Raw genomic sequence first — 144,179 nt, 5'->3', positions numbered from 1 at the left:
ATGACTCATCGGGGCCTTGCTGGTGGCTACGACGATGATGATGGTGGTTACCAGCCCCTTCCAGAACCACCCCGTTAACGGTGCATCGCGCTGCTCCACGTGCACGTCTCTTAGTCACCGCTCTTTTTTTCCCCACTTCTTCGTTTCCACCTTCGCTTCTCTTTCCATCATTCCCGTTTAAAGTTCCCTCCCTTTCTTTAAACTTGCCGTGTGTCGACGCGGTTTCGCTTCTGATCGACGCACGTGTTAAATAGTCGACAGACCGGTGTCTAGGTCAACGTACCGCACGAATTCGCTACCGATCACGAGTATGAGTCATCGACGTCGGCCGATCCTGGACTCGCCGGGATTCGGACCACGGAATGCGGATTAATCGCGGGGGTCGATGAACGTTCGAGTCGGTGCACATTGTTCCGCGGCCTCCTGCTCGAATTGCACCTTATGGTTTAATAGCCTGTTCTGCAGCGGATCGTTCATCGTCCGTTCACATCGGCGAGTCCTTTTTGGATAGTCTGGGCTGGCCAGAGAATCTTGAATATTTAAATGGTATCGTCTCTTGGTCGGGACACGAGGTCGATGATATCTCGACCTTGTCTGCACACTTTTTATATTCTATATTTAATTTCTATATACTTCGAGCAGGATTAGAGAATTCTGGGAATATTTTTTAACACACGAATAGTAATTTCCGAAAACCTGATTCCTGGCATTCTTTGAATCAGTCTAAGCTCCAACGTTTTGAAATGCGATCTGTAACTTTACACAGAATAATCAAACGATGTTTATTATGATATTTATACGATATATTTCACTGTGTACATATTACGCTACGAACAACGAGTAACCTGCTTTCAGGCATAGGTCGTTTAAAAATTGTACATAATCAAATTTGCCGAATTTGCAGGACAATTATACCTAGTTTGAGTCAAACGTCCTTCTGATCCAAATAATCCTACCTTACTCTTGGTGTTAGTGAGTTTTTATGGCTAGTAGTGGTTGGATAAAAAATTCGAGAAACACAATACGATGAGAGACACCGAATGAAGACCTGTGAGAAGAGATGGAAGAAGGGGTTACGTAAGATCGAGAACTATGGCGAGTGGCATTCCATCTTACGAGCAGCGACGACAGAGTTGCAAAAAGGTGGTCGGCTCGTCGGTTGAAATTCCGAGAGCTGGTTCCCCAAATAACGCGTCGTAAAATACAGCGACGACGATAAAGTTGCCACGCGTAGAACAAGGAGAACGGTATCGCTAATTGGTTAATCGTGTTCATCGGTGCACGGGGCCCCGCGGAAAGCCAAAGCCAGTGGCGAGGATAAAGTTTTTTTGCCCCGATAGCCGTTGCTCGAGTGTACTCCGGCAAGAGTAGTAAACTAACCGAAAGTACCTTTCCACGAAACACGCCTGCTCTCCGAGCGAACCAGAAGCAAATTAATATCTTTTCGCGACAGTACCGCCGAATGATTCAGATGGAAGTTGGCGACCCTCTTTTGGACTCTTCTTCTTTATAAGAAGCATCGCTATCCGTTAGTCGATTTAAAAACATGAAGGTTGACCGAGACGTTAGACGTTATGCTGATTACCTTCAGATTCGACATTTCTTATTCTAATTTCCTTTCCATATAATCTTCTGGTATAAGATTTATACTACTATGATTACTATGATTTTAGTATTAGAGTACGGGAGTAATAATATTTCATTTCTTGAAAAGCGGACGATTAATTTCAGTAGAGTTTGGTTTCAGAGTGCAATTGTTTCTCTACGTTTCTTAAGACTCATTACATCTACAGTATAGGGTATCCCCTTTATTTTATCTCACAGTCGGTTATTCACGCGGTTTAACATCGGTTATTCTCTTTTCGTGATTTTTATCGATAACGCGTAATCGGTGGATCAAGATGATTTATTTATAGCAAATACTCATTACGGAACAATAATCGTAAGAATTTGCGCAGATAAACCGGCTGATAAACCGTTTGGAACTGCATCTTCTGTCAATCCAATAACGAAAGCAGTTGCATATATCTTTATGTGGACAATCTTCTACCTGAATGCTCAAAAATTATATTTTTACAGACATTTTCAAGAAAGAATATGCGGTCTTAACCACTTCTCCTTCCATTATATTGACATCTTACTATTACGTCGATCTTACAAGGGCAAAATTAATTAAAAGAAACGAAGGACGTGTATGAGTGAGGAAATCGTTTTCCAACAAAAAGTTCTCTTTCATCGTATCATAAAACACGCGTATAATAGATTTTTTCTCTCGACCGCCTTCGATTCCTGTGACAAATTCCGAATGGCTCATACCCGCCCCCACGTCACTGTTTTACAAAATTGCGAAACCGAGGGACTGGGGCAACGTGTCGAGTTACCGCTGCAGGAATTACCACAGTGTCTTCTGACGTCGCCGTCGGTGGAGCAAGGTATGATTCACTCTCCTATCCTTCCTGTTCGTCGCCACTTGCCTGCCCCTTTTCCTCGCGCTCCTCAGTCCGACGGTTTTCAGTGCCAACGCACAAGAGGGACTACTAGAGGAGAGAGGGAACGGCCGTTCGTTTGGCGAAAGCATACTCTCCAGCCTCTTAAATAAAATAGGGACCGTGTTGCACAATCAGACGTTGGCCCCTCGAGAAGGCATGACGGAACAACCGAATCATGACGCATAAGCGGACCGACCGGAGGCGCAGGTGACACAATTCCAGAATGATCCGCTGGTGGCCGACCACCAGTGAAAATTGCAACTTGTAACCTTGATCGCGTGATCCTGCCATTTCTAAAGTATTTTAATTAATTAATCTATTACATCGCACACAATTCTTATGATAAGATTGCGCCGAAACTTCAGTATACTTTTATCATGGAAATTGATAAATTTGTAGAGAATGGTTGGTTGAGTTGTTGTTTAAATGACGAGATATCTTGATATTGAAAACCATCAAATATATTTTAAAATAGATAAAGACGCTAAAAATAAAAATAAAATAGATAAAGAAGATAAAATAGATAAATAAATAAAGACGCTTGGTACAACTGATTCGCTAAAGATTATGTATAAATCGCTAATAGGATCGCTCGAGACTGAGACTGATGAACTGGTATTGATTCGCACGACTGACTGACTTCTGGAGAACATGGTCGTCTATTTATACTAGTCAAGGGAGTACAGGAACATTCAAATTCGTCTTTGTTTGATGGTTGCACGTAGCGGCGACATTGTTTTGCCCGGAGTTTATTTATTATTACGTTATGTATGTCCTAACGATGTTGATACTCCGAGGCAAAACGACAATATGATTTGAGTTGTCCTTTATCTCATGTGTCGCTACAAATGTTATTTTCAGAAGGCTATTATTGCAGTTGATAAACTTACTGTACTCTGAAGATTTGTATACGATTAGAAGCATTGTAACGCGTTTGTAGAGAGATACAATCGGAAGGTCAAAGCTTCTGCCTTAAAAGTGTTTGTATATTTATTTATACGGTAGCTTTCTTTTCTTCCTCGTTTTATCGTTCAAAAAAGTACGAATCTTCAAGCTGTCAACATCGTTGTAGCGGTATCAGTGGAAGATACAAGATTAAATATACTTAAGTGCATCGTTAATTGCGGCTGGAAAAGAAATTAATTACATTTACAGTATAGGCTATCCCCTTTATTTTATCTCACAGTCGGTTATTCACGCGGTTTAACATCGGTTATTTTCTTTTTGTGATTTTTATCGATAACGCGTAAGATGGATCAAGACGATTTATTTATAGCAAATACTCATTACGAAACAATAATCGTAAGAATTTGCGCAGATCCATAATCATAAGAAAAAGATGGAGATGATCCGAGAACGTTAGGAATCTATTAATAGAAAACGGAAGGCAGTCGATTCATCGATACTGATTCAGAGGTTTATCTGAGAGGCGATAATAAGGAAACATCGGTGCAGTAGCATCTATGTTGCTATTGTGAATATAGGTCGCGCTCCAGTTTATCGTTGCGCTTCTTTCCCATCTTTTTCCCCATTTTCTCTCGTTGCATCTTCGAAAAAAGACTATCTCATGGAAACTGTTTACACTGGCTATTTATATCGAGGCGCGTAAACGCGGCGTTATCAGTCGTCGACACACGAGTCGGTTTACGAATCGGGAAGGCGAGTTTAACGGGACCGCGTTAAATATTTATACACCTCACGATCGAGGTTATCGAGTGTGCGCGACACACGCTCGGCATTTGATCCGTAACCCTTTTGCCGATGGAATCCACTGCTATCTAGCGAATCGTTGTTCATAGACATCAAAGAAAAAGGGAAGACAGAAAGAATTTGTTACAACGTAAATGAACGTCTTGATGTATTGGATCGTCCGAAAAGTTTCTTTCGTTTTATAAGGAAATAATGGATGCATATTTTTCGTTTTATATTATTTTATCGAATTACGTATGATTCATTTTGTTCTATCAAGATAAAGATCACAACGTTGGACGGATTAGGTTTTATGTTTGTATAAAAATGCGTCGTTGTAAAAGACGTGTCTGTAGAAGAAAGACACTTTTCGGACAACTTAATATTTAAGAGATTGTTAAGAGAAATAGCTGAAACGATATTTATGACGTTTTCAGTGGCTCAATTTTATACCTATTCTTCGAATAAGTCAAGTATTTAATTCGTTTTACTGCGCATATATTTATATTCTCTCTTATCTCTTCGTTTGCATTCGTCGTAATTCAAATATCATTTCCCTTAATCTCGGCAACGGAAAAATTATTACAATCAGAAAGAAATAATTGTTTCTAATATTTCTTTTCATCATTCGATCATCTGATAAGAGTTCAGATAAATGAATTCAATGTACGGGAATCCAATTAATCACTCGCTGATTAAAATATTGTTCCAATAAATGGATTTCTGGGTTGCATAAATAAATATTTCAATAAAAGAAGACGAAGAAGAGAGAGAGAGAGAGAGAGAAAATAGGAGAGTAAAAGGAAAAAGACAGAAGAGAACGTCCCGGAGTCGTCGTCGTTGTACTTTCATGAAAATAATGTCCCCGTCGAGCTTGTTTGCCCACGATAAGGTTTCCTCGTGTGTCTTGTATCGCGGTCGCCGGTGTGTCCCGCGGGCCTCGCCACTCGAATTCCCCGGTACACATTTTTTTCCCGCTCGAACAGGGCCCCGAAACAACGAGATAACGAGTGCACGCAGCCCTGCAGGCGGCCAGCAGTCCGCTTCTGCTCTCGGTTTCGCGTCCGTATCTCTCGCAAATCCCAGCGGGGGTGGCAACGAGGAGAGGGAGGAATACAAAAAAGAAAAAAGAAAGACGAAGCTGGGTAGCTCTCTAATTATTCATCATCGTGTCCAGACGGGAGAAACAAAAATGGCCGCTTCTCTCTCCGCTAATACATACTTTCATCCAAAGAGGATTCTACCAGCTGTCTCGCTCGCTCTTTCACCACAGGCCTGGATTAACGAGCACTTTATTTGCCCGTCGACTCTTTTTTCCGCTTCGAAACGCGTCGTCCGCGCTTCGTGCCTCGCGGACACCAGCCGGGATTATCAATTTTCTTCGGTCGACGACTCGAAAGATTCGAAAGAGAAAAATAATCGACACACCCTCCCTGGCGATCGGTGAACGATCTGTCTCAACGTTACGATTATACATAGTTTATGTAATATTGATATTGCATTCGCGAGATTTCTGCCTCTTCTAACATAGATAAACTTCTACGCTCGTTTACCCTCGCACTGAAGAGTACAAGCGATAACCACTATCAATATTTGCACTGATACAACAGAAAATACCTATTACGATAAGGAATCGGTCTCGTTCCGACTTCTGATTCGACACTGTCAATAAATATCTAAGTCGTAGACTCTCAAAAAATTTACCTATATCCTGCAACACCATCATTGTGATCAGGCTCGTATATAACCCAGAGATCTTCTAAGAAACAACAAAACGAGGAGAACAGTATACAAAAAGAAGAGATCCAGAGAATCATCGTAAGATCTGAAACCCGCAATTTTGGAGGGTGCCACTTCCCCCTACGTGGAAGCAGAGAGAGAAAAGACCAAGAAGAAGAGAGGCACGGTAAACGATTCCACAGTATGCATTTATACCTGCGTCTCCCTCGTTGCAATTCGGGGTCAAGGAACGTCTTTTGCTCGCCCCTCGAAGCGAAGGGTGTTGAGGGAGGGTTTGGTTGTTGCGGGTGCTGCGCGAAGTTAGAATAATTCATCATTACTTTTTGGCTTCCCGTAATAATCCGTGCAACGCCCACCGATTATGCGCGCGTTGACCATGCCTGCGGGCGATTTCCCATACGGCAACACCATAGGGCTCGATTCTCCCTTACTTCGTTCTCTCTCTCTTCCATTCTTTGCTCGATCGTTTCTTCGTCTTCTACCTTGTCGAAGAAAAGAAATTCAGTATCTTTCTCTCTCTTTTCTGCTACTCTTTGTTTCGTCACGTGATCCTTCTTCATCGTCCGTGCCCTCTTCTCTCACGTTTATTAAAATGCACCGTGCAGAGGAGCAGCGAGGCGGACACCGTTCCATAGTGGCTCCCATAACGAAATTACTGTGATTAGTCGTTCACCCTCCCACGCTAACCACCGTTCTAACTTGCCCTAATTCTACCCCCGCGACGCTCCGTTTCTCCCTCTTGTTTTCCTTTTGATCGCGACGCACCAAGGTTACCGGGAACGCGACCGTCTCACTTCGTGTCCTCTCCACCCGATGGACCCTTCTAATAGCCTAATTTTTGCCCTCGTGCGAACCGTACCGGGAATTTCTCTGGAACTGGTCCCCGCCAGTCTCTCATTTCTGCCATTTTAGACATGGAAGAATCGTAGAACTCGACCAATTTTAGACCAATTTCAGACGAATGATTTTAATAACAGGTGTTGGTACATGGACGCATTAAGACACAATCGCAACATCTATAGGATTACTAGTTTATATGTTTGTAGGGGACTATCATGGTTTCTTTTTCAGCATAACAACCGACGTCGTTTCCCTTCTTACTTCGAATGTCGAGAAATAGGAAGAAGTGAGTAGGTCGAGTCGAGAATGTCACATAACTATGTTGAAATATAGGGAGATTATACAAAAAGCAACGCTTAAAATCCATCAGTGAATATACGCAGGCAACAGGAAAAAAAGAGCAATGTGAGGAATTTCAAGTATGAAAAGATAAGGGAGATAACATTTGCATTGTGAAATTGCATCGAGATGAAATCACTCAGTTGCTGCGTTGCCCCTCTCTTGTTACACTCGAAGCCATTTTGTATGGTGAAAAATCAACTTGAAATCCATCAGCGAAGACGCCCTTCCCAAATTCATTAATCATCCGGAAAGACGAGTAGCCATAAGTTCACAAAGAGAAGAAGACCACAGAAAACCAGAGATGGTTTGTAACCAGAAATCCTTCTCCCATTTCTGTACGCTATTCTATATTTTGACAAAGTATTGTAACGACACCTGTTATGATTCTTTTAACAATTGACCGCTGATGTTTGTTAGACTTAATTGAAAAAAACCTTCAAAAGTAAACTTCGAACTTTTCCCTATCTTGAAAAAGACTCGAGACGAGATTCGTGACAAACGCGATTCGTAGTAAAGAACCTGAAAGTCCCAGAAAAGCTGGAAGAATTCCAGGAAACAGGGTCTCCTTCGATGCAGGGAACCTTTTTGTCCCTCTTCACAAGGAGATCCCATGAAGATAGGGGCGACGCGTTGGCGTGGTGAGGGACCAGTTTTCGGGGCCCTATGCCATTTATTACGTGACGCGACGTAGATCTTTTCACGGACGGGTCCTACGAAAACGAAGGGAGAAAAGGCAAGGCCAGATGTGAAACTGCCTGCTTGGAGCAATCCTCCGCTTTTACCAAAATCTACCTCTGCCTATCCTTCTCCTTCTGCAAGGGGACACTGTGCTCTCCTGTTTCCCTATGGTCATCTTTGGGTCACGTTTACACAAGTGTGTTGATCCCTAACAGATCGCGCGAAGCTGCAGCATGTTTGAGGGCGCAGAAAAAAAAATCGAAAGTGTGTAAAGCTTCGGATGCTCTGGTCTGTTGTGCTCGTTGACGGATGTTTCGTGCAGGGTTATTTTTCTGCTAACGACTTGTTCGAACATTTGTTCGAACATTCGTCGACGACAAGAACGCAGACGTGATTTTTCGATAGGTCACACGTGGTTGTGACCTATCTTCTTGTTTCTGCGGTTTGCTCATATAGCATATGTTGAATATTCTTCGGACTAGGTCGGTCGGAGAGGATTCGACGCGGCCGAGTCTGGCGGTGATCCAACTCCATAACTCTCGAGGCCGCAAATTTACACTGTTATCTGTAGATTAGCTTTATCTGAGCGACCTTCCACCGCTACCGGACCCGTCGCGACAGAAAAGAGCTTCTCGATTTTCTCGTCGTCGATTTTTCCGGTCGTGGGAACTCAAGGTGAACGCATCCAAACGTCGAATCGTCAATTCTTTCCACCGTGAGTCAAGGTTTTCAGATCGTTAGCAGCCACGATTACGAAAATGACTCGCGATTATGGGAGAGATTAAGATCGATTGCTAACGTGGAAACTATTTCTTGGCACGATTTCGTAAACGATGCAACGTTGTCTTGGAGTTACGTCCGATTGATGCAGCGGAAATGTAGAACAAAGTATGAAGGTTAAAGCATATAGCTAATTTATTCCAAAGAGAAGAAATGTTAAAAAGCCGTTGTTCTTAAATCAATGTTCACTCTTTTGTAGAATATTTATCCAATATTTTTTAAATAATTCAAAAAACACATTATAACGTTAACATAATACTCTTCGCAATAGTCAAATATTTACGTCACTACTATGTTTATCTTATTGTTGATCTATGATTATTCAAATATGACAATAACATGAAAATCGCAAAAACTACAATCCCAAACGCTGTCTCGAAAATTATGCGGGGCAGGCCAAAAATTGTATACAAAAAAAAAGATCAAAATATACGAACTTCGCTGTACCGTTTTAAGAAAAAATAAGGGACCCCCTGAAATCAGACCAACGAGTAGGGGACAGGTAAGAAGCGTCGAAGCAGGGGAATCCGAACCTGTTGGGACCTGTTCCGTCTTGCAGGTGCATTCGTCCGATCCGGGACCAGGCTTGTGGAAGAAAATAATGCGCAGGTCGACCGAGAAAAAGGACAAAAGGGAGGTGTGGGCACGTCTTTTGCGTCGTTGAAAATCGTTCGTTCCCCGTTCCTCGTCTCGACGCCTTGATTGTCCGTCCGAAACGCATCAACGATCATCCTACTGTCACTTGGACGTTTCGAGACGAAAGATGAAACCTCTAACTTGAAATGAAACTAAATTTTCAACGCCTTGGTTCAGTCACTTCATCGATACAATCATTCGACTATCCAGATAAATATGGATCTCTGATTAAAAATATTGAACTGAATTATTTATGAAAGAATTCATAGTTAAATCTCGTTAACATATATAATCGTAAACATTGGCGTGAGGTTTGCTTCGTTTAGAGAGCGTGATTAACAAAAAGTACAATTTCGAAACCGGGTCTCTGTGGACTTGAAGTCTGGAAAAATAAAAAGAAACAAGCTCCTGAGGATGGAGACGCCGCCGATGCCCAATAAGAATATTAAGGCCTGCCTTAAAGAGGTGGAAAAAAAGGAAAAAATGCTCTCACCGTCTCCGTCTGGTGTCCGTCTGCCTGGCGACTGTCTGGCTCTCTATGCATGTCCGGCCTGCGAGTCGCGCCGCTACGCTGTCGCAGCGATTTATGGATCTCTGTGCTCACGACTCTTTCCACGCAATCGACTGGAATCATAGAATAATATGATTTATTGCGTAGTTTTAAATACTTTCTGTTTCATACTGTTTTGATTATTTTGATAGAATTTTCTAGAATTCGGTGTTCGTTGAATCATTGCAAGGATAAAGCATATTTGAAATTGCTAGCACAGTTCTACGGTGTTCTTTATACCATTGGACGAATGAATATATCAACGAGTTTTAGGAGTTTATCTTTCGCTAGATTTTAAAAGTTTTTTATATCGTTAGATAGATCATCGAGTTGCATGGAGGCGAACTTGACCTCGCCCAACATATTCTAATATTTTAGCAAAATTCTCCAAGATTAGAATTTATCTGTATCCTTAATTGCATTAGATAATATATAAATTTCAACTACAAAAACATTAATATGGATGACGTTCTCTTGTTATTTTCTCCAATTTTAACACTGAAAACAAGGATGAATTTTAAAACGGGTGGATAGATAATATGCTTATAAATCAAATACTATATGAAAGTGAAAAACAATCTACAAATTCAAGACCTGATAGAACATTTAGCAAGGTCCACAAACCACTCCCGATGACGGCGAGGGTTTTAAATCATAGAGGGTTGCCATTAAAAGGATTGAGGCCAGCGTAGCACGCGAGAGCACCATAATACGACGAAATTTCTCATGGCTTCTACAATAGATCGCGGCACGCGTTACGACGATGGCCATAACGGTTGATAAATGAGTAAATTCTCTGGCTTCCATTTAAGCAAAGTGTCGACCGGTGCTACGTTCGTCTTCCCTTCGTTTCCGGGCGAAAAAGATCGTCTCGTGAAAAACGTTCGCGTTATCAGTTTTATCGCAGCCAATGGTTGTATCCTGCGTGAAAAATTGTCATCTCGTTTCCTGACCGGCCGCTTCCTCCCTTTGCCCCGATTAATCGAGATTACACGAGATGTTGTACGAAAACGCCGACAAAAGAGATTGCGTGGCGATTAGAAACACCTTACTGCGAAATTATTCGGCGCGCTGTCGCTTCCGGCCCACTTTGTCGAAACGTACATGTGATTGTTCAGCAAAGAAAAATGACTTCTTCCTGGGGTCGAAGCACTCCTCTCCATCTGAAAGCATTTTCTCGAGCAGAAACTGACGACCGTTTCCGCGAAGAAAGAGATGCTACTTGCAGTTAGCCATGGGCGAAATAAGAGATTAAAGTACTCGAAAGTTCATCTTTATTTATCACTTCCGCGGCAGTGATTTCGCTTTGGTCAAATTTAATTTAATTAATATCAATCAATTATTAATTGAAATTTAGATAGATATTTACTAATATCTATGTTGCTACTAATTCGAAGCAATCATTGTACAAAACACTTATACAGAAAAGAAAACCAAATCCCAAGGTGAATTTAGGAGTCGATCGACCTCCACTTAGATCAGAAACAGTTTACTTTCCTTTGTACCTATAAAATTTAGAATTACTGGAACTTATATCTATATTTGTTAATACTCGTATAGACACTAATTAGGAAGAATAATTACGTAAAATCTCCATAGACGTAACCTGAAAACGAACTTAAGAATCAATCAACCTTCACTCCCAAAAAAAAAAAAAAAAAAAAAAAAATGCAAATTTTCACCATTTCTGGTAACGAATTAACAAGCACGTAACAGAAAAAAATGTATGTATTATCGCTATTCCTATCTACGAAGATCGATGCACGTGAATTTGGCGGACTATCGCGTGACTGTATGTGGCTGGAGAACAGAAGCGCGGTAACAAGATTATGCGATGCGCGTAAGTGCGGTAAGAGTTGGTTGCGTTCCAGTTTCTATGCACGCCGCGCCGCGCCGGTTCGTCGTTTCGTTTCCTCGGAGCGAGACGGGTGAGTCATCGGGTTCGTTTCCTGCTGTTGGTAGGTCCGTCATAGCGCGTTCGAGTTAACCTGACGGGATCGTGCGACGCGGGAGGGTTCGGAGGGCGGAAGAAGGGTCCCTCGGGTTAGAACCTGTGTTTCTGGACCTTAAAAGAACCGCCCGGGATTGGACGGTTGCTAGGCACGAACCTGTTCTTTCGAAAAATCACGTGATTCATCTCGGTTCTGACTAACCTGCCTGATATTTCGCTGAATCCCTTCGATGCCTTTCGCCTTGATGAGTCAATGGTCGCAAACACCGGCCCGTTGTGTGTACATACAAACAATGCGACCTGGTGGGACTACCTGCACTCGTGGTCGATAGCCACGGTGTGTTCATAGTATTTAGATAGATTGTCACCTGTGTTTGATCCGCGATAACGAATGGAAACGATAAACGAATTGGAAACAGACTAAGTGTATTCTTCGAGGACTGCGTTACGTAAGCATGTCAAAGCTTTATTCTGTGATTGCCTTCTCTTCGATCAGTTTGCAATATCAACGAGAAGCGCATAAAGCAAATGGAAGGAGAAATTGCCTAGATCAACAAGTGTCATTAATCATTCCCAAGAACCTAATAAATCTCTTTAAACAAAGTCAACACGTATGGCCCCATTTTCGGTAAAGAGCAAACACTTCGTACACATTGTAACTGCAATTCGTCGTCCAAAAGGAATTCTCGATGACAATATGCGTATGTGTGTATGTAGCTTAAAACTCGTACGAGCCAGTTGAAGTGCGTAGAAGATCACGTAAGCGGAAAAAATACTTACATCGACTAATTAAATATAGAGGAATTCCTTGATGATGGTATCATCCCCTGATAGCGAATTTTTACTGGTTTGATAACAGGCGGCGCGCGCCGCTAGTGATCGGGGATTCTGTTTGGTTTCTTGGTGAAAATCGCAGGAGTCATCAGCCTGGTATCTGCCAATGGTGACGGAGGCGGCGAGCAGGTTACACCAGGATTGGCCAAGTAAAACGTAGCGAGACCCGAAGCAGCGTGCTGTGATTGGTGGAAAACAAGCGGAGCCACGTGTCCCGAACCCCTCCGTCACAGCCCATAAATCTCGTCGAGATTAAGCTAGCCACCGACGCGACCAACATTTTCAAAATTAGTCTTCGAGAGCGTGCTTTCGTTAGATCATCGTACACTCGAGATTTAGTCCAGACATCATCCCAACCTGTTGATAATCGAAACAGTTCAGCGTGTTCTGAAAATAATCCGACTGCTCTGTTTTGTGAATCTTCCATTTCGGTGAGTAAATGTATCAAAGTTGCCATTTCTCTTTTATCGATCACGCATGATAAAGTTTACCTTTCCTCGTTCAACGTGACACATAGTTTGCATTCGTATAAATAAGAACCACTTTATTTAACGGGTCTCGAAAATCACGTCTACATTCGATTACCAAAAACATTCTAAGATAGTACGTTTCGAAATAGTGCGAAAAAATACTACAATACCGTTTAATAGAGTAAACATTCTAAAATACAGAACTTAGAAAATTACACGAAGGAAATGTTCCCTGTTATTGAACAGATCTCGAATATTTGTTCGTCATCGTTGAATTGAAGGTCGAGTAAAAACACATTATCGCGGTAAAACAATGGACACGTGTAACTCGTAGTCATCGCAGGAAAGTTTCGTATTAGCGGTTAAACCATTGTCACGATTCAAGGACAACTAGCGAAATTCCGTCGAATGCACCAAATAAATATCTATGATGAAACTGCGTCATAGACCGCTAGATCGAAAAACATACGAGACTAAATGTCTATATCAGTGTTTTAGACAAGGTCGAGGAAATTGTTATCTGACGCGTGGTTGAACATTCTTTGGGGAAGACGCACGATTATCGCCGTCGTTGCAACATTACGCGAACCGTGCATGCAACTTCGGTATACATGGCTTTATCTGAAACAGATACCGTTTTATTAGCCTGCAAGGGCAGGTTCTAGGCTCCCGAGGTTATCGTTAGAGGCCGGCGTGTCCCACGATTAGCTCGTCTGATGATACTCTTTTTGTCCTGCCTAAACGAACTATATTCCTATCTATCGGACCTTGATGATACCTCACGTTCACTGGTTATCTACGATTTCCGCGCGTCTACCTGCATATTACGCCCTCACAACTGAGAATGCACGTCCATACACCTGCAAGCGCACCAGGCTTACTCACTGCGCGAGCATTCGTTTGCTCTCATCCGATTCTTCTCCGCCTTTCTTCTTTTATAGCCAATTTTTGCTTCTCGTCTTCTTATTCTTCTTTTCTCCTTTCCGATTTTTTATACACGCGAAGAAGTTCAAATGTTCTTTTTCTTTTTACGCAATTTTTAAAATAATTCTAAACATTTCGTATCGTGGTTGAAGTTTGCGGAAGAAGGAAATCGAAAGCTTCCAATGTTGGAAAGTTGCGTACGACCTTGAGCCATGTCGACGCTGCGGTTTACAGTAGCGTAATTCGACGAATACGACCTGGATTCCAATCACGATGACCGCACCGCGTCCGGCATTTTTAGGAACGTTTCTGTTGCCAGTCGAAGTTTCTGAGAAGCTTGTAGGTTGAAGTAAAGTGATATGTAAACTGATCTTCCAGATGTTGATGTGTCTTTTGATAACTCGTTCAATCAATTCAATTAGCAATTACTTGTTTCTTCGGTTAGATTAATTGATTCTGTGGAAAATATCATCGACGAGATATTTAGGTCTATAACATCTGTTTCTTCGTTTATCCGCCATATAATTCTATCACATGCCAAAATTTCTATTTTCTGCGCACTTCTGAATCATTTTCTCTTCTCGTACGTAGCTTTCGTCGCAATAAAACAGAAATATTACCAGCTACTGATTACACTTTTTTTTACCAGTATCAGTGTAACGTTAATCAACGTCGGTTATCTGAAAGTTTAAGGAAAGTCAGTATCGATAGCGTGGCACGCGATCGTGCTACTGACCCGCCACAATTTTAAGCGAGTCACGCTGTGTTTACGAAGATGTCGATTGGTTCCGCGGCGCGTGGCGAAAAGAACCGGTATCTTGGTGAATCGGTTCGCGATCAAAACAGTCTTTGCGAGGAAATTTCGGTCATTTCACAATTATGACAAAACGATGACGACAAAGTGGTTTGATGTTTTATTGCTACTAGTACACAAAAGGCGACAGACAATCTGACTTTGCGGCCCCTCGTTATCGCATCCGCAAACACCCTCGCGAGTTCTCCATTTCCGCTGTTCGATTTACGAATCTCGTACAGAATAGTCACGTCCTTCACAGACATGATTGATATAATTGCTTATCGTGAAAAGCAACGATCTGCTATGAAATATGTGCTACCAACTTACATAATCGACTACGTCGAGCCAAACTTTATTCTATGCTTGTCCTTGACGATTTGAAACATTTATGGGAAAATAGATAGACTGAGAAGGAAATATTTCGAATTCATATGTGCTAATTCTAATGAAATTTATCTGAGAGATAGCGGAAAGAATATTTGACAATCGTTAATGCTAAAGAGGTGAAAACAATTCATAAAGCAAAAGGTTGAAATTATATGTAAATACTCTTTAAAATGTTCTTAAAAATCAAATCTTCGGAGTTTGGGAGGTGTAAGAATAAAATTTTGTATCCAAAATTCAGTTTTAAATAAAGTAGGTACTTAATTATTAGTAAAAAAATGAGTAAAAAAGAAAATATTGAGATTCATGGAGATTATAAAATAAAAGACCCTAATCGGAGCGAGTATGGTGTAATAAGCAGATAGAAATGGCTATTAATTTTGTGAAGTAGGTGATTTTGAAATTTCTGATACTTCCTGGCCATGTTTTAAGCTAAATTATCAAGATCGGAAAAAATATATTTAACATACTTAGTGAATATTTTAATTTCATTTTATTCTAGTGTTGCAACGAATATCGATTCGATAATGAGCAAGAAGCTAAAAATAAATGTAGATTAAGATATATTGGAATGTGATAAGGAAATTGATAAAGGTGGTCTGACAGACAGACTTTGTAGAAGGCTTGACGCCTTGGCAATTTTAATGAAACCCACTGAACAATTAACGTGACAATTAGCTCGACGAAACTTAGCTCGACGTAAACGTACTTCATAAAACCACAGGAAGTGAATAGTGATAACACAGAAAAATCACCAACGAACAAATAATATTTCATTCTCTTCCCAACATACTAAATAATATGATAGGTCTCAAACAAAGAGCGACCAACAGCAACGGTATATAACGTTATCACGATCATAGTCCATCGTCTCAGATCGTTTGAACATATCGAAAAAATCGTTCTGAAATCTTAAAAATACAAGGGAAATAATTTCCTCTGACATTGAGGTGTTCGCTTATCGAGAAATCCCATCGCGTTACGTGTGCCCGCGTGCACGTGTCTCTGTGCTTTCGTGACTGACGTTTGTGCACTTCTCGGAACGCGGAGTTCTTTCACTTCGACTGCTCGGTACGCGTTTACCGAATGAACGCTTTCAGAATTACAAAATTGCCAATATTAGCCGCGTCTTCGCACCTGCACACTCTATAAATCCATCTCCATGCGCTCCATTTCGCTACGAAATCCAACAATCTCTCGTCGTTCTATTACACTTTTCGCTGATAAAAGTGAAAACGTGTATTTCTGACGCGATTTGCAAATACGTTGCTTGTTGTAGAAGAAGAAGGAGGAAAAACCGAAGGGACACGTAATTGAATATCGATACCCGGTTCTTACGTTTTCGCCGATTACCACTCACTGCAATCTTTTGTAACTTTTAAACAGCGATGACTATAGATGTAAGTGGGGTTTTTTCCTGATGCTTATCGAACGACCCTGTTTCAACACCGAAAGGTAGAACCGTTTTTATTGCTGTTTGGTTAAGATTTTTACACGAATCGATCTCATCTTTTCGTTTTGTTTACACGACAATTTGTAACACTCAATTTGTAAATTCGATGGAAGGAACGATAATTCTTGCGGCTCTGAAACGTGATGACATTGACGATGGAATGAAATCGTTAGGGTAAGCTTGAGACACGAGATTCGCTCGTGAATTACAAATAATGTACGGCCAGTTTTCCGGCTATTGTTATTCGCTTCATTTTATATTTTTTTAGTTACTGCGCTTGGTTACTGACTTTTTTATTGTGGCACGTCGCCGTAAGGTCATTACGCCGTTTTAATAATTTCTTTCCGGTCCGGCGAGTCGACATTTGCACAAAACAAGCAATAAATCTAGTTCGATGAACCGGCGGGATAGGGTGAATGTACTCGATAATCCGATAAAAAATGATAAGAAATGCAATTCGTACCATCTACGTGATAAGCTGAATCACCTTTCGGATGTGATTCTCAATCGTGCTGCTTTTTTGTACGTTAATTTCGTTGCTTCAAGTTTTACGCGAAATTAAGTTACCTGACAACGGATGTAGATTAAATCTACATTGCATGTAAGAATCATTACAAAAGAAATTGCATATGTAATTGTTTTCATTAAAAACAACTGCAATATCAGAAATCTTGCAAAAACCCTACTTCACATTTTCTACAATTATTTATAAAGCTTCACCGTCGCTTTTCTTAAGTATAATTAATCCAATAAAATTCTATCTCACTTTTTCGTAAATCTTGTAACAGGTTACGGCAATTTCAGTATAGCACTCTAGATAAATAGAAATGCACAAGAGTTTAATGTTAGTCTGACATAAAATATAACAATAATTAAGAGGAGAATACATTTAATAGCATGTTTAACGATTCGTTTAAGAAATGTTGAAATACGATTAAAGTAACTCTCGTCCACGATTTTTCCTGACCCTGTCCGCCTTCAATGACCTCGCTGAGAACTTTCATTCGTATCCTTGCATCGTGGCCAATTACTCGTCCAACTGGCGAGTTTTTGCCTGGCAGCCAGTATGAAAGACGCTTACTAACGTTGCTCTTACTATTAACCTCGTAAACGACAGCAGCGTGTGTATAATGGTAGAAAGGACGAAAAACGTGTTTTCGTGGTCGATCGATGGATATCATCACCAAAATATCATTTTTGGAGCATGACGTAGAGCCTTATCGTTGAGTTACCATAATCACGCAGAATACGTACGCCAGTTCCTTTATCTCTGTTATTTGGTTTCTGTTACGTATCGACTGATTATAACACTCGTGTGTGTAATCTTTAGAAGGAATTTATTCGTGGGAGTACCGTTGGAGAGTTATCGACAATTTTTCGAGTACAAATGCTTGAAAGTGAAGAGTTACTATGAAGTAAAATAAATTTTCGATTGCGGTTTGATGAAGTTTAGCGAATTTTCATGGATTTCGCGTTTTTTCATTCTTTTGTTATTATTTGGAGAAACTTCCTACATTCAAATTATCCAGACTAGCAGTGTCTCACGACATACTAGTTTGATTATTTTATACAAAAAATTCAAGGGAAATTCAAGGTTGAATTTAAAAATATTAAAACATAGCTGACCCAAATAACTACATCCTATGATAATATCGCCATTAAAGTTCCAAAGTTCATAGAAAATGTGACAAATCTTGCAATAAATGAATGTTCTACTTTCAAATTATTCGGACCTCAAACTTCTTTATAAAATCAAAATCGAAGAAACACAACAGAAATAACGGCTGGCTGATCTTTTAACACCCTTATATCGATCGAAGATTTCTCTTTGAAAAATGAGCACCGGTGGCGTCCCCCTAAATCCCAACGAATTATCCTTGCTTCACGGCATGTTGCCAGAAGAACGAACGCTGAGAAATCTGCGACGAGCGTGATCCGCCGACAAAAGGGGATCATCGTGCGCGCTGGAAACAACGTGGTGCAGGTTCCTGGACCGGTGACCAGCGTGTCCGCCCACGCGAGGATGCCGGTCGTTCTAAAAATATACAATCCAGTCGGAGCATACGGTGCTACCGGTTTTAAATCTCGCCTGCTACCGGCCAGGAACCGATTCAATGCTTTCCGTGGAAATAAAACGAAAGACCCGGGCCACACCGACGACAGAGGGACACTTCCGAGCCGCTAAACTCGTGGATCGTTAACATTGATCGCTATAAGGATAGTTAGACGACTAGAATCGCTGAGCTGAATATCATACGATTCGATAGACGATTGCAGGTTGAGAATCACAGTGGTGTAAGGCCATTGTGAATTTCCATAAAATAGTGTTCGACGTTTATTATTATAAAGAGTTAATTAAATTCTTTCAAGCGATGAAAATGTATTGTGACACTAAGTTGCGACATAATTAATTATAAAACTGAAGGGATGATACCTTTGAAAAATAAACTATGTATTTAAATTGAGATTTCTGTTAAACAGACACCAATTAGAATAGTTTGACCTAATTGAAAAAGAAACGGAGTAGAAATGATCTTGCAAGCGTTTAGAAGAATTCAAGATGGTTTGAGTGAAATATTATTAAAAAAATGTATTGGATAAAATTAAGGAAGAATTTGATGTTTTAAAGTATATGTTATGTAAGAGTTTAAGTAGAATTGTGCAATATACAAGTAGTGATATGAGGATTATTTGAGATTTCGGACTTGAGATTTTGATAATTTGATAACTTTTTACTTACTAAGATATATATTATATAGACAAAGATAGGTAATTTAAAGTTATGAGCTCTCATTTTTGAAAAAATGTAACTTTATAGATAAATTAGTTAAATATTACGCAGAGCTGAAAATAATGCAGGTCCAATTGGTCAAAATAGATTAGGAGAATTGTGATCAGTCGATAAGTGCTATCTCGTGTACATATTATATACATGTATGGTCTTCGTTCCAGCTCTGCATAGTAGTTTCCTTCAATACTTCGTTACTTACTGATACTGTTTTACTGATCGATGAAGATAAGATAAGCTTATACTTCCTTATAAACGCGAGGAGAGGAGAGGAGTCAGTTAGTAGTGATCGAAGTTACTGGAGTACAATTTGATAAAACAGTGAATCTTATCGCTTTCATGTAAGTCAGCAAAATCAATCTTTTAACTCGTTTCTTCATCGTACTAAACACTATATAAAAATTAAAGAATTACCTTTACATTCAGTTCACATTTAACTAACAAACTTGGACCGTCGGACGGTATTTGGCTGGTATTCAGAAAAAAACCTATGAAGAAAAGGAAAGTGGAAAAAGATCGGCCGAAACAAAACGTTAGTAGCACTATTGCTTCATGTATCTATCATTATCTTCGCTCTCGATAATGTTTTACCTTACCGTTTCACCGAGAAATCAAGTTTTCCAGCGATATAATCGTTCCCATCCTCGCTCGAACGCAAAAGGATCAAAGAAATGATAGCAATCACGTTACGAAGGTAACTCGGTAGCCGCATCTCGAAATTACCAGCTAATTAAGATCCCAATAAAATCTAATCTACGCGCCAGTCATAAATCACCGTACGGACAGACAAACGAATGAAAGGGTTCGCGACGTGCAGAAGTAGTTCGTGCTCGCGTTCTCGATCGACGTTTCGCCGATTCAGTCAATTAATATTTTTCTGCATCCACGCAGGAAAATTTGATTAACGGCACAACCCGTGCATCTGCCTAGACTTAGATTGTGGCTCGCGTGAAATTGTTGCCTATAAACTGTAGCTGAGATTAAGGATCGATCTGTCAATATCGATGTGGCATTCTCCACCAGGATAGACCCGCTTCTCTTCTCGTCGACTCCAGTTTCTATGGTCCGTGGCAGTAATGTCATCTCTCTGTAACGCCATCCCCGATACACGAAGGACTCACCTGGCCTTTAACTGCCTCTCTCTCGTTCATGTTCTCTCTCTTGATCTCTCTCATCTGATATCCAATGACAATGTCTCTCGGCGCCGTTCCCGCCATTAATCTATTCTCCTCTTGTGCCTTGTCGTCAACCTGCCCCGGTGAATGCAGATAATCCACGATCGTTCGTCGATTCGAGTGACTCGCTTGCTCGATCATGTTGGAATCGGTGCATCGTACTTAGGATAATGCGTGTACGTATACTTTGCCCGTTCGACGGTTTCGTTGGACTCTTTGTCTCGCGAGAACGGATTTGCAAGTCGGATCGCGAAAAATGATTATTCGGTGCCAACAAGCTATTGTGTGACTACTATGCGTAATTCTGGAAACTTGTACGGATAAAGAGTATCTTGATTTAACGTATTAATCGATCGTTTCCGATAGTATTTTCCTAATGAATGTAGTAATACTTAGTTATAGATGTTTGTAATTTCGGATTATTTGTAAATTGATCTTTGTTTTTGTTTCAGTTTTTTATAAGCCAGTCTTAGATTAAGAGATATATAATCATTAATTATTCTATATTACATAGTATTAGCATTGTATAAGTCAATATCGTAGAAATAAAATGTTACAAGTTGAACATGATAATATAAGATTGTTTATATAAAGCATTTAGTTATGTCAATTTTCGACCCTGCATTTTTTTCCTTTTTTTCTTTCTTCTTGTTTGATCCCATTGTCCCCGTGCAGAGTAATATGCCGATACTTATTTATGTGGTTTCATTGTACAGTGCGCTGGGTGTATCGTGTGCATTGTGAATCAGCGCTCACAGTAGGAGCACATTGTATTCTTGTTTCTCCTCCTGTTTACCCATTCATTGGTCGCATAAAAAATTGTCGCTTAGCCAAGCATCACGGTCCCAGAGATATCTGTTGCATCTCCGCAAATTATCGCGAAATTAAGACACCGTCGCGACTTTGATTTATTCATCGTTCAAAGTCGGTATTTTCACGTTCGTTTTATCTCGTGTCTTAGTCTCGATGGAAAAACTAAGTAATTATTAGGAGAAGAATGGAAGCAGAAACGTATTTCATAAGTTAAATTATACAACGATGTTACTCGAGCTACTCTATCGTGATAATGCAAGTCGTTCGATAACTTTTCAGAGTCTATAATTCCATTTCCCGAAAACGTGAATGTATTGGTAAAACTCCATCAACTACCCCCGTGAAGTTGCTCGCAGAAACTACGCAGTTACGCTCGAGTGTCGCTCCGTCGTGTCATACGCGCCTCTACGAACCGTTCCGAAGTGCATACAACCGTGCCGCTCGTTTGTATGGGTTCCCTCTCACTCTCTCCTGTCGAGATCGCATTGCTACGTGCTACACGCTTTGCTTTGCTTTGCCATGCCTTCGCCAGCGTTTCGCGTCGGATGCTCGAAAGGAAAATCTTTTATCCTTGAGAGAACTATCGTTTTTACGATACGACTAATATACAAAACCGGAATAAAGAAAACAAAAGAAAAGCGACAACGTTAGGAGAGGTTACAAACCTGGAGAAATGGCGCGCAAAATCTTCTGCCCGCGCTGCATTCGCTGACTTTTTCGAGTCAGTGCATCGTATCGATGTTTCGTCGACGCGTAAAACACGGGACTTCATGCCACGCTCGGTTTCGAAAGTTTTGATTTTCCTTCCATCTTTTTTACCCTACTTGACCCTAACCGGTAAATTTACAACGCTACGGACCACGCGCAACCACACGATCACACATTCGCAACGTTCACACACACACACAACCCCACTAGCGACTGTTCTTTTCTCCCTTTCCTCGCATCGTTCGAGTCCGGATGCGCGCGCATCGTTCCCCCACTGCTGGGGCAACCGGCCGCGCGAGGCGAGCGGAGTGGGGTAAATCGGTTGCCGCCGCGAGGCAGAACGTGCGGGCCGAGTGGCTGAAACGAAAGCACAGAATCATTACCACGCTAGATCTCGAGGAGTGTAGACGTGTTTCTCGTTACCTAAGCTCAGTCGAGAGTTCTCGTGTCGCATTACTTTCTCTCTTACACTTTTGCTACGTATACACGTGTGATAGTCGCGTCAAAGAGGACAGTTGCGAGACGCAACGTGTTATATAGCATCGACCGTGTGCGTGTGTGGGAATCGAAGAAACGGACGAAAGAAGTCAATTTTCCCTGTTTTATTCCCTCTCACGCGGATATTTCGCTTGTGCTCGGTGTAAGAGGAAAGCAAATTGACGCTTTTGCCAATAGACTCAGTCAGTGCATCGTGTGTCGTACATTTGACCGGAGGACATTGAACTTTGTGCCATCGTCCCACGAAACGTTTTCGAACTGTCATCTATCCGTGCCTCTCTGTGGAGATCGTCGGACGTGCGAGCGCGCCCCCATCTATCTCGAACTTCGATATTCCAGTGAATCTCGACCGTCCGTGAAACGGAGTTCGATAATCGATTAAGTTCAACGGCGGACAGATCCCACTCATGGAAAGTGATCCATTCGAGGATCCACCTTATAGGCGTTGCAGGCGACGTGATTAAGACACGCGCGTCGGATAGAGAAAGAAATTAGACTAATCGCACGCACAGTCGATCGTGTACTTATTCATTTGCTCGATCGCCGTAAATCCGCGGATCACGATTTTCGTCAACTGGTGGCGCGTTGCGTTCTTCTCTGGCCACGTGCGTTTTCTCTACGAACAATCAGTGACGACGATAGAGACCTTCGTAACCGCGGCGACGAACATTGAGCGTGCGCCGTCGAAGCCTGAAGGCACGTGTGTCGCCACGAAAATACCTTTTGTGTCGAACTCGGGAAAATTCGTGCTCGCGATCCCTTTTGACTCTTGAACCGTCGATATTTTTCGATTTAACGGCGATTCTGTGCCTACGGGGAAAAAAGAGTAGCGCAAAACAGAATCGAGAGAGAAATTTCAAAAAGTGGTAGTGCTTGACTCACTGACATTGGTTCGATTGCAGTGCCGAGACGAGAGGAGAGAAGCGAAGTATTCAAGATCTGAGAATTGTAGTGCACCTGCTACAATTGAAAAATGGCCATTCCATTTTTATTGCCGTCCGACGACGAAGTGGAGATCCAGGGACAGGATCTGGAGCAACTGATGCTCGCTCTGTACTCCTCTCTGCAACAGGTCCTCCGAAACAGGAACGACCAGCATCCGTCACGAAATCGTGAGTTGAACGATTTATTAAAATTGGTTTGCACCTTTCTCAAGATTTTGCTACGCGTTCTTGTACAAATGTCGAACTATCCAGCGCAATGAACAACATGTTGCATTTATGGCGTCAACTTTAGTTTATCTTTTGATAGAAAGGGATGAACAATCGACTACCGTACTTTACGTGGTCATGTGGCTCGTTGACACGTGCTACGGCCGCGTCTTTCTTGTTCTTTCCACTTGGTCCCGGTCTCATGGCTAGGATGTATCCATTTGTCCATTGGATAGATCCAGTCTTACCACGATATCCTTCCGACGGCTTTTCAGAAAGATGCATTCGAAGACCATTTCGAAGGGCGACCAAATAGAGGCAATTGCATGTGAAAATGACAATACCGTCCACGAGACGTTTTCTAATCGTCCACGGGGACTAGTGGATCTAGTCGAGAGAATATAAAAAGAAATATATACACTCGAAAAAAGTTAAGCAAAATGCAAAAAAAATATTAAAATGCTTAACGTAATTCTTGTTATGTAGATCAATTTTAAAAGTTATTCGCAATATTGCAGCTATTGCTGCAACGCGAAGGATTTATAAACTCAGTCATTGTTGTTTTTTGAACAGATGCTGTGAATTTTTGATACTTATATATGACATATATGATACAAATGATCTTTATCTGACATTGTATAATTGATCTTTGTTTTTTCTTTGTAGCTATTTTTTTTTTACTTTATTTATTTATTTATTTATTTATTGAAAAATGTATGTTTCCTTTTCCTTACATTATTGATTTTGTAAACACCAATTGAAAATTGTTATTTTTTAATAAACTCTGAATACGTTGAGATTTATAATACGTGCGACGCAATTAATTTCCACTTCTCACACGCTGCAGCCGCGGGTATATACACTCGAGAGTAGGACAGCACGCTGCATATTCACTAGAAATGCAACACGTGGTTGTCGCGCGGTACAACGCGGATAACTTTCGAGTGGAACAACGCGACTCTGCAGCCAATTTCCTTTTCAAACCTGAAAGATACTTTTAGAATCATGTTTTTCATCGAGTTCCTATAAAAAATCATAGATCATTCAAAAATTCACGCTTCATATTCATTTCACACACGAAGTTATCCGAAATGGTTTTCTTTGAAATTTTATACATAACTAGGAGCATGAGCATGTCACCGATTTCTAGTGTTAGTTTTTTTTACTGATCCTCAGGGAAAAGGGAGAAAGTGGGTTATAGCACGCGTTTAGTAAAATATTTCGATAGTTGTAACTTCTCATTACAACAAGATGTCTATACTTGAGTTGCGACAAAAAATGACAAAAGGTCAAGTTTTTCAGTGATATATATCTTTGTTCATTATTTTAAGTATTGTATGTTCCCTAAAACATGTACTGATCAATCTGCAATTCTCGTTCTCTTTCGTCATTGACAGCAACAAGACATAGAATTAAATAGTCTGCTTCAATATACGTAGCATTAATAACAACAAAAATCGAATATAATTTCCGTGCACATTATACCACGATAATTTGCTTTTAATAAAAATTAAGCGTCAAATATATAAATTATAGTTTCGGAGGTTCGACATACAAATTCTTTGCTAACAAAGAATTACTTCTTAATCAATTTCCAGATGTAAAAAAAACGATTAATCGCTATCGAAGGCGCAACAAATTCGTCAAAATTAAGGCGTAGGATATAGGGAAGTTTGTTTTGTATTATTTAGTAGGATTCACGACGCACGCGAACGTTCGTAAAGTCGCGGAGCGATCGTCGTTTCGTCCAGGTCGTTGACTCGCGTCGGCTGTTGCACGATTTGTCGAAAATTCTGATACATTTGACAGCGGTCGTTGTCCCATGAGTCAGCGTCGAAAAATTTCGGTCCATCGCGATGGTTGCGAGATATCTCGACACCTTTCGCCGTGATTTCGCGAACGTTCGAGAGAAAAAAGACACGTAGGTTGTGAAACGCGCGCGTCATCGCGTGATTTACATTTGCCCGTCCTTTCGTGTGATTAATTTGATTTCAGTTTCAATGTCTTCTTAGGTCCTTGATCCTTAATGCTCTGACGCTTTTTCCCAGAATTTTTAGTAATTTATATTTGCTGTTACATTTGCGCTCGCTTTAAATAACATTGTTCAGTAGTGTTCTCTTTGCTTGGAACTAATTACAACTAACGAAAGCAATGACGCTATTTAGTAAGACGATTGTAGATTTATTTGTTCAAGTAGAATGATTAGAATATAACATGATAAAAACTAAAAAATGTCATCCTTGTTGCTTCATGATTTTTAGCTGCGTGTATCGCGGTTGACTCTTTGCACTTCGACAATTTTTATTATATGATCGATCAATAAATTTTAGTATACATTTTGCAGCGAAACTTTTTGGAACCAGAAGTTTAATTTCGCGAAGAAAACTTCCCTTCTCTATCGTTTCATCGATGAAAACAAAATTATATAAAAATTGCCTCAATATCATTGGCTGTAACATCAATAGTGTAAAAAGGGTTAAACTTGTGGAAGGAAACTTTCAAACTTCAATCCTTCTAATCACAATTCTCATACTCACCATCATGTGCACTTGCTTTCAACTTTGTCCATTAGTTTCTCAACTGTCTCTTCTCGATGCAATCCTTCTTCATTGTAACAATAACCACGGAAATTTTGCTGGAACATATACGCAAAAGACTGGCGCAAAGAGAAAACAGAAGATAAGAAGAGAGAGAAGGAGAGGAGCGAGCCAGAGGCGTAAATTGCGGTAACTTATATTCGGCGCATAATGAAACGCGGCTTTACGAGGGTGCAGCGAGCGAAAGGGGGCGAGTATAACAGATGTAGCGTGGGTGTAGAGGCGAGAGTATGGCAGACGATGTCCGGCCATGACCCTGCACCGCTGCTCGAGCCTCCTTTACGGCGAAAGAGACGGCGCGGTCGCTCGGATCGACAGGAGAGTAGGAGGAAAGAGACAGAGAGGAGGAGCGAGGAGAAAAGACCGATGGTCAGGCACACACCGGAGTAAAACGCGCCATAAAACGCGATGCAACGGCTCGTTCCCCGAATCTCGGATGTCGATCGTCCACCAGAGATTGCAGTATCGAACCGTGAACCGTGCCGCGACGATTGCTCGACGAGTGCCTCGATATCGTATCTTACACGCTTTCAAATAGTACGTACGTATATGGTGTATGGTCAATTCTGAAGAAGTTCATCAACCATGAAATAATTTTTACGATAAATTTTGAGGTGATTGTTAGAGTAATTTAATGGAAATTTGTTGAACTTTGAAAGTTATTTAAGTATTTAAGTAATCTTATGAAATTTGTTTTTCTTTCTTTCTTTTTCTCTTTGCTTTAATACTACATAGTAAATGTACGGATTATTAATAATTTTACGGATTATTTATTGATTGTTCGTTTTGAAGTAGTGTTAATAGCTATAAATGCAGTTTTATTCAGAGAGCAAAAAAGCGACGTCAGACTGCCAATTAGTTAAGACAGACTTTAGTTTCAAATTAGTTCAGAATTACTTGCGTAGCGACCGTAATTTTATAAACCACCTATAAAATGCTTATGATCGAGGGTCAATGCACCCTGCTCGCTCGAAATGCGCGATTAACCGCGAGGAAACGTCGTCAGATAGCATTCTGAATCCATTTTGCCGCAGTTTCACGGCAATACGTCGCTAACGAGCCTTTGATCTCGCCGAACAGCGCATGGAAGTGTCCCGAAAGAAACCACAAATTGCATCCGGTCGTTGCAAGTGTGTTACTATTGTTTTGGAGTGACGCAACATTTCTTGAAAATATCACGCTCCTCAAAACAATATACGTATGTATTTTTCCAGTAATCACGAATCCTCCCCACTGATTTAAGAAATTCTTTTTTCTTTTATCGATTTCTCAAAGATAATATTATATGTAATATCAACCCTCTCGGACTCGATAAAGATGTTCTATACTACCAAAAGCCAAGGGAAAATTAGATGGAAATTGACAAGAATCACTGTTAGAAAAATTGAATTACGCGTCTGTTCATTATTTTTCAAACGAAAATAGGTGGCGTACGGTGTATGTGCGAGGGTCAATAACCATAGTTTGCCAGCGTGGTTTCGAGAGAAGATGCAGAATCTGGCGGACCGCGAGCGCGCCGTTGCATCGAGTCGGGGTTGGTTATTTATAGAAACAGCTGTGGCCAGCCCCGTTCCGAGTCTTCTCCCGTGACATTTGCAGAAAACTTCCACCTCGTCATCGTGCTCGCGTAAACGCGACCACGGTAATAACGATTACGCCGCGTTACTCGATCACGGCTGGCTTCTTTTTTCTTCCGCCTATCCGTTTTCACTCTCGTTCTCGGCGATTCGTTTTGCCTGTCTTATTGTTGTCGATGTTACGTTTCAACGTTACGGATAACCCCTTCGCTAATGTTTTCATTACGAACCATGACGCCCGCGCCCCTTTCCCATCGCGCGAACTGATAAGAGAATCGAACAGTCCATGCCCCGCGATTCCGCTCTAATCGGAGGCGTTTAATTTCTCGGTAAGAGAAAGATCGGATATCGTCCGTAAAATGATAACCCTTCGACACTGAACTTCGTATTATGTTACATTGTCGTAAAGCCTGCGCTCGTATCGGGGCACTGAATTTCACAGTGAACTCGCCGTCCTCCCGGAAGACCAGTAGAATTGCCCTTTTCTTTTTAAACTGCGAACTTGCTCTTTTTTTTTAATTTTGTATATTAACATATTTATGATGGGTAATTTTATACAATTATGTAATAATTATAGGGGGCAGAATTTGAAATGTTCAATTTTGAATACGTAATAATTAATAATTGAAATTGATGTAAGACGTTCTGCTTCTCTTCGAGACAACTGACAATTACCGGTAATTATCGATATTTTATCCACATCACTTCGATTTCGCTAATTTTTTCAATATGTTGTCGGAGACATGATTCTGAACAACTTTTTCCTATACATATAACCGCCACTCGGCCTTAGTTTCCGAGATATACGCAAAAACCTGTTGGTACCAGTACAGTGAATTCTGCGTATAATTGTACGTCCGTGGCAGCGTATGCGTCAAGCTTGCCTGGTCTTATTTCAGCCATAAACAGATATAGTCCATATGTTAGCAATTAATGTTTTAATGTCTTAAATTGTATGGAAGAATTCTGAGAAATTGATGCGCCAAAATTTCGACCATTATATTACTTACATGGATACAAAATTCCTTTATCTTTTTCTATGCTTCCTTTAAAGGAATTTTTCGATTAGGTATTACTCGAAAAAGTTATGCGAGTCGAATTCTGATTGTAATTCCTCTCGATCGTTGCATTCTGAATTTACTTCATCACGGTTTTCCCAGCGGAAATCCCGAAGACGATCGATCCGGAACACGAAGAACGAAAGCACCGACCGTAGTCTATAGACTTGATGAAATATTGAAAGAAATTCGTCATTGACGATCGTCCGGTCCTCGATGGCCGTCTCCTTCCATTCATCCAACGAGCCTGGCGTTATTGGCGGAGCCCTTAAAATATTCATCGTACCAGTACCTTCCTTCTTTTTTTCTCTTTCTTTTTTCCTTCTTTTTTCGTGGTCGTCTCGTTGATAGTTCGTTACCGTCACCGGTGAGTCGCGTTTTATCTTCACGTCAGCAGAACAATGCCGTATCTTCCTTATCTATCCGTCAGAACCAGGTTTATTGAATTTCCTCACTTATCTCTGGCCTTTTTCCCTTCGATAGAAGCGAAACATTCACAAGATTCTGGTCGACGTCCCAGTCCACGAAAGAGGTTTAGCTCTAGATGAATCAGATCAACACCGTATAAGTATAATTCCTGGCGAGGTTCCCGTTCTGCTCTACGCAATTCTCGTGGAAACATGTTTATTAATGCAAATTCCGTTACTTCCGGAAGTTAACTTGCACAATATGAATCGTAGTAGATAGCGGATAATTCATTTCCTAATATCTTTCAAAATCTTTATCGTATACAATTGCAACCGTCGTAGAATCCTTAGAAGATTTCTAAGAAATTGAATTCCAAGTATTACAACATTTTTCAGAGTCATAGTTTAGGGTTTCACAGAATTGTATGTGCAACGCAATTTTAAACCTATACACAAGTTCTCGAATATCTAAATTTAAAAATTCAGAGAGTGATCACAAATAGAACTTCCTACGAATTACCGAAAATCCTAATTCCACGTATACTTTAGTAAGACTCCTACTTCTTTTATTTTCATAAAACCACTAAAATGTACTCAGTCAATCGTTATCCAGATTTAAATGAACTTCTAATCGATGCAAGTGTACAGCAATATCTGTCACAATATTTTTCTCCAAAACAAACATCGAAACGATGTTTTCCGCATGACGGATTGTTTTCGACTTAACAAGCTAGTTGCCCGTGGTTCCGGCCAATTAACGTTCTTCTTGCCAGGTCGATTCTTATCCGCGGCGTCGCGTCGCGTCGTTTTTAATTAAAAGTCTAATTGTACCGCTCGCCGCGTGCTTTTCACGGATTTCGGAGGTCGTTCGCGCGAGCTGGCCCCGTGGAATCATTAATATTCATTGAGACGAGGCGGTGAGCGTACTTCTGTCTTCTCCCCGCTCTTTTACTGTTATACATTTTTACGCTCCCCTGAGCGTATTCTTCGTAGGCGGCTCGAGCACGCGTCTCCAGCCGTACATGAAATTCGGCTGATTTTATCTGCCCAGCAACCCTTTTCCTTCGATTACCTCAACCCTTCGTGGTACGGTTTCGCTTATCGCGGCTCGTCATCGTGATTTTATCGAGCGTGAAGATCTACCGCTGTTTTTCCTCACGAACTCCTCCAAAATATATTCTGATTATAGCAATCTCTAAACAAAGTGTACTTCTATTTTTTTTTCAAATGATTTCCACTATTTGATCGCTTTCGAATCGTTATAATCGTTTGTTGAAAGTTTCCTTCTTTTGCTTAAAATGGAAAGAAAGTTTTCTAAAGTTTCATCTCGGTTAATGAATATTGCTTTCATTATCACGATATGAATATTCATGGGAAATATTCAAATGATAATATCGATACTGTTTATATGGCTGCGTCGAAAGAAGCGAAGTATATACTAAAACCAACTAAACCGAACTGTGAATATGCGTTCCACGCAGACAGCTAAAGCTCGCAAAACCAGTTCTTTGTTTCTCTCGATGGAAGTTGCGACTGTTCACTTATAAAACTTATCGATAATACCTCCAACATTGTAGAGACGCATAAAATATATTGGAAACCGACGTATTAAGCGAAGCAGAGAATTTTTTAAGTACATTACAGCGATAGAATATTCTATTGAATTGAATATTTTCTAATCAGAGAATATATTTTATCGCGTGCATAATTCCGGAGCTTAAGACTATTCCATGTTCGTGGAATCTCGAGTTCCATCAGCTTAGTGGTATCGGTTTCCGCTTGATTCTCGGTCGATTATTGGCCGCGATGCAACAGGAAGAAAGAAACAAAGAGAGAGGCTTGATTCGCTTGTAATTATAATCATCGAATAACGGTGGCAACACGTGACCAACTTGCAGTGGCGATTCGCCAGTTAACGATATAATCAGCAATGTGCAGCTTCTTAGTGATTATACCGCAAACGAAAGCTATGCATCGCTTTGTCGTTGCCCGATACAAGTAGAGCTATTGGATCGAGCGTATAACTTCTAGTTACAGATCTACAATGTTGCGAAGAATATTTCCACGTACTTTTCGATGAAATGTTCTTTGATCTGTTCTATACTTCATTTTCATAATATTTCTTTTTTGTTATTTAAAATATAGTTTGTATAAAAGTATTACTAAATAATACGAAATTTACTATACTTAATTATTACGACATGTAAATGGTGTGCAAATACTTTCGCATCTACTAGAGGCACGTACCTTTGCGCAGGGACTATTTTGAAAATATTCCTTCCTCCAACGCATTTATTTTCGCATGCAGCAAATCAAAGCATTCAAATTAACCGAAATGCTGGAAACTTAAAATAGATTCACGATTTTTCTATTCTCTGTTTCATCAGAATTTCCTCATCGTGCATACATTGTAGGTCGAGCGCAGGGACATTTCAAGCAATCAACTATGAACCTCGATTAATTCCGCCGACAACGAAATCGCGAGTCACGTAGTCAATAAGAGTGTAATCAATCGGTCGAGCGAGCCCCAGAACGTTTCCTCGATACGACTTCTGCACCGCAGAATCCGATCGGGCTTCGTGCTCGCGAACCGGTGGACAGAATTTATTGGGTAATCAGATAGTCGTAGGAAATCGATGGCCGGCCGCGTCGTGGCGCAACCTTGTTCCCTCATTTTTACAATTTTCTCGTTGCCCGTATCGCGATAACGTATCTACCGTAGCCGTTTCCATGCTGGGCAATCGCGTTGGTACAACGCGAGCACGAGATCTTGCCTCGTCGAAGGGAATTACTCGAAACGGCGAAAGATCGTTCGATTCTCAGGTGAAAAAAATGGAGTACGCCGCGAATCGATTGTCCACTGCTAGTGCAGCTTGGTGGGGAACATTTATATCGGAGTTGGAGGTTTTACGAGATTTCCGCGAAGCGTTCGAAAGTCAAGCGAAGTAAGGTTTCAAGTAAGACGCAGAAACCGCTGCTTTTGTACAGTACGTTCACCGTAGTGCGATTTAAGGAACGTTACTTGAACGATCGTCCACATCCTGGAGAAATCATCGCGTATTTACGACTTCAGTTCTCTCGAATAGGCCTGGCGATATTTTCTATTACAGAACGAGAAATGTTGTGCACGCGTAAGTTTGGTTGGATGGTTCGACCTTTCTTCGTGGTGACTCATTTGTGGTTTTACGTTTTATCGTATTAAACTGACAATAACATTTAATATGTGCCTGGCGTATACATATGTATATCTTGAAATTTTATCGACCTCCTTCATAAATGAAGATCATATGGAGAAATATAATCCATGTTTCCTACCTTTAACCAGAAAACGACTTTAAAATTTAATGTATGCCGTTAATTAATTTTGTATTGACGACTTTAACTATGTTATATTTACATTTTGACGACAGAGCAACTACACCAAAGAATTACGTTATAAACATTGAGAATGACTTGGTTCTTTAGACGTATTGTAGAAATAATTACAGAAATAATTGCCTGTCATTTCTTGAAAATATTTCTGTACGGTAAAAGTCTAGCAAAAGCGCCTCAAAATTCACCCTTTTAATCACCGAGTGACATTTAAACTCAGAAGATCGTCATAAATAGACCGATCCCGTATTTCCACCTGCGCCCCATATGTATGCATCAACCGAATGTACTTAACAGTGACTCCATGGAAACTCCAAGACCGACTACCAAATCGCGTAAAAATTAATTTCCATTACAGCCTCAGCAGGAGGTTCTGACGAAACGAGCAACCGATCATTGGAACGACGCAGTTCGACTGTTCCGTCTCATTGTCTCTGAAAAGCCGCAAAAGCGTGACACGATAAAAACTGAGCGCGCGTTCGCCCGTATACGCTCGACACCGCTCGCGATTCGCGAGTGTTTCCACGCGCGAGTCGTCGTCGCGCGCGCACGCGTCTCATTGGTGTGTATCGCGGCTGCAGCGGCCTTGAGAGGGGTTCTTTGTGCAGTTGAGCGTTCACCACTGCTCACGTATGCTGTCAGGCACACGTACACTCGCACCTACGCACACATAGGTGCGGGTGATCGCGCTCGCGCTGCTAGGGTTGACGTTACACGTATACTGTAACAAGTTGCGTTGCACTTACGCGTACAAAGGGCGCTCCATGTGAGTCACGTGCTCGCATATGCTGCCAGCGTTCAATCTGCTCCCACTCTTCGCCCTTTTTTCGTCTCTCTTTCTGCCTCTTTGACATAACGCGTGTACATAATGTACATTGTCTCTCGCGTGTTCCCGCTGGTCCGTGTACACTCGAAATTTCCCCCTCGTTCCGCCACTTTTCTCTTTTTTTCCCTTCTTGTTCCTGTTTTTGCTTTCTCGAGTTCCCTTTTTTTCCACCGCGTATTATCTCCACCGCTCTATCTCTTCGTGGAACTTCTTTTTTTTTTCTAGCCGTACATTCCTTGCTTCGTCTCGTCAACTCCGTTTTTTTTGTCTAAACGCCTTTCCCCTCTCTTCGTTGGCTCACGATCCTCCTCCTCCTTGTCCCAACCTTCTTGTTCTTTATATACTCGTTCCACGTCCCCTCTATGTACAACTCCTCTATGTATTCTCCTCCCGAGTCTTTTTCGTCGGTTCCAACCCGACATCCCCGCCCTCGAACCGCGTGTGCACGTCCTCTCTGATGCACGCGGATCCAATATCCGCGCGCGAGACCGCGAACGCAGCGTGCATGCGGGTGTTGGCCACGTGCGCGCTGCACTTTTTGCCCCGAACGCTTTTATGGGACGCGCGAGCCGTGCTCTTCTCGTTCCCCTTTAGTTGCTCCGCTCACGAAGACGAGTTCTTTCGACCATATCGCGAAGAACTGGCTTATCGAGAACTCAAGTTACCGACAAACTTTTAATATCTTGCCATTATATTACGTACCCTGGAACCAAGGGAAAAGCGAATGAAATCTTAACGCGAGTAAAAGCGGGTCGCCTTGAATCTCACAAGAAAGCGCGCGAAAATTGCACGGCTGTAAGAGGTCGGATATAGTCGAACTTCCCCGGGGCATAAATTAGAATTAGGCTGGCCGTTTGTCATGCTGAAGGCGGTCGTAAATCGCGAGCTGACAGAATCCGTGCTAATAATCATTCGCATGCATTGATAATTACAACAGATCGTTACATAAATCGATTTTGGAATAGGTTGGCGTTCACGCCAGGTTCGTGTTCCATCCAATATACATATTAGCATGTGTGTGTAGTGACATTTTACGAGGAAAATCGCGAGGTAGAAGGCGAAGCGAGACCGTCGATACGTTCGGATAAGCGCAGCGGTTGTTTTGCAAGCGGTGGAAAGCCTGTCGTTTGCTAGAGATTTCGCGATCGAGCAGTTCGATGTGAGTAGGCGACGATGTGTGGCCGATGCGCGCGCGTACGGGTTGCACAAGCGAAAGAGAGCCTCAGGAGAGTGTGGCCCGAGTATAGTGGTGCGCGTGCGAATGCTAGCGCGGACGTTTACTCGAAATGTCAAGGATGCAACCGCGCGAGCGCACGAGGGCGCACGCGCGCGCGCCACTGCGACCGGTCCCTGAGACAATGGCGGCCGGAGGCGCGGAGGAATTGTTATTTTGTCACGCATGGCTTCGATTTACGCGCACGCGGCGCACATCGCGCGAAAAACCTGCGCGCTTAAATGTTTCTGGCGGCCCACAGGCGCGAACGGTTCTTCGCTTATGAAAAGATGAATTTCATAGCTTGTCGGTGGATGATTGTATCGGTTATCGACGTGAAAAGATGGATTTTTTCGCAAATTTTTTCTCTGTTGAAAGTTGAGGTTATGTACCTAGCCTTTGGTTGCTGGTCTTTCCTTTTGTTAGCTTGAAATGCCATCGGATTCTTGATACTGTAACCCTGTTATAACCTTTGAATCATGTTTCTGTTCGGTCGTATAGTCTATTATTCGATACTGTTTGAAGCTCGAAGAAGATATGTAAAAGATTCTTGCTTTCGATTCCTGAAAATATTATAGGTTGTTTTGTTTATTCGAGGGAGAGAAAGATCGAAGAAGAATAAAGAAGGGCTAACGTTGTGTTCTATGAATTATCTTTTGATCGTCGGTTTTATGTTTTACATTCTGATTGCTCTAACTCAAAATCTACCAAAGGAAGATTCGCGAACAGAGACACGTTTAACCGACAAGCGCCTTTTTAGAAACCAAAAACGAAGCTGGAGTATACGTCACTGATGCAAACGTGATTATTCACGATACGGTGCGATCGAAGCGTCTTACCTGATTCCGCGATGCGAAGTAGCTCGTTGTTTCTCAAAGATATTTAACTACGTCCTCGGTATCCGCGGCGGTAGATAACGTTCCCGCTCCGAAAATTCCAAAAGCAGTTGTACTCGGTTTACGAGTACCATTTCGCGGTTCGTAAAACGCGTTACTGCGTCTCGGAGTTGGCGCGAACAGTAAACCGTTAGGCCCTCTCTCGCGACGAAACCGCCGAGCCAGCGAAAAGGCTTCGTTAAAACTAATTACCACGGGGCCTGACCCCTCTCCGGTGTCCCGCTCTTAATTATCGGAGGCGTCGTAAAAGCGAGTCAAGCGGTCGACCGAGTGTATTTCTGTTTACCGGTTCTCTCAGCCGGAATTACACTGCGTTTATCTGGCGTCGACGCGAGAGACGTAAAACGCGCGTGGCCACTTATCAATCGGAAAACGCTTCTTCGGGCTTACTGACGGCGATAAAAGTGGCGAAACACGCGCGTACTCCGTCGCACCGCGCGGCAGTCCGATATCAAGCGTTTCCTGACCGCCAGATACCATACTCAGCCTCGATTATTTCGTTTTTCCACTTCTTCTCTTCCTTTGAATTCTGCCGTTTTTTCAAAGAAACGCTCGATCACGTACAGTATATAATCCGTGTTGACAATATCCTTGCACTTTCTATGTATATATCGTGTACATCTATATGTGTGTAGGTTAGATATGTCGAAATCACGGAACGAAGGCTATCGTATGGAGCGTTGTAAATTTTCAGACAATCATTAGCCAACAATGTCGTTAGTTACCATTACAGGGCAACCCGGTGGTCGCCTTTACCGTTGTCTAGCCAGAGCGTGGCATTAAACCTTATAAGCAAGGCGCGCGGCCGTCATGCGTGCGTAGATCGTAGCATTTCCATTGTGTGACGCAACGTTTGCCTTTGTGCCACGATTAATTATCGATGGTAAATCCAGATACGCTGAATACAAATCGGCTGGACCGCGTATTTCGTCGATTACGATATCGCGGCGGCCATCTGTTTTCAGTAGGCAGTCGGAAAGATCGCTCGGAGCGATCGAAACGGCGATGATGAATCGTCGAGCTTGTACTTATCGGATGATCGAGGAAAGTTTGAACTTTACGCTCGCACGTAAGGCGATCTCGTACGGCGCTCGGTTATCCGGCTGAATTTTACGCGAGATTTATGGGACACGCCGACGAAACTCGACGCGCGCATGTGGTTCGCAAAGTTGACAAATTGCGGTCGAAGTTGATTAGACAGTTGCCACGATATCTTGAAATTTAGCTGAAGTTGGCATTTCATTCGAATTGTTGGATTTTAGAAATACTTTTGTAGATCGTGAGATAAGCACGATTTAGTAAGTCTAATCCTTGATCGTACGTTTATCTTCAACGAAGCAAAAAAGTCGAAGTCATCCTGTAGTTATTTGCAAAGGTCATAGTAATATTCACAGACATTTAGCATCGATTCGAATGAAGCGGTTAATATCAACCCTGAGAAAAGAAACGATCCATTCTTCGCCGATAAATCTTCTTCAGTCTTCTCAAAAATAAAATAGCTTGTATAAATCTCAAACTAATAAACTTTCACTTAAATTTCCCCTGTTGAAATTGAATTTTCCTTCTCTATTAAATCAAGCTTAACATAGATTTCTAGGCAGAAGAAACAATCTTCTTTATTGGCGAATTTACTTTAACTCTTGAACATTTTGTGGCCTAGCAAACCTTCAATTAAGTGACACGAATTTCCTGTACTCTCCAGATCAAAGTTAACTTAATCTTTAAAGAAAGCAACACAATTTTTCTCATGAATAAATTCTTTTCAAAATAATACTTGACAAATTTTGGACCCAGAAAACTGGAATGAAATTAAGCGAATTTCTTGTGTTCTTCAGATCGGTTGCCACGACGAATGGGCGACGATCGGCATCCAATGGTTCTGGTGGACTCGGATTTGGCTCGCTTGCCGCTGCCGGATTTGGTGTTGTCTGCCGTGGCGCAACTTCCGCCCGCTGCGCCCCAGGTGACCGTGTCTGCGCCCAGCAGCCCAACCAGGGACGCGACATTTCAGTTTCCGGAATCCAGCAATGATGAGAACGGTGTGGCGCCGATTCCAAACCCAAGGCCACGACCGCGAAGACGCAGACTTGTTTCAGAGGGTGGTAGCTCCGCGGCCGTGAAGAAGACATCCGCCGTAAAGTCAATTTGCAAGTGCTGCTGCGGCCACATTGGGCAGGCCTTCAACGGAAGTTACTGGGCGACCGTAGGCGCCAATCTCAGGAACATCGCCGACGATTTCCACGCGTCAAAGACCAAGGTCAGTGGATTAGCCGAATCGGGCTGATAGTTCAAAAGGTTCTGTAACTTAATCTTTTCGTGGAACTTATTTTTGTGTCATAGTTGTTACGTAAGAGCCGTACTGTTGTAACGTTGCAGTTAAACCGATGAACTTCGTCTAAATAAATTGTTTGATTTCTGAAAAGTTCAGTACGATACACGGCCTGACACTAAAATTAACAAGTTTGTGAAAAGATGGAGTTGCGCAGTTAAGTTTCTTCTATCTATAAAAGATGTTCGTTTCTTACTCTTTCTATATTTTTAAGTTATTTTTAAGACAATCGTAGTATTGCAAAATTACATCCTAAAGATCTGAAAATACGAAAGAAAGATATTTATCAAGAAGCTCGAAATGCAATATTGAATTTTTGACGCTAAAAAAAGGGAAAGCTCAGGATGGCTCTATTGTTTTTACGGTTGAATGTCGAGCTTATCGTGAACGCGTGCGTAACGCCAAGTGTTTACGATGCGAAGAGTACAGGTGCGAAGTGCGCGGCGTAAAAATAATTGCGTTGCGCGATCCCTGTCACAATTCCATCCATCCCCGCGCGATACTTTTTCACTCGTCATAAAGTCACCCTTGTAGCGTGACTGTTATAAAACCGCCGGAATACGCAGATGCCAAAAAGGGATGCCTTAAAATAAAATTCGTCTACCGCCTCGGCATTTTTACGCCCTCAATTCCTAAATTAATTTTATCCTATTCACCCTCTCGTAGCTTACCGTACATAACTCCAACATTTTTTTACTATTATATTCACATTCTCAGGGTATTATATATTTAACGTTTCAATTTAACCATATTTCAACGCAATGCTAAATTCATCAACCGGTTAACAGGGTTATTTTTTAATCAGAAATTTTAATGTCACTAGAAAATTAATAAAAAGTAGAGTTGATCTGTTTGCTTCTTCAGAGATCATCCTTCATAACAGAATTGTTTTTTAACTCCGCTGCCCTCGGTTCTACATAACCGGAAATGGACGTTATATTTCAATAAATATTAGCAAATTTTATATACATAATTTTTAAATATTTGGTTTTACTGTTCGATGTAATGTTTGTACCTTTTGCGTATTCCACGCTTTTTATGGATGAAATAGTCCAAGAAGAGAGGATTCCTGAAGAGATGCAAACATGAAAAAATAACGAGGACAGCAGAGTTAATTCAAACATTTTTATGAAATTAAGAAATTAACAAAAAGTAGTTGATCGGGTTACTTGCTTCGGAGCTCATATAATTTTCTTCCCATATAAAATTCGATACATTTCTACTTACGTGGAGCAACATCAATTCCCGAAAATCGATTTGACCGATGAAAGAATCCCCCGTGCTATGATCGCGATATCTACGATTTAATGGTCTCACGAATGATTCAATGTCTCATTTCGTCGCGGTTTCTTTATCTCTCTTTCTCTCTCTTTCTCGCTGGTTTGCGGAAGAAAGGAGAGAAATTGGCGGCTGGAGTGGGTCAAGCCAGAGTCATAAACGCGAATTTAGTTATATCGGTGCCACCGACAGCGTCCCATGGGCGCAATAAATATCTGCCCGCTACCGTTAAGACGTCTAGTATTGCTCCCAGTGTGTACGACCCTGCGTGTAGCCACCACTTCATCACCGTCTCACCCGCTTTACCTTCTCCATTTCCTGTCTCTTTTGATCACTCGATCTAATATGTATCGACGGCTTCGGAACGATGTCCCACTGATTTTACGAGTGGTTCCCGGTTGTTTGTCCCGGACAGACAGGTGAGAGAAATAGGACATCGGACGGTTTTATGGCAGAATTCCATTTTTACACCCAGCCCAGATGAAATTGCTCGCGGACACTCGCAAACGAATTACGGAAGATCGCCTATCGATGCGAAAGTCCATCGTAGATTTATTAGAATTGGATTGAATTTCACGATCGATGCACGTCCCATGTAATCCGTGTCAAATATTTTCTGAGAGTAGTTTTTTCTCCTGTCGAAGGAATACTCTTATGAAAAAAAGCATTTTATAGTTTTAGTATATTTACGAGTGCTGGTCATCTCTTTCTCTTTCCAGACTACACTACTTAGATTACTACTTAGATTACAGATGTTTCACTTATATGAACTTTCAGTGGATAAATAATTTACATATAATTAGAGTTCATACAATAAAAGTTTACCAATCTTATTATTTTCCTTTTAGATGAGTAAGTTCATCTAGGAATTCGTTTAATCACGCGCTAACTGGATTTCGTTGGAATAAATGAACTTCACATTAGCGGAGTTTTACTGTGCTTAATCTCCTTCACAGTCTAGACACAAAGCACAGAGATTTAGACCTAATAGACAAGCATAAACGAACATAAAAACAGATCTAAACCCTAGTAATCATCGAATCGTCTCTCGCGAGAGGAAGAGAATGGTTTCTGCGGCAACGATTATTACGGTCGGTCGTTCTTTTCACTTACGCACATCTCCGAAGCTCGGAGGAGAGGCACAGACCTTTCACGATTTTACGAGATTCCCCGTGATTTGCCGCGGCCGATCGAGAGGAAGGAGCCGAGGGCAGTAAAGAACGATCCATCTAAAAAGCAGAGAGACGAAGAAAAAGATGAACAAGCCGGAAGGGCGTTCCCTTCTTTTATCCCTCGTCTCGATTTTATTCGCTTTAAAGGTCCGCGTCAGCGTGATACCCAATCCCACAACGTCTAATTATTGCTGGTTAAGTGGTGGTAATTGAAGGGGGCGAACAGATCCGTGAAATTGAAGAAATCTTGCGCGTCGCGTTCGAGGATCGGATACCGATCGGCTCGGTAACTCGAGGACCCGAGGCTTGTTGATAATACGAATCGTGGCGAATTCTCCGCCGGGGGAATTGTCTCTACGGAATCCCTGGCATGGTGTTTGCGTTCCTCCCTCTTGGGGAATCGAAGTGTCAGATTAATCTGTCGATGGGGCAGAGATGAGATGTTCCTGTATCTCCTCTGTTCTATGTGTACAGAGTAGATTCGTGTCTTATTTGTGTCTTATAGACCTGGCTCTCTTTTTTTTCGTTTACTCTTGTCTGGTTGTATTGAGCGATATTCACTACTACGTGATGAAGTCTCGCGTTTTCGATATATGAAATTAAAGGGTAAATGTTATTTTGTTTTCTCTTGATTTTAATTACAGATTTTCTTCCCTTCGTGATGAAATTGTCGTGCTTTTCTTTTACGTTGAAGTAATTCAATTTGCTCATGGAGATTGATGTCTCTTCTGTAGTTTTATGATGTCTCATATTTTATACGATGGCGCTGACATAGATATGAATCGTAGCTGAAAAGGTTACACTATGTTTTCATTAAATGTTCTTCATTAAATGTTTATGGACTAGTATTAAATGACTGGTTCTAAGCCTAAGGCCAGTCGTTCCGTTATCTATACATTGCTCTTCGATAATTCGTTTATCGCAAATCTTAAGTCATTTTATCGGTACGAAACAACATTCAGGATTTAAAAGTGACTATAACATAATTGAGCTTGGTGTAACTTCGATCACGACATGCTTGTACCTACGTTTTTATCCGCGACTTGATAGGCATTGACTTATCGACCCTTGAAAATTGCTCTTACCGGATGTCATCGCGTCCCTCCGACCTTTCGCGGGTTTCTTGGTGCAGAAGGAAGCTGAGTCGATCGAAGAAACGCGTGGTCTAATGTAATTTACAAACACGATCCCCGTTCGTTCCCCATTCGTCATGCGAAGGCAACGTTTTACATATGCATGGAGAGTAAGCGAGCATGTAACGGCTAAGTGGTCACATCCCCTTACGTGAAAGTTAAGTGGGCATGGCAGCACGAGCCGTGGCCACGGGCCGAGAAAATTATCTTCAATTATCTCGTGCAATCGTGAACCCCCTTTGCTCTCTTCTCCTTTGCTCGCGATCTCTCGATCTCTTCTTCGCATTACTCGCCAACCTCTTCGTGATTTATTATTCATGGAAACTATTTCTTTATTCTATGAATTAGCGCATAAAAATATGAACTCTTAATACGAGAAATGTGAAAAATATCAATTATTACTCCTTAAAGTAGGAAGAATCTCGAAATTCTCATTGGTAACCCTAACGAATCCGGATATTGGAAGTTTAAACAGTTACAAAAGAAAGAGAGATACAAATATGGAGCAATTTTATTCCAAGGGTTAATCACACGGGCCAGACATCCAAGTATTCCGCAATCTTTCGTTCCTAGAAAGCCTGTCGAAGCCATTCGCGGTAGCACCAAGAAAATTGCTTCATCGACACGATAAAATATTCCTCCCGCTTTTAGCTTAGCTTAGATTTCCTCGAAGTCTGATTTAACCATGACGCAGTTAATGGAACGTCCCGTCGGTATTTATCAGTTATTCAAACGATAGACGCGCAAATTGATACATTAGACACTCGGTGGCATAACGGATCCCTTGGTCGATCTAGCAAGAACATTCTGTCCACTCTTCTTGCCGTTGCTCTTGGCTACATAATCGATAGGTTCCTTCCGAAGCACGCGATCGACTGCTTCGTCTTACGATTCACGTCATATTTCCACCATCTTTCAAAGTATTCGCCAAGATCGAATCGTAGCGAGGGTTTCATCGTCCACGGTGCGTTGCGCGCTTGCTACTCAGGTTGCCTCGATGTTCAGACCGCAAATCTCAGTTGTCTGTGAACGTTTTCTTACGTGACTTACCGAAACGTCCATCCGAATGGCTATTTTCATAGTGAGCTGCGCAATTACGTTGCTCAATATCCTGATCTCCAATAGTTGATGGCGTTGCTATTCGTTTTCCATTGAAAGGTTATTATTGTATCGTTGGCACGGATGTCAGGGTTTAATCTAATTTTGATGAATTTTTTGGCTACAGGTAGATGTAATGATCTTTTACCGAGAAATGTTGTCTATCAAGTTTGAATTGTAAATCATGGCATTGGTAAAGGAATTTTCTTTTCTTCCATTTGTAACGAATGTTTCTCTTTTGTTAATATTTTCTACCATTTATTAATTTATATTATCTGGTGGAATGTACATAGGTATAAGTATATACATATTTAGATTAACTCGTGGATTGGCCATTTAGTAAAGCAACTTTTTTTTTTCTGTAGCGAGACAGAAAGTTTCTTCCGTTTGTTAAGACCGTTCTTCCAAAGCCGTAGAGCTTCGTCAAAGAAGATGTGCGACGCAACAGAGCAGGAAGTTTAATTAAATCTGTATCACGTTCCTTCAGAATGGACGGTATCGTCTTGCGTATTAAATCCACAGAAAATGGTTGGTCCGTGCGTTTCCTGTTCGCTGAATTATTAATCATCGCACTACTTGAATTAAAGTTGCCAGCCTTCTCTAATCCTCGCATTAAATCAACCGCGCGGTGTAACGCGTTCCCGAACGAACGGAAAAGCGGAGAAAAGAGGAGGTTGCAGCAACGATATTTAGCCAGTTACGCAACCGGCTGCCACGAACAATTAAAATTTACCGTCCCGGCAACGATAAACACCGACAACGTAATCCTGGCGACCGGGTCGCGCATAAATTCCGCGTTTAAACGGTGAACGAAGCTCGAGCGAAACCGCGCGCGTTGCTCAAGCGGTTCAGGGCGTTCTCTTCCGGGCCCGAAGCAATAAAACCTGCTCGCCATCTTTCCATACGCCTGTATAGTCGTTGGGAGAGAAAGTTTCGAGTCGCAGCTGGCTAGATGATAACGGACAAGACGCGTGAAACGTTCGTTCGGCTTCACACTTCCCTAAGACGATTCGAAGTAAAAGGAAATTCAGCTGACAGAGCTCGAGAAAAGATCGCGATAGAAAGAGGGGAAGACGTTTGAACGAGTAGAGGGAAGGGGAGGGATACTATTAATTGACGAGGAGGACTCCCACGAGAAGAGTCCATAGACCATAATTCTTTCTTAATGCGACGCCTTTCTACTTCTCTCGCTCGCACCCTCTTCATTCGCCGCGTAATCTCTTTCCTCGCGACGAGGCAACACTCGGCCCGAGTGTTTTTCTATCCTCCGGTTCACGTAGAGGGACGAAGGAGAGTTGTATTGGGGCGGATCGAAGTCGACGATGACCAGATATTATGGGGCCATCCCCCCATAAAAGCCTCTGCTCACGGAGATTGAGCTCACCCCCTGTTTCTCGCCGTTTATTATTGCACGTCCGGCCACCACGAGTGGATTAAGACGAAACGAGGATCGGAAGTCGCGCGCGCGCACCCTGCGGATTGCGGGTGTGATCGAGGAAACAGAGAGGAAATCTCCCTTTCACCCTCCACTCTCTTGGAATGGGGAAGATACACTGGCCGGCAAATATTCGCCCAGCAGATAGAGGAGAAAGCGGAATTATCGCTGGCGGGATATATTATCGTGACGCTTATCAGACCCGGAGAGTTTGACGCGAATCTCTGATCTCTCAAGGTGATTAATATTTCAATAAAACGAAATTTCCTTTGGATGAAACAATCGTAAGGAGAAAGAGTGAATTGAATTTCTAGAAGAATATCGATAACCTTTGTCGTGCTGATTTCACCCCCTAATGACTAATTGCATAATGAAGCGTTCCGCGCAAGTTATAACGAAGACCTTTGTGTTCGAGAAGGGTTTAGGGGGATGAGAGACACGGATTCTTAAGCGAGGAAAGTTTTGCAGGCCAATTGTTCCTCAGTGGAAATTCTTCAAAGCGGAAATTAATTGACAATTAACCGGTATTAATGCGCTCCTGGCCGCGATTTGTGTTTCGCGCAAGTGGCGCCGCTATTCCCGAGGGAGCTCGGTGGACCTTAATCGCGGCGTCGTGTTCCCCCCGAGCGTCTCTCGTCTTCTCGTGTAAATTCGAAGGGATCAGGCAGAGAGAACTCGATAAAAAGAGCGCGGTGCTTTCTCTACGCCGGAGGCTTAGCCGCAAGGAGTGTCGAATCGACGGTAATTCCGTCCAATTAGGACACTCCCAATTAGAGGAGCCTTAGCCTGAACCCCGTCTTTCTTTGGCCCACCCCATTTCCCTGTGATTCTTGCTCCAACAGAAACACGACAGCTCGTCGAGTTCCTCTTATCGAGGTTCTACGGAGAACGTTGTGTCTTTCTTAAACTTACTTCCTTCCTCAAATTCTGTAATCTGTACTGCTATGTAGTAGTGTCGGCTTAATTGCAGCGATTCTTTTTGCTTTTGCTTATTGCTAACTATGATTCCATTTTCCTACCAGTTTTTGAAACTGTATCTATATAACTTTAAGATCTGACAGGGAAAAGTTACATATAGCACTATCAATATAGTACTTGTACCAAATTATACAGCAATAAAACTAAATCTGATGGAATACTCAGATCGTTTCTCTGTTATGTTCCAGGCCGCCGAGATCGAGAAGTCTCGACTGAGCGCGATGAACCCAAGCTTTACAAATGCAAACAACACGAGCGGATCCACCGACAGCTTCCTGTCGTTGCTTATCCCAGCTCCTCTCCGCGAGACCTTGTGGACGACGGTGGCCCTGTATCTCGGATGGAGGTTGGTCTCTCGCCTTCGATAGGCGCAACAGAATTGTCGTTCCGTCGTCACGACGAACGACTACGATGCTTCGAGAACTCGAAGAACGATTACCCAAGCTTGCAGCCACATCAGGGACAACCAGTACGACGTGTCGCTACTTGGTAAACCAGCAACTGTTCCTTCCTGGCCCGTTACACGCACCACGTATGTCCGGATACCATCGTCCGATATCGATTATTCGAAGGTCGAAAGACCGATGGGTAGCCAGCAAGAAGGGCTCTGCTTGGACGATTCCCGCTGGACGTCCTACCGGGATATCCAACGCGATATCTTGTATGATTTATTTTCTATGTATGCGTGTCTATCGCCTTCCGCGGTCGAGAATGCACTAATGCTATATCGCCCTCGTCCTGTCGACGGTGATGTTTCGAGCGAGGATGAATACTCGGAGGATGAGGAGGACGAGGAGGAGGAAGTCGAAGAATTCGACGAATACGAAGGTATAGATAGCGGTATTGACGACGAGGATGACGAGGACGACGAGGGTGGAGCTTGTCAACTCGTTACTTGTCAAGGAGTCAGAGTTATCTGAAACCAAGTACCATTTTATACTTCTCTGATGTTTGTTGTTTGACGATGATTCGATGTAAAAAGGAGACCGATGTCGCGTACGTTCGAGTAACTCTGCCTCGACGACGATCAAAGACTCGCATCCAGAGTCCGTGTTCTTTTTGATTTGTCTTTTTTTTTTTTTTTAATGTTCCGCATCGACATCGGTCAAGCTCACGGTTACTTAGAGCTGTAGTTAGTATCATCTTGCTCGAGAGAGTTCATCATCCGCGTGATCGTCGCGCGATGGACTCGGGATACAACATCGACTCCCAGGTGCATTCTCGCCCGCGGCAGCGATCGACGTGTATTATCGAACACCGACTGTTCGTTCGATCATGCCGATCGTTCGCCTTCAGGTTATATTGCATGGTAGTAAGAAGATAATATAAATATATATATATATATATATTGATTATTATATATATATTATTATATATATATTGATTATTATATATATATTATTATATATATATATATTTCTCCGGGGTGAATTTACAGATAATATTCGAATAGAACGAATGGCGAAGGTGACGATCGCATTGTGACACTGGTCTTGGTGAGGGTGACGGGGAGCTAAGGACGAGATCCAAAGAGGACTTAACCCAATAATCAAATGATGATCTCATTACGGATATAAAATAAAAAAAATTAAATAAAGTAGTGTGATTACGGGAACGGAACAGAGTAGACATGGATATTTTCGTTTCTCTGTACAATCTTACTTTGCTCTTCTTTGTCTGTGTTTTTTCTTTTTTTCATTATGCATTTGCTTAATTTCTCATTACTCGTAAGACATCTCTTTGTTCCGTTCCCGTCGGTAGGAAGTATTTTGACGTGGCTTGTAGATAACGCGGTTACCTAGCCGATACAGGCAAGGCAGAACTCTATCTGAGATATTATGATACCGCGCCATGTCGTTTCGCGGACGATCGATGATCCTCAAGGAGAAAATATGAAAAAAAAAAAAGATAGAGAAATGTGCCAAGACACATTTGTCGACAATTTGATTCACCTGATTTAAGGTATTCGGAATTGATCGATTCAAGGGTCGATTAATTACGATTTTTGAAGAAGAACGACCGTAGATTAAGATCGATATCGTTAGACGTTCATGGCGATGGTCGAATCATCTGTACATAGAAAGATTTTCAAGGGGAGCTTCTCTCTCTCTTTCTCTCTAACTCTCTCTCTCAGTATATTCCAAAAGTAAAAGAACAAAAAAAAAAAAAAAAAAAAATGATACTATGAGAAGAAAAACTCAAAGAGAATAAAGAGAAGAAGAAAAGATAAGATGCGCGATTGAGCAGGTAGGAAAACGGACGAGGACATGTAACGTGAAGAGGGGAGCAACGTATTGTAATTGTATAGAGGATTTAACTAAAATAATTAAAATTCAGTAAATAAGTCGACGTTTAATAATTAAAGTAGATAATTGATAGATCGAGGATCGCAGCATCTTAATTGGCTAGCTGCGTGTCCCGTGGACAGTTTTCGAATGATCTCCGGTAGCTTAGCTCTTAGTGGCGCCCTCCTCCATGAAGGACGCCCTTCATGACACTCGTGACAAAGGATTTCTCATCCTTTGCTCCTGTGTGTCATTTTTTTCTATCTTTCTCTACTATCTTTCGTTCCATATTCCACATATTTTTCTCCTTTTTCTTCTTCTTCTCCTGCCCACAGTGTCTTTCGCCGTAATGTTTACGCTTTTCTCTTGACGATCGACGCTCGCGTCTCGTCATTTCCATTTTTTTTTTTTTTTAAACAAGCTCATTCTCTTCGCTCTCTTTCACTTATCCTTTTTTCTCCGCTTCTGCTCTTATTTTCCTCTTCTATCTTGTTATTCATCGATTTTCACGATTTCGTGTTCTTTGAACGATCATTTTTTATTTGATCTCGTTAATTAGCGTATGTTTAGGTCTTGATTGTTTCATATATTCGTGATTCCATGCCGCGTCCCGCCAAAATTGGCGCGAACGTTCGTAGGAAGCTGAAAGTGGAATTTATAATTAAAGGATAGTTAGAGTATCCCTGTTTCGAGCCTCGTGCTGAGAGTCTCGAACGGGATGAAACCAAAATCATCATAAGGCTGTCGATATGATAGTGTATTCCCGTGGACCGTTCTATCTGTCTCTCTGTCTCTATCTCCCGAGTAAAGACTTCTCCTTTTTTATATATCTATTTTTTTAATTATATACATATTATACATATATAATTATGTATAATATACATATAATTATTAACATTTTTATTACAATTATTATTATTATATTATTATTGATAATAATATTATTATTTTTTATTACTGTTTGTTTGCCCATTTTTTCTTCCACCTTAGATAACAGATAAGATTTCGTGACGTTCTTCGTCAAAGTATTCCATTGTGTAGAGAATATAGTAGTATTTATTTATAGATAAAAACGTATTCATATAAGTCTAAATAAGATTGTACGAATATTCGCGTTAATCGTACGTCTCGCGAGATAATTAATACTGCCATTCGTCCTAATAATGAAACGCGCGTGAGAGATGTGTGTCGTTTATTGAATGAATGAACGAGTGCACAGAAATGTAACAGAAGCTGTCAGTTCTGCCTGAATGCTTCTTCGCGGTAGCGTGTATATTTTTTCCCTCTAAACGAGAAAAGTAAAGACACGCCACTGCATAGAGAGGGAACACCCTTTAGAAAGAAAGCGTGCAGAAAGGAAGGATGATTGTTAGATTGATTCTCCGAGGAAGAATTTCGATTGGTCGCGTACAGGTGAGCCAAGTGAACGCGAGTGCATATTCGCGGAAACCGTTGCTGTTCATCGTCTGGCCAATTCGAAATAGTTCGACGGACGGATTACCTAGAGTCTCTTGATGTTCTCGTCGTAAGAATAGTAATTTAATATAACGTATTTTGCACTGACTACTCGTCGCCAGAAATCATCGAACATGTTTCTGGGGAGCACAAGTTCTGTGCTGAGCCGAGCATTTCTTTCGTTTCACCCTGTGATTTCGTCCGACGTGTGTTCGTTTTTGTTCTTCCTTTTGGTTGAATTAATTGGCGATAATATGTTTGACAGGTGATTAAATCGTATCGTATCTTTAATCGTGTTCCGTTAGATCGATGAAGAATTATCGTTTGAAGCTTGAACGACGTTTTGTTCGACGTGATTTTTCACGGCGTTGCCCCAATCGTCTCCTCGTTCGATGGTAGTTAAACTTGGTTAGAGGTTCAGCAGAAACTTGTCTCCGGTTTTCTCGTCGTTTACTTTGTTTTCTAGAATCTGTTTAAGTTCTTTGTCGATCGAGTTTTCTTCTCTCCTCTCTATTTACCCGAGGAGGGGGTAAACACGAGAGTGAGCAGGATCGTCGTACAATTGTGATGTAATAAGATAGTAACTGCCATTGGCGTCGTGAGAAGGGAGCCGGCGAACAGGGCTCTCATCGCGCTCGCGAAACCTTTCTATATTAGCATTCCGACCAAAGGAAAAGGAAGTAGAGTTTGAACGTGAACGTCGTGTGCACGTAGTTAAACATAAAATATTTTTTCGTTTTTATTAGATATTTTTTTCCCTTCCTGTTCGTTCCCTGCATTATCGCGGTGAAATCAGCGCCCAGAGATGGCCTTTGAGTCCGCCGCGGCTATACTTAATGAAATCTCTCTCTTTCCGTTTGCGTTCTTTCATTTTTTTATTTTTGCCTATATCCTCTTTGCGCGTACGTTAGCCAACGTAACGCGCAAAGGGGGAAAAAATGAAATAGAGCACCGAAAAACACGAACAAATTTTTGCCCTGTGCAAAACATAGCCCCGTTGTAGGTTTAAGAGTCAGAGTAAAAGAGAACAATTAAAGAGATAAAATAGAAACCGAGGAAAACGCGATTAGTAAAACGAAATAGAAGCTATTACTACCAGTCGAGCAAACGATAAGCCAATCAAGCACATGGGATTAAGATTAAACGCGACCACAGGAAATAAGAAAAAATGCATGTACATAGCTGCTTGTTCGTGGGGCCGTAAAGTACCATAACTGTCTACAATTTGCTATTGTCCCCTGAGCCCTTTGTTTTTTAGTTCTCTACTTTCTTTTTTCGTTTTCTTTACGGTATCCTTTCCACCCGTCGTCTGTTCATTTCGTATTACTTTCTTTTTCATGTTTTGGTTTCAACTTTACCACGCTTTAGAAAAACGGTAAAAAAAGCCAACAATCCTCCTCCCCTTAATAGAAGCATTTTTACGTAGCGTAGTAGTCAGCCATATTGAGAACGTATTAATTATATAAATAAACATGAATAAAAGTATATATATTATAATGGAAAACACTTATATATATAAATATATATATATATTTTAAATGGTATATTTGGATATATATATTATTATCGAAATGCTATTTCGAGGCATATTGTGCGACATTAAAAAATATAATGGTAGTGATGTATCTCAAAAGGGCGAGCCCGGAGAAAGAATGAACGATTGAGAAACAAAAGAAAGGATTTTCGAAGGAAAAAAAAAAAGAATCGGAAAGAAGAAAAAAATATGGAGGTGTTTCTCGTTTGAAAACGATGATTTTTCCTTTGAGATTGACAAAAATCGGAAAATGACAGCCGAGGCTGAGATATAAGCTGTAACTGTGACAATGTGGATCGTGGGGGGCAGGCTGTGTTACGAATTTCTTCCTTTTCGACCTTGTTGTTATAAATTTTACTCGAGGACCATTGGTCTATTTCTTCGATTGATGTTAACCGAGAGCTATGTTTTAGTCGACAGAAGAAACAAAGAAATAAACTCTTCATAAGTCGAGTCAACAATTTTCTGAATCATCGAAGAAAATCACAAAAAAGAAAAAAAAGACAGTCCAGAGTTCAAACAGAAATCAATCAGCTCAATCAGACCGAAGATAAAAAGAAAGGCTAGTCTAATGAGTAACTGGCCAACCAAATAGCTAAAGTCGAACAAAAGCAGCCCGCCTATCCGAGATCCCCGCGCGTCAAAGCGTCACTGTGATCTCGTAATTATTAATGAAATATCTGATTATTGTAACGAATAATCGTATGAATATTATAATGTACCCGTTCCCTTCACCCCTTCCCAATTATCCCCCTAACCCTCCGCAGGAGTAAGAGAGAGAATGACCCCGTTTAAGGGTGGAGAAAACGTGTTTGATTCTCGTATCGGGATCGAGAGCATCCTATACCTCTCGTATTTTGTTTCTTTCGTCGTTTCGTTTCGTTTTCGTCTCGCTCTCTTTCCTATTTCTATATAAATCCTATCCTTCTTTACTACTCTCTGCTTTTTCCTTTTTCTTCTTCTTTTTTTTTTTTTTTTTATAATTCGTTTCAACCAAATGAATTGGTGAATCGAAAGATTAATTCCCTCTTATACGTGTTAGCTCGTAATCGTAATCGTTAATTGTAAAACAAAACTTTCCAATGATCTCCCGGTGGCGCGCTCCAAGATGAGCAAACTGGTCTATCAACGGCTGGCGTGTTCTAATTTTCTTCGCAATTTTATTCGCTTCGTTTTCTATCGTTTTCATCGACTCTCTTCTTTCTACTTTTTATCTTCGTCGTCAGGATCAAACGATATCGACATCTCGTTCTTTCTTCCTCTTCCCCTCTCCTGATCGCGCCGCCGAACTTTTTACTACGAACGAAGCGGGCGAGCAAAGGGACGCTCGAAGAAGGCAAAAACGAAAGCGTGGAAAATCACCAAAAACAGTCTACGTTGCGGGCTAGATCGGTGAATGATCTCGCCCGATGATTCTAAGCTAGGTTTACCACAACGGAAATTGATTATTTCGCTGTACGTTCCGCGCTCCATTAAACGCCCGCGAGCTTATCCTTGTATCGATTGTTCATTATGGTTAATTAATCGCGCGTATCAAACCACCGCCAGTCGCATCGTGATAACTGTAAACTTTCGAGGTTACAACACGGTGTTTGATAGGTGATAGACTAGTCTTTTATCGGACCAGTCATTGAGATTCTTCTATTTCTTGTTTTATTTCGTCCTTTTCTCTTTCTTTTTTTTTTTCTTCTTCTTAACAAAATGAACTAAGATACGGAGATCTGTTGTTCTTCCTCTGTATTTGCTGTTTATTTGTATCTTTTGTACTTTGACTCGCGTGTGTGTTGTCGTTTTGTTCTTTTCTTCGAAGGTATTCCGGTTCCGTTTCGTTCGTTCGTGGGATAATTTTCGATTTCGTCGATGTTTATCGATCGAGATCGAACATATCGTTATTGACGAGAATCTTCAATCTCGAACAAGACAATGTTCAATTTCATCCGATTCTTCTTACCTATCGACGTAGCGCACTATGAATGATATATAAAACTTGAATCTCCCGCCAGTATTTAAGCCGGGGTTTTCTCGAGTTGCTCGTGTGTCCTACGATGTTTCCAACGACTTTTATCTAAAATCCGAGAATCGCTATCGAGCGGGCCCCGACTCAATTGCAAAGAAAAAAGAAGAGAAATCGTAAAGCGTACTGTATTTAACGAAGAGAATAATAAAAGAGAGAATTGGAAATAATGAATGAAATTAGGGGATACTTACACGTATACAGCTATACACGTACATACACATACACGAGTATACAAAGACAATGACATAAGTGTTGCATAATCGCGCGTGTGATCGAGCGAACGTGAAAGAAGAAAAAAAAAAAAAAGAAAGGAAGAGAGAATTGGAGATGTTTCATTTGCTCAGACTGTCCTTAAGTTTGCCATAAAAAGAAAAAGAGAAAGAAAGAGAACTTAAGATTTTGCGAGACTTGGCGATTTTTTGCGGTCGAAAGCTCGCGAGTCTCGTAGAATAACGTTTTTATAATGCGTGTTGCGTATTTTTCAGGTGCCAACGATGGCAAATTAGCCACCGCGAATTTCTTTGTAACTCCTAAAAAGCGAAGCACGTTGCCATTTTGTCGTATCGATATTCGCCCATTTTGCGATTCCGCTTCATCGATGGTATCTATCTATCTGTATGTCTGTCTGTCTGTCTGTCTGTCTGTCTGTCTGTCTGTCTGTCTCTCTTTCTCTCTCTCTCTCTCTCTCTCTCTCTCTCTCTCTCTCTCTCTCTCTCTCTCCCTCTCTCCCTCTAGAAGTGACTCACAAAACCGTATGTCAGTTATTTTCATTTTATTCATACCGCCAAGAAATCAGTTTCTATTCATTCTGTGTATAGTATCTACAAAATGCAAGGGAAATAAACGACAGAGAAGAAAAAGAAACAAAGTTCTTCCTGTCTAATTATGAAAATTCCAACATGATTTTTATTCTACAAAACTAACGTTCGATTTCAATGGAGTCACGTCTAAGAGACATAATAATACTTAGCCTGTAATATCCGACCGTGTGTAATCGTAATTGAATGTGCCCCACTTAAACGTAAGACGATGATTGTTCGTACCCCTTAAACGCCTAATTAAACCTAAAACAAACAAAAACGAAAAAAAAAAAAGAGTAATAACGTTACCTGTAGCCAAATGTCCCGTGGACCATATAGACCGCCGCGATCTGTTCGTAACACTATATGCGAGAGAGAAAGGGCTAGAAAACGTGTGATCGAGACGCGGAGGGACCAATCTTTCTCCCTTGGTCCCTCGTTCGCGAGTGCGTATGAGAGTTGCGTGAAAGTTAGAGAGACAACGAGGCGAGCGAAACAAAGCGTTTCGCGATGCCTTTCTACGTTGAGAAAAATCCGCGAAAACGAAACGAAACGAGAGCCGAGAGAAACGTACGAGAAAGGAATAAAGAGGACGAAGAGGGGAATAAAAAGAGGCGTGGCGACTCTCAAGCCGTTTGTAAAGCTCGCAGCAACCTTGTGATAGAGTCTGGACTTAGAGAAAACCTGTTCACCTTTGCTACTTTCCTTCTTTTTCCCCCCTGCTCGAGAGAGGCGAAGAAGCGAGAAACGTGAAGAGGAAAAACGGTCGTTCCTCGATCGTTCCTGGGTTCTTTCGCTTGGCTCGGACGAACGAAGACGATTTTCTTTCGCGTGTACGCGCTAGAGAAAGAACGAGAAAGGGAACGCGGGGAGAAAGAAACGAAAGCAGCGAAACAACGAACGAGAGACAACAGAGAGAAATATATATATATAATATATATAATATATATATTGTATATGCTTAGATGCGTATAGTAGAAGTGTTTTGCGCGCGAAAACGTTTTATTGCGAAACGCGGGAAAGAAATATATATATATATATTTTGAAATGAAATTTCGTCCAGCTGACCAATCCAAAGAAGCGACCAAATAAACGAAGGAGAGGGAGGACGATGCGAGCCGTTGCATAACGCTTGAGGTGCTTAGAACAAAACAAACAAAAGAAAAAAAAAACGAATAAAAACGAGAATAAAGATAAAGAAAGGCAGGAAAAGAAGAGAGACAAAAGAATATGAAACAAACAAACACAAATTTTTCTACTCTGTACTCTGTATAACTTGTAACTCCGTAAACGTGTGTGTAAGAGGAGAACTTCTTTCTCTCTTTCCTTTTTAGGAGTTTTTGCGTTTTCGCTTAACGACTGTCCCGATGCGAGTGATTGGACGGAAGACGTACGGCGGTCAACGTGATATGTTATTTACAAGCGTAAAATATCGTATTATGTAACAGGCCCCCCTTATATCACGTGTAAGTGAGAAAAATACGGTACCTACCGTTAATTTATTTTTTGTCTTCTTCAAATTATTTTTTTTTTCCTTTTCTCTCTGTTCTTTTTACTTTTCTACTTCACTCCTGCCTCTCTTTACGTTTCTTTCATCCTATTTTCGTTTCCATACCCTCTTCTCACTCTTTTTTTTTTTTTTATTTTAACTTGTTTCTTCTTTGGTTTTCTCTTAAATGATTATTCGAGCGAAACGAGAAATCGAAAGATTATACGGTCCGATCGTTTCATCGATTTCTCGGTAAGAAAAGAGAACAAGAAAGAAAAAGAAAAGGAATGCGCCGTATTCTACGAATCTTACGCATCCCTTTGGAGGGCGCGTAAACGCCGCGACATTTCACTTCTCTATTCTTGCGTTCTCGATCTCTGTTTCTTCTTTTTGTCGTGCATCTCTCACTCTTCATTTTCCTTCCTTCATTTCCGTCGAGATTCTTTACTCTTTTATGCGAAGGTACGGCCACGAGTTTGCCCATTCATCGTTGACCATTTGGATCTTTTCCTCGACTAAAATAAAGAAACGATATCTTCTATATCGCTTTTTATTAAGAAAAATTCAAACCGAGCATCGATATCAAGAAATCAACGAGGAATAAGCAAACCGAAGCCCGATCATACGATGCTGTGTTATTTAAGTCACTACTGAACTACGTTATTGATTACTTTTGATTTTAGTTTATGACAATTTTTTTATGTTATTAATTTTATTTGAGTATGATTTTAAGTGCTACAAAAATGTATTATTATTACCTATTATATATGATTGAATTATTATCCGAATATTATTATTATTATTAATATTATTAATATTATTATTAATTATTATTATTCTATAATCCTAACATTGTGTAATTATTCACTCCCCATGGTCGTTACTTTTACAATTGTTCTCGCGTCCGCTGCCCGATCGCCGGTCGACGCATCGCCCCGAAGACGTCGCGACGCTTCTCGCTCCCTTCTTTCTCTCGCGTTTGCTCCTCTTTCGTCCTTCACTTTCTTTTTTATTTTGTCTTTTCTTCGTTTTCTTCTCCGGTATTGCAAAATATGTGTACGTGGATACACACAGGAACACGCACGCACGCACTCAGATTGACGCTCTTCGTGTGGCGTAGTGTCGACCATTAGGAGTTCGCAAAGGGACGGGGGCATCTCTTCGCTACCCGCATGTCTTTCATTGTACAGATTTTTTCACTTTTATAGTTATTGATATCGTAACGTTATGAAACGTTGATTGCGGCGGTGTCATTATGTGTCGCCGTATTATTACTGTACTTGATATTTTTTTTATTTTATTGAATAAATGTGAACACGCCGAATGTATATGGAGACGTTCGGGTGATTCTTCGAGCGCAGTTCGATTTCTCTTTTTCCCTTCCCACACCGTTTCCTTCTTTTCATCCTTCTTTCAGCATATTACGTAGAAGATAAGTAAATCGTAAGAAATTGAAGAAAAGCATCAGGTTAAGCGTAAATTTCACGAAATACTATGCAGAGATCTTCAAAAAGTATTGCGACAGATAACGTATCGATCTGTGTAAAATTTAAACCTTCGTATCTTAACATGGAATGCTCCAGTTAGAAATTATCAGAGATTATATCCAATATAGATGAAAATCGATAAACCTACCTATTACACGTAATTACTTAACAGTAAGGAAGCTTGTGCAATTATCATTGATCTAATTCCAATCGAATCGTAATCGAATGTAACTCGTAATCGAACATAGTAGCTCTATCGCTAAGAGGATCATTATCGTGTACTTTGCTCCGACTATCTGAAAATCTCGAAAAACTGCCAAGCTTCGATCAAATGAATCACTCGATAATTCTCAAAGCAAACATTGACATCGAAACTTCTGTTTCTAATAAAAATTTACGCTTGTTCGATTAATGAACGTTACTCATAGATAACGGCCATCGTTCGCACGAATGGCATTCTCCAAGCGCGAACCAGAAACGGGCAACGACACGGAGAACAATGTTAATCGTCTTAAGATCGACTAAGATCGCCGTGACATTCGATTACGAAGATCGGCGGTCCATTAATAATTTATTTCGATAATCTTTGACCGCCTCCAGAGGGTAGCCAGTCCGTTTAATCTGTATCGATCAGCATGGCAACCAGTTCCGGTGTTTAGAATCGGCCTAATGGGTTTCCTGAGACGTGCCATCTGCGAACCTCATTACTAACGGATGTGACCGCAAACCAATCAACCCCCGACGTTCTATTCGGGTCTCGTGGTGGTCGTAAGACGCTGTCGCGTGGTCGTAGATTAGAAGCTGCCAGTGAGAGCTACGTATAATGCATTGAGTCGCGTTAATAAGAACGAATTGGTCCTATCAAACCGTCGACGTAGATCAGAACTGATGGGAACAGGTAAGGAGGTTGATACTTCTATTGGAAGATTTGCGATGGTCGACTGTGCGGCTGACGAATGATGGACAATGATGGACATATAATAATATAACTGTCACTTTGGGACTAATCGACTAAAACTGTGCGTCACTGTTCATTATACCCATCTTTCTTATTCTTTGCTTTTCCCTTATCTTCGTGAAATTCTCTGATTCTTCTCTTATTCCTCTATTTATTTAATAATACAATAATTGGAGATGGAAATTAGTTGGAACTATGAATTTATTTAAACACGAATAAGCGATTTGATTTTCAATTGATTTTTATTGGTTTGCATTATTGTAAATGGGCATTTTCTTAATGTAACAACCCCTTCGGTCGTCAAAATTGCGGGATAACCGGTGTTAGCGAGCATAATTCGCATGAAAAGTAAAAGTGGGATGGAAGATACGGAGGGTGGCAGAGTGGGTGGCAGTAGAAGGACGCGAAGGATGACGAGCAGAAATGGGAAGGGTCCGAGGACGGGTTAAACCAAGTGCACATGTCGCCAAAGCGCGCGTGTCACCGGCTAGCCACGGTATATCTGGCATGCATCCATATGCAGATCCCCATTGATATGACAACATTTACATACTGCATATTCGCTCTGGGCCATATACTCGCTCGCCAATTCCCCATTGTTGGCTTTCGGCCACCAGTGCGTTTGATTGACATTATTGGTCGCGCCGCTGACACCAGATTACATTTCTATTTGCATACATTCGCGGACCAGTTTGATCCCGCGCGAATCTCCCTTCATATTTATCCTATGGACCTGTGTGTGTGTCTTTTTTTTTTTTTCGCCGTCTGCCACCTCCCATATTGTGGGGGCTACGATTTCCGCTTGGTGTTTCCGCGCGAGGAACGAACACGATCGTCGGATGACAGCATCGCGATTGCCTTGTCCTGCATCGTGTAAAAACCAGGATTGTCTCGAAATATAGGGGAGACGAAGTGGTTTCTAATTGCTGGATAACGATTCGTGTAGAGAGAAGTGAAAGGGTATCAAAGCTATGATTTTGATATGGTGAGAATTATGCTGTTCAAGTGATCGAAATTTTTGTATTTTTACGAAAGTTACGAGTAAAAACGAGAGTAAGTGAAACATGTTTTTCATGCGTGGATTACAGCAACGATCTCCTTTTCTGTAAAAAGTTTGACTGTACATAGGATAAATTATGCAACGCTGACGATAGCCAAAGTTTTCTGCTTATAATTCAAGAAAAGTTGTAAAACAGGATGAAGGGATTCAAAGCAGAGTATCTTTCAAGGATAATATTCTTTTAAAAGTTATATATTTCTTACAAATATAATAATTCATTTATATATACAGTTACCATATATACGCAATTCTTTTTAAACTAAAACATGTATCTTTTTCATTACTTCTACTATTATTTTTACTATCCTCTTCTATAATATTACTCGCATAAAAGAAGCTCATTAAATTTCCTCTAAAAATCTCGCCAATCCATCAGCACCTTTCTCCACTACAACAAATAAAAATCTAAACTGTTGCACATTTCAATCACCCCGAAAAAGAAGCACGTTACACAGACTCGACGTTACACGCGCAACTTAGATTAGTATCGTTCAACCACCAACCCCAAGTGTCTCGATGATCACCGATGATCGTTATTAACAACAACGTGGACCACGGTATTTTAAAACCGACGATATAATAGCCGGTGTAAATGGAACACGCAATAACGCGTAATCCGTCCACAGAATAATCATCGGCGGGCAGAAATTAAATCGAGGGCCCATTGAGCGCACGCGGCCGTGTCTATCGCTACAGTTCTCACCCTCTCTTTAACCCTCGTTCGCGTCGCGGAAATTCGCGGGCGAAATGAAGCGGATCCGGTCTGTTCGCGGTTTCTTTGCCCGCCACGGGGACACGGAAGAAACAATGGTCGTACAACGTACAAAAGGGGACGCGTGTCAGGCGTTAGCGGCCTCGGTTAGCCCTTTATCGGCGACCCTCTGGCCCGTGAATTATGGACGCGCGCAATGGTACATGCATGGTATTGTCCGTGGACGAGCGCGTCGCGGATATTAAGCGGACTGGTCGCGAATTGCGGTGACGAGCCAAGTGGAAAATGAGGCCTGCTCGGTTCGACGGCTTGGAATTTAAGAATGGAACCCGCGTCGCGTTAATTGTTCCGCTCCTCGCGCAACCTGAACGTCGCCCGCCTCGTTGACTCGCGTGGGAGAACCTTCCCTTTTTTACACCTGTGTTCTATTGACCTGTCTTTGTGATATCATTAAGTTTCTCTGTCTTTTTTACATTTTTTTTTTTTTTTTTTTCTTTAATCTTTTCTCTTCTCTGGAAATGTCAAGGAGAATGATGAATGGGATTGATGGATGTAGTCGAGATTCCTTTTATTTCTCTTTTATTTTTCGTATCTTCTTTTCCTTCGTGGAAATGTTTGTTTAGGTTTTATCTCGGAATAGAGAGAGGAAATGCGTGGATGGATGTATAATAGAAATATATAATATTTAAGTAAGTTTAAGTATAAGTACAATGTGTATGCTAGACCAGATCCGTACGCTGGTAGCGTTACTTTACGGAAGAGCTCTGAAGCCATGGGCTTATGGGTATTTATATAATTACGAAAAACTGGCCTGTCTGTACCTTGCTGCACCATCTGTGCAAGGCATGTTCCTAGAAAATGCTATGAGGCTGAGAGGCTCTTCAAATTGATTTAGTGCTAAACAATACTCAGTGACTTCGAGGACTAAGAAAACTAAACATTAGAGAAGAAGTGGAGTTTTCCTTGAAGTGAAACCCACTTCAACAATGTTGAAGGAAATTCAGGTGGTCAGAATTCATACGCGACTGCCAGGGATATAGTTTCGATCACTTGGTAATATTGTAGAAATTTCACTCTCTCTAATGTTAATGATCTCCACAGAGTTATTTATTAATGATATAAGCAGGAAACTATGGTTATTTAACGTGACGCAAATTCCGCAATTCTGCTTCCTCGCAACTCTCTAACAACTCTCACAACTCTACTCGCAACTGACCTATAGCTACCTTTTGTATCACGGTATTGATATTCCTAGCACGTGCACAGATGTGGATGACACATGGTCAAGTACATCTTTTTTAATTACCTCGTGTCATAGAGGGCCACGGCTATAGACCCATCGAGATTTTCCACCTTTCCCTGGCCTGTCACCACTTTTGTTGTTTTTTTACCTATAGTACATCGAGATTTTCTCCAGGGGTTTTCCCTAATACTACAATACTCGTATTCGATCTGTATATTCATTGGTATTCTCCTCTACAGTAGAATTATTTGAGTCACATCGAGTCAAGGTTAAAAATGCTTAGACGTCATTGTTCAGTTGATTCAAATATCTTTGTCTTACTTTTGTCATTAGGTGATAATGACAAAATCCGCAATCACTTAATTGCCAATCCAATATTTGATTTCTTCAACGTTCTACCCTGAGTAACCAAAAATTGATTAAAATCCGTACCCTATTACTATATACGGACTGATCAATGAGTTTAATCGTAAAATAATTTCCGCCGCTAAATATGACCAGGTAAATTCAATACAAGGTAAATACAAAGGTAAATTCACTGTAAAGTAAAAATACATTGTTCTGTTTCGTTCTTGTTTCTTGTTCGTGGGAACGTTGAAGAAATTGATGAACGGGATCACGACTGGTACTGGAGGGTTGAAACGGTCTTAAGCTCTGCGTGAATTAAGGTGCGATATCATACTGTTCGGTTGTGTACTGTTTAAAGGAGTAGTTAGTCGAGCGATAATTATTAAGATTTAGCGCTTTCCCGTACGTGGCTCTATTTCTCCGACGTGGTAGGACACTGTTTGCAAAGTTGCGAGAGAAGTTCGCATATGTTAAAACATTATTTTTCTGTTTTGTTTCTCTCGCGACCAGAGTTTTCCGAGCTAACGAGCTGAAGAAACGTGTTCATCCTCGATTTCTCGTATTCCAGATAATTAGTGCTAGTTCTCTGGAAACATTTTAATAATTTCCTTTGCTATGGTCTTGGGACATAAAATTGAAAAATAAAATAAAAGATTCATTATGAAGATCATGCTAGAGAATATTATTATTTTATCGTATAAATCGTTAGAGATTTCAAACGTTTCTGCGTTAACAAGAAATCAAGTTTAAAATAAAATATCATACTTCGTATTCGTGATTTTTTTTTCAAAAGTACTTAATTACAACAATTACGGAGAATATGAGAAAGATTTTGATATATAAATTTACATGCGTATAATAATGCGTTTTAATGTTTGCAAGCAAACAGATTTTTCTATTAGAGTTTATATTTATCTGTAGCTTCCTTGTCTCAAATGTTATGCGTGTTCTATATTTATTTCAAACAAATAAGATACACGCTGTAACGCGTAAATAAACGTGACGTCTTGTTCACTTTTACCATTTCTTATCCCGGATAAACGTTGTACGCTTCTTCGAGCAAACAATAAAGCCACGTTTTATCTAAACTGTTTACATAAAGCGCGTCTCATTGTCTGGTTTCTGCAGACGTCAGGTGGAGACGGTTTCAATCACAGAGCAGAAAACTCGGTCACGCACGAGCAGTGATTCAAGGTGGTGAACGTGCCGTAACGTTAAAATATAACGGCGTGAGTAAGTCGGTCGATAAAGACACCTCGGGATCGTGGGATCAACTTTGATCTTTACTCAATTGCGCGTTTATTTGCTACTATTGTGCTCATTACTCATAATCCACTACAGTTCCCAGAAACATTCGCGTACGGTGACGAAATTTAATAAATTCTAGAAAAATGAAGTTCTTTATAGATAGGTTTATTAAAAATGGATCGATAAGAATAATCGAATCATGGGAAAAGAATGTATCAAATATGTAACAAGATAACATCGTTTCGTGAGTCATATGAATTTTAGACGCGCGCAAGTATCTACGTGCCTTTGAGTATGGTAAATAGAGTAGAAAATATGTACGCGATAGATAGTTATCGAGCTTTTGATAAAATATCGATTTTCTCTTGTCGCAGGAGGTTCTCAGACAAATTTCCGCGAAGGGTATTTGTGATTCACTTTGCACGCTAACAAATTTCAGAGAATCGTCGAACGATCCCATCGATTACCAGATTTGAACATTTCGATAGTAATTCAATCTCTTCAGATAAGATATTTTTATGTTCGAGGGAAAAATTATGTACAGTCATAATATATGTATCACTTGCTCGATTTTGCAATACGAAAAATAAGAATAGATTACAGTTTGCTCTTAACGCTTTCATATTTCCGATTCTTAACGAGTTAATGATTAATTAAACGATAAATGTATTTATTCTTTGTAACGATGTCTCTACTTTCAGTGCATTGTGTCTTCACAATTGATAAAGGAAGAATTCTTCCCAAATCAAAAACTATGAAAACCACATAATTTTGAATACAAATCTAAAGAAATAACTATTTTTCCCTTTTCAATCCGTCCACCGAATCATCGTTGTATTTCACGCTATTTGAAACCAATCCATCGCTACGATCAATTTCCTATCTACTTCGCGCCATTGCTAAAAACTTGTTCAAAACTTTCTGCTTGTTTTTCTACAAAAACAACCCCTCGAGAAACGCAGAAAACCCGGCTACGCTAATAAAAAATTCACGAATCGCCATCACGAAATAAGAAGTGGTTCCGCATTGAAACTCTGGTCGCTGAACTTTTTCGCGACGACGTAACTAGTTGATTTACAGCGAGCAAAGCGGAATGAATCACATTATCGGGCGAGTGCCGCGACGATAGTCGTCGCGAGGCAGCAGGGGCCGGAGAAAAAGGCGATAAAGCCGTGGCGACAGGCAGTCTAGCGCGATACGGAGCGAGCGTAAACAGAGAGACACGCGCGTGCCAGCGCGAGTCACACCTGTGCACCGCGCCGCGCCGCGCCGGTGCTCTCGAAACGCGTATCGGAGTCTCGACTTCTCTCGAGGCCGTTTGCCCGTCGATCGACGACCAAATGGCCCGAATATCGCGTCACGAGACCGACCACACCACCGGGGGATGATTTATAATGCCTGGAGCGAGCCGAGAGGGCTGTCGAGAAACATGTGGGTGGTGTTGATTCATGGGGTAGAATTTGCTTCTCTAAAGTGCTGTTTCTTTGACTTTCGATTGTTTCTAATCGATCTAATGTATTAGTCATTGAAAAGATGGTTTGAATTGACGATTGTATATTTTGAGGGCACATAGGAGCGATAATGCAGGGGTAGTTATTTTTCTATTAAGAAATTGTATACAGAATTGTATACTTTTTAGAGGGAAAGCAATTTTAATCGATTTAATGTATTGAATTTTCGAAGGAAATGTTGATACGTATTTGGTTATTTGGGGGGAAATGACGAGAGGGTAGTAAAGGATATTTATTTCTTGTGAATTATGTACAGTTGAGAATAATTGATTTAATATATTGATTTATCAAGAAGAAAATTCTAATGGGGATTCCATTTATTTTGTGCAAATAGGGGAGATGATGCGAAAATGGTAAAGGACTCTTTTTGCGAAGAATCGTATGCTTTTTGAAGAAAAAGAAATTTCAATCGATTGGAAACAATCAACCAGATGTATTGGTAATCTGAAAGGAAGGTTAGCACGGAGGGTTTCTTTTTGTGTAAATAAGGGAAGTAATACGAGCGTAGGAAAAAATTGTTGTTTCAAAGAATCGTATACAGAGTTGGTACATAGATTGATCGATTATATTCCAGAGAGATTTTATACCTATATTGTAAATTATATTTTGAAGGTAAAAGCTTTTAAAGCTTTGTTGGTTTATATGAGATTTTATAACGTATCTCTTTCAGGTGAAAGAAAGGAAAAAGTGTAATAAAGAGTCGCGATACGGCGCGCTCTTATCAAAAGCCGGCCGTCAATCTGTAGTGATTCATAGAGCGTTATGAAACGATGGCCATAAGTACGTGAGATATCGAGCATCCACGCTCTTGGTTTATCTCGCTACTAGCCAGACATTACCCACAGTTTACCATCAATCTTGGCCATTTCTTGGATACTACTATTATTAACATTCGTATTAAACCTCGACGTATTTCAAAGAAGTGGCATTTCGTTGCGTCTTAAGTATGTACATGTCACCATTAGCGACAAAACCATTTTCTCTGTTCATTGCGTCATTCAAACGCATTACCTTGCGAATAAATAAAAGATCAGATCGCTTCGAGCGTGTTTCCCTGGTAAAAACAGCTTTACAGTTGTTTTCATTATTGCCACAACACTCCATAAATCGTTGACAGCATACTTTCGCGTGAACGCGTCCGATTGTTATTTCGCCTGAAGAGCTCTGATCTAACGCAATTGGTAGATGAAAATGGAAACGTTGGAAGTAAAAAATTGTTGTTGGATGCGTTCGATCGAGAAACGAGAAAAAAGGAGAAAAAAGAACGAGGTATGATAATCGTGTCACGCAATGATCGTTGCATAACACAGTAATATAACTCTTCACGGTCTATCAACGAACATTGGCACAGCTGCGAAAGACCGGCAGGCATGAATAACCCGCTGCACTCTGTTTGCTCATCGTTGGTCAAGGCTGTCGAGCGATCTTCCGGCGCGGCGTGGCGGATAGAAAAATCATTGATCGTTTGCAATTCGTTTTATAGATATTCCGATGTCGGTTGTTCGTTAGTGAAGATAAAGATTCACAAAGATTAAAAGGGAATGTGTCATAGAAAATTTTATGAATCTTCCGATCTGGGATATTCATTATCAAACAACGACGATAAAATCTGATGATAAAAATGAGGCAAGTTGGATGTCTCATATGTTGCTTTTACTTGTTTACTTAAAATTATCGGTGATATTAAATTAGACATAGAGAACGTATAAATATATTAAATTAATTAGTATATCTCGTGATAAATGATACTGCTGCTTGATTGTAATTTAAGTTGTATTTTAATTTCCACTTCGTTTACATAGTAGATTTACAGAATTATTATAAAGACACAGAAATTCAGAGAAAGATGTTTTGTTTGCAATTAAACGTCTCGCTCTGTTCAATCATAGAAAACATAATTTAGCTAATCGAATTTTTATTTCAATATTTAGTTCGTTTGCATGGAAGAGAAGTTACAGAGTATTAAGGTTAAAGCTTGGTTTAGTTACAGATTCCTTGATGTATCAAGCCACAAAGGGTTGATATTCGATTCACCCTCTGAAGTTAAGAATGGACTGTGCTCCTGACAATTCCATTCGAAACAAAATTCGTGAAGCGTCTAATGCACACGAGCGTCACGCATAATTGCTCGAGGCAACGGGACCAACTATAGCTAGCGAGCCCCTCGACCGGCTTCGCTTTTTATCACGGCAATTAATATCACTTGATATCCCGGCCAAGTCGCGGCCACGGCACATAAATTCGACGCTCGAATAATTTCGTACATAATTCAACCCTTTCGGCCATAACTCACGTCGACGAGACGAGTCGCTTCGCTGCAACTTAGTATATAACCTTGTTTTTTTGTCAATTTTTACCACGATTTATCCATCTTTAAGCGTTTCTCAAGTTTAGTTTGTCAATTTGAAATTCCAGAGAAAGGACGCTTCGTATGGATCGATCTAAGAATAGTAACTCTCTTATTCCTAAACGCATATGATAGGCAAAAATGTATAAAACATTGAAAATGTGCTACTCATTGTGATATTTGAAACGAATCGCTGTGTAGATCTCATTTTAGTTAGGTTCATAAAAATGTAAACTTGCACCAGGATCAGCGGTCTATTAATTACACGGTTCCTTTTTTTTAATATTCTTATAGGAGACGATTGAAAGTTAAAAGAAGATTTGATATAAGTTTATTCATAGTTTCATGATTTTTATCATTCGCTAATCACGAGAACGTCGATGGAGGCCATGATCTCGAGACGAAGGGCCACGATCGAATCAAGCACAGACCGCTTAATCGCGCTCGCCAAATAAAAGCACGATTCTAAAAGCACGACAGCACGTGGCACGAATGACAAACGCGCGACTCGCGTTCGACTCGAGCAAATAAGCCGATTATCCTTCGTGGCTCGTTGCGCTCGTTGCAGCCGTCTTTCAACTTTCTTCGTCCCTTTTCACTTTGTGTTATATGCATTATTCGAAGATAGAGACGCTTAATTAGTAACCGCTATGAACTGCCGCTGAGTGACACGCGAGTAATCGTGTTTCTTCATGAGCGATCGTAATATTGTGATTTTTAGAAGGATACCAACGATGCGTTTCTCCTTACTTCTTGTTTTATAATGTTTAAGATATAAACGTGAATACGCCTGTTGGAATATTGCAAGAATTATTTAAGAATGTTTTAAAAATATTAAAGCATTCAGATCAATGGTTAAGCGAGTTTCATAAATTAGAGATTATTAATATAGTGGAAAATGTACGGGTCAGAGGTCGAAACTTTTACAAACAGCAGTTACCGATTATTACTAGTAAATATTACTATAAATTCCAAGGCCAAGAAATTGTGAATTCCAGTGGATGAAAGTACGGAAAATTTCCCAAGTTGTGACAACAGTGTTAGAACTTCAAGCTCTGATTAATAAGTAGATAACAAAGCTCTAAGCTCCAAAAATTGTGAATTCCAGTTGATGAAAGTACGGAAAATTTCCCAAGTTGTGACAACAGTGTTAGAACTTTGAGCTCTGATTAATAAGTAGATAACAAAGCTCTAAGCTCCAAAAATTGTGAATTCCAGTTGATGAAAGTACGGAAAATTTCCCAAGTTATGACAATAGTGTTAGAACTTCAAGCTCTGATTAATAGTAGATAACAAAGCTCTAAGCTCCAAAAATTGTGAATTCCAGTGGATGAAAGTGCGGAAAATTTCCCAAGTTGTGACAATAGTGTTAGAACTTCGAGCTCTGATTAATAAGTAGATAACAAAGCTCTAAGCTCCAAAAATTGTGAATTCTAGTTGATAAAAGTACGGAAAATTGCCCAAGTTGTGACAACAGTGTTAGAACTTCAAGCTCTGATTAATAAGTAGATAACAAAGCTCTAAGCTCCAAAAATTGTGAATTCCAGTTGATGAAAGTATGGAAAATTTCCCAAGTTGTGACAATAGTGTTAGAACTTTGAGCTCCGATTAATAGTAGATAACAAAGCTCTAAGCTCCAAAAATTATAAATTCCAATAATCGAAGATTACAAAACTATCTAAATCGCTTAATATTCGCCATTTATATACATATTTTTTTCATATTATTATTTTATATCGTTATACATATTATATATGTAAATGAAATATTATATATGAACAATATTATATACAAATCAAACCGTGAAATTCCCATCAAAGTTTCCCAATTCGTCCACCGCGATTCCAACCTACTTCACACTTTCAGGTTCACCTGGAACCACCAGCAGCGGTGTAATATCACAGAGACACGCCACTTCCTCCTTTTGAGCCGCGGAAACGAGCGTTCAAACGTCCTGGCTCGTAAAGTCAATAGCCTGGTCGCAGACCCAGGTGTCACTGTTCGAACGTTGCAATTACATCTACCGGTAGAATGAGACAGCAAGGGAAAAAGAAAAAATAAACGAGGAAAACACGATGGTCGATGCACGAAAGGCAAACGAGGAGGCTGATGTTCGTCGTTGTGACTATTGACAGCGGTGGCGCTGACCGTGTAATTATGGCACTTTTTAAAAGCTCCCGGGCCCGCACGCGCGTCTCTTTATTACGATGCACGGGAGCTAAATTTCGACCCCCGACGGGCAAAGCCGCAGAACCACCCCAACCGGTCGTATTGTCGGCTTAATAATACGGCAAACGCGCAAAGTGCGGGACTCCTTGCGCGTACACGCCACTGACACCGTATAATCACATCCCGTCACACCTTCTGGCCATGATTCATACGCGTTACGAATATCAAATACTGGGAAACCGGGGCAAACATCGCGGTATTCCATCGACCAGCGCATCCGTAAATTTGTTAATTATAGGCTTTCAGGATGTCATTGGCGATGGATGTTCGTGTCGGCAGGAAGTTTGACGTCTTGGAAGGGGATGGGGTTGGTTCAAGTGCATGGGCAATGTTCCGGATAATCGTTGCGCGATTTCGACGAGCGTGTACGCTTGAAATTCTGTGATGTGTGACATCTGTCTGTAAAAATTATGTTTGTAACAGCTCTGCTTTTTTATTCGCATAGTTGGTTAATTTGGTTCCCTTCGCAATTTTGTGCCAATCTAACTTGAAAATGTGTACCGTAAGTATTTCAAACTTATCTTCGTAGATTTCATTACGCTAAGATATGAAACAGAGAAAATCCCATCAAAATACGTCGAGTAGTTTTTACGCGATGAGAAACAAACGAACACACAAAATTTTGAAAATTAGTTTTTTCGACTCCATGACTTATGACCTATCTCTGGATAATTGTTTTACTTTTTTTTTTTTTCAATGTACAGGCAGAAGAGTTTCCCTTTCTTTACTCTTCAATCTCACTGCATCTTCCACTTCCAGAAACTCCTTAATTATCAAAACACTTGAAACTCCGTTATAACCACCAAAGAAACGCAACTCCTTGCCTCCCAAACTAAAAAAAAATACACAACTTTAAATGAAATAATCGTATCTAAAAGAACGCGGCTTCTCTTTACAACTCAATCGCGTAGATCATGGCGCGCAAGAAGATGGCATGGTAGCGTCCGTATAAAACGTTTGCTAACCCCTTCCGCTTTACATAATTGCGTAATTCCCAAAGAGGCACGGCGCGTTTCACGGTTCGCTGCAAAACCAAGGAACGAGCAGTTTTCCGCGCGCGGCCATCGCCGCGCTTCCGCTTTTTGCTCGCGGAGCACCGCAACCGCGGCGAACAGAAACGAGCATCTCGTACCGCGTGATGCGTCGCAAGAAAAGCGACGAAAGTAGCTGTACTCGCGTCCTCCAGCACGAATTAGCCCTCGCCGGTGCGGAACGAACGCTTCTGATCCTCCGAGAGGCTGGAACGGGTAGTCCACAGAGTACAGACGCTGGCTAGGTAAAACGCGTCACTTCTTTCTCTGGTTGTGGACATAAAACGCTTCCGAGTAGGCTGTTCTTCTAAGAACACCATGGCGCCTGTACTTCGGGATTCTATGTTCCGATTCTGGATCGAGTTTATTGTTTGGACCATTAGAGGTTATTACAGGAGAAAGTTTGCAGTTTGCAGCTCGTATTTTTTAAGTCAAACAATTACAATCATTATGAAACGAGAATCAATTAAATGAAGAAGTCAATGTCGGATCTAGGGCAGAAAAATTATTGTTTACAGCGATTACGATTAACAACATTAACGCTTAAGAAGGCTTTTGAGAGTGGGATGACTTCAACTTTCGAAAACTGAACAGTTCAATAGTGTGTGTGTGTGTGATTGGTCAAATTGATTCAATACATGTGTATGATTTATTATATTATATTTATATACTTATATTTCAAACAATACTTTTACTTATATCGTAGTAATACGAACGTCAATATTTCTAAATATTGAATGGTAACTCGAAGAAAACAGTTTGAGAAAACTAATTACACATATATATTACATTTTATATTTGCATGTTTCAAAATGATGCTTCAATTGAACAAGAAGTACGTGTATGTATATGTCAGCATCTCTCAGGGAGTTAATATTATTAGAGGTGGCAAAAGATCTAAAAGTACCAGTCACTTTATTGAACCAAACCAGTGATCGTTTTTAAATGATAATTTTTCTTGTTTCAATAATAACTTATCTTCCAGAAGGATTTTGGTACACGTGTTAATCAGTTCAAACAACAAGATTACTCCTTTATATGAATTCTTGATCCCCAATCTCTAAATCCTTTTGCACTCCAATCTCCACGAATACACTCAGAGTCCTTTTCACGTTTTACCAATCGAATGACAGAAAACAGCCAAGCGAGGAAGCCAGCAGCCCCGTTCGGTTAATACTTTAATTAAAAATCCAGCCACCGAGCGAAGAGCAAAGGAGGTGTCGATAATCGGCGAGTGTCCTTTACCCCCTGTTTGCTCGAGTTCTTTATCCGTGACAATCTCGAGGAAAATCTGAAGCTTTCGACCGGTCGCATAATCCTGTCGCATCAAAGCGTCGTCTAGTCTTTTAAAAGAGAAAGAAAAAAATTAAAAAGATAAAGACGATAAACATAGTGACGCGGACATGACTGACAAAAAGAAAGGAAAGAGGAAGAAAGTTATATTCTCGTTTCTCTGTTCTTTGGACGCAGTCTAAAGCTTCGAAAATGAGAAAGACGCTGCCAGAAAATGAAAGCAACCACAAAAGTGCGGTTTGCAAGGGATAAAACATGCGACTAGGAGGCGCGAGAGTTAGAAAGGGAAACGGGGAGCAAGTCGGTGGCACCCTTGGGCGATGATACGAAAATACTGACACGCGGCCGAGGATTGATCCGCGACACGTGCCCTCAATGCTGCAATCAACGTGGCTGACTGACGTTGCACGAGACGAGACCCGCAGCTCGATGCTTTATTTATGAACGATTTGAAAGCCTATCCGTTGGATCTGGATGGTCCGTGGCCGTTTTAAAGGGAGGATCGCTGTTTGACGATCCGATAAAGGGCATCGGTGATTCCTTTTTTAATGAGCACGGGAATACCCGGCAATGTCGCCTCGGTCTCGCTGATAAACAGATAGGGAGGTGTTTATTCGGCGTCGAAATTGGGAAATCGAGCTGAATGCCGCGCTTCCAGGGGAATTTATAAACGGGACACCGTTGCTTTGATGTAAAATTAAATCGACTAAATATTGTATAGGTGTAGAGTTTTATTAGTGTCAGAATTATTAATTTCCTTCTTACCGTTGAATAAATTTTTCAAGCTTCGTGGGCATTGATGTCGAGTTCATTCGTGTCAGAATCATTAATTTTCTGGAATTTTTCAACTTTCGTAAAGTATTATACACGGTTTATTAGTGTCAAAGTTATTAATTTCCTTGTTATTACTATCGAATGAATTTTTCAATCTTCACAAGTATTATGTAGAGTCTATTAGTGTCAGAATTATTAATTCTCCTGCTACCTGTGCCTCTGAGTTTCAGAAATTCGACACGCGATTCTATATACCCTTAAACACTCTCAACTATAGGACATCATTCGACAAACACGAGGAAAGCTTTTACAATATTCCACAAAGTCATAAATCATAAAGGCGGAACAGAAGAATTAAGAGCATTTAAAACAGCGTTTAGAGCAGCGAATAAAGGGACAATCGATCACATCCACGGTTCGACGCTCGGTCCACAAAGGGCCTGTCTCGATTGAACGCTTTAAAAGGGAGGGGAAATCTCGGTGGCCACGACAATGAAAGGTCGGGACAGGGATATTTTCCATCCCCGTGATATCCACTTATCCGTAGCGGCCACGAGATCCCGTGGCGCGATCCTAAGGAGCGAGTGGGTCGCGAAATTCTCATCCTCGCTTCGAATTATTCCGTCCATCGAGGGGAACCGATAGAGAGAGGGCCAGTTTTCAGCGAGATCTACGGCCGTCCGGCTTCTTTTGTCCGCTCGAATTGCCATCCCCCCGTGACAAAGATGCCTCTAAATTGAAAAATCCATCCGTGAAACGGGAGGACAGTTCTGGTTGGGTTGTGACCGCCCTCCTGCAATCGCCACCAGAAAGAGATCCACCACAGACACAGTATTCTCAAAAGTTCTCGTTCAACTGGCCTGTCTGTACAAATGTATCCTCTTGACCTGACCTTCGCTGTTCTCGCGTCTAAAGCCTCCTTGGTATTAGCTAAGAACTCAAGTGTCTTGCATTTTACTTCAAGTGCATATAAAAAACGTTAAAGGAAATTATATAACGTTGTGAGAAATTTTGTGACGAAATGACAATCGCATTATTCTTTAACATTTTCCATTACTATAACTATAATTATTATTATAATTGCATATGTGTTCATTGTCATACTTTGTACATAAATGTAAATATAGTTGTATATAATATGAGCATGACGTATAATTAAGCATTGAAAGTGGGAAACTTGAAATAATATTACTTGAACTATTAAACTTGAAATAATGATATAAATGTTGTTTACTTCAAATTCGACAAACAGTTGAAAAAAGCTCAACTTCACTTGGAACTTGATTGGATATTTCAGAATCAGGCAAAGTAACGAACGAAGTGGTTTCATGTTAAGAATGTGAGAGACTCTGCACAGAACTCGACTCCGATTCTTCTTCCTCGTTCTTCGATCTTTCTTTTTTTTTTCTTTTTTTTTCGCTTCATTACAGGGCCGTAGAGAGTATTACGGAAGGACGATATTGGACCATTGTGGAACGCTCGTGGAGAAAAATATATGGCTAAATAGAACAGTGGACGCGGTGTTTTATGGTTAAACGGAGAGCAGGAATGTGAGGAAATTTATGTCTTATTCCGTGGACCGAACTCGGTCTACCGTGTTATTGATCCTTGATTAACTCGGACCCTGGAATCTTTTTAATTTGCTCCAATCTCCAGTTCCAGCGATTGTTCTTGATGTTAAGACATTTTTAAGTATGAGGTACTCTAAATACTATTGATTTATTTTAAAAGCTTGAGAAACTGAATATAAGTTCTTATACAAAAATTCTCTGACTGATTCTCACTCAGGTAACCACAAAAATTATAAGAATACTAAAAATTCAGAAGAAGAAGCCAGTCATGATTCTTTTGTAATGAAAAAACATTCCTTCAACTTCGAATAAGCCATGTGAATATTTTACAATAAATACGAAACTAATCTCAAGCTATACTTGCTAAGAAATAATTCATTCTTTCAAACATCAAACAAGACGTGGTTTATATCACTCCGCGTTTCTTATCGTACTTCACAACAAACAGAAAATCAATTCCAAATCATGTTCCCTTCCCAAACATCAAATCCCCACGAAGAGCCTACGATCATTTTCACGTCAATTTTTCCAAGCCACCGACCCAAAACTCTTCATCCATCGGCAACAAAAATGCTCTTCCACAGCCCGAACACCGAATTACCGCGAGATCCCCACATGTATCCACCCTTAAACGTATCTAATTATTTCTATCCGATCAGGAACACTTGATCGGATCCGCTCGCTGAAAATTCGATTTTCCCTCTCTCGTCAGCTTCTCACCTGGTTCACCTGAGTCGCATTTTTCACGGGGATTAATCGCGACGATCCGCGTCCCCCCTTTTGTCATCGCCGGGTGGCGTCTTTGCTCCTTTGCATCGGCTCCAATTTGGCGAGGATTTGTTTCGGCACTTGGGGTGTGGTAAGCCGACATGAGACCAACGCTGCCGGCGCCGCTCCTAATAACGAGGAATTATCGCTGCGATACAATGAGCCCGCGGGAAATCCTCTTTGATGTCTACTACGGAAAATAATACCGCCCTAATAGAGTGAGATTATGGGCAACGACGTCAACGACGACGACGACGACAACGACGACGACGACGAAGGGAGTCATGCGCGTCGCGACGTTCCTCCGCAACGACCATCGCCACGGAATGGTAACCGTTTACCCCTGATTTGTGTGTTCAATTTCGACCAGTAAGAGGGATACGATTAGGTTTTAGGGGTTGCAAGTTTCGCGAAGTGACGAAACTTTTGCTGTGGGGCGGGAATTTTAAGAGTACGGGACAATCAGAAAATATAGATGTCCATAATGTAGGAAATGGAATAAATATATCAATAACTTTTTGGAATAATACGAAATAAGATTGAAATACTCCCCCTGTTTCCCCTTTGCAATCCAAAACATTTCAACGTTAGTAGAAACGAGGTAAATATTTAGTTAGTCTTATTCTGTATGTAGTTTGGACATCAGATGCACAAAATGTAGGACTATTTCGATCCATCAAATTTCTTAGATTGTTGTTAATAAATCCAAAATCCTTTAGACCTTTCCAAAGTTCCAATGAAGTATAACTAAACTACGAATATTTGTATAAATTTATATTATTACGAACAAATTTTATATTAAATATGTACAAATGCACAAATATTCTAAATACAACTGTATTGAACTTCCTTTCCTAATTCTGTTACATAAGTAGCTAAGTAAACCACTACAAGAACTCACTCTTCATTCTCGATCTTCTCTTAAATATTGTAACAAATACTTTAGTTCAGACGTTCTGTATAATTTTGCATATTCTGCATATTCTCGCACGTGTCTATGTTTCAACCATAATTTCATCAAACATCCTTTAATTCTATAACATCTTAAGCAAACCACCGCGGGAACAACCCAACCCTCATCCCTAATTTCTCAAATTAAATGCCAACGTCGGCCACAAAGCGGGCCGAAAATTACCCCCCATCGAACCGGCGATACAAAAATCACCGTTTCAATTACGAGACGGCTGAGAAACCGTGTCGAAGGACTCGCTCGGTTGCCAGGAACAATCAAGCACACCCTAAAGTGTTGCGTACGCCTGCAACGCGCCTCCGCGTTTCGAACCAGGCGACATCGGATGTATCAGAAGGCTAATTGTTTTTCGCTGTCAGTTGCACCCTATTTGGCCTTGTCCGAAGCACACGGCCCTTCGGGCTACGACGATCATTGGTCGACATTTGGGCGCGAGCACGCCTCGAATTACACGCTGGAAAGGATAAAATAATTACACGTCGTCCCCCTTTTCTTCTACTTTTTTTTTTTTTCCACCACCGTACCTTTCGTTTCTTTCTTTCCCGAACGAGACAGCCCAAGCTATACGCGTGAATCTGGTGAAAAAAAGTTTGGGGGAACACGTGCTGGGGACGTCCCGAATTTCGCGAGAGAAATGGGTGCTACACGGAGAAAGGAATTTCCTTTATACATTCGTTTGTGTGGTCGGTTTTAGGATTGATCGTGGTTTGTACAAGACTCGGGATTTGAAAGTTTCAGATCGGTTCGTAGAATTGTCAGATGCAGTGAGGTTCAAACTGTCTAACAGGTTGACGCATAGTTGGTTTCTAGTCGTAAGCTCTCGTGCACAGCAATTCACCAACCAATAATTATCAGCCAATTGATAAATTACAAGGTGTACGTTATAGATCTATTTTTTACGATTTTCTAATTTTTCTTCGAGTGAGATAATTAATAATTGCGATGTGCAGAATTACTTGTAAAATGTTATTACTAAACTTGCCAATATTACGCGAAAGTAAGATGTAATTTGTGATTTGTAAAGTTTCGTTGATAATATTATTGATATTAGTTGAGAAAGTTTCTTGAGCTTGAGAGAAATCTAAAAGAATCACTCTGTTAATATATATCATTACTTGGTTTTACACATATTGCGTATATATACCGCTAACGTTTTGCTTCATATACCGAAAGTCTTTTTGTGCGTTGAAACGAAAGGAATCTATTGAGATGTAAAAATTCGAAAGTCATAAATTACTAGAATTTATTTGAAACTATACAGAGAGAGAGTGGTTTCGTTGAACAATTTATCAGAACTTCTACATATAATATACGATAGAAACGATGGTGGACATAGGTAAGGGAACAGAGAGATATAATTACGGTAAACGCGAAAGTGCCATTTAGATGGATGAAGGATAGTTTTTAGCGAGAGATGTGCGATTTTAACGAGCGTACGATAACGCTAGTAACCCCTTATGTTGGTTAGCGAAGCAAAGGGTTGACTATAACGCATTATTATGAGGTTTTGCATAATTTAATTCTTACTCGCGCGTAAGCTACGATAAATATGTACCGTCGCTATTGATTGTTACCTGTCTCCTATCTGCACCGTGAAAATTATCGCTTTTCTCGCGAAATAATCGCAATGAGAGATACGCGTGAAAGTATAACTTCTCGAAAACATGGATTTAACGTGGAAATAGACTATAGCGGGACCATTCGCGTGTCTGTGAACATATTCGCCGTCGTTCGCAGCTCCTCCCTCGAAACATCATGATAATAGGCTCGTTCGTGTTTATTATTACTTAGAAAGTTGACATTTCTCATATAAAACGAAAATAGCAAAAACGAATCCACTTAAAAATATTTCAGGTGAAATATACCTAACTCGAAGTGAATATTTAACTGGCTATGTACCATCTTTTTTTTTTTTTTTTTAGGTAAGAGTAATAATTAATTACTTTAAATGTATGTTTTTAGAAACAGCAGTGCCTGTAGCAGTTATCGATAATGTAATATCATTTACCACGTAAAATTGTAATTAATGGAATTCATTTATTACTCGATATTGTGACTCCATGGCTGCACCAAATTATCCTAACTCAATTTGCTACAATTAATTACTATTGTCAACATTACTATGGTCAAATTCTCATGCATCTGCATTTCTTCAAATTCCATTCTTTCGTAATTAACTTCTTCACAATACTATCTTAAACATCCGAGTTTAATAAATTCCAACGTCACGACCAATTAATAATTTACTCCACGAGTAATCAAATATTACTATAGCATCTTCCTTCTACCTATATATATATAATTCTATTAACTAATCATCCGTTTATATTACTTATATGTTACTCTAGATTCGCCGTGCTTTCTTTCATCGTCCTTCGTTGCCCCTGAAAAAGTCTCACACCTGCGAACACGCATACAAATGCAGCAGTAGCAAGCAGGAAATCGAATCGAGATAAAATACAATTTATCGTGCCGCGTAACTGAGACATAAAGCGGCTCATACTCGGGCACAGATTCATTGGACAAGTTGTCGGTACTCTAACGGCGCCCCATGCTGTTTCCACAAATGGCGACCGCGCCAGTAACATCGCGTTCACCGGCGACTCGGGACTTCCTGTTATGAGCACATCGCGTACAGGTGGATAGAAAATTGCCGATGGGAGCAACGCTAACGAAATAAAGGACGTTGCCTCGCGGAAACCTGTATCGCGTCTTTGCAGCGGTTCTCTCGCCGTAGATAATCCGCAAATTCGCAACGCACGACGGAAGGCGCCTGGTTTATGCGATGCAAAATTGAAATTCGATATTTTATCGCGGTCGTAATCCCCCGAAGACGAGTTAAGGAGTTTAGAATATTCTATGATTTTATGTATTTTATGGAAGCCTTTATTTAATTATATGGATTAGATTCACTGAGGTATTTAGTTACGTATTTCAATGTTTTATCTACAATTTGGGATTACGACGGTGCGATTGTAAAACTCGATGGGAATCGAAATTGAGAGATTCTTCTGTCTTCGTTTTCCTGAAATAATGTACATGTAATTAATACAGAGGGAATTTCAATTTCTACTTGGTGTATTTTATGCAATTTACTTTGGGAAAAAATGCAACGTTGTCTCTTTGCCAAACGTACGGTTCCGATTTTGGAACGTCATCCTGTAAACTATTCGTTGGTTCGATGCTTAATTCTCTTTGATCAGGAAAAATAATCGCATTGTTATTTCTTATCGTATCAAATCTTGGATACTCTCTCTTTGCGTAATATTCTTGATATTTTATAGATGGGAATTGAACCGTATTTCGTACTGGTTCATTCCGAATGTGTTTCGTCGAGCTTCCAGCGACTATTCTTTCCCTCACTTCGATCTTCGAATAATCATTAACTAAACGAAACAAGAAATTAGACAATTTATCCAATTATCGACAAAAGATACCCAACCTTCGAATCTATAATTTTCTTACCTGGCTGACCAAGATTTCCGTTAGACGTCCTATATTTTCCACCCCGAATCCTGTTGAAAAGATTGAAAAAGCCTCCATTATAGTTATTCAGATAGTAAATCAATCCATTCATGTCTCTTGGACATTTTGGAAACGCTTCGTAGCAGGCCACAGAATTTCCTCGATTGCTATACCCAAGAATCATCGCTCTACCAAAGTTCAGCAATGGAGACATTCCATCGACATCGATTTTCGTTAGCCAGCTGAAAACACAAAAAGAAATCGATCGAGAGGCTCTCGATGTTCGTTGAAGAAGAAATATCTACTTCGGCAACTATCACTGTATTGATTTTCGTGGCACGAAACGTACTCCGTGAAAACATTTCGACCGAACAACTCGAGGAAGCTGGAGCTCTGTTTGCCTAACGATCTTCCAGGAAGTTTTCCGCTGGCCATCTCGCAGAGTATCCTGGACACACACTTGTAGTCATCGTGGCTGGATATCGTGGACAGCGTATCGAGCAGATTCAGTTGGAATCCAGGAGAAAGACCGACGGTTTCACTCGGATAATTCGATTGCTGATAGTCGGAAATCGGGTACACCGGAAGGGAGCTGCTCTGATGCGACTGTAAATAGAAAAGCTGTGGAATTTTCTGCGTAGACGCAGGAACATGGAGGCCATTGGTTACTTACTTCTTTTGCGTGTCAAATATGTCGAAAAGAATGGAACTTTATGCAGACATTTATATAAAAATATCTAAATATTTCTGTTATTTTTGCTCTTATAAAAATATTATTCAGAATAAGCTTATACTATTTGAAGGAGCACAAACAACACTAGGATAATTTCTATTTCCATGATCATGATTTGTTTTTCAATTTTTATTCTCACCTTTTGCAATAAAAAATCTTGCGAATATGTGTCATTTACTTTTCAAGAAATTTAATATTAATTATATATCCAGAACAGTTCACCTACTGTGAGAAGTTCTTATAATGAAAGGCTCTTACTTTCACGAGTGAATATTGTTTTTTTAGGGGTAGTAAAACTTAGTTAGAAATTAGAGTTAGAAAGTCGAACTTCATTTGTTTCGTCTGGTCTCTTTTGTTTTCTTTCGATGTTGTATACAAGGGAATATTTATTAGTGACTTTAAAGAATATTAACCTACGGTATTTAATAGTATTTCATGTGCTTCTGTAATAACCGATAATCGGCAATACATTAAATTCTTTACGACGAGCGATTGCTGGAGTTTTTAGTGCGGCAACATATGCTCGGTATTAAATTTCACGATGCAATTTATTATTAATTTAAGGACGTTTCAACTAATAAACTCGTATAATGCTATTTACGATGTTCTCGCTCGATAGTTCATTACGTATCTTCCAACCTCGTAATGAAATAATTCGTGGATAATAAAGAACTCAATAATGACAATCTTATTATTCCTATAATTTTAACTCTTTTCTTTTCAATGTTTCAAAAACTTCAAAAACACCAGTCGAATCTGAATAAAATTCGCATAATGAATGGACAAATTCAATTTTCAACATACCGTCGCAGCGTTATTGAAAACACTCGAGAAAACATCCATAAAAGAGATCTGCCTGTCCGTGAATCCATTCAATTGACCTTTTCCATTGGATACTTTTAGCACGCCACTTTCTCGATCGATGAGATCGACAGCCAATTCATCGATACACCTACGCGACGAACCATGTTTCCCACTTGAATATCTCAAACTTTTATTTGAAAATAACGTCAACAATAAATTTGCAATATAATAGCTGCTTACCTTAATAAATCCGTGGCATCATAATTGCTTCGAGCTTCGTCAAAATTGCAATAACGATCCTCGTCGATTTTACGACGAATCCTTCGAAATTGATCCTCTGCGCGAATCTCAGAGCAAAGAAAAAGGCAAACAAGCATCAACCTAAACGTCGTACTATAATTCTTCATTTTTTCTTTATTTCCTTGTTTAATATCTAGCGTTTAACAAATTTTTGAAAAATTTCTCTGCCAACTCTTTTTAGAATTTCCCATCACGGGAAACATTTGTTGGAAGATATTTCGTTTATGTTAAATTTTTAAACTTTCACGTCGACCGGGTTATGAATTTTACTGACGAAAGAATAAAACGGTCGATGACAGTAACTCCTTTCGTAGTAGCACTTTGTTTGCGTTCGCTGCTGGAATACGCCGAGTGTTTCGCTTCGCGGATGATCGTGTCACAGTTCCACGGCAACTGGAACTTTCTTCGAAAGCGTTCTTCGTACACAAGCTCGGCCGAAGAAGCGTAGGTAGGAAGAAACGTCATCGTTGTCTACTCTCACTTCGTGTGACCGTTTTTCGCGCGTGTACCGCGTACACGTTCGAAGATACTCGTATTCTATGCCTCACCGGTGTTAAAGAAGACAAAGTACGCTTGTTTTTGCTTTTCTTTTAATGATTTTATTCATTAATCAACAGAGAATTAATCAATGATACTTTGTTGCTCTGGCAAGAATTCGAAGGACATTTCCGATATTTTATTACTCTTGAAATTGAAATGTTTGAAATTCTCTTCCTATATAATTCAGTTATACGTACGAATATTTAACACTAGAAATATCAATTACTAAAAACTGTCAAACACTTGTACCATTTTTATACCGTAAAAAAATCAAGAATTAAGATAGATCCAGTGTTAAAATTCTCGTGCAATTAATTCGTATGGTATCGTGTACATTGTTTGCAATATGCACATCAATCGAAACTTGAGACTCGCTTTTCGTTTCGCAAAATTCAAGGATTTAAAAAAGTATCAGTTTACCAATTGCGTTACTTCAGACAAATTTTCCATCAAAAATCTATCGAAATAAAGGAAACCGCTATCGATGCGTATCTATAACATAGATATTATTAACATCATATTAACAAGAGAGTTAACAAAACACTCTATATTGCTATAAATATGAAAATTATTGTACATTTGCAAGAAACAGTGTTCGCTTTCAACGATTAGCAACCGATCATTTCTTCGTTAAAAGACTCTCCAGGCGAAAACAGCAAGGAACGTTAGTTTTGAAAAGGGAAACTAATATGCCCTCTCTTCGTCGGATCTTTTCATTCTAACAGCTTTCTATCATCGACGACTTGTTCCATTCAGATTCCACCGACAATAAAGTACGATTAATCAGTAAATCCTATAAGCAACGAACTTCAGGTAACAAAGCGATAACAATTAATTACGGGTCCTAAAGTCATTAGTTCCCCTATACAATTTTATCCTCGTCGCGTTTTACGCAACTACGATTATTATGTAGCAAGGATAGACGATCCTTTGCACGATGCAAACCGGGAACATGCTTCGCGATATTTACAATCTGTACGCGGCTCCGTAAATGGTACGGTTTACAGTTAATCCGAGAGCGTGGCCTCGTCGCAGCCTCTCCCTCGTTTCGCCAGCTGATGACAGAGTCGCGGGCTTCCTATGATGTCGCCCAGGAACACGCTCAATAAATAATTCTCCTTCATCGGGTTCGGCGATGATTTGTACTCGCTGTAAAACCATCATTCCCATACGTTACCATCTAATGAACTTGATTGTGAAAGCGTTACGAGCGTTCGTGCAATAGTCGAGAAACATAAATCGCTATGCGTGGTGCGTGTACGTTGTAAAGTAACTGGATCGTGTCTTTTTTTTTTTTTTTTTTTGTATGGTAAGAAGAATAACGTGGATCATTGCACGGTGCCTATGGAGAGATTAGAGAGGAAGTTATAGGCGGTACGAGAGCGTTTAAATCTGATTTTTCTTACCTACGTCGAGTATCTTTTCTTTATTTCATATTAAGTGTTCGTGATTTGCGTGGAATTGTTTCGTGAGAATTTTCTACGCGTTTAACATTGCAATCTTTTGAAAGTATCTTTGTCTAAACCGTTCAAATTCGTTTTTTGTTCGTAAATCGATGATGGTTCGATAGCAGTGGAAGATATAAGCTTCATCTCCGAGTTTACCTATTTAGAATTCTTTCCACGCTTAAATTCTATGTTCGTTCTTTTATAGATTGGCAAACAAATTTATCATGATACTGGAAGATTTAAAATGAGTTATACTCGAATTTTAACGATAACTTTTCAGTAAAAAAATCCCTAACCTAATAATTTGATCTCCCACCCTTGCAAATAACCCCTTCTACGCGAACTAGTCTCAAACAAAACTCGAAACAAAATGGAAAGATTTTCATGTAATTTTCATTTTCATTTTCATTTATTAAACGGAGAAAGATTCGTTTTGCAAATAGATGCCACACAATAAGAGGAAGATAAGTGTCAGCGTGATACAGTCGCTGTGAGATAATCAGACCGCACGGGTTAGCTAAGGCTTCGTGTACCTTTTCCATGAGATTCAGGTAAAAAACAAGTTGATATTATTGCATAAAAGTATTGAATTTCCAAACTCGCATACACGGACAATTGTGTTTGTGTGACCAAATCTGGAGGGGAAGGATGGTCGATAGAATAAGCAGGGAGACCCGGAGAAGTAGGAAGATATGTGGAAGTTGATAAGGCTAAGAGCTGTGAACAGTTCGATAAATCCATTTAAGATTTTAAATAGAAGAATAGCCTCGGCTGACAATCGTCTAGTTGCAAGTGGAAAGAATTTCTATTTCTCCGTGGTAGGAGTCACAATCACGAACGTTCATTGGACAGGCGGCTTTACAAGCAAGGAACCTGAGAAAGAAGTTCTGAATCCTCTCAAGCTGGTCTCTTTGTCTGGCTATACGGAACTGCCAGATGACCGAGGCATAGTCAAGGTGAGGGAGTACAAGGGAAGAGTAAAGTCTAATTAAGGTACAAGGGTTGTTGAAATGACCATAGCTACGCTTAATGAAACCCAGCATTCTATAAGTAGCGGTGACGTGTGCTAAGTGATCTATAAATGTGAGGTTGAAGTCGATAATTGTACGAAGGTCTCTCACCCTAGTAAGCACGGAAATATTAGAATCGAAGAGTTTGTATTGGAAGTACATAGAGTTCCTACTACGACCGAATTTGATCGAGTACTTGTCTGAGTTGAGGTCCATGAGATTTTCACCATGAGATCGAGTCTGATGATGTTTCCTTGAAGATCAAAGGCACCGACAATCGTATTTATTGCTTCAAAGATTTTTCAGTCCGCGAAAGCTAGAAACTTGCTGCTCCTAAGTATTACACGTACATCATCAACAAATATGACCTAAAAATGTACATAAATACGAGCAACAAACCTAATTCGCCTCTTCATAACTAAGATCCAACTACCCCTAAAATAAAAGGAATTTGAAAAGACCTCAGCTCACGCTGACCATCCGAAAACCTCCTAACCTTCCATCCTTCGACTTGAATAGCTTCTGCGAGGGACTCGAGGATGCCAGTCTCTCATGCATGCTCCGTTAAACCTCTCCAAACGTGTCTCTGCCAGCTCCAACCTTCGATACATCCTCTCATTTCCCTTGAATCTTCTCTGCTTTACCTCCATCTTGCCCCTACAGGTGACAGAAGCGATTAAGCGACGCGTTTCGTCTTCGAGGACACGCGCTGGCCATCTCGGCACCGTGAAATCGCAGATAAGCCGTTCGAATTCGAAGGCGAGTAGCTCGAGACGCTCGTAAAACGGCGGAGAACGAAGGAACGGGTGGAGGGTGGAACGAAGAGAGTTATCAGGATGCATTAGGTCGCTCGTGGAGACCGCCATTAAGGACTATCTGCCGCTGGCGTTACTTACAACTGAATTTAGTGCGAGCTCGTGGCCGGCTAGCTACGAACAACCGGTAGCACGGATTTCTATTAGCTTCCACTTCTACTAGTTGGATGGAAGCGTCGGGTCATTTAGAAGCCAGGCCACCTTCGTTGCATCTTCAGGGGACTTATCTGACCAATCGTTCTCCACGAATTACCTGAAAATCCCTGGAATTTATGCAGCAAGAGGAGATAAGTGGGAAGAAAAGCGACCTTTAATTTTTGATAAATCGATGAAGGTTCTATGGCGATAGAAGATATAACATAAATGACACTCTGAAGCTTCGTTTACAAGTTTTTTTCAATTTATAATTCAGCCATGAGTGTTGTATTTATTGTATGGTGCAGATCTTTCTAAGTGCCTCTAGTCGATCTCCTAAATTTTTTCTTCGCGTCTTTATAAATTGATAAAAAGTCCATCGTGGTGGAAAATTTGAATAATAATAAAGTATGGATATTAACAATCAAGTTACGATAGAACTTCATCGTAAAAAAATCCTTAAATTCATCTAAACTGTTTGACTGTCTTCACTTCTGACCAGATCACATTCGTTGCATGTCCGCATGATTTATCTGACCGATCATTCTCGACGAATTATCCAAGAATGTTTGGAATTTATGCAGAAAAGGCTGTTGAAGAGAGAAGCAATCTCTTCGGTTGCATCTCCTTCATTTCACATTTCGACTTTTACGAGCAGGTGGAGGTTTCTCTACGCGGAAGTTATGACTCGAGGAATCGATGCATTGGAGATCGCAAAGGGTTGTTACGCATGAATTTTGAACAAACATGTGACGAGATGCTGAATTGGAATTGCTGTTTTAGACATTGTTCGCATTCTGATACTTTGATAGGTAGGATAAGTTTGACGGTTTAAGAGTCGAAGGATTCATACAGTTTCGTTAATATTTCACGGAATTATCGAAACTTCTTGTAGACCATCGAAATTGAAATCAGAATTTTAGTATTTTTATAAGTGGGAGGAGAAGTTCAGTGGAGAATTTTTTGATGAATAATTGAAACCTAGAAACAGACGTATCTATCATGAAATCCATGAAAAAGGTCATAAACATCGTAACTCACTTTCACTTGAATTTCTACAAACAACAAACCTTCCTAACATACGCGTTAAACGCGTAAAAGAGCAACTGCAAAATTCGTGATTCAATTTCTAATCAACCTTAACTACGTGACCAGCACTAAAACACCCAAATACCTTTCCTCGCCTCTTTTTCTCTCGGAGTGTCAACACATTCTCATAATTTCACGTAATTCTAGGAATTTCTGTCTCAAGAACCATACAAGTTGTATCTCTCATTCAGAGAAATCGTTTCCTCAGTGTCAGAGGAAAAAGTCGTACACCGTGTCAGGATTGACATCATCGGCACGGCGCAAGGTAGAAAAAAGAAGACAAGAAGAAGACGATGGGGCAACAGAAGACCCGTTTCACGGCTGGTCGGCCAAATGGATCAGTAATTTTCCTACGATGCACTAACGAGCTCGTTATTAAACTTCGTATTCGCCAAGTTTCGCAAGGCCATCGAGCGCAACGAAGGTTGAGAACTAATCTGTGCCAGTCGTCAATACCCTGAGTCGTGAACTTCAGGGACGTGGTTACTTAAGTGACTACATGCACTCGCAAAACCGCGTTATCGATCGCGACAGCTTTTGTTTTACTGATGCTGCCTCGCAATCGATCCACCAAGACTAATTATACAACAGTCGGAACAGTCGATCGCTCTCGAAGACTTCCGTGAGGTGAAGTGAGAAATTCGAACTTCGTCGCAACAGACGATGAAAGGTGAAAATGTAACGATTAAGGTAGACGTATACATATAACGGTTTGAGTAACGAATATGATGTAAATGAACGAGATTAGGATTGGTAATAGAGGATGATGACGCATTAATGCAAAGTGTATGAGCTCGTTCAGGAACATGACAAGTTTATGTAAATATGATACGGTGTTATTGGGAAGTTGTACATTGTAACGTGTTGAAGTATTTTTACCTTTCTTTTAGATTGCAGAACGATTGCGCAAGTTAAATTTGCATAGGTTAAAGTATAAGTTGCAGTGAAGGTGAGTGGAAATTGAAATAAATGGGGAAAAAATCGGAGAAGGCTAGTATGCTGTTAAATTTGCATAAGTTGAAGTAGTAATTGAAATGAAGATGAGTGAAATTTAAAGTAAATGAGAAGAAAAAATAGGATTGCAAGGGAAACGAATGTGTGTAATGTTGCTATAATAAAATAGTAAATTAGTGAATTATATTTATCTCTGAAATTGATTAACGAAGGTGAGATGAATTAGAAGCGAGCAATTGAAAAAAAAATCCAGTTATTTAATAGAATGGCAACGTATTCAGATTAAATTATTTTCTTTCCTTGGATATTTTATGGCGAAGTAGGTTAATTAGAATAGAAATTGAAGCAAACGAAAAAAACTGTATAGTATCAAGTTGTATGGTTTCTTCTAGGAAAGTAGGTCAAATTGTATCGTGAGTCGTTGAAGAGTAAGAAGAAAAATTGAAATAAGACGAGAATTAATAAGAAGGAAAAAATACTCGTACGACAAGATATGAGAAATAGTTGCATATCTTGGAGACAGGTTTGAGAAATAGAGTGTTACGTGCAATGTGCTAGGAAAATTGTATAGCGTGATAATAATAGTAATAGTGTGTTGTAATGCCTATCGATAGATCTGTTGATAATCAACAGTTAATGACTATCCTAATATACACGTATTCAGCTTATGTATATTATTATTGCATAGAGCACGAATATGTTGCTTTTTACTATCTTTGAATATTATTCAATAGATCTAGTTTCTTGAATGTGGTTTCTTTTGAAAAGACTCTTCAAAATAGGAAATTACAGTGAAACGAGTTGTGAAAATAAGTTGTAATAAGAAGATCGAATCAAAAAATTAAGATAACAGAGTTAAAGTAGAAGATTGAGATAAAAATGAAATTAAATCTGATATTTAGATCTGTACATACCTTCAAGTTAATAATTTATTAAAAATCTGTTACTTAATATTTTTATAACGATTAGATCGAATTCAGTACTACGTAGTTCTTGAAACTTCAAGTGAAGATCGAAATATCAATAAAACGTACCTGAAAACGACATCCCAGTCCAAAGCTCGTTGTCGACTTCGTTTCTGCAGAGTTTCAGCCGCATACTTGGCGCAGATTCTCTCGTAAACGCAAACGTTACTGCCCAACTCCGATATCAACTTCTTCTCCACTTTGCCAACATCTAGAATTTCTTCGTCGTGTACCAGAGGCAGGTCTCGTCTTACTCGGTTGACGTAAGTCTCTAAAAACGAGAGGTAAAACTGTGCTAAATGTCAAAATCGTTTCGTAATTAGTGAAACGACTTCATGGAACTGGCTGTCGAAAATTCTCACACTGTTCTTGAACGATATCTTTAACATTTCCGGTAGCTTCGTCGAGATCTCCAATTCTATTTAACAATTTCCAAATCGATAAATTTTATTCTTAATATTCAATGAACCATCGTTGTCAGACGAGTTAATGCACTATACGAATCCCAATACAGGCTGTTATATACCTAGACAGGTTACTGTCATCAATCCAAGTGACAATCCACGTTTCCATCATTCAGAACCGTCAAATAACTATCCCTAGCTAATGACCAATTAACGGCGTGACTCCTTCAACGTTCACTTTAACGAAAATTGACATATCTCGATAGCATTCCATCCGTGGTCGCGTGTTCGCCTGTCATTGCTGACTGCTCGTCAAATTTCACACATCTAAATTTCACACTCTATCGAATTATCGATATTGAAACCGATTTATTAATCAATCCTTGGTCCTAAAAATTCCTCTCTCAGCCATTTCATAATACGTATGAAACGCGTAGTGATATATAAGAGAAGCGTAAATTGGATTATTTTTTAGATTTATCAATATTTATAGCAAATAAATCGGAACATGGAAGAGGAAGTTTTGACTAATATTTGAATTGCTGGCTATTGATTATAATTTACCAAACTTGTGAAAATAAATTGGTATATTTCATTAAGCGTACAGAATTATAGATTAGTATTATCAAATCCTCTTTAAGTAGAAATTAATAGTACTGGATTTATTACATTGGACGTCAGTAATACTTGGTCTACTAAATTAAAAATTTTGTGACACTGACCCAGTATTATGTGTATTAATTTATAATATTTGTGTTAAATGTATACAATTACTCGGTAAGATCCGCGAAATTCAGAAATTTTATCAACAAAATATCGGTTTTAGTGTCTATAAAATATAAAATGTAAAAATATATAAAAACAGATATTAAACGCAAACTTAAGTCAATCACACAATAATAACAAGAACAATTGTTAATTACCATAGAAAAAGGAAAAATGTATTTAAAAAAGCATTACATAAATTATCGTTGCAAGCAGTAACAATCGAATGCTTAGGTGTCGATTTCATTTAATTTCGTGGGAAAGCATCACAGGTGTGTTAAACGCGAGACGATAACGAGCAACGGGAAAGATAAATTGCTATACCACAAATTAGAGCCAGCTTTTCTGTCATAGCGGTGCGCGCGACGAATAATTAGCAAGAGCGGGTTCCGGCGAAAGAACCTGGCCTGACCGTCTTTGTGAACGTTTTATACGCTCACTGAATATTATACGTACACTGATGGTAAAATAAGGACCAGGCGCTCGTTCAAATCAGTTCGAGCGACGATGATTCGCCGTGGAAACTGCTATTACGGTCGAAAACACCGAAAATGTCCCGTAATTGCCGGCAACTTAACAAAGGCGCGCTTGAAATATTATGCAACGCGACTGGGAAGAAGAATCGTGCGAAAGAATGAAACATTTAAGTCGAAGGATAGGAAAATAGAGCGGATTTTGGATAATTTATAAGACGTTCATGGAAAATATCTTTACGAAGAGAATGAAGAAATAAAATGTAAATTCAGGTTTGTTTCATCTTCCAATATTTCACTCACAAATACTATAGTGAATATTTTACTTTTTAATATTTTGTATGTTTTTGCATATGGACATTCTGTAATCTCATATATCTCGTTTTTGGAATTTTTTAATTTCAAAATCAGTTTGGAACTTTGACTAGAATACAGAAATAAGAAATAAATAGAAAGATAGAAATGTTTGAGACGTAGAGTTTCTAAGAACGATTTTAATAGGTTCAGAAGAGTTTTATTTCCGATACTGTAAAACAAATGATTTATGTTGTAATGCAGAATTTGTAAACCTATATTTCACGTAGAGATGTGCAATTAAATAACTACTCATTTGAGTCAAGTATAATTATAATAGAAATCATCCCTTAGGTACACTTAATCTAGACCATAGGTTTCCTAACAATCTTTAAAATGATTGTGAATGATGTTCCGCTTCTTTCTCTCTTTTTAGAATAATAATATCTTACTCGTAAGAAACATCATTTGAAGTTAAATAGAAATTACCCACAAGTTAGTCGACCTTCTATAATATTATGCATATACTGAATTGCACATTTGTAATATTGCACCTACCTCTAATATTAACAATATTAATAACATTAGGTTTATTAAATTAGAAATTTATAATATTGATTCCAACTGAAAATTATTAATATTAAATCTATTAAAAATCTCCTACATTACATCCACCAAATCTTCCAAAATAAATCTTCCAATTTACCCTAATAATAACCATAAATTATCAAGAATCCGTGCTAATTACCAAGAGCAAACAGTGATTTACGACAACATGTTTGTCCAGGAAACAACGGAGAGTTACGCGGACGTTACATGGTATTCCGAGAGAGAAGTTGCAACAAGTGGAACACTTTCGCTTTCGCTGCTCGTCCATTCGATTCACGCCCGAAACTACAGGCTAGACGAATCATCTATACACTGAAGTTCAACCTCTTTTTGCGTTGAATGTACATAACTGATCGGCTATCGAAGTGGAAGAACATTGAACTTGCTCGTGCGACAGATTTCTGTTCCTGTGATTCATTCAAAAACGTGATGATATTCTGCTGGATTCTTACTATTTACTTGAATGAATCTCGTCGCATTTCCTTATTTATTTTGCAGATAAAAAATATCTGCAAAATCCTATGTCACCGAGTCGAAGTGTTTTTTAATTGTTTTTATAACTCTACATAAGTGGTTCCTTTTTATTAAATGAATTTTAAATGAAAATCACCTGGATTCAACGAGTAAGCAAGTTTCTTCACGAAATTAGTGATCCTCACAGCGGCTGTAATCACGGGAAAGCCGATCAGCTGCACCGGAAGGTGGAAGGCAGGTTCCTCTGGACCCGGTGCCGCGTTCACCAATGTCACCACAAGGAAGCAACATCCCAGGATCAAACACGCATTTGTCATTTGCATCTTAGAACGCTATCTAACAAATTAATCGCATTGTTTCCATATTTATTGTTATTCCATATATTATTTCTGCTATCCTTATTGTTTCCACATGAACGTTTGAACATTGTATTAACTCTAAATTAAATTTAATCTCTCGCAAGAAGCTAATATATTAATTCCATCACCATACATAACTTCAACCACGTTCTAATTTGAAATTTTCCAAACAATTCTCCATTTAATTGGTTTCCAAACGATTCAGTGATCTTCATAGACCGCGGAGAACATTAAAAACTTCAAACCTCGATATACTTCATTAATAATTCCCATTCACAACTCCAATCCACCCGAATCTATCACAGTCGTAAATTTTATAAATTGCCCATTCAAACAAATTCTAAATTATTCAACGTTTTTCAACGACCATAGAAAATTCAACCAAAACTCGGTCAAGCCCAATTCTACTTGTAATTATATATAATTTTCAGCTACAAATCCATTTCATTCAAACAGTTTCAAGCACCTCAACTACAAAGTTCACAAATTCTTCAACCAATTCCCCGCTCAAGCAACTTTCACGCAAGTAAACGTTTTTTAACAATTACATAAAACATTTGAAACCATTGAAAACCACGACCAACTGCAGCACTCTTTACCAATACTCTCTATTTACAAATCCATTCTAGTGGAACTTATTTAATCTTCCTCCGATTATTCACTCTCCAACCACCGCAGAAAACGTTCGAAATCTCAATCAATCTGAATACATTCCACTTGGAAAGCCGAAACTTCAGAAACACCCAAAACCTCTATCAATCGCAACAAATTCCACCAACAGTCTCAAACTTCATTCACAAATCCATTGCATTCCATCGCATCCACTTAGTTCTTATTCCTTGTACGATTATTTACGTGTTTCGTTGGAAGATAACACCGAACCGATATCGATTGATTCCGCCGACCTGTTCTACGTGACAGTTGTGATGTAGAGGATCACCGGTAGAAAACGTGACGCTAAACTAGCTGTTCCTTTGGTAAAAACTCGTGGTCGAGTGTTCCTCCGGGCGACCGTAAGCCTGCTGCCGCCGGTTCCAGTCGATCGTCGAGAGAAAGTGTTGGGCCCCTTCCTCGACGTCGCGTTCAAACGAACGGCGACCGACCGATTGCGACATTTAGTGCGCCACCAAGACCGATGCGTGGCGTTGTCCTAATTTTCTTCCGCGTCGATTCGCGTCCTCCGCAAGGTCATCGTCACGATTTCGTAGCCCTGTATGCTTCAGTACCAACGATCGGTAGTGCTTTCCGCGTAGAAAGTTCTTTTCGAATGTCGAACGTCCAAGTAAATCGAAAGTTTGGTCGCGATGGGGTTAACGCTTGCAGCGGACATCCAGTTCCGGGGGTGGTCAATGGACCGAGCAGAAAACGTAGAACTCGAGCACTGACTTTTGAACGAACGAACAGTTTGTGAAATATGTTCGCGGAGTTCAGTCGGATTTGTAAAACGCGGAAAGGTTTTTTGAAGTGTAAACATCGAACTTTTATTAATAGCGCAACTTACGTGAGATGTGACATGTGGATGAAGGTCGGTCTTTAAATTTTGAGGCAGATCTCTGCAAGATCTGTAGAGTTTCTTCGAATTGAAAAAAGATGGAAACGTGAAAATTGAAGTTGCTCGTGGAAATTGCATGACGTGTGAAATGTAGATAGAAAATGTTCTCCGGATTCAAGGGAAGTTCTGTGAGTAAAGTTTCTTTAGATTCGAGACATTTGTACAATGTTGAAGTTTTATTGAATGATATAAAATAGTTGGAAGTTACATGACATGAACAATGTTTTTTGGATTGGAAAAAAAAGGGAAGTTTCCTTCTAAAGTGTTAATATGGAACTTCTATTGGACATTTTCCAGAGATTGAACATTCGAAATAGAATAAATTTAGCGATTGAGAAAGTGTTTACTAGATAGTGGTGTTTTTTAAGTGATATCTCGTAATAGTACATAGAAATGGTGTCAGCAACCACTTAAGTGCGATCACGCAGCAACTACTCCGTAAGAATATAATCGATTTCTTGCGTGGCACGGAGAACGATTACGCGCGGATCTACTCGAATCGTTGCTCAATGAACGAGGTTTTCTTACGTACTCCCGTTCACGTCGATCCGAATGTGTGTGATGCACTTTTACCTTGCTACATAGAAACCAGCGATCTCTTACGGTCGATTTCCTACCTGCAAATTAATTTTCTCCTTTGTAATATCTGTGATATCTGTATTTTCAAACGAACGATAGAAAATGGCAATTAAGGTAATTCATTTTTAAATATGAATTTTAGTTCTAGCCATTAACTTTCTTATTTATTTCATTTTTATTTCGGTTCAGAATAATTTGAAAATTTGCATTATATATTAATTCAATGCAATGTACGGATAAAGAAAAATAATAATTCCATTTATTTAGGAAGCTTCAACATTTCTTAACGCGAAATGTCCTTCTGCACAGTTGGACATCTACCGATTTTCCTACGTTTGGCAGCCACGTGTTTTAACAGACTCGAGCTCGTGAGGTTGCAAGACGCAAAATCCGCAACTGCCTTAAGCTTCCAATTCTACAGACCAGCAGGACTCCCATTGTCCCAGCTTGGAAACTTAATTAACATTAGCAAACAGTCGTGTCATAAACATGCCAGTTCATATTGGCCGTTGTTGAATGTCTAATTTATTATCGTATACGTTTATGAACGTCAAATTTACCTTTAAAAGTGCCAATTACTAAGAATGTTGTTTGTATCAATTTTTCTAACAAACAAATTTTATTCTACACTTGAAAATTCTTTCGATTATTCGGCGAAACTTCGTGATATCAACGACGACTTTCAATTTCATTTTCATCCGAACGTGACGAGACGTCTGGTAACGTGGCGACGCTGTTTCGAACGAAACAATGGGGGGTCCTTCTTTTTCGAGATATTCCTCCTGTTTTCTTGCAAGTTGGCGCGATAAACGAAACGCCTGCGATCATTTTTGCGAGAATACCGCGGATCGTAACTGCACGACATCGTTTTTGGCACGATCCTCCTCGCTATCGTTGCGGAGAAAGCACGCTTGGCATAGTGCTTAAGCCGATAAAGGCGCCGGAGATTATTACAATAACTTTTCGCCGCTACAGACGCCGCTGTAAATTGTACGGATTGTTTTCACGCGAAATCACCGCCGTAAGATTTGCTTTCCCTTTTTTAGAGGAAGCGGAAGACGTCCTTAAGGGAATGGTAGCAAGTATAAGAAGAAATAATTTCATGATAGAAGGATGTTGTCCTTTGGGAAAATATAGCACAGAATATCAAAATAGTAGAAAATATAATATAAAATATTTATAATTAAAGATTCTGATTATTTTTGTATTTTTTAGTTGTCGATTTATTAACATATTGTTTGCAAATGTGAATGCATTTTGCGTTTAAATGACGATTAATAGGAATAAATAATTAAAGACTAATCACGTTCATTTTAATTGATCGCAATTAATATAGGCAGTAATTGGATATAAATTTAATTTCAGCGGATTAAGAGTGCTGTTGGGAATAGGGACCTCGTCACTGCCCATAATAAAAACGATATCACGTTTAAATCCACTATTGTATGATAAAGCTCGATTACTTTTTCGGTAAAAATTTTTTATTTATGTAGGCAATGAAATTTCCCAAGCGGAGACACACTAATCACGCGTCAGATTTATCATCCATTTATCAAACAGAACAAAACCAAACTCGCGGACCACATTTCACCAATTTTAACGAATTTTGCTCAAACGTCGAATTATGTGGTAGACTACAAGTCTCACTCGATATATTCAACGAGATCAAAGAAGCTTCTGAATTACGTATATAAATGTATAAAATTTCTCGGTAAGATCCACGAAATTCAAAAGTTTTACCGATAAAATATAGTTTTTGGCGTCTATAAAATATAAAATGTAAAAATATATGAAGGCATATATTAAACGCAAACTGAAATCAATCACACAGTAATAAAAAGAACAACTGTTAATTACCACAAAAAAAGAAAAAATGTTTAAAAGAGCATCACATGCCGTGACAATCGAATGCCTAGGTGCCAATTTCATTTAATTTCGTGGAAAAGCATCACAGGCGGGTTAAACGCGAAACGATAACGAGCAACGGGAAAGATAAATTGCTATACCACAAATTAGAGCCAGCTTTTCTGTCATAGCAGCGTGCACGAGACATAATTACAAGGAGCGAGTTCCAGCGAAAGAGACATTACCTGGTCTGAACGTCTTTGTGAACGTTTTATACGCTCACTGAATATTATACGTACACCGATGGTAAAATAAGGACCAGGCGCTCGTTCAAATCAGTTCGAGCGACGATGATTCGCCGTGGAAACTGCTATTACGGTCGAAAACACCGAAAATGTCCCGTAATTGCCGGCAACTTAACAAAGGCGCGCTTGAAATATTATGCAACGCAACTGGGAAGAAGAATTGTGCGAAAGAATGAAACATTTAAGTCGAAGGATAGGAAAATAGAGCGGATTTTGGATAATTTATAAGACGTTCATGGAAAATATCTTTACAAAGAAAATGAAGAAAGAAAATCTAAATCCAGGTTTGTTTCATCTTCCAATATTTCACTCACAAATACTATAGTGAATGTTTTACTTTTTAATATTTTGTATGTTTTTGCGTATGGACATTCTGTAATCTCATATATCTCGTTTCTGGAATTTTTCAATTTCGGAAGTTTGGTATTTTGATTAGAATACAGAGAAATAAATAGAAAGATAGAAATGTTTGAGACGTAGAGTTTTCAAGAAGCGTAAGGGATTTGCGAATGATTTTAATACGTTCAAAATAGTTTTATTTTCGACACTATAAAACAAGTGGTTTCGTAATACATTTTACGTAGAAATGTGCAATCAATGATCGCTCGACGACGAAAAATAAATAATTATCGCGTATTTTTCTCTCGTACATATACGAGATTTCTGGGATGAAATATTATTCGATACATTTAAACGTAGTTTATAGTAATCTTACATCGTTTAAACTCTATTTTTCTAATCTAATGAGTACTCATTCGAGTCGAGTATGATCATAATAGAAATTATTCCTTAAGTACACTTAATCTAGACATAAGTTTCTTAACTATCTTCGAAGCGTTACTATCTAATTTTAACTTGTATCAAGAAGTACAACAAAAAGGTTTTCCCTCTTCCTGTCTTTTTACGATAATATCTTACTCGTAAGAAACATCATTTGAAGTGAAACAGAAATTATTCACAATTTTTAAAAAGTCGAAGTTCTGTTCGTAACGTTGTTACGAGAAAAATCATCTGCGATATCACAGATTGTGTTGTCGTATTTTCTCATTGCTTGTCCACATGATTTCGTGGCGTCAACGCAGTCGAATCTTCTTCATCATGTTGAGAACACTGGAGCCAGGCAGAGGGCAGGTGGGGTAGAAATTATGACATCCTTGACCTTCCACGCCGGATATCAGTTGACCCATATGCGCCGCGAAGTGGTACCTCGAGGGCACTTCCGCCATCGTGTTCAAGCTCGTGTCCCTGAAAAGTTTCCATGAAATATTCATCGTTTGTACTTCCTCTTTCGCCAGGCCGGCGCAAGTATCAAAATGTTGCCCCGCTAGCGTAACGTTAATTAATGTAAATATTTAGCTAAATATTTATCACTGTTCCATAATTGGAAAGTAAACTTTAATTCTTGCAAATTAAAGTCCCTTAGCAAAGCGTCCGCTGCTCAATGAGTTCCGGAAAACTGCGGTAACGTTGAAACTTTGATAACTTGCAGTAGCTGTTCCTACGTAAACGCATGGTTTCCAAACGTATTTTATTAAAATGATCCTAGCTGTAGAATTACAAATTTTTTAAATAATATGATAAATGTACTATACATATATTTTTACTCAAAGTCTTAGGACAATTTATAGTTTTATTAAATTCTTGGATATTATTTGTCGATAGATTAATAGTTTGTAGTAGTTTAATAGTTTTCAATGAACTTGCTAATACCAAACATTAATTTATGCACTAGCTGGTTTCTTTATCGTATGGAATGACATTCAACGATTATTCGACATTTTCCAGTTTCTAAACAAATATAGCTGCCTTAACTTGATTGCAAATAATTACAATTAAGGTGGTATGGCGAAAATAAAATAAAACATACGTAAAAGTATTCTGATGTCAATAAAAGTAAACATCAATTTTGCCAAGAATTACCAGCTGTTCATAACAGTTACAAAAAAAGCAAACTAACACTTATTATTTAGATAAGTTTGACAACTCAACTGTTATTTAAAAGCTAATAGCTCTGTGCTACATTTATTTTTTATAACAAGAGCTAACATTATTTTTATATATTTTTATACCAAGCTATCGTGAAATTTCATCTCTGCAAATATGAAATATATAACGTCGTTACAAGAAATTAATTTAGCAATATTCGACGGTTGGTAAAAATCTCTTACTTTTTCTTCTTGTGAAAGCGAATAGATTTACGCGAATAAGACGAAGCAGGTGTCATATTTACGAGCACGTTTCGCAAGGGTTATGTCGCGGAAACTCGTTTCGAAACGATCGAAAGAATAATCGACGGGCGTCGACGGCACTGGCACGCACGAAATCGACTCCACTTTCGCAACGTTTGACCATGATAAACTGGTTGAGAACAAGCCGCATAAGAACAGGCACAAGGCGAGTTGCCTTTTACTTTCGATATCGACTGCTGTCTGTAAATACGTGCACCAGAATCGTTACGCTCGATGAAACCGACTGCAAATTGCACGAACCAGCCTTTCTCTGGTTCCGTCGTGTGCACCAACTCAGAAGAAATGTGGGAAAATTGGGAACCTCCGGTCGACGCTCGCCACGCGAGGTACTTCCGTTTCCAACTTTCGATTCCAGTAGATTTTACTATTTAATAAAGTTCTCCTTGCGTATATTATTTATTCGGATTATTTTCTGATATCTTTTAACGTTAACTGTGTCGTTATTATTGGAATTTTGGTGGCAATTCTGCTTTAGTGTTCAAAAAATTGAATACTTCCCTCCTTGTTTCTTTATAAGGATGTTTCATTTAGATCCTTTCCTCATATAATGTAATCGATGTAAAAAATCAATAATATAATCTCATATAATATTAATTGCACCGTTATTATTAGAATTTTGATGAATCCTTTTTAATATTCAAGGATTTCAACTCAGGTATTCCTGATTCCTTATAAAGACGTATTTTATTCATGCATCTTTTTTGAAACTTTTACTATCTAGTTGCGTGATCGAAAAGAATTATAATTAACGCGCATATCAACATAGAATCTGTAAATAATGGTTGTAAAGAAATGTTTCCATGGTTTCTAATCCTCGTTAGTATGTTATTTGTAAAAACAGAAACATCTTTATCTCTCACTTCGCTAAAAACCCTCGCGGAAACCCATCGCGTTTCATAAAATAAATTAATTCATAAAAATAAGTAAATTTACAAAATGAATTATCGCGATAATTTTAGTAATTATGACACAATTAAAATGTATATCAGAAAGAGATTTAAATAAAGAGCACATGCGAAGGAACTTCTATTAAATAGCGAAACGCGTAGGATCATTACATGATGATTAATGCATTATCCAATCATTGCTAGATTTTAAAAATTACAACATAGCTCACAAATGGATCTCTAACCAACAAATTAAATCGAAATACGTGAGAAAATTTATTAGATAATTCCAACATCTTCTCGATTTCAAAAATCGCCATATAGCTCACAAATATAATACACCACTCGTTGATACGCGACATGTTCTGGTGAAAAGAAGTTCAGACGCAAAAAATCGATTTTGAGTTCTTCGTGATTTTTATAGACAGAAGTCTCTTTGCAATAAAAGCAACCCCAATCTCGTAGAAAAATTATTCGCTTCACAACTCGCAATTAGAATCATATACAGTAACTACCATATCAAGTGTTTACAAGTACATATTCTTATTTTTCAATCAAGTATTTTTTTTATTATGTTCCATTTTCCTGGTCAAATCTCGTAATCATACGAAAGTACTATCAAATGATACGAAAATCTCGATATACTCGGACTTGATCAACCAGTACATAGACGCTATAATAAATACAATAGTGCGCAAATAACACTTACGTCCATTATATTAACAATGAGAATAGACAATTTGTAGAACTTTAAACGCGTTTATCACGAAGAGTCATTCTTGCACGTTAATCTCTTTTTACGTTAACCTTTTTTTCATATCATATATATGAAACCTAAAGAAGACACAACGACCCATAATATCCGCGACCGCAACTGCCGATGAAGAAAGGCATCCGCTATATCTTGTAAACGAAAATATGGGAACTCACGTTCGATCCTGCGGGAAGTCGGAAGAAGAGGGCTGATCGTCGTAAGAAACAGTTTCGTCACGCATGGCTCCTGAGGAAGACGTCTCGCGGCCGCAAAAGGGAAATCTCCCTGTTTGCCCGTTTACGATCGCAGCCTCGAGGCGAGCATAACGAGCAAACGCAAAACGGCTTCTTAGCTTTTCCATCTTGATCGGTTTAACCCGGAGCGGTTCCATAAAAATCGGCCTCGCTATGGGAACGGCGTTTACGCACGCATAAAAGTAAATATAAAGCACGAATCCTTCCGGGACGTTAACCATCACGATCCACCGTGACATCATTCCTTGTTGTCTGTTTAACTTTCGACTTTTCCCGCGTTCTTTTTATTTCCTTTTCCTGTTCGTTTGCGTGTATTTTAATTTGATGCTTCGTTGGGGAACGAGTGGAAAATTCGAGGGCAATGATCGAAGATCAGCCTTTAGATTTACTGTGAGCGTTTTAATTTATCACGTGTATTGATAAATGTGATCATAAATTGGATTTTGTAGATTGTCGATTTTAGTGCACAAATCTCTTTTCGATAGTATCAAAGCTGGGATATCAGATTAAGCATTGTATTCTTCACACATTTTGTATATTCTTTGGTGATTTCTTGACGTAGTTTTAGAAACCAATACTATTTAATGGCAGCTATGAATCTGTTTGAAACGAATATTAAGTTATACAAAGTTATGTTTCCCAATTATTTCAATTTTATTTATACGGATTTTCATGATTAAATTAAAGTATTAAAAAATATGTGAATTATGAGAAATTTGTACGTCAATGTTTCAATAATATCTATCATGTAAACCTGACAGAATTTTATCAATTCATTACCAAAAGCCATTCTTACTAGATATCAATTATTTAATTATTGAATTAATAACTCTAACGGAAGAAACAACACGAAAGGTTCGGGGCTTAATTTCTGTCAATTAAGCTCGACACGGTGGAAACGAAATTTAATTTCCGCGTGGAAAAGTAAAGAGCTGTATGTAATTTCGCAAGATGAACGGAAGCATCGTAGCCGAGCAACGACCGCGAATTAACCTTTAAAGCTGAGCTACCATTCTATTTCGCTGTTTTCAATCTCCGGAAAACAAGAACAAGAAAACGAAAGAAGAGAGATGTTTCTGCAACCAATTACGAAATGATATCATCGATTCTACCGATTACCGTCGCTTGTAGGGTCTAAGTGATGTAAAGAAAGATTCAGGGACAAGTGATGTTCAAATGAAATACGCTTCAGGCGTCGTAGAAAGTCGGAAGATTGAATAACCCGTGAAAAGGAAAGTGACGGATCGTTATAGCCACCGTCAACGTAGAAGCACATGGTCGTTCTCTTTTCGAAGCGGCTTACATAAGAGCAGAGGAACTTTCACGTTGTACTTCGACCTCCTGCTCACAGGAAAACCGCTGGCTCTTTAATGACCGGAAATAGTAACGTCTTGCAGCTAAATACCAGATCTCCGTACATTCTTCCCTGTTCTCTTTCTCTGCATCTTCATTCTATCTTGTGTAAATATTCGACCGAAATTTTATTTTTTATATTTATCATTCGCCAACTTCTAAATAAATAAATTTGGTATGAAATTTGGAAGAGGAATATCGAGGATATGAGATTATCCCAACTTTATAATACAGACAGTACATCTGCTATTTCTGAGAAGTTGGAATTTCCTACATTGCAGATTATAAACTTTACAATTCCAATCACGTCCACGAACACGGTTAGCATTTTCAAGCGCTCGTCGGGTCAGCATAACAACAGATGACGTGTGATAAACTTCGATCCCGGATTAGAACTCAACAATGGGTCACTGGATGATGTCCAGTCGGGACGTTGTGCTACGCACTCTCGACCAGGTACGCAGTAGACGCACCACGTGCAAGGCGACCACGACAGTTTGACAGTCACATGATTGCAAAGATACAGATTTCTACGTCGTAGAAAACGTTGACGAAAATATAGCCCCTAGACTGACACTTAGAATATAAGTAACACGTGCTTTGAGAAGAAGACAAGTCTCATACATACTTACTTTCATACTCTCTTACGTTCATAACTCTTTCATCACTCGCTCATCACTTACGTGTACAGTTACGTGCCTCACGATACAGATTTCAAACTTAGAGGAAAGTAGGCTCTTACATTCATACAACACACTTCAACACACACTACAAATCTCTTCAAATAAACATACAAAAGTCACAAACGAATTAGAACTCCTTAATCTATCTTCACTTTGAGCGTTCATATCGTTGAAGGTTCGCGACCCCAACCGAACTGAGTTTTCGATTTAACTGATCTCCACCTAGTTGAGAGGTAGCGACAAAGAGTATAGAAATTGTTCGCATGATTGAAAATTGCACCGTCACATCGTGTTACGAAATAAAATTCCTACTCTGTCAGTTCGGATTCCCAGCTCATAAAATTCAATTAAAGCTACAAATTACTCGAGTTTAAAACACATATCTACATCGCAGGAATCTGTGGAAGAGAAAACTAGATATTTCTCTCTTGATTTTAAATTCCACGTGTCCCACAGAGGAACAAAAAATTCCTGCTCATTTGCAGTTTCCAGTCCGAAAAATCCCGCATGACAATTTCTCTTTCAATCAATACCTGCATCTCGCGAAAACACATACACGCACAAAAGAAGAGAAGAAGAGGAAACAAAAACGTGAAATCCGCCCCAAATCTCGTTGAAACGCGGAGATTTGGAGCGAGATCGAAACAGCGCGAGCCCACCGCGCATCGTCGCGGTCAATATTTGGCCGGTTTAACATAACTTTGCTTTTAATAAGCGAGCAAAATGACCACCAATGGCAGCGGCGCGTGGCTGCGTTTCGCCTCTCGATCGTAAACGAATATTGAGAGATACTGCGGGCGTCATCCAATTTCAACGCGGCGAACCAGCGTCGCGACGTGCATCGTAACCTCCGTGCGCGATCGTTCAACGTCGAACGCTCGTTCATTGAAAATTGCGCAACGCGGGACCCGCTCAGCTCGCCATCCAATTTTCGATGACACGCTGCATCCTCGCGAGCAACGATATCGAACCTGACTGTTCGACTGCATCTGTTTAGCGAGATATCGAACTGACGTTTGTTTGGCCTGTGCGCTCGGCTTGTTGTTTCGCGCACCAGGATCAAGCTTCGACCGCGCTGATCGATATTCCGACGATCGAAGAGAGCATTCGGCGCGAACACTGCTCTATCGGTGTAATCTGCAGATTGGAAGGTAATCCGACGAGCTGACGTTTAATTCTCCGACAGGAGGGAGTGGAGTCCAGAGGCTGCATATTGTTGTTTATGAACGCTGTGCTCGATTTACGTATAAAGTATGGCTGATTTAATAAGGTTTCTAGGTGGCGCGAGATTGTAACGTTGTGTGAGTGTGTATGGCTATGTTTATTGTTCAATTAACAGTTCGCTATTGCGTAATCAAGTTGTTGAATCAATGATTCGTAACGTGCGTAAATTCTTCTGACGATTTTGTAATGAAGCAATCGTTTCTCTTGATCGAACGTTTTACGAATTTTTGTATAAAAATTGACGATCGTCGTTATCGGATACGTGGCTTGATTTAGAAGATATCGATAACTCGTAAGAACAATGTTTCGACATAAGCTACAATAGAATACAATCTTTCTATAAAAATTGAGAAACTCCATCAACCAATATCTCAGCTTGATGTTGAACATACCATAAAACAAATATGGAGACATTGGCAGCTAATAAAAAGAACAAGACCAACGGTTCGACACACAATCCACGATAGAATACGATTTATCTAAACGAAATTAGGAAGCAATTAGCTTGAGCTACCAGATACCATTGAACAATATCGAGACATTGATAGCTCGTAAACAGAACGAGGACAATAGTCCAACTCAGTCCAGGATGTAATATAAATTTCACAACGTGACATTGGCGGCTCTTATTATGGTTGCTGACCTATCGAGAATCTCATGATCCAGCGAATTCGCATTACTGTCGATGGTGATCGAAAGTGGAAAGTGAAAGTAGTGAACTGGAACGAGTCGATGATGAAAGTGGACGAGCTACGAGCGCCCTATGAGGTGTCGTAAAAGTTCCAGCACGAAACTGCCCCATCATCCCGGAGGTTTCGAACGTTAATCAACTCTGTCGAACGGTTCGCAAACGTTCTTAGTGTGTAATTGCTGTTTCTTCGTCATGATCTATTTCGTTTCTTTCACCCAGCTAAAAGCGGAACGTTTCGGACTACTTCTTACATAGCGGCCATCGAAAATGTATTTCCACGGAGGACTTGGAATATTGATGAACCACTACGCGGATGATTTTCTAATTGAAAAGAAAAGTTACTGCTCGGTTTATTAATGTTTCTAAGCGGTTCAGTGCAGTGGGCGACGGAATTTTTATGGAATATTAATTTGTAGATAACTTTATATGAGTGTTTAGACAGCAGGATTATGGAAATAGTAAATATGATCGATTGACAGCGTTTTATAGAAATTTATAGAGAAAGCTGTTAGTCCAATTTTATATTTTAATGATTGCTAGTTCTAGTGCTAAAAATTTGACGAAAGAATTTTTAACATCGAACACACATTTGAGCAAAATCAATGATCAAAATTGTTAAATAATTTATCGATCATTAATTTATAGGGAAATTTTAATCGAGCTATGTATTAATTTTTTTGTGGCCTTGGACTTATCTACTTAAGAGAAACAAACAACTCGTCGTTTACCTGATTAAGTTCAGCAGTGACCGTTCCATCTCACTCAGCTGATCCTGATGGACGGACGAGGTCAGTTCGCATATAAGCTTGGGCAAGCAAGCCGTCTTGATCGTCGTCATCATCTTCGCCCGTCGCGAGATCGCTGTAAAGTAATTTATATATAAGATGCATAACCTTTTCGAAATATCCCACCATTAACAAATTAATGCATATTTAATGTTTATGTAAATTAATTTATATTCTAGAATAGTATTTTTACGTATCTCTTTATGTAATCTGGAAATTAAGCTACGAATGTTTTTGCCTTTTAGGTAGATAATCTAAGTAAACAATTCTTACTCTTTTGCTCACCAACTTGTTTATTTTTAACGTTTATTTTGATCTGTTTATTATTTCCTTGCTTCAAGTTATATAGCCTTGTGATTAATACGAATTATCGGGTCTTTAAAGCGAGAAATGTTAATTAAATCGGACAGCTGGACCGTGGAATGTTTCGATGATTTTTATTCAATGATTATGTAAGAAACCTGGAGAAAATACACTAAGTGGATAATACTTGACAACAATATCGTAAAAACCTGCAAATTGTATTTTGTAAATATATAGCAAATAATAAAGATTTTTAAGAAATTCTATTAATTCGGATAGTTGACTTGTACACGACTAACGAAAAATATAATACATTCTGCATGCTGCACACAACACAAATAACGCCAAACAATTAACGATCAGAATATAAAAAAATGATCGCTTCAGGTAAAACTTCAGGTAAAAAATGTGGTAAATTTCTGGAATGAGGATTAAAGAATTTCTCTTACATCAATACGATAAATTTTTCTTTCAAATTGTTTGAAATCCAATTTGATGGATAAGAGGGTCCAATATTTTGTACGTTATGCTCTCTCGTTCACAGTAAGAATTTCCCCAATTTGATGACAATTATGGAACACAATTTATTCAACGAATTTAATGAACGTACAACGTGAGTCATTGTTGTCTCCACCTTGAATAAGGAATCATATAAAATTTGTACCAAATTTGTTGTTTCTGTAATTACTAAGACTATGCGAATACCTTTAACAAAACGAATATTAACTTTCACTGAGAAAGGAGAATAATACTTTACTTCTAATTATCTATAGCTCAACGCATTACAAATCAGTAATCAATCGAAGCTCTCCATCGAACTCAATCGAGCTCAAACTCAATCAGTAGCTTCCATACGAATAAATCAAATGGAATTAACACTTCCTTTAACATTCCGGGACGAAACCGCACACGAAACCACGATAAGAAAATCTGATGACTCGTTAGAATGCACAAGTACATTAGCATAACATTTCCGGAAATTACAATTACATTACGAACATTCGTTAGCGCGTCGATAGTCGAGATTTCTTAGTTTCTCCTGCGCATGTAAATTATTCCTTACCGTTTTCTTTCTCGTTATCCTTCTTCACCGTTGTCAAGGCTACCCTGTCTTCAGGAACCTTGCTTGCAGGATCCTCCAGACTTTTAACCGGTTCAGTGATATTTTGCCGAGACGATCGACCGAAAATCGAGAAGATCACGTAGCTGTAGTCACCGGCGAACATGAGGAACATCCCGAGGAATATCACGAGACGCACAGTGCTGGTATCCATAGCCATGCCGGCTGGCGTCCTTGTAACGTCACGTCCGCACCGATCGACGATCCTCGATTCACTGCGGCCTCTACCGATTCAAGGACTGGATCGGAAGAACACGCCGCGCGACTGGATTTGCTGTTTGATCTTTAGTCCTCGCTCTGCTACACCTAATATAGCCGTCGATTAAGACGCAAGGTCTTAGAAGGATTAAAAGGCGAAGAGGGTTATATTACCGATACTAATCTTCGTATTAGAATTATGGCGAGGACAAGAGTCCCCAATAAATCGACGTCGTCATGAAATTACAGTGGCTACAAAAAATATTACTGCGTACCATTGTTGTTTAGAACGTAACGTCGGAAGCGTTTACACTGCGTCGGAATAAATTAGAACGAAAGATCAAGCCGATAATAAATAATCACGGACGCGAGACGAGGAGATTGTCCAAACAATAGTTCATTACAACTATCAGGGGATTATTAGGGCAAAAACAATTATTGCCTGGAACTTAACGTTGAAGCCGTTGGAAACAAGCGTATTTATCGTAGTATTTACGTACTAATTAATTGGGTCTAAATATACTAAGTTTCGTATGATTTAATAATATTTTCGTATGACTAGGAAAATTATACCAAGTTATAAGAGTTTATTATAACTCAAAACCAGGTTGACGAAACAATCTTAATATTTAATGTAAGCAACGGAGTAAATAAATCGAGGCTGTACTTTTAAATTTTGTACGGGCGCGAACAATTAGAGAGAAATTAGAACGAATTAACGTCGAGCACGGTGAATATCACACGTGATGGTAGGATTTGTAAATTGCAAAGCGAGATCGCGTAAGTGCGTAGGCTGAGCGCAACTCACCGATTTATGCCGTATACGTGCTCTTCGTCTAATTGGAGAATTTTAGATTTTTGTGCAAGCAGCGATCAAAACCGCGATCAAACAGCATTTTCGACAATGAAACGTGAGATGTCAACGACGACGATGAAACGGAAAACAGTCACCGGCCGTCGTTGACAGCCTTGACAGTTCAGTGAGCTGTTGCTAAGCCGTCGAGCCACCGAACGTTGCCGAAGATAGAATTGTAGAATCTTCGAAATTCGAAGAACAATAGTCGACTGCTCGAGGATGATATAAAAACAGACGCAATGGTTTCGAATGTTGTGATGCAAACACTCGGCGCTAGACAGAGGCACTCGGATTGCTAAAGCAGCAACAATTATTGTCTCGAATTTATCGTTGGTATCGTTGGAAACGATTGTTATTTATTGTAGCAATTACTTAATTAGGTCCAAGTATATTGAGTTTCGCATCGTTCAGTGATACTTTCATATGACGATAAACATTTGATACCTTGAGAATGAAATGTAAAACCTTCAGGCTCCTGTATACGTTGAAACACGTTGCTATGCATGCGTCGACACCTGCGTTTCATGAAATCTGCATCAATTCCGGTCTACCAGATTACCGATTCTCCTCAGTTTGTGATGTGATACCAATGTCGAAGCATGCGCGCTACAATGTCTGATTATTCTCCAAATATTAATTGTCAATAACAGAGGGCAATATTGACTGCAAAAAATAAAGAATTAAAGATTAAAAAGAAACGAATAAAGTGATCATTAATTAATTAATTAATTAAGAGAAACAGGTTTTCTAATGTTACGTTATTAAGAGAAGTAAACACGAACGAACCCAACGACTATAGAAATTATTTGCCTATGGATACCAGATGGAACCAGGTCTCTCAAGGATTAGAAAACAAAATACAATGATGGGAGCCTACTGTAAACTAACTGATGATACGCGTTACACGTCGAAACTTGCGACCCGATCGGTCCAGCTAAAACGTGATTCTGATTCCTACATCGATACAAGTTGCTTCTGATACGCATATATTGTAACATGTATCATGCATCGCAACATGTTTCAACGTGTATAGGGGCTAGGGGTCTTTATAGAGAAACTTTTTATTGGGAAAGAAGGATATGTGCAAATACTTTTTGTAGCTACCGTAATCTTTCGTAATGCCGCCTGATGTGCAAGTTACATAGTACTCGTATATCTGCAGCTTTCAATTTTTGCTTTGCTTCTTTATGAACATGTTTATCGCACTGTAATGTGGTAATGCAATGGTAATTAAGAATTTATTTCTGGCGATTATTAATCGATAATTCCTAGAACATACGGGTTCAATTAAATACTATAGTCAGTTAGAATTCTGAGTTGAAGATAGGAATTTCTGTACAGTTGCTACTTTGGATATTTTTATATTTTCTTTAATGATAATTAAATGGGATAGTATCAGCATTGTTAGAAAATATTTAATATCGATTGGAATCAACTTTAGTATTAATCTGTTAGTATAACCCATTTAGTTTTAGTGTTTTTCTTATGGACATAAGGTTATTCCAGTAGGTGAAAGAAATTCTTATACAATTATTGCCTAAAATAATTTGTACTTCTAGTAATAATTAAACAGAAATATGTTAAACAATGTTGATTAATATTTAATAATTACTTGTCGACAAAATTAGATGTATTAAGGTCTCCGTAAGAATTTGAAAGGAAAGCGTTTAAGTTATGCAATAGCCATGTTACAACGCCTTAACCCGATTTTTGCGAGCATGTAAATACACATACAGCGAAACAATACGTACTCGTGAGAAGCATCGACGACGTGCTAAGCCCGTGGCCACGGATCGTCAACTTTCAACGTGGAGGATGTTATAGCAGAACTTTCGCTCTCTGTTCACTTCCACTTTCTTCGATGCCGTGTGTCGCAATGCCAACGCAATCCCGAACGATGAAACACTATACTTAAAACTGAACCACACAAGTCAAATTTTTCCAATACTCCTCCGAATCGGATTCTTCCAAATTCTTCTCTTTCTTTGTTTAAAATTTAATCGCTGCAAAACTGGTTTGTAGTCCGCGGAATGCACTGAAACACTGCTCCGTTAAAAGTGAAATCACTGACACGAACACGAGCGGTAACAAAGCTTTCTAAACTCTAATTAATGCTATACTCGACACGGGCACAAACTTACGAGAAATTATAGCGTTTTGATTAAATAATAGAATTTGATAGGTCAAGTACAAAAAGTTATGTGTGTATTCGATGACGAATGCGTTCCGATTGGAGGAATTCAGCGACGCTGCCGCGGTCTACCGACGTCGCGGAATGACTGTGAATGATTCGAAACCACGGCCTACGGACCTAACGAGTTGTCAGTGAAAGTTGGACACTCGGCCGCAACTCGCAGCGATCGGATCGGCCGATCTTGTACCGTGGTTCGTTTATTCGCCAGTTTGTCTGGCGAGAACCGGTGCGAACACCTAACAACCATTTTTCACTTTGTTCTGATAGCGCACGAGTTCTATATCTTATCGGATAAAACAAGTACAGATTCGTATTTAATCGGCTTTCCACTTAATATGAATTTATTAATTAATTTATTAATTCCGTATTGTTTCTTTTCCTCTAGATACAGTATTTCTAGTAATCTCCAGTTTTAATTGTTAATATATAGAATATTACATTTTTAATGGAAATGTTAAGTATGGAAATTGTTAGAAACAGTATTCTTTTCAAATCAAAAACTATTTACTCTAATTTCTTTCTACGATACACGATACTGGAAAAGTAGAACATGGAATTTTCTTTGAAACAGTTTTATTTATATCACTTAATAATTTCAGTTGGCTTCGTTAGTAACAAATAATATTTTGTTAAATACAAGCATCAAATATGTTATTGCTTTGTCAAAAATTAACAACATCAAAATTTTCTTCTCATTCTTCAATATTTTGATACACAACGAAATAAACATTTATATGGAGAAATTAGTTTTCAACAACAGTTCTACACATGTAATACGATGCTTGCTCTCACAATCCTGAATAAATGTATTTTCCAGTTCCACGATATATCCTGTGTACGTAGAACAAAAAGAATTTTTCTTCGAGTAAACCAGTTTGCCCAAGGGCAATGATACGTGCGCGTCCAGATCGGACAAAAGATCAGTCACGTGCTATCTTCGAAGTCCATATAGATACGTTTGCTTTACTTTATAAATTTCCATAATAATAAATTTTCATAAATTCGTTTAAGTTCGGTTAATTGAATTTGCTTTAATTGCCACTTTTCTACGCAATATGCATTGAAACTAGAACTTATTTTTAATTTCATTTTTCCACAGAGTCATCGTATACGCGTTGCACTCTGACACACGTCTGTAAAGACGTCAGCGTATTTCGTAATTGCTATAATCGCGTGAGAAAAAGTCTGATAATCTACAACGTCGAATATTGTTTTTTCTTGACATTAGTATTCGACGTAAACGTGGTAATTAATTTTGCAAATTATGATTAACGAAGTAAATATTCAATGTATACTGATGGATAGTTGAATGACTTGGCAGAAATCTGCAATTTCGTTGAATAAGCACTGAACTGTTGTCATGGTAAGAAGTTTGTGTCAGCTAATGTTCGCGAATACATTACGCACTTATATTCGTTCGGTTTACTTATGTAATTTGTTGTTAGCGGTAAGTGTTATAAATGAGAAAGTCTTGTTATTCGGATATGCAGTTTTTCTGTATCCGGAGTTAATAAGAGTGGGTAGAAGTTACAAATGTTCATGATATCAGAGATGCTTAATCACAACAAGTCAATTTCCCTAAAAAGGGGCAAGCAATATTTTATATAAGTAATATAATTATGTATAAAGAAGATAAGTATAAAGTAGGAAGTGTGTAATATTTCCTATATATTATTCAATTTATTACAAGTACTTGTAATTGATATATTTAAGAAATATATTATATAGCCTATTTGTAAACAGTATATTTAAGACCTTTTCTGCGTGAAAATTGTAACGAGACCCAACAACGACCTGGTAAAAGGTGTCACATTCTTCAGAGACTCGTAGTGCAATTTTTTCACATTAAAGCGCGTCGAAATGCCACTACTAGCGAATTTTCCTGATCGTTTTCTTCGTCTATCGTCTCGTCGACAATCTCCAGCACTCCACATGAATTTATCAGGCCCTGAAATCATTAAGAATAATAAAAGTCACATTCGACATGAAAAGATATTCGAAAGGTCGAGTCTAACATAATGTATGCAGCTTGCTAAGCATGTATGCAAATTCCTATGATTTACGTTTGTATACATAAACTCATAATTTCTGTCAGTAATTTATAAAATATTTGAAAAAGTTATGGTAATCTCGATTATGTTGCCAAGTGATACTTCGTCTACTCGTTTTGCTAGTAGGGAAAAGAGAAAGTAAATCGGTGGTATTTTACTCTTTTCTTTTCGTCTAGCTGTCGTTTAAGACAATAATTATCTAATTTGACGACAAATTACGACAAATTAGGTTGTCCCAAAAGTTCCTTTCGTTTTATAAGGAAGTAGTAGATGCACGACATTTTTTGTTTTATATTATTTTATCGGATTACGTTTGATCCATTTTATTCTACTACTACAAAATGGATCATTCGTAAATCCATAAAATAATATAAAATAAAAAATGTTGCGCATCTAATATTTCATGGACGTAATATAAGAATCAAATATTACCATGGACATAACTTAATTGCAATATTTAGAAACGTTTTCATTTAACGGGAAATATAAATTCTGTAAGGAAAAGGTTATAGAATGGGTAAAATAGCACTTACGGTGATAAATCGTGGATTCCTCGGAAGCTTCCACGGATGCGTAGTTACTTGTGTCCGATTTTTGGGGGTGCAGTCGCAGCTGTAACCGCGGGAGGTGGTCGACGTTGGCCAGGAGGTCGAGAGACAAAGATCCCATACTTCCTAGGTGGAGGTTCCGGTGGCTGCGGCGGTGGAAATGACGGTTCGAGTATCTAAAACACAATGTAAAACATATTTCTGTTAATTTCCATTAATGTTAATTCGAATTCAATGGAAATTTTCATGAGTTCCACAATGCCTTCGATAACGAACCTCTTAGATGCTATAATTATTACTAAATAGATTGCAGGTGCTCATCCATTTACGGGAAATGTAAAAATAGAAATAGGGGTTTCTTCTTTTATATTCTCTCTGAAGAGCATACTCTTTTCATAGAACACAGAGACGGTTATTAAAGAAGAAAATTAATTTACATAGAATACAACGAAATCTTTCTTTAAATTTCTTTAAAGTAAAAAACATGCAAATAATTTTACCAAGTCATTCAAAATTCAAATAAATACTATTTCTAATTAGCATTTTTATGTATATTCATTTAATTCTCGCCTGTCAGTTTTGAATGACCTCCAACTATTTACTGTTGAAGTGGTCATCACTTCTAAGAAAACTCTACATCTGGTCTTGTAGTTTTCTCAAGCACTGAAGCCATCGACAGATAGATAGGCGACGTTGGCTTCAGGGTTTTCAGTCATAGGGTAACACTGCCAGCGCGCAGATCAGCTCCTATTATATTCCGAACCTTGTATTTACACTTCAATATTCAAAATATATATTTTCTACCTTACAATTTATCCACGCGTTCCTTTGTATTCACATACACCTAATAACCTCAACATTTACAATCGTAGAATATCTATACCCAACACAACAATAATACTTTTCTTCGATCATTGACGCTAATTCCTCTAGTTCTTATTATATCTAATCTATCCTATCAAAGTGATATAAATAGAATAATAAAGTAATCGAAGAGGAACGAAAAGTATTTTGTATAACAAGATAATGTCAGAGTAAACACTGTGTTTCCACGATGAAAATTAGCAAAAGTATGCAAAAAATACAAAACAGATTACTCATAACATTTAAGGGACGAAGCAAATCTCTATTTACATTCAATTTGTTCGATCGTATTCCTAGTACCGCAAATTTGTATATACATCCACAGACTAATTATTATCAATAAAGGATTACCGTAGTCCATTATCCAAGCGAACTATCGATACATTACGTAATCAAGACACACAATAATCCTAACAATAATACGACGACAATCCTATCGGCGTCAGCATTAACTCTTCCACGGGGTTCGAAAGCCTCGACTATTCCGTTGAATGCGTCTTAACTAACCGAGAGTCCTATGGTTTTCCCCAATTTCGTTCGCCAGACACCGAAATAACTTTACACGTCGCGTCCCGGTGGTCGCGAGTTCCCTAACAGAATTCCTGAACAATCTGTTCGTCTCCGTTTTGCTGGCGGTTTGGGAACGCTGGCCCAAGCTGTTACAACGACTGGCGCAACCGGTAGTAAGAGGTAAACCGCCCTCCCCGTCTTCATTTTCTTGACAATTACAGAACACCGTCACGTAGGGAAAATCGGTGCACACAGTTTAATTGAAACGTACCTTGAGATTCTCGAGCGAGACTGTTCGTCCTTCGCCAAAACACGGTCCCGCGCGTTCGTTTTCTCGGTCAGCGACGTCGCCCGCAGAACTCTTGCACGATTCTCCGCTGGATATGTACTGGAAATCAACTACGAATTAACGACAATCGAGGAATTTCGCTATAGAAGGAATTTCAGTCTTATGTTTCATATAGAAGAGATATTTTTTCGATACTTTCTTCACCACTTTCTCCAATTCCAGTAGCTTGTCCTCTGCGTTGATCAGCTCCGTGCTCAGGCGTTGCGTCTGAATGATAATAATTTTGTTGAGATTTGATAAAGTAAATGAATCTTATGGGGCTAGGAGTTTTGGAAACTTAATTCCATGGTTGCTTCGTCTTTGAGATTATTTTGCAACTAATTTCTTTTTTCTTTTTTTTTTTTTTGTAGTTAAAAAGTTTCGTAACCTTTAAGATAGTATGGAAGATTATGTTACGTTGTAATTCCTTTTTAAAAATCGTCAGATTTCTGTGTATCGAAACGAGAACGAAATCGTAGAATAAAAATTCGAAGGTGGTAAGTTACTTTTCCTGGAAATCACAATGGAAACTACCCCTTTTTTGTAATTGAAAATATTTCGTTTACATGCACCTATGATTTTACTAATTATAGAATTAAATTGTTATAGGTAGAATTATAAATGAAGTAGAATAAAAAGATGAGAATCTTTAGCCATATTTATAACATTAACGAGGCGGTTGAACTTTCAGTTACCTCGTCTTCCAGTTCCTGCGATGTTAATCTCTGCGCTTCTTTCTGAAAGTGTTTAATGAGATTCACTTATTCATTGTTTATTGTGTTCTTTGAAAGAACTGAAAGTTTCTTCTAGACACTAACCACTTTAACCACCGCCTCGTCGTATTCCGTTTTCTTATCTTTCAACGCCACTACGTCTTCCAGTCTCTGCAACAATTGTTTAAACGAGAAATCGATACGATTGAATTTCTATTATTATCAATCAGTCGACGCACCGTTCTGTTCTCCTCCATGAGTTTTAGCATCTCCCTATTCGCCTTCTCCATTTTTCTTATCACCTACAATTAAGAAACGAATTAAACCTTCTAAACACTAATTAATTAAATAATTAATAATTTATATAATTAAATAAATATATATAAGTTAAATATAAATAAATAATATAAATATATATAAATAAATATAATTAAATTAAATATAAATTAAATAAATATATATTTAATTAAATTTTAAATTTCTACAATTAGTGTGATACTAAATTACTAAATAAGAAGTCTAGGAATATTGACACAAATCTTTTCGAAGGTTATAGAAGCGTTAAAAAAAATCATCGCAGTCGCACCAAACACTGTAATTAATTGTTCTAGATTATTGGCGATTCGATTAAAATTATCGGTAAATTATTATAGTTTTCGAAAAAAAAGGATTGGTTTCGATGGATAAATTTTAACAATTATAATGTTTGATTTGAACTCTTCAAGCTTTATGGAAGAGAAATTATAAGAGAAATATTAAAGTACAATACGACAGCGGAAATTTTGTTGTACGGTAATTTTGGATTGCCTCCAAATGTTGAAAAAATTTGTCCTAAATTTTCTCAGCAAAATTTACAGTTGTACTTACCGTAGTGGCGTACCACAGAGCAACGTAAAAAAGTATGTGCACCAGAATGCAAATGTAGACGTTGTCCAACACGTACACCCGTATGAACGACTGTGGCGCAATAAGAAACGGAAGTCAGTAGAAATCACGCGATGTCTCGTGATTTTCACGGTCTTTACTTGACGATCGTATACATCAACGAGCTTTAGAATCGGGTAGGACCTTGTCAGCCGGGAGAAGTAGCTCTGCTTTTGTAAGAACATCCCCGCGAATGTAATCCATTAGACGGGATTGCTAAGGATTTCGAAAATTCCTCACGAAGGATGAAAAATATCGTCGATAGAGAAATACTCGACACGAGACACGTCTCTTCGATAAACGAGAGACGGAAATCTGCCAGTTGTCACATCACGGACGTTCTGAATCGAGTAACGATTGAATAATCGACTGTCGAGTAATCGAATATTTATGACATTTGAAAATAATAAAGCAAAGTTTAACAAGCAAAAAAAGTATTTTATATTTGTAAGTATTCTATCTTGTTCTATCTTCTCCTGTTGCTTTATATCGATTTATGGTATCTAAAAATGAATTCTGATATAGTTTGGAAAGCAAACGTTCAAAAAATGAAAGGATATTGTATGGTATTTTATATTCTTATTTTTCAAAGAATTACATTCTCTTTATTAAAATTGGAAAATAAAATTTGATAGATTGCTTCAAATCGAAGGCATTCAGCTGGCATTGCTATTATTAAAGGAACAAGATAATGCTCTGTCTAAATCTCGTGATTACCAGCTTACCTATTAATTCAAGAACGAAGCATTAGAATAATAATGTTAATTAATTCTCACGTGCGACGTATGTTATTTCGAAACTAGTTATTCTGTCTTAACGCTCATTTCACAGCATAAACTAGCGCGACCAACGTGTGGCGTGACTCACTGGTGGTTCGCAGCAGCTTCATTTTATGCGATAACGTGAACCACCGGTGAGTCACGCTATTTTTTTATAATTTTTATATCGCTATCAAGATTCGAATTCAATTAGATCTAGCCACAAAGAACGGTATCGATCGTTTACTATAATTACCATCGTCCAAACAACAACGTAATATTAAATTCTAAAAGAAAATCTCAAGAAACATACGCTCAAGCAAAAGCATTAAATGTGTAATTAAAGTGAAATTTTACACCCAACGAACCCCATAAAGGACTAAATTTCAATTAAGGTATCGATTAAACCAGATTCCATAAAGAAACTAATAACACACTATTGGGGGTGTCATTAATTAACAGGGGACATAATTTACTTGTACCCGTTGGCCAAAGGAGTGATCCACTGATAATCGCGTATTATTAAACCCTGTTCACGGCAGCTTCAATGGCTGACTTAATTTCGCAATCGTCGCGTTATCGCTTGGTCGATTCATGATATAATGATGCACCAGCCATGTTGACAATGCCGTCGATAATAAGCTGCGACAGCGGCAGCTGTCGAAGGAAATTAATGAGGGGAAAACAGAACAGGAAGAAATAGAAAGAAATAGAAAAAAATAGAAAGAGAAAAGGAAGTGCAAACTAATTAGTAAATAATTAGATATTCGATTTAAGAACGTATATGTACACGTTTAATAGAGATGGTTAAGCTTAGTCGCGTAATTCCTTGTTATCATTCGTTAAGCGAGTCGACTCGAAATGAGACGTATTCCTGCGATTTTATCACAATCAGCTTGTAAAGTAATTCAACAGTAATTTATGAAGATGCTAATTGGTCCGTGGCGTCCAAGTGCTTTTAGCGAGTCAGCCTTCGCAATTTCACGAGGTTCGATCTCGAAACTGCGGCCTCGAAATTATCGTCGAATTCTGCGTTAATAATACAAATGCTTTTCCCGTGTTTGCGTGTAATTTTCCATCGTCTGATGAAAGAATCGCCGAAATACGATAATTTTAATGCGTCAGCAACGAGAATTTATTCGAACGATCCGCTTAATATCACTAATTTTACAACGTCTGTATCGTGATACGGGGTGGTTGAGGGGTGAAAGAAAAATCGAAACGCGTTTTGGAAGGACGTGTGAGTGTAATATCGATAATGAAGAGGGCGAGCACAGTGAATGAAAATTATGAACACGTTTATTGATTTATAACATGTGGGCTTGCGTTTTAATTGGTTTAATGTTTGTTTAATGTAGAACACGATATCTGCTTGTAATGTAAAGCACTATGATGGAGATGTTTAAACGGTTTAAAATGCTTGCTTCGAAGCTAATTAATATTATAACGATACAAAGCGAAGAATGGAAGAAGAGTAATTATCTACGTTGTTATATGGCAGAAATTTCATTTTAACCCCTTGACTTTCAACGAAGAAATTATATTCGCGGTATCGATCAGGGATTCGATATTTAAACCAACGAAGGTTATGTGAAATTTAAATTTCACTTTTGTAGATTTGTAGAGGACTCTTAAATACATATTATTTATAATATTTCAATATTATATGATATAAAATTGCAAAGTAGCAACGATCATCTAACATTTACCTAAAATTATTCCAAAGAAATCATAAGAATTGAGCTAATCGAATGTTTCGAAATATTTCAAATAATCTTATTTGTTATTTAATGTTTTCGAATAACTTTAATCAAGTACTGAAATTTAAACGAGGTCCATCAATCGGATTAAAAAGACCGCGTGTACGGAATTAGCGCGCGCAATTAAATCTCACAATCGCACAGCGTGACATGAAGTGAACAAAAATCGGAATAATCATTGTTCGATTTTGATCTTATTATTCGATGATATCGTCAGTCTGTAGATAATATAAATGTCAATTATAATTTCACATACATAATTATAATAACTTAAATAACCTTATCCTAAAAATCGATGGAGGATTAGTAAAAATCGTCTCTCCATCACGATCTCATCACTTGAATATTAGCTCACTCATTCATTATACATCATACGGAAATGATATCGAGAAGGTATCGAGTTTCAGGAAAACTCCACACTGTATGAATTTTTCTACCTTTGTCCTGAATTCTTATTCACATAACACAATGTGGAACACGAGAATGGTGCCCATAACGTGTGAACATGGTATACGGATGTGTGAACCTGTTGTGCGAACGTGGCTAACGAATTTCGTTTTGTGTCGCGAATCCTCATTCAAATGTCGCACTATGAATCGTCTCGGTCAAGGATCACCGTTTCGCGCGAACGAACAGCCCAAACAAAACTATAATTTAGCAGTGAACGCGACATCGAACAAAGCGTGGTAAAAAATTCAGTACGCCGCGACAGTTCGCTCGCGCGATCTGTCTCGCATCGCTTCACAAACAAGACGCGTCGCTACGATATCGATTCTTCGTCGACCAATCCACCGGTATCCGCGTTCGAACAAAAACGCTAGAATGGTACTAAAAGAAACGAAGGAAATATATAGAATAAAAGAAATTGTGAGTAATACGTTAATTATGCAGTCTAATATCAATCTAGTTAACACAAGAATTAAAACCTAATACAAAACATCCTGGATTTATCATCTCTCCTTACGAGGCTTACATATATCTTCGAATCTGTCATATTATTTCCTTCTTTGACCGTAATATTGAAACTAGTCATAGAGTGACATAAAAGTCAGCAAATTAACAAAAATGGTCTTATCCTACTTTCGTACGGTCTCCACGCTTCTTCATCCTTGGAAAGAGATCATCCACAACGCCAACAAATCTCTCGCCCACCTAAACGCTAGACAAACGCGTTTGTGCAAACAATCTAGTCGGGTCACGTTAAAGCATATTAGAAATTAATCCCGGGGCGATCGACGTCAGCATTCGATTAAATAAACAGGAATTAGCACATGAAAGACGGTGGCGATGGCACGACAATCGTCCACCGTTCGAAGAGGGAAGACGCCACTTGTCGTTTCCCATCGCGCCTCGCGGCCTCGGGGTTGACTAACTAAATACGAAGTTAGCTCCGAAAATGGGGCCCGGGGCCAGGGTTAAACCAACCTTAAAAAGCTTCGTTCGCCGTGCAAACACGCCGCGAGTCAACTGCGAAAACACTTGAGATCACTTAGACGAATCACCGTTCCCCTTTTGCCACCCTTCCGCTTGCGATTTCTGCCCCTGTCGCTGACGAGTCGATGTTTATGTAAAACAGTAGCCGATATGGATCGACGAGTATCTCAGTTTTGCGTGCCTGTGTGTGTTAAACGAAACTCCAGCCGTGGCTGAATCCACTTGACGCGTCAAAAACGTCAGTTACACTGATACCAAGGGGGTGGATCGCTTTTGTCGGCACCGGATCCTGGACTATAGTTGCCAGTAGGAATTCGAGCATCTTCGGGGCGGTGTTGTTATTTCGAAGAGGGTAGCTGATTGGGTTGAACGATTTGGAATTGGGGATTGGATCTAACTGCTCTTATTAGCGACTGTGCTTTTCGATTATGAAAATGGTAGGCAGTTGATGAAATTAATATTTGTGGGAAAAATTTTCAGAGATCTTTATGACGCCTTTCTACATCCTGGAAGTTGATTCTTTAAACTATAGATCGGATTTGTATTCTTCACAAGGTTATATATTAACAAACAATTTTCGTATAACACTTGTCTGTTTCGATCTTCGAAGTTGAAGTGATTTATTATATCCTCCTTCTTTCTCCTAAGTCAGTGTTGAATTTCTTAAAAAATAAATGACCTTCTTTTTATTTATTGCAATCTATGCTCACGATATATCATACGACTTATGCTTCATTTTAAAATACATTTAAAAATATGACGTTGGTAACGTAATCACTTTTCTCTTCTTTCCAATTTATGAAGTTTTATTTATGAACTGCTATAAAATTCCCTTTTCCTATTTCGCAATTTTTAAGTTCCTCCCCCGACTCCATTCATAGTTATTAATTTTACACTCAAACTACAATCTATCATTTCCTCGAATAAAAATCCCCCTAAAATTTATAATACCTTAACTTTGCCAAACTCTGGCAAAGATTCGTTCCAGCGGGTTGCCTTCCTTTGGAACAGAGCATGTCGAGAACGTTGCACGGGGCGCAAACGCAATTTTCAGGCGAGAGAACCCCCGGTAAAACAAACTCGCGTCGTCTGGTCGTTTCACGAGCGAGTTATCGCGCGATCGGCGTGTAAGAGGCGAAGATAAAGGCGAACAGATATAGAGAACGGATCGGTGGGATGAGGGCTGGCTTGGCAGGAGCAAATTGGTCGGCCAGGGAAAACAGGATAACGCCGGAGGATTGTGGATCCTGTGGATGCTGCGCCTAAATAGAGGCGGGCAATAGCATCGGGACATAATCGATTTGCCGTGAACTCATCCGTAATTCGGGGCCACAGTCGGCGTGACAAGAAAGTCTCGACGTTGGCAAAGGCGCCAGCGAACCGAGAAATTACTCATCGTTCTGATTGAGGTTAATTAATTAGATAATTAAGTCTCCCCGCGACAACGACGACGACGACGACGACGACGACGGAGAATGGAGGATGATGTTGGATAGAGAAATGTCGTGCTGCAGCCTCCTTCCGTTTTCTCCCTTTTTTCCCAGGAGATGATTTCGCGATGGTGATCCTCGTTATAAAAATGTTCCTCATTATTACCAGGACTACCCTCTCTGACGGCCTTATCTCATTAATGTCCTTGTTCGAATCCGGGACGTTGCAACGCTCCAGGCGAGATTTCGACGTTTCACGATGGAATTCTTGCTTCTGCGATAAGTAATTGATGTTTAGCGAAGAGTTTTTCTCCTGTTGAAATCGCCCCATGATTTAACAATGCTAGTTAATTAATGAATACAGGTACCGGCTACCGAATTACCGAATTAGAAAATTAGAAAAATTATGACAATGAGTGCAAACAGTACGCTATAAGATTTTGTATAAATAGCAACTAGTTCATTATTATATAATCAATATATTACAGAATTTCTCTGTAGATTGTAGATGGTCGAGTTGTTTTTTCTATGGCCTGCTTGGCCATTTGCCTATAATTAAGTATATTTGATAAAAGAGAATCGATTTGGGTGTTATAGTTTGATATCGGCTCATAATATATTTTGCAAATCGAATGGATCGTAATGCATTCATTTTCCATTTCACATGCAATTAGTCTCGTCATCGAATCGAATTTTCCACTCAGCAAGCAAAATTATTTTCCGTCATGCTTTCTATTCATCAGCCTGTGGAAAGGAAACAATAATAAAAAGCGCAATATCGCGTGACACGTAATAAAACGTTATCAAGAGGGACAGCGTCGAAAAATGCTCGAATTAATTTCGACCCCCCCCCCCCCCGATCCAACCGAATTCCCAGGGAAATGTTGAACCAACCGAATTATGGAATAAATATCCGCGATATCTCCGGCAAGATATAAAATCCATCGCGTGAAAAACCCATACCTTTACATGTCTCTGACCGTCCAAAAAATTCCGACGTGAAAAATAAAACCAACGATAAATCGATATATCTCTCTGTGTCGTTTTATGCGACGATTTATTTTTTACGAACTCGAACGTTATCGTGGATAACGACGAGGAGAGAACGACGATGCAGGCAGGGTCGAGGCTGCGTATGAAAGAACTCTTTACACGTGGCACTTAACGAGAATCTCATAATCTTGCAGGAACGTTGATCTGCCACCCGCCTTCTATCTCTCGACTTTTCCCTGTGCGGCCGGAAAATCTCTTTGAAGCTCTGCCCATTGACGCTCGCGGTTTAATATTCCGTCACGAATATTAATGCCCTCCCAGCAACTGCCGCTCGTAAATCAGCGAATCTCTTCCTCCGCTGATGCACTTTTCTGTGTGGTTTTCCCGCGTTCCTTCTCCTCCATTCGTTCTCCCTCTTTCACTCCTCTCTACAGGGTGGTCTACAGAATTGTTTCAGTCGTAACTCCGTTATTAACGCACTTAAAGAAAAATTTCAAAGGAAGAAGACGAACGTTTGAAAGACTGCAACATTTGTAGGATTGTAGATTCTTTACAACAATAATCGTATTACTTCTTAAATGCTAAGGTGAATATTTTTTTATATAAATTTAACCTTCTCACTATTCAATAAATAATACTATTTTCTATATATATTTACGAATTGATTTCAAATTTTACTAACATAATCATGATATGTTTAGCTTATTAAAGCGATAATAAAATTTTCAAAGGTTTCGTATAACATACATAATGTCTTCATAAAATCTGTAAAAAAAAAAATGTATGTCCTATAATAGACATATGGGTTTGGCACAGAAAACAATGTCTAACACAAATTCCACTTGTACAATTCCACGTATCGGTTTTAAACTTTTTTATGCACTGTAAGTGTTCCGAATACTTTCGTTAATCAGCATAAGCACAAGAGTAGCGTATTACGTCTCAAACCACATTAAGAATAAAGTTACACTTTGAAACAGTTACATGGATCACCCCGTATATTTTTTCTCTTTCTTTTTCACCCTCGACCCCTTCACATCGTTTCCTCTCCTCCTTTTTCCCTTAACTCCCGTACAGAGTTTTCTCTTTTCCTCCCTCTTTCCTTAACTTTCACAGCGTCTTTCCACGTTTCCCCCTTTTTTCTTTCACTACATTTCTGCTTTCCTTTGTCCCTATCATTCGCGGTGTCTCCTCTTCGACTCTCTCATTCTCTGCCACGAAACGGTGATTCTTTCGATCCAGTCGCTCCCTAGCTCGCGATCCTTACTACGTCGCGAGGACAGCCTCGCTGATTGAGAATAATGCGAGGTACCAATTACTCGCTGGCATAAAGAGGAATTCATTAGCGGGAGAAACGCGCCGCCGGGGCATCTCTCTGTTTAGCTTTCGAAGAGGGAAAAGGATATGGCAAGGAGAGGGTAAAAGGGAGAGCAACTGCACCGGTTGCACGCGGCTTTTGTGCAACGGGATGCGCCACGCTACCGAGCACTTCCTGCATTGTGCCTCGGGACGACGCGTGGTCGAATATTTTATTCCGTGCGAGGCACAGAGGTCAATGATTGACGCTAGTCGCGCATTAATTAGAAAAGAAGCCGCAAGGCGAGTGTACTTTAGTACACGTTTGTCGCCAGGTTTTTGGTGAATGATTCCGCGGGAACTGATGACCTAGTGATATTCGTCACGTGATGAAATTGAGAAAGGCGAGCAGTAATGCCACTTTTTTGATGGAACGATGGAAAGTGGTTAGAAATTCCACTTTTTCGTGAAATTGGGAAAGTCAAGAGAAGTGACATATTTCGTGGTGAAATTGGAAAAGTGAGTGAATTTCGTTGAATTCTAGGAAAACTACGACTTCAAGATTTTACATTTAGAGAAATAGGACGGAGGATGTATTGGTACTTATTGATATTGCCAGGAATTCAGATTTTTATGAATATGATTAGAGAAATGGAACTTAGATTCTTACAAAGTAAACGAAGAACACAAAAATGAAAAATATGATAAGTCACATTTCTCGTATTCTGTAGAATAATTTTAAAATTCTATTTATTGTTAAACACTTTCATATCAAAACTATCTTTGCACTTCGTTGTGAAACTAAATATGTGTTTGTATAAATGTAGATATTTGTCTTCCGGTACACTTAAAAAATACATTAGTAATATTAATATAGACTATTGTTAATTAAATTACACTAACATAGCAACTAAACAAATATTATTCCTTTCTTAGAAAACAGTACACATAGATATGTCATCTATTTTTACAAGTTTTATACCCTGCAATTTATCAGGTTATAGGTTTTCTCAACTATTTCATATTGAAATACTTCTTTTCCCAACAACCGATAAAAAGCCATACAATCAAAAATGGACTCATATTTTCCCCGTGTAGTCTTCAGTAATAAGTAATAACTTTAAAATGTTTTTTTGACAGTATACGATACTGGTAATGTAATAAACAAAAAACGAATCGATACTTAATCTCGTAATCGATATGCAAGCGCAATTTCTTGGTAAATTTTCGTGTCAATTTCCTGCGACGAACATCAAAGATATCCATCCTGTTTAAATAACGAGCGTTAAACGTCATTCTGTTTGCACTGTTGCGCAAAGTTGTAAATCCTGTCTGCACAAATGGCGAACATATATCGCGCTGTTTTCTTTACTTCCTTTCCCTTGCACGATCACGATTACACCTTTATGGTTTTACAACGGGGACAGATTCTTTTTATCTGCGGATTCGATTGGACGGGGAGGATCCGCGTTTTCGAGAACGACCGCTTCCTTCGTGTCTTGTTCCCTTCGAAATTCGCTTTATCGTCCCTTTCCTCCGCGTGTGTACACTTATTTCATGCTCGGTGGAACATCGGGTCTCCGAAGGAAAGCAGCTTGCTTACTCGATAAGAGGCAAAGAAATTCTTGCGAAATTCCCCCTAGCAAAAGGGCCCTCCGCGTTGTGTAATTTAGAACTCGCGTTACGCTGTGAATATGAGAATTCTACAAATCCTTTCAACTTTTGATTATCATCCTAAAATTTCGATATTCAAGATCCACGTTTTCGACAGAAAAATGAAGTTCCCATTTTCCCTTCTTTGCAATTTTCCTAGCATTTCTATTTTATTATCGAATGGTTCATAGCAAAAGAGACTCTTCTCTATGTTTGCTTCTGTTCAGAAAACCCAGAGAATACTCTAACGAAATCTAATTACTGTTCAATACAGTACTTTTTTAACAAAGTATTTGTTATATTATAAAATTCTGCAAGTGCATTTTGAAGTAGATCAATTGAAATTGCAGGACTACAACAGGGGTTATCTTTGTAAAGCTGCTTAATTTCCATTCGACGATAAATCAGAATATAGATCGTTTTTCATAATACAACTTTAGCATGTTGTGAGCCTTGCTCCCGACTATTAGTTATAGTATAATAATGTACATTTAAAATTCCCTTTTGTCTTTGTTTTTAAAAATACCATCACAAAGAAGTAACGAAAATCTGGTACAATCTTTCTCTTATAAATTGTCCCATAAGCTAGGCGTCCCCGTTCCAAGCGCCTCGTGTTTAAACGAAACTCTCTTTCCTTTCTTTCTCCGCTAATACCACCGCTAGACTGCGAATGTTTATCCGCTTATTATTTCAAAAAGGTAAAGTATAAAATGCATCTTACCACACAAAAATATACGAAATACTCAAGATAAAGCGTTTACTACGATATTTAGTTGATGGAACAAATCTCTCTTAACGCTACATCTCTCGAGCTGCATCCTTAAAAGTATGAAAATGCATAAACATTCGCAGTCTAACTATCGCAATGAAGTAACAAAAATCTCTTGCAAGTGCAGCGTCATAAATCGCCCCATAGATTTACATTCCTCTCTGTTCCAGGCGCCGCGTGCTTAAGCGCGGCGCCCAATTATCAAATTAATTAAATGCATCGAGCGTGTCCGCGTGAACGGTGGCTGAATCATCCCCGTGGCCCGAAAATCCGATTGAACAATAACACTTGCTCTGTCGGCTGTCATCCGAGGTTGACAGGACCGCACCTAGAACGAACGTGCCGCCTGCCTGGGATGCTGTCAGTCAAGGATCAGCGAACCGTAAGAAGAGCCATTGTGAACGAAAGTATAACAGAGAAATGGAATCGGAGCTGTCGCAGGCCGATCGAGGGTCAAACGGAGCCTGGGTATCCGCGGCTATGGGGTTGCTCGACCTGATTGGACGTCAAGCAGGAGAACGCGTCGCGCCGTCCGAACAGAGAATATGCTTTGACTGGAAATTAATTCAAGTGGTTTCCGGGCTGAGACGAACGACTCGGAAAGTAGGGAGGATTGGTGGCTTGTTCGTCGATCGAGATTGTTGAATGTCATTGTGGAATTGATTGGTACATTGGTGAGGGTGGAGGATTGGAGCAAGTTGAAGAACGATTTAAAGGCTGGTAATTTGATGATTTTTATGTTTTAGGTATGTTGAAGTGATCGCCACTTCTAAGAAAACTCTACATCTGGTCTTCGGTTTTCTCAAGCGCTGAGGCCATCCATAGCGCATAGACAAAAGAATGCGCCGATGCCAGACCATAAGCGGCACATGTGCGACGTTGGCTTCAGGGTTCTTTTAGTCTCAGGGTAACATTGCTAGCGTGCGGATCTGGACCAGCTTACATTGTATTCCACACTTTGTACTTTAATATTCACAATATATATATATACTTACAATATCTTATAATTTACCTACGCGTTTCTTTGATTCCACATACATCAAATAACCTTAACAAGGTAGACGCGTTTTATTTCTGTGATTTTTATTATGTGCGTGTGTGTAAGTTTGGTTTGTTGGGGAAAAATGCTGATAATAACTGAAAAAGGAAGAGGAGGATTATGGTAGATAAGTATAATGCGCATTGCAGAAGAGTTAAAGCCCCGATAAGACACGCGGCTTTCTTGGTAATCGTGACCTAACTGGCAATATCGAATGCGAATTTGATAATTGTCATTTATTGGCAAGAATATTACTAACAAGAGGTTCCATGGTGTAATGGTGAGCACTCTGGACTTTGAATCCAGCGATCCGAGTTCAAGTCTCGGTGGAACCTATACTTTTGCATTTACCGGTGTAATAATTTATTATAAAGTTGAACAAATGTTTCAACAACAACAGGAGGCGTAAAAAGTTAATTAAACAAGAGGTTCCATGGTGTAATGGTAAGCACTCTGGACTTTGAATCCAGCGATCCGAGTTCAAGTCTCGGTGGAACCTTCATTTTTGGTTCAAAAAATCATTTAAATATTAATAAATAATTTATCAATTAAAAAATTAAAATAAATACTAATTCAACAACTGGTTCCATGGTGTAATGGTAAGCACTCTGGACTTTGAATCCAGCGATCCGAGTTCAAGTCTCGGTGGAACCTACATTTTTGCATCATTTATTGCAATTTTGGTAAAATATTAGTAAAATAAGAAAGTAGCTTGAAAATTGTTTAAATACAGGGTTCCATGGTGTAATGGTTAGCACTCTGGACTCTGAATCCAGCGATCCGAGTTCAAATCTCGGTGGGACCTTCAATATTTTTTACATTTTGAAAATTTTAAACAATAAGTTATTAATTTTAAAGTCTAAGAATTTTTATATTTTGCTCGTGCAACAGGTTTCACGGGAAAGTTATAGTTTTTGAAGCTCCCATTGTTAGACTATGAACTATAACTATAGACTATAAAATAAAGTTTTATATAAATTATTAAATCTTTCTAACGAACTACATAACGGTAAGAAAATCTTTATAAAATAAGTAACTAATACAATATTGAGATAGAAACAATATTTAAATTATTATTTCAAATTTTAGTACGAAATATATAAACTTAAATTTTACAAAAATATTAACATTTGAAATAAAAGAAAGTTCGGTACGATGTAATATTAAAAAATCGATCGTATGTAAGGTTCCATGGTGTAATGGTCAGCACTCTGGACTTTGAATCCAGCGATCCGAGTTCAAATCTCGGTGGAACCTAAGTAGTTTTCTTTTGATTGTGCCGATATATTATTTATATATATGTTTCTGTAGCAAGAATATACATATATATAAATCGCTAACCAACCGGTTCCATGGTGTAATGGTTAGCACTCTGGACTTTGAATCCAGCGATCCGAGTTCAAATCTCGGTGGAACCTGTGAAAAATCTTTTTTCTAAATCATTTATATTATAATAGCGGAATATTTTTCAAAACTTCGATAGGGGTGAGAAAAACTACCCCTTCCAAGCGGTCTCATGGTGTAATGGTTATCACTCTGGACTCTGAATCCAGCAATCCGAGTTCGAATCTCGGTGGGACCTGCTTTTTTTGCAATCGCTTTTTTTTTGGTATTAATAGAAAAATCATTGATCAATATTAATCAATGTTGCACAAATATTTTTCATAATTTTTTCAATGATTCTAACAACAAAACATGTGATTGTGTGACAAACTAATGTTTCTTTTCATTCAAATATTTATAGAAGTGATATTCAGCAAGAGGAACACATATATATAAACACATGTTACTAAAAATAATCTAATTGAAAACAGGAAGCTTTACGATAAATCAAATTTCTTTAGATCTGATTCATTTCTGTTTATATAGCGAATCATTTTGAATTAACTTATAATTTAATCTATATATTTTATTCAATTAAGTTTCCACAGTAAATTTTTCTTCTTATTGATTTTTTATTTCATAACTGTATTTATGACCAGATAAGTTTTAGCGCAAAATTGTACAATACCTTTAATAGTTTATTAATAATGTTAACAAAAATATATATGAAAGATTACAAGTGGATATCTGTATGCAAATATTTAATGCAAAATTATAATTCACGAAATAAAAAAAAACTCCTTCGAGCCGGATTCGAACCAGCGACCTATGGATGTCCGTCCCTTTACTTTCCAACTACAGTCCACCGCTCTACCAACTGAGCTATCGAAGGCTTGTGGTGCACTTCTAATTTTTGACATATAACATAAGGTATGATCTTAGAATTATTTGTTTTCAATAAATTAATTATTTATTAAACAATAACAATAATATTTACCCAGTTATACATTTTCATTTATAAGAAACCAACATTTGTCATAAATTCTGACATTTTATCCATCACGTAAAGTGAAAGTAGAATTAGGTCAAAGGAAGATCTATATGTAGAACTACCTGACCTACGTCACGAACGAAGAGTGTTACGTCATGCCAAGCCTTCGTGCGTAATTTGAACATCAGAGCGTACTTCACCCTTATATTCTGCTCCTAATTAGCAATTACTAAGAGACGTGGAATTGGATAAATCGTTCAGTTACTCCACAATAACTTTATTCGACTAAATATCCGTAAATTATGAAATACACCGCTGTAACTATTCTGGCTATCAGAAATCTTTCTCTTGGATTTTCTTTTTGGCAGAAGAAATTAATATTACTCTATACATCCACCTTCGCGTTCCACTCTCAAATTCTTAACTATTACGGGGTGTAAAGCTACATAAATTGCTCCATTGCCTTCCAATAACTTTATTCAACCAAGAAAGAGCTTCATTTTGTACCCTTTCTTTTCCAATATGAACCAATGTTACTCTATATTTCCACTTTCCTGCTCCACCTTCAAACTGTTAATTATCAGGGAACGTGAAACTGAATAAATTGCTCAGTCATCTCCCAATAACTTTATTCAACTGAAACAGACATAATTTCATCTGTTCTGGGCGTAAGGAATTTAATTCTTGTGTCTTCTTCTTCCAATATAAATCGATATTACTCTATATTTCTTCCAAATGAATCTATTCAATTGCCTTCTAGTAAGGTCATTCGGCCAAGACTCATATTTCTCGCAGAAGCCTTTCTTCGCCAACATACTAACTTCGCCTATCAACAACATCGTCAAAAAGCCACCACCGAAATTCCGATATCCAAAACAGGACAATGTCGAAACTGAGGCCGACGATCGCTGACGACGCCGTGCCCCAATCCAGTTATCACTTATTTACGATGTCTCGAGGCAGAGGACGAAAAAGAATTGCGTGTCAAAGGCGGCCGAGACTGAACGTCGTGAAAATTTTATACCCCGTAGAAATCCTGTCTCTATCTCGTGTTGCACGCCAATCACCATCAAGCCATCGTAGAGCGCCGCGTGTTTCATGGCTCGATACAGTTTACATAAAACTATAAAATTATGGTCGTAGCCGAAAACTCACCCTGCGACAAGAGGTATAGAGGATCACGAGGAACATGGAACGAAAGCATCGAAAGAGGAACACGATGGAAAGGTAGGGAAGAGACGCAGAGGAGAAGCTATATCGTAAAGTCGATGGGGTATTTTTACATGAAGTCATTAAACCCGGTTTACTGCGAAACAAAGTACCTCGACGTCTCTCTGTGTTCTCCATCTCGTGTTCACAGCTGCGCTGTTCGTCGCGTTGCTTAATTACTCCTCATCGCCGAATTAAGGAGCTAGATCGCGTTCTGCTTTAACGAGAGACGAATGTTTAATGAGGGACCTCCCGTGGGCCACGTATTTGCAGAGACAGTTTTCACGGTGTAAAGAAGCTTGTTGTACGTTGCGAAAGTATTTCCTTTTTTTTTTTTTTTCTTTCGCGACAAATTATTGAATTAGTTAGGAATTTAGAGAAAAAACCAAGGCTTTGGGATATGAAAAATTCCAGATTCGTTCTTTCTAGGTATATATTAATGAATTGCGGAATCTACCGGCGGAATTCTGATTGTTTGGCAGAGAAACAATTTACAATTTTTAACTTGGATAGAAAATTGAAAAACTAGTCTGAACGATACTATATAAATTAATTGAATACTTATCTGCTAGTTAGAAACTAATTTAAAATGAGTCAAGTAATAACTTTAGCTTTTTTAATTACTTAGATGCACTCAGAGTAATTTAAAAATTAGATGCTTAGATAACGCGCAACCTAATCTGAAAATATTTAATTAAGGTAAAATGTGGTTATAAATAAAATAAAATGTGGTAAAATGTGGTTATAAATAAATTATTTGGATGTGTGAAATAACAATAAAAGAAAATAATATAACGTACAAATAAAATGAAATCTAAAATCTACAACCTCATACTTAGGTATCCAACTTTTAGGTCACTTGATATCGAAGAAGAGCGAAGAGGAAAAATACAAAAAGTAATTTGAGAAACAGCAATAGCTTTTGAATTAAGGTTAACATTTGAAAGAAAATGAACCAGCACAATTTTTCCGACGTATCAAAAATCTAGGTCTCATTTCCCCTAAAACTTCCAATTCCATCGCAATCCCATTTCCGTGCGGAACTGAAGCAAGTAGATTTTTCCAGGTCATGGTCAGACGCGAAGAATCAGACGCTTCATTCGTTGATTTTTTGTTTCTGCATTTCGGTCAGGAATGTCCACGTTGACCTAGAAGCAACGAATTCGGCTATTTAGACGATAGTATTGCTGACGTAGCGAATTTTTATGCGCAGTGACGAAAACCAAGGAGATTGGGCCGAGCTTATCGAATTTACGATACGCAATCGAGAAACGAACGTAAGCGATGCTTCTTTTTTTTTTTTTTTTAATAAAATCGCTTATCTAACTGATAGCATTTCCATATATTTCGTACTCTATTTTGGTGCTCTCCTCTGTTACTAAGGAGAGAGATTCTTAACCCAGTTTTGAGATGGGATTTGTGAAAAGTCCAAGACTTTCGTTAAATAAATAGAAAGAAGCGCATACGAGAATACAGAAACATGGAAATAAGGAATAATATGCTCTGAGAAATAGAACGAAAGATTTTAGAGAAACTATTTTGTAGATAAAATATGTGTATTAAATATAAATGTATGATATAATGTATTACTTATTGGATTGTTTTTTGGAAATAACATTTTCCAGGTGCCTTGTTTGATAACGAGTACATTGTTATATAAGCAGATTAGGAGACTCTCTATCACTCCAGAACCAATTAATGAAACTTTATCAATCTTGTTTTATTTTAATCCCACGATGAAATGTAACTCGTTGACATACACTTTAAGTCCTAAACTAACGCCGTCGATGGGATTGCTTGGAAAATACTATTTCTTAGAGAAAAAAGTAAATCAATAATTATTAAATTACGCTATACAATCAAATTTTCTAATTATTATTTTCAAAGACGAAACAACGAAATTACTGTTGTATTTTATCTCAATTTTTTAAATAAATAATCCGTGTCTTTGAAAATCACCGTTAGACCACGAATTTTTAAACACCTTTGGGAAAGTTAAAGATGTACAAACACAAAGAATGCACGTAATAGTGACAAATCTGTAAATTATCCAGAATAAACTACTCGTTATAATATTTTTAGTGAGTGAACCAAATAAGCAAAACAAATCTTTATTTAAACTACGCTTCATCAATTATATTCATAAAAATAGAAAATTGCATAAATACCCGCAATATGATTATCACGCTCCATACCCAACAATAATTTTAACTTACTGACCGATATTAATTAAAACATCACCATTCCCTAGATCCAATTTCTTCTAAAAGAAGACTCCACTCTTTCCAACACCATTAACAATTACTATCAACAAACCACCCCATTCATCGAACCCTCTCACCTCCAAGCAACCATTTGCAAAACCGTACCATTTACGACTCAATTTCCTAACACTATATCTTCTCCCTTTTTACCCTACTTCCAAATATTCGCGTTTTAAACGCTCGCTCATCAAAGGCATCCACCGGCGTCGTTTTCCGCGCATACATTAAAATCCACCTTAAACGTCGCGAAACGGAGAACATCGACGAGGGACGAACGAAACGAGAGGATCGTATACGGGGATCGCGTTGTTAAAACGCCGCGTAGACAAACAATTTTTAAGGGGCAGTTAAATCGCAACGTTGTACAGTCCCCGGTGGTAATCATTCGATACGGTGGAGGGGCCATTTCTGGCCCATCCGGCGGGATACGTTTTACGAACGAGCTCGCTGTGCCTTCCTCGTCGTGCCACGCGCTTTTTACCCGTATAAAAAATTTCGCGTCTTATTTAAACGTTCCCCAAAGCCAGGCTCCATCTCAGCTTGCCAAGCGGGTAGGTTCGAGAGAGGGAAGACGAGGGAGAACGTCTAATATCGTTCTTTTTTTACGATATAAGTTCGAGGGTGTGCAGCAGAGTCGCGAAGGGTTAGGTTTGTCGAAACGAAGAAGGTTTTCGAATGAAACGGATTATAATTGACGCGGTGGTCATAAATCTCGAGCGTTTGGGGTTTTATGGTGAAACGGGAAATTGGCTCGAGATGCCTGCGACTATTAAAAATATGCAAAGTTTTCTTAACCCAAGACGTCGATGTCTTCTTGCGTTTTTTTCGGTGACAGGGGTTTTATTCGAGGGTTGAGCTGGAGTTATAAATCTCGTTGAACGACTCAATGCGTTGTATTGGTCTTTTAATTTAATCAACGTTTTGACCAAGTCATTTTTCTAAAATTTCACTTACGATGTGTATCGAAAGAATTTAGAAAGGCATTAAAACGTATGTATATGTATCTTAATATATTCCTAATTAAATAAGAAACACAAATGAAGATTACTAACAGATGTATCAATTTTTCTCACTTCGTATCAATTTTTTGCTGTTGAAGTGCCCAATGGGTCGTACCCGAAAATTACAGTTAAAGAATGCGATAAATCACATCTTGTCTTTTATTCTTGAAATACAAATTTATCCCATCCATTAAACATTCCAACAACTACCTCGCTTTAAATATTTTTTACACTTGCGCATGTTACGTACATCCTTGCATTTTTAAATATCCCATAAATGCATAGAAACTTAGTATATATCACGATTGTCTCTTATGGTCTTCAATTGTAAACGCTCCAGTCATATCTATATTAAAAATACAGTATAGTACGTTTTAACGATAAAACCAAATCGAATGTGCATTAAGAATGTGCTTTACTCTCGACGTGTCGGCTTTATCAGTCACGAGCAGTCGCGTTAACTGATCGAAGCATCTTCGACTGATCGTCGTGCGCTCGGTAGGGCGAACGCCGAAAGCGTCTTCGCGGTTGTAAAGTCGCGTCTTATCCGCGAGAGATAGCGAGGTGGAACAAGCGTGACATTGAGGAGACGTTAGAGGCGCGATACGATTGGATAACAAACATTTTATCGCGTTTAATTTCGCGCAGCAGGCGTTAAACTTTAACAGCTTCTTTGGTAATAAATAATATTATGCACGCAAGTTCTCCGCTGCCTGTTTTCCTTTAGGGCCGTGTAAGAGCCGCGGGGCAATTAAATAAAATGCGATACCGTTCGAGTTATGACTGGAATCTTTTATGGTTTATGAGCACGCCGCGTATTCCTTAAATCGGAGCATAAAGTAACTTCGCCGTGGCTTATATACGACGCGTAGCAGGGGTTTTTCAGTTGGCTTGAAAACATTTTGAATGCGAGGGATTTATCGAGTACTTACTTTTGGAATAAAAGCGACACAGGCGTGTTGGACATTCAATTAGACAATGGTATGGCGACAGGAATCGTTCAATTTGTTCATAATGGATGGATGTATTAATAAGTTTTGGTTATTTTTTTAGCATTATTGGTACGTCGAAATTTTACACGCAATAAACGATAATGTATCAGAATGTGTAACTAAATACGATAGCAATACTATCGTGGAATTAATAACTGTTTTATTTAATCTTCTACGTTTACATCGATCAACGTGGTTTCTCGAATAGTTGGTGGAAACTTTTCTATTTTCAAAGTTTATTTCAACAGTTTATTTCAAAGACAATAGAAGTAGTTCGCTGGTGTTTTAATCTGGTGAAAGCTTCACGAATTCTCGTTCCAAATTCTTTCCATAGTCTATTAGAATTTTAAAGCTTGGCGTAGTGATTCAATAGCAGTGGAATATAATAAAAATGAAACATCTTTCACGATTTTGTTCAAAACCTAACTAACAATAAATCAACAATTTTATAGCTGCAGACTTATATTGGGTTATATATCTTCCTAACAAATCTCGTATGAAAAATTCACCACAAAAGCGTATTAAAACTTAAACAAATCTACATGCAGCGAAACGAAAATACAATGTAAATAAAGTACGATTATATTAATGCAAAGAAGTAGTTGATTCTTATAAACTTAGATACGATCAAACCATCACCATCAAGAAATCACTATCAGTAGGTTCAGAAATAAAATTACACTATAAGACTCGAAAGATCTTGGTACAAAACGATCTTTAGGATCGGTTGACGATGGTGTGGCAAGATTCTTGATACCGTCTGCCCTGTCTGGATAGTCTATCCGCGGACGAGGTGCAATTCCGCGGGCGAAGTGTTACGGACGATGGCTCGTGTGATTCTCGATTACACGTTCCGTCATTACGAGGCCGGTATTTTATCGTCCAACTGAGTTAGGGCGGTTCCGCTCGTTAACCGGAAACTTCCAAGGGATCGTCTCGGTGAAATTTAAATTGAGAAAGTATTTTACGAGCGTGCGACAGTTTCACGGTGGCGTTGTCACATCTTGATGAACTTGCTGTAACGATCGTACGGGAACGTCGTAGTCTGGGCCCTCCGTTTTCGTTATCCTTCGTCGTCCCAGGAAATCTGATTCGCGAAATCGGCCATTTTCCAGGGATTAACGAACGGTGATCGCTTATTCGGACCATTTATCCTCGATTGCTCATCACAGACTGTAATTATCATAACGGATCGTCGTTCACTGTTTGTACTGGAATCTAAAATTTGTTCGACACCTGTGGATTTGGATCGGTGCAATTAGGACAAGTTGACGAACTATTTGTTCTTGTATCGAGGGTAGCTTGAAAGTCTTCAAAAAATAAAGAAAACATAATTTTGATGCACTATCAAAGAACAAAGGAAGCTTCAGAATCAACGATATACATATAAGAAGATGTATGTTTATTTAGATGTAACGAATTAATGCTTTTCATGGATTATTAACTCCATTTAATATTTATCCTCGAACATATTGTTAGCATGTTTTATTTCATAATAAACTCCTTTTCCAAAATTCTTCGCGCAAAATTCTATCCAAAATTACATTACCTCTGATACGTTCTTTGATGATCTCCCTTGACACGTGTAATTTTCCGTTTCCTAATTTTACACGACGATCTTTTTACAAATTTGTATACATTGAAACGAGTGTGAAATTCGTACATAAAAATTCAGAGATTGTAACAAAGTAGAACAATATCGAGTGCAAAGTTTGCCTGAAGAATTTCGAGAAACGAAAAGACGAAATTGAATGGCAAGTCAGAAAAACAGTTACTTACAGAGGCGTATGGAATAGCAATGAAAAAATCTGCTTTCCTAGCAAGAAGCTGCCTCTGTAGAAACTTGAAACCGCTGTTTACGCACTGTGCAAGCGCCGCGTGAACGAAAACCCATAAAACACGTGCTGTCGATAAATTACGATGAACTAGCAATCCAATGTTTCACGCGTCGTTCGAATCGCGAAACACCGTGTCGCGCCGGGAAATTCGTTTTTCCACGACTGATTTAAGGGGATCGAAATCAATGCGACAACCTCGACGGAAATATAGAATAGACAGCTGGTTGATTAATGTTGATACCGGGAAACGCTCGGTAATAATGCGCTCGCGTGCAACAGAGCGGCCGATGAGAGCGGCGAACGTGTAATTTGTGTGATTTTACTATTCGCGTTGGCGTTTTGTAATTGTGATTGATGAGCACCGGCCACGTTAGACGCGAATATGTTATGGCTATACATATGTTTGTCGTACGAATGGTCGGATTATTGGTCACGTGTGTTGCGTGGATAGCAAACATAATTGCGCGTGAATCGTTCGCACCCTTCATCGTTGAATTTTGGCGTACTTTATAATGATGGAAAATATTCATCTTTTGCTTTGGCTTCGGTTGCGGATAGTTTTAATTCTACTTGAATATGCTACAGTTTTTACTTATTAAATTCCATTTTAAGCTCTAATGCTTTTATATTAGGTTGTTCCAAAAGTTCTTTTCGTTTTATAAGGAAGTAGTAGATGTGTTAGAATTTAATCTAGAAGTTAAGCTTAATAACCTGTGGAAGACACAATGTTTATTAAGCAGAAACTACAGAACTTGATGTATACAAGTGTGTGATGTAACAACGTGTGCAAGAATTGTTGATTGTTGGCCAGTTACTTTCAGACTAGACTAAAGTAGTAACCCATGATCCCTTAAATACTTTTGAACCCTACTCTCTATATCTGAGTATGACCTGTGTAAGTGTCCTGTTCAAATGTCTGTGTGAGTGTCTGTGTAAGGGTACTTATCCCTAAGCGTGAAATATCGTTGTATTCCAACAAGATGCACAATATTTTTTGTTTTATATTAATTTATTGAATTATGTTTGTTCCATCTTATTCTATTACTACAGAATGGACCATACATAAATCCATAAATTAATATAAAATAAAAAATGTGCATCTATTATTTCACTTATGAAAGGAAAGAAATTTTTGGGACAATCTAATATCTAGCTTTAATTATTTTAGGAATGCGGATTTTTATTTTGTATTTTATTTTTGTTATAGATCGCTTTAGTGATATGTAAACTCGATATAGATAATATTTGCCTTCTTTTTGTCGTTCTGTCATATCCTCATATTTCATTGGAAAAAGAAATCCCGAGTTTGGAGAAGTAGAGAATTTTTAACATAAAATGAAAACCAGAAAATGTACTAACATATTTTAATTTAATTTAATTTAATTTTTATTTAACTTTATATTTTTTTCAAATTAAAAATCTTCTTAACGAAAGATAAACGCGATGGATATCAAGACTGCGAAAAATGACGCTGATTAAATATTCTGTGATTCGGTATCAAAGATTGAGTTGCTGTTTGAAAATCTATATAATGCATTGAACGTCTTCTTCACCTTGTCCTTTACTTTATCCGTATCAACTGGATCTAATAATCATTCGCTAAGCCATTCACCACTTCCAACCACGTACTTATCTCTAACTACGGCAATAAAAACGAACATATAAACACGTGTCATTTTCTATGGCAATTTACCGCTACATTTTCACTTCGTTGCAGTCTGAAAGATAAAACAACAAGAACTGAAAATAATCGTGCTACGTACATCGTTGCGGGTAACATCATCGAAGGGACCGCGTGCCTATAATTTCTACAATTTTAATCAATCTTTAATGGCGCGTCGTTGTGAACGCGTAATCTGTCATCGGTAGCGAATTACTTACAACGTTTCGTACGTTCGGAGTAGGGCTTAATTTAGCCGGTAATTAGCGGCCGGATGCATTTTTGATCCGTGAGTTACACGCCAGGTAGCCGGGACGCGGTGATTCCAGATAAGCCCGACATCGCGAGGCGAAAAAGCACCGCTACCTTCGTGGAAACGAACGATAACACGCGGTCTACGCCTCTGTCCGATTATCGAATTATATGTATAATAAATGAATTATCGCCGGCTACGCGTTATATAATTACGGATTAAGCATCAGGCACGGGGATTTCGCGGATATAGAGACGCGTCATATGTCGATCGACGTTCACGTCGACACGTAAGATGCGTTCTGGCGTTTCATTAAAAATGATCGAACAGCGAAAACGCATTACAATATTGCGCACTATGTAGATACGTATCTCTCTGTCGCTTCGCGTTGTTACGATGGAGTAGGAAGATAAGTGGTGAGCGTAGATTGTGCGCGTTGGTGTGATTGTAGATAGTAGGCGGGATTTTTTAATAGGAAATATAAAATTAAAAAAAAATGGGTTGGTGTTGTTAAATGGTATAAAGTATAGGTAGGAAGCATAGGTAATGCGAGTTGAAAAAAAAAATTAACCTTAGGTCCCACCGAGATTTGAACTCGGATCGCTGGATTCAAAGTCCAGAGTGCTAACCATTACACCATGGGACCGCTGTGAAAGAGTATGCTTCACTACACCTTATAAGTGGATCAATAAAAATAAATCGATAATGAAATTGTTTATTGTTTGTTGATATATATATACATATTATGGATTGTTATTATTAAATATTAAATAGCGTGCGTGGTATATAAAGTTAATATAAAAATAAATATAGGTTATGTAATAGAGGCGCTCTTATAAGTTTAAAAATAAATACACCTCTTTGTTCAACGCTGTTGTTTGTATAGTGTTTGATGAAAAATAGCAATAAACTGTATTGTATGTACGTATATACTATATAGTCGTAGAGCAGACAAGGACAGGAGAGTATGTGCACTCAGTGTGCTGAAAATGTTACGCAATCGATATTATAAATAGAATTAGTCTGAAGTACAGTGGCAGTGGTAGTTTTATCGGAAATAGACACTTAACTTTGTACCGTAATAACAGGTGTTTTTTATCTGTATCGAGTAAGAGAAAATTATTTGATTTAGCTAAAAATATAATTGAATCGAGAAACGTCATTATTACGGTAATAGATATTTTTACTTTGTAATAGTCCAATTAATTAAAAATAACACACTTCTTTCACCGCGATCTCCAAACAAATCTCCGATCATCTCATTCAATTTATCCAACATAGGGCAAGTGACACTGACAAAAAAAAAGAGAGGAGAGAAGATACTGGTAATTTACAAACCCCTTCCCACATTTTCGACACTCGAGGTTCCAACCCCGTTTCGACGCGGGGCGAAAAGGAAAAAAAGCCTCTTGAGCCATTTCGCGAGTGTCGTCCCGAATCGGAAGAGGGTGAACAATATATAAATTCAGAACACCCCATCGAGCGGGGGGTGAAAGCGAACATAGATTTCGAAAGCATCGACAAGCGACAGAGAAAGGCGGGTCGGACAGGGTACACAGAATTTTTGGGGGGATGAAAGCGGGTTCGATGTAGCAAACCCTCTCCCTTCGTCGCGATGCCGTGTCAACCCCTAATTGAACGGAAGCTGGCAATAAATATTATGTTTCTTTCGTGGGGCCGGTTTTATAATGGCGCGCTGTCTTCGTACCTAGCGGCGGCGGAAGCGGATGTGCAATCAGTGTGACATGTGCTCGTGGCGGACTTTCACAAATTTATTTTCCGAAGCATCACCGGGGGTGATTCCGGAACGAGCGATTAAATCGAAATTGCTGCTACGCTGACGATGTTGGACGGTACTATTATTTGATTACTTTCTGGAGGAAATTAGGTGATGTCATTTGGACGCAGGTGAAAGACCTTCGTTCCACTAGTTGCTTCGAGAGCTACGATTTATGGTTTTTTCAGTATTTCTTCCTTTTTAGTACCCAATAAGGTACTTTTAAAAAACGTATATACAATATAATTTTTCATGTTGTCGTTAGATGAATTGACGAGTTTAGAAGAGTTGGGATTTATTGATTGTTTGTGTTTGATGTCGTTTGATGGCTATGTAGAAGTATTTTTCTTTGACGTAATTAAATAAAAGGATAACCTGTTATTGTGAAAGAGTGAGAATAGTTATTTAAACCTTAAACCTGATGTTGTACTTTGTTACGGACTGATGTCGCAGTTAGTTTTCCTATAAAAACACCAATATCTCACTAATCCGATCTTTTACATTCTATCCTGAAAAACCCATCACAAAATAAAGAGAAAATGTCAATCTTTCCTCGCACCTCGTGAATCCTAACTTTAAAATTAACATAAAACTACATCAACGACTTAAACTCCACTTTCCTCGTTTTCGAATTAATCCATGGGAGAAATTCATTCTCTATCGTCGCATCGAAATCGAATATTAATGAAAGGCAAACAAACCGCGATCGAGGAGACCTGGTGGCACGCAACGCACTTAACACCGATCATCCAACGGCGTCGATATGATTAATGACAGGGGACCGAGGAATACGTGTAACTCGTCTGCAGGGGTCATTCGTCAAAGGGTTCCGAAAGAACAGGTGGGCCATCGACCCTTTGCTTTGTCTTTCCTCACGGTTCGACCAAAAGCGGACCTCGATCCCTTTGCCTTGCTTTTTCCCTTTGTTTCCCTTAAGGTGCGTTCTCACTGATGTTCGCAAACAGTTCACGGACAACATCATCCATAATTTGTTTGCGTACTGTTGGCATTTATTAAAACACGATTTATTTTAATATTTCTGTAACGCGAAAAGTAGACATCTTCCATTTGTTCTTAAATATAAAAAATTATCTAGAATAAATAGACAAATAAAGTGCTTATTTTAACAGGAGATTACAGCCTATCATAACCTAAAGTATTTTTTTAATTATTCCTATATATAATTGAAGCGTAGAGCAAGATGGTTAAGAATATCATAGGATCCGAATATTTTTGTGACATCAACAGACTGTTGGATATAAAATGCTTGTGATCATCTTATCGAGTATTGCTCGCTAACGTTGGTCGTGAATTGGTCGCCAGTGAGTACGTGCCTTTAACGTAGGACAAATAACGTTCTTCTGTGAGTGGAGGACGGCGTCGCAGGCTGTGACTTCCGGTTCCTTTCCGATAATTAGAAACAGCCTCGTCTCGTGATAACAATAATGCCGCGTGCTATGACCCTCAGGGGGCGGCAGTTCATTCGACATCAAAGCGATGCCCCCCGCAGCCGTGCTATGCATCAGGGTATCGCTAATGAGATTCACTTTACGATGTGCTCGTCTCCACCATTCGCTTCCTTCGTCTACGTTCGATTATTTTGATCATTTTACCGATAGTTCACGCCTTTGAATCGAACCGACGACCCGTTGTTTCCACGTCTTTTTTACGCTCTGACGATCGTCTGCAATTGCAAGGATTTTTTTCAAAGAGGGTTTTTTAGAGGATGTTATTGTTGCTGAAGAATGCAGTAGTGAGAATGTTTGAAGTAGCATGGAACGCACTACGGACAGATTGATAAAGAGGGAAGGTCCATGAGAGGCAAAGAAAAGAATACGTGTGAATGGTTATACCTTATTCATTTTGTTTATTTACAATTAATTGTATGAATATTTTTATAGCGTGGTTAATAAAGTAATATTAGAATATTTTGTCTATAAAAATCGCATTTTTATGTACTATATAATATTCTATTTTTTTAACTACTTTAGGTAAAGAAAACAAGGATCGTTTTAAAACTATTATATTCCATAAAAAAATAATTGAACTTGGATTTTCTTTTTGTACTTTACTTTTTTATCAACGATATGGATTTCACATAAATGAAATAGAAACGATACAAAAATTATACCACCGTTCTCTTCCAGAGATACGCGAGTATTTTATAACGTATATACATAGTATAGTACAAATATAGCAATTAGTATAGTAAAATATAGTAATAAGTATAGTGAGGCTTATCTCTTCCAAAACACATAGATCCACGAGAAAGTTTCAAACGGTGTAATTAACGCCTTCGTTATACGACTATTTCGTCTAATTGAGATCTTTGAGCGATCGTAGTGTCTTTGTGTGCCACGTAACCGTAGCTCGCTAACTTTTAAATCAACGCTAATACGATACAATGTTTTTCGTCTCGATACTATTCGAAGCAGATTTATTCGAAGATCAAGCAAAGGAAATTTATCGTCGATATATTACGAGACGTTATTACGTTCTTAAATTGAATGCCACTTACCTGAGGATTCATCGCCGTGTAACAGGCACTTTATTAAAGATTTTATCATTGTATGATATTAACAGAAGCAAGGAACGAAACTATATGTTACCAATTATACGCACGACCGTCTTTAACCGTCTCTAGACACGATTATACGTTTCCGTTACATCGTGTGCTTAATTGGATCGATCATTTCTACCTGGGTAATTTCAGCCTGACGGCAGCTTGCATTAGCGATCTGTGTGCATATTGACCATCCCGTGACTGGTACACATGCATCATCATCATCATCGATATACTTTTTCTGTCGCGTTTGGAAATCAAACCGACTTTAATACTGCTACAAATCGATTTACACATTTTTGATAAATAATAAGAGTACGATTAACAAAAGAGAATCGATTTATATTCATGCATTTTAAATTTATGAATATACTATGTCGATTCTAACTGGTTTAAATATTAGAACGGAAAGGAAACTAGGATTAATAATTCTATCTATAATTTACTTCGTTTTCCAGTTAGAGGTTAATAATTCAATCATTAAATGCACAAACTCGTCAAAATATTCACACGTCAATTAATTCCTTGTTTCGTAATATCGAGCCACGTATGTGGTATAAATTACAACTTCTGACGTCAATTGTTTAATTGGAGGTTTGGTAATACAAAGTACGTATGTCAGTACTCGAATATTCTTCAATATCTTTTCGTATCGCAGAAAATACTATTTCACCTTACGTAGTATTACATGCAATGAACAAATAACATTCTGAGTAGCTGCTAACAAAATCACAAGATTTTTTGCGCGATTAGACAAGACAGGCTGTTAATCTTACAAACGTCGATCACTAGACAAAAAATAGCTACCAAAGACAATTCCGAATAAAGCGATACAAACAACAAAAAAGTTGGCTCGCGGATGTTCCGGGCTCGCAGCTCCCACGTTACTTTTCCACGCCGTTAAGCCGCCTGTTAATTCCCGTTAATGCTTCCCGTTAATTACGTATGCATCTCGATACACGAAGAACCGAGCAGCGGAGGCGAAACAGCACGGTGACGAGCGCATTATGATGCACCCCCTGTGACGGCACGTGACCGAACCGCCGCGAACCGGGCCGGATTTTAAAACGCTCACAACTGAAAGATAGATAGATAGATAGAGACTTACATAGAGAAAGAGAGAAAGAGGAGGAGAGAAAGAGACAAAAAAGAGAAAAGAAAAGTTCGTTCGAGGGGTTCGACTTCCTCCTGCACGAGAGGACGAACACTGTTCGAGTGAATTAACGCTTGGAAAATAAAGGCAACGCGCGTACAGGTCACGGCTGGTGGCAAAATGGCCCGTGACTAACGCACCTTCTATTCTTTCACTCGATTTCGTTTCGAACTCGACGCCATGGAAAATTGTTCACCATATTGCTCGATCGTTTCACGTGTCATGCGTGGTCGACGTTATTAACGGCAGGATATTAAGACAATTTGCAGCCAGGTCAGCCCGTAACGGTGAAAATTGAAACGATTCAGAGCCCGGGGGAGTCACTCCAGCTTTCCCGTAAATAAATGGATAAGTAATCACAGAGGATTTTAATGGCGCGGTCACCGGAAGCGAAATAGAATATTTTTGTTCGATGGCTGGCTTAATTGTGCAAACCTGTACGAATTACTGTTCCATTTCGCGCGATTGGTACGCGCTCATTTATCTGATTTCGTTGCCTCTGACCGCATTCACAATTACGTATTCATGGATATTTTAATGAACTATTCGCGGCGGTGTGATGCTCTCCTCGTTGCCGGCCCCGTTATCGCCCGGAGCGGCCTGGCCATCCCTTCGATTTCCACCGATGATGATGGATTAAACCGAGAATGCGAAACGCGTCGTTCGTTGTGAGTGGTTAGCGTGAGGATTTTTCTTCGTTAAATATGATTTGTGGGTAGAAACGATTCGCAATGAGTTCATGTAATTATACCAATTAGAAAGGCTCGCTAGAAACTATAGAATATTAAGGACTATGAGATACTCAAAGTAACAGCTTTGAAAAATCTAACGTAAGTCAATGAACGTATTGAATTTTGAAACGGCTCTCTATAAAAGACAGATGTCATCTTTTTCCTCGGTAATTTACACGTTTAATACAACGCGCAACGTCGTTCTGATTAGTTAAAAGGAATTACACAAACGTAATAAGATTACGGTCGATTAAGAATCGTCACAGGTACTTCAGAGATAAGAATAAAAGAGGATAATAATGACGATGATAAATTGACTTTCTTCGACACCAATAAGCTATCCCCCTCCTCCAAATTTACACACATTCTTAATTCTCGTTCAGAATCACTCAACCGTCAAAAATAGGTCAAATCAACGGGGAGCCTATGGAGAAAAGTAGCTACCGACGGTGTAGGATCGGTATTCTATGTCCTGTTTTCACGCGCTATCCCCGCGTGAACGTGTTCCCTGGTGACCGTAGCACAATTTTATCAAGGTCGAAATCAGCATCGCAGCGTGACGAGAACGCGACTAGCAGATGCCGCGATGCGGGCATTATCGCTCGATGGCATCTGATCGTCACGCCTGTGTTCAGGCCTCGTTACTTTAGTTGCCGGTGATCGTTTCACTTTTACGAGCTTTAAACGATGACGGATGCGAAATAGTCTGTCCCTACTTTCGCAAGTGCGACCCTCCGCCTCTTTCTTCGGTGTTCCTCGAGTTGACCACCCGTGGCGCGATTGAGACGACCTTAATGGTCTCGATCTGCGAGTACACGGTGTTGCAGAAAATGCGGAGACAGAGGGGAAGGATGGCGAGAAAGTAAGTTCAAAGGGCAGGAGTCGAAAGGGCTCTCTGTTTTGCTTCTTTCTGTTCGGTGAACCGAGCGCCCGAGTTATTAGCCGAGCCTTGATGGAGATGAATATCTCGGGAGCCGCGAGAGGATCGCAACTTTGTAACATCGCGCGACGCAATGAGTCACTGCGAAGCTCTGCAACTGCGAACGCGTTCATGCTTTTTGCGATAAGCTTCTTCGACGCTCGAAGTTTGCGCCGCGTGATGAATGGAAGCGATGGAGTGGCTCGTGACGTTTCAGTGGAAAGGGTTTTGTTGCGCGTTTTGAAGTTTTAGGAAGGTCTACGGGCGCTGAGTTATTGTAGATGGTAATCCTGATCGACGATTGGATTTATAGCGAGTTTGTTTGTTCGTTTGTTGAGAGTTTTTAGAGAATGAAGTTTTTGGTTCGCAAGTAACGCGTGTAACGATAATCGATGAATTGGGAAAGGATAGTTGAAATTGGTTACAGAGATAATCGCTTGAAATGGGAAAATATCGAATTCCGATATTCACACGAATGGACTTCTTATTATTGTTTCAATACCGTTGATATTCATTCTACACCATTTATATTTCGCATAATACAAAGAATTATGTATATCATATTTTTACTCGCTAACGCTAAAATTAACAAATACAAAATTTCTTAATATTTTGAAAAATCCTAAAAATATACACTTAATAATTAACATGCATATGTATTTTATTAGACATGTATCGCATGTCTAATGCAGCCAAGAGATCATTTTAATTATAAAAAGCTTCCTCCAAGTTCCATATTAAATTGATCTAATTATCCATTGCATATTTGCTCCCCTTAC

The 144,179-nt window shown here is 39.1% G+C and overlaps 5 protein-coding genes and 9 non-coding genes across 16 annotated transcripts; 8 read left to right on the top strand and 6 right to left on the bottom strand.

Annotated features, from left to right (window-relative positions):
• The first annotated feature begins 12,816 nt into the window (after nucleotides 1-12,816).
• Nucleotides 12,817-55,998, top strand: LOC139989529 (uncharacterized). 2 transcript variants are annotated; one of them, XM_072008006.1, is made up of 5 exons: nucleotides 19,600-19,685; nucleotides 19,771-19,876; nucleotides 23,441-23,650; nucleotides 37,471-37,892; nucleotides 45,247-55,998. In XM_072008006.1, exons 3-5 carry the CDS (start codon nucleotides 23,512-23,514, stop codon nucleotides 45,424-45,426), a joined length of 741 nt encoding a protein of 246 aa, XP_071864107.1. In that variant the 5' UTR covers nucleotides 19,600-19,685; nucleotides 19,771-19,876; nucleotides 23,441-23,511; the 3' UTR covers nucleotides 45,427-55,998. The 2 variants fall into 2 exon arrangements, with proteins under 2 accessions (XP_071864106.1, XP_071864107.1); XM_072008005.1 differs by lacking the exons at nucleotides 19,600-19,685; nucleotides 19,771-19,876 and adding an exon at nucleotides 12,817-12,960.
• A 20,204-nt stretch (nucleotides 55,999-76,202) lies between these two features.
• On the bottom strand, nucleotides 76,203-80,748 carry LOC139988895 (uncharacterized). The gene is made up of 6 exons (XM_072006682.1): nucleotides 79,431-80,748; nucleotides 79,191-79,338; nucleotides 78,003-78,259; nucleotides 77,654-77,895; nucleotides 77,285-77,574; nucleotides 76,203-77,213 (listed from the first exon to the last, which is right to left on the bottom strand). Exons 1-6 carry the CDS (start codon nucleotides 79,595-79,597, stop codon nucleotides 77,148-77,150), a joined length of 1,170 nt encoding a protein of 389 aa, XP_071862783.1. The 5' UTR covers nucleotides 79,598-80,748; the 3' UTR covers nucleotides 76,203-77,147.
• Nucleotides 80,749-80,796: 48 nt separating this feature from the next.
• Nucleotides 80,797-91,482, bottom strand: LOC139988953 (uncharacterized). 2 transcript variants are annotated; one of them, XM_072006771.1, is made up of 4 exons: nucleotides 90,730-91,482; nucleotides 89,602-89,797; nucleotides 86,516-86,717; nucleotides 80,797-81,179 (listed from the first exon to the last, which is right to left on the bottom strand). In XM_072006771.1, the coding sequence occupies exons 2-4, from the start codon at nucleotides 89,786-89,788 to the stop codon at nucleotides 81,038-81,040; spliced, it is 531 nt and encodes a 176-aa protein (XP_071862872.1). In that variant the 5' UTR covers nucleotides 89,789-89,797; nucleotides 90,730-91,482; the 3' UTR covers nucleotides 80,797-81,037. The 2 variants fall into 2 exon arrangements, with proteins under 2 accessions (XP_071862872.1, XP_071862871.1); XM_072006770.1 differs by having other exon boundaries at nucleotides 89,602-89,801; nucleotides 90,730-90,946.
• A 3,136-nt stretch (nucleotides 91,483-94,618) lies between these two features.
• Geko (geko) lies at nucleotides 94,619-107,762 on the bottom strand. The gene is made up of 4 exons (XM_072007963.1): nucleotides 107,214-107,762; nucleotides 104,352-104,714; nucleotides 102,929-103,061; nucleotides 94,619-95,350 (listed from the first exon to the last, which is right to left on the bottom strand). The coding sequence occupies exons 2-4, from the start codon at nucleotides 104,566-104,568 to the stop codon at nucleotides 95,179-95,181; spliced, it is 522 nt and encodes a 173-aa protein (XP_071864064.1). The 5' UTR covers nucleotides 104,569-104,714; nucleotides 107,214-107,762; the 3' UTR covers nucleotides 94,619-95,178.
• A 1,554-nt stretch (nucleotides 107,763-109,316) lies between these two features.
• On the bottom strand, nucleotides 109,317-113,896 carry LOC139989504 (uncharacterized). The gene is made up of 8 exons (XM_072007962.1): nucleotides 113,538-113,896; nucleotides 112,910-112,972; nucleotides 112,776-112,841; nucleotides 112,653-112,694; nucleotides 112,114-112,185; nucleotides 111,901-112,028; nucleotides 110,241-110,431; nucleotides 109,317-109,604 (listed from the first exon to the last, which is right to left on the bottom strand). The coding sequence occupies exons 2-8, from the start codon at nucleotides 112,958-112,960 to the stop codon at nucleotides 109,405-109,407; spliced, it is 750 nt and encodes a 249-aa protein (XP_071864063.1). The 5' UTR covers nucleotides 112,961-112,972; nucleotides 113,538-113,896; the 3' UTR covers nucleotides 109,317-109,404.
• An 11,093-nt stretch (nucleotides 113,897-124,989) lies between these two features.
• Trnaq-uug (transfer RNA glutamine (anticodon UUG)) lies at nucleotides 124,990-125,061 on the top strand. The gene has a single exon. It is a non-coding gene; the product is annotated as a tRNA-Gln (tRNA).
• Nucleotides 125,062-125,153: 92 nt separating this feature from the next.
• Nucleotides 125,154-125,225, top strand: Trnaq-uug (transfer RNA glutamine (anticodon UUG)). The gene has a single exon. It is a non-coding gene; the product is annotated as a tRNA-Gln (tRNA).
• Nucleotides 125,226-125,308: 83 nt separating this feature from the next.
• Nucleotides 125,309-125,380, top strand: Trnaq-uug (transfer RNA glutamine (anticodon UUG)). The gene has a single exon. It is a non-coding gene; the product is annotated as a tRNA-Gln (tRNA).
• A 79-nt stretch (nucleotides 125,381-125,459) lies between these two features.
• Trnaq-cug (transfer RNA glutamine (anticodon CUG)) lies at nucleotides 125,460-125,531 on the top strand. Its single transcript has one exon. It is a non-coding gene; the product is annotated as a tRNA-Gln (tRNA).
• Nucleotides 125,532-125,911: 380 nt separating this feature from the next.
• On the top strand, nucleotides 125,912-125,983 carry Trnaq-uug (transfer RNA glutamine (anticodon UUG)). Its single transcript has one exon. It is a non-coding gene; the product is annotated as a tRNA-Gln (tRNA).
• Nucleotides 125,984-126,072: 89 nt separating this feature from the next.
• Trnaq-uug (transfer RNA glutamine (anticodon UUG)) lies at nucleotides 126,073-126,144 on the top strand. The gene has a single exon. It is a non-coding gene; the product is annotated as a tRNA-Gln (tRNA).
• Nucleotides 126,145-126,236: 92 nt separating this feature from the next.
• On the top strand, nucleotides 126,237-126,308 carry Trnaq-cug (transfer RNA glutamine (anticodon CUG)). Its single transcript has one exon. It is a non-coding gene; the product is annotated as a tRNA-Gln (tRNA).
• Nucleotides 126,309-126,847: 539 nt separating this feature from the next.
• Nucleotides 126,848-126,941, bottom strand: Trnay-gua (transfer RNA tyrosine (anticodon GUA)). Its single transcript has 2 exons — nucleotides 126,905-126,941; nucleotides 126,848-126,883 (listed from the first exon to the last, which is right to left on the bottom strand). It is a non-coding gene; the product is annotated as a tRNA-Tyr (tRNA).
• Nucleotides 126,942-136,831: 9,890 nt separating this feature from the next.
• Nucleotides 136,832-136,903, bottom strand: Trnaq-uug (transfer RNA glutamine (anticodon UUG)). Its single transcript has one exon. It is a non-coding gene; the product is annotated as a tRNA-Gln (tRNA).
• Between the last annotated feature and the right edge of the window lie 7,276 nt (nucleotides 136,904-144,179).

The sequence above is a fragment of the Bombus fervidus genome, chromosome 7 (assembly GCF_041682495.2).
Source record: "Bombus fervidus isolate BK054 chromosome 7, iyBomFerv1, whole genome shotgun sequence".
NCBI classification, from domain to species: Eukaryota; Metazoa; Arthropoda; class Insecta; order Hymenoptera; family Apidae; genus Bombus; species Bombus fervidus.
Note: the sequence above shows the minus strand (reverse complement) of the source record. Positions and strands in the feature narration are given on the sequence as shown.

Bases quoted from the DNA above. Each gene is read 5' to 3' on its own strand.
- LOC139989529 (XM_072008005.1), top strand. From the start codon at position 23,512: ATGGCCATTCCATTTTTATTGCCGTCCGACGACGAAGTGGAGATCCAG. The intron at 23,651-37,470 runs GTGAGTTGAACG...TGTGTTCTTCAG, and splicing joins CCAGCATCCGTCACGAAATC to ATCGGTTGCCACGACGAATG. The intron at 37,893-45,246 runs GTCAGTGGATTA...GTTATGTTCCAG, and splicing joins TCCACGCGTCAAAGACCAAG to GCCGCCGAGATCGAGAAGTC.
- LOC139988895 (XM_072006682.1), bottom strand. From the start codon at position 79,597: ATGAAGAATTATAGTACGACGTTTAGGTTGATGCTTGTTTGCCTTTTT. The intron at 79,339-79,430 runs GTAAGCAGCTAT...TTCGTCGCGTAG, and splicing joins GATGCCACGGATTTATTAAG to GTGTATCGATGAATTGGCTG. The intron at 77,896-78,002 runs GTACGTTTCGTG...TTGTGTTTTCAG, and splicing joins GGTCGAAATGTTTTCACGGA to CTGGCTAACGAAAATCGATG.
- LOC139989504 (XM_072007962.1), bottom strand. From the start codon at position 112,960: ATGGAGAAGGCGAATAGGGAGATGCTAAAACTCATGGAGGAGAACAGA. The intron at 112,695-112,775 runs GTTAGTGTCTAG...AAACACTTTCAG, and splicing joins ACGAGGCGGTGGTTAAAGTG to AAAGAAGCGCAGAGATTAAC. The intron at 112,029-112,113 runs GTATCGAAAAAA...GTTAATTCGTAG, and splicing joins TGGAGAAAGTGGTGAAGAAA to TTGATTTCCAGTACATATCC.
- Geko (XM_072007963.1), bottom strand. From the start codon at position 104,568: ATGGCTATGGATACCAGCACTGTGCGTCTCGTGATATTCCTCGGGATG. The intron at 103,062-104,351 runs GTAAGGAATAAT...ATTACTTTACAG, and splicing joins GGATAACGAGAAAGAAAACG to CGATCTCGCGACGGGCGAAG. The intron at 95,351-102,928 runs GTAAACGACGAG...GAAACTTTTCAG, and splicing joins TCACTGCTGAACTTAATCAG to GGACACGAGCTTGAACACGA.
- LOC139988953 (XM_072006771.1), bottom strand. From the start codon at position 89,788: ATGCAAATGACAAATGCGTGTTTGATCCTGGGATGTTGCTTCCTTGTG. The intron at 86,718-89,601 runs GTGATTTTCATT...TCTCGTTTTTAG, and splicing joins TGCTTACTCGTTGAATCCAG to AGACTTACGTCAACCGAGTA. The intron at 81,180-86,515 runs GTACGTTTTATT...ATGGTTTTACAG, and splicing joins GACTGGGATGTCGTTTTCAG to CGAGTACAAATCATCGCCGA.